Source organism: Pholis gunnellus, assembly GCF_910591455.1.
Source record: "Pholis gunnellus genome assembly, chromosome: 22".
Lineage (NCBI taxonomy): Eukaryota > Metazoa > Chordata > Actinopteri > Perciformes > Pholidae > Pholis > Pholis gunnellus.
The window spans coordinates 16715114-16856110 of NC_136549.1; the positions used below are offsets into that span (position 1 = coordinate 16715114).

The window sequence follows — 140997 nt, forward strand, 5'->3', positions numbered from 1 at the left end:
GTTTATAGCTGGAGGAGCTCTGAGGAAGTTTCCCCGATGACAGAAACTAAAACGCGTGATTTAAAAGATGGATTCTGCGTTTTTATAGAACCGTTTGTTGTAGAGATTCCTGCAGCAGACAGCTTTGTGTTTGACCTCGACAGATTGATGCCAGCAGGAAACGAGCACAGACTCAATAAAAGATCGATGAAGCCGTGAGATCGGGGTCCCTGCTGGCTCTCTCTGCTCGTTCACCGTGTCGGTTACACGCTCACGTGTCGCTAAATTCATGCTAACAACATGCTAACGTTACAGCAGACAAACGCACTTTTTATTGGTCGGTTCAGTGAATTCTAAGCCATCGATAGTCTCATGAGATCAAGAGTTCTGTCCCAACTGTAATATGATAAATATCACAAGAAACCATGTTTTAACAAGTCAGTGCTTTAGTTATATTATAGCATAAAAACTCTAAAAACGTTTTTTTATTCTCTCTCTCTGTCTCTCTCTGTCTCTCTCTCTCTGTGTCTCTCTCTCTCTCTCTCTCTCTCTCTCTCTGTGTCTCTCTCTCTCTCTCTCCTCAGCTTGCCTCTGAGGTTCTGGGTGAACATCCTGAGGAACCCTCACTTCATCTTCGACGTCCACGTGACGGAGGTGGTGGACGCGTCGCTGCACGTCATCTCTCAGACCTTCATGGACGCCTGCACCAAGACGGAGCACAAACTCAGCAGAGTGAGTTTCCTCATATTAATAAGATCAAACGAGCTGTTTATTCCTGCAGAGTAGATCTGAACATGAACTGGTCTGTGATTAACCTGCTGTTTCTTTCTGCAAACTCACTGGTCTTAGATGTACAGACTGTTTTTTATTGCATGAAGAGCTGCTGGTTTTTCTACTTTATTTTAAATTTAACTCGGTGTGAAATGTGTCTTTTGTAACAGAGGAAGCTAATCTGATGGATGGAAACATGCTGACACCAACGTGTTTGGGAATCAATAATCAAAATCAGCAGAGCAAGAGCCCATAAAAGCTGTTCACATTTTTAACATTTTGGCACATTAAAAATATGCCGAATTATCGATTAGCAGCTGCTGTTTGTAGTGTACTTATATACTGACACATAACTATCACTGGAGTACTTTGACACTGAAGAAAAGTTAAAAAACGTGAAGATTGTGAAGCGAGGAGGAGGAGGAGGAGGGCTGGTGTGCAGCAGAAGAGATGATTAAAACCCTTCATCACAAAATGAACCTGGACTGTTGAGGCGTTAACAGCAGAGGCTTTCCTCTGTGAGACGTCTTCACTCCAACGAGTCCCGGTGACGCTGAGAAGCTTTGAAAAGGGACCAAAGATCTTTAATGGTTTTTTGTTCTCTGCAGGAGTCTCCCAGCAACAAGCTGCTCTATGCAAAAGAGATTTCCACCTACAAGAAGATGGTGGACGAGTGAGTGTGTTCAATACAAAGAGTGAACATTTCATATTTCACCTGTTGCAAAAACTTTAACTTGTATGTATTAAAACATGTTACTACGTTAAAGACACAAACGGCATCTGCTCACTTGATATAATTTAATAAGTATTTTCTGTGTGTGTGTGTGTGTGTGTGTGTGTGTGTGTGTGTGTGTGTGTGTGTGTGTGTGTGTGTGTGTGTGTGTGTGTGTGTGTGTGTGTGTGTGTGTGTGTGTGTTCTCCTCAGTTACTACAAGGGCATCAGACAGATGGTTCCCGTCAGTGACCAGGACATGAACACACACCTTGCTGAGGTGTCCAGGGTATGAGATGTCACTAATACACTTTCTCTAGTACTGTACTTAAGTACACGTTTGAGGTACTTGTACTTTACTTAAGTAGTTCTCTTTGATGCTACTTCATCCTAGAATGGTGCTTTTTAACTACGTTTAGCTTTAGCTACTAGTTATTTTGTGCTCTCACAGCGGTCTGAGAACATGTTTAATATATTCTCTTAACTTTTAAATTGTATTTATTCTTTTATTTATTTATTTGAGTATTACTAGTTCATGTTTTCTGATTCTGACCAACAATAACTGACCCAATATAACCAGAACACTTTTTATGACATCTGTTTTCTCCGACTACCAGAAGAACATAAACCCGACTCTCGTATAGATTTCATTCCATTTATTTGTTTTAATCTGAAGCCTTTGTTTCCACTTTGCAGGAACACACAGACAAGCTGAACACCCAGTTGGCCTTACATCAGCTGTACCAGTACGCCAGCAAGTACTATGATGTGGTGAGAAACCTCTAATGTCTGCTTCTGTTTCTGGTGATGAATTCATGAGATATAAGAGAAAAATAAAGGCCAGATTCACGGTTATCTTTTACCAAGTTAGACGAATTTAAATGTGTTATTTTCACTGTTATATTGGGTTGATATCAGAGTTTTATGTAATAAAATCTTGCCAAGTTCAACCTCCAATGTGATAAAAGAAACGGAGAGGGAGACAGACAGACAGGGTGAGAGAGAGAGTTTCCCAAACGCTCGGTTTTACACGGTCACATTTATAAACTGTAAACAGAGTTTTGCTAAATCTTAAAAATCTCTGTTTTATTGATCTTAAACTCTATCAGAGTTTAAAAACGTTGAGGAAAATATCACTTTTCAAAAATATCTGTAAATGACAAAGTAGAATACTGGCTGCTTCGGTCTAATTTTGTTTTAATTTGTCATTTTTAATTTAAAAAGCCGTCCCCCAAAAAAATGTAAATTTTAAACTTTGTGTCGTCGCCTTGTGCAGATCATCCAGTCGCTGGACGAGGACCCAGCAGCCCAGAATAAACAGCTCACCCTCCGCCTCCAACAGATCGCCGCCGCCCTGGAGAACAAGGTCACCGACCTCTGACCTCACGGAGGGGTCAGGGGGAGGAGCTAGCGGCTACTAAAACACAGAATGTGGTTTTCCATTTAAGGACTCAATAGGAAGATGAGCTTGCAGACTCTACCGAATGTTTGACCATGTAAGGACTGAAGTGGGAGGGGCTAGTGGAGCTACAGGAAGCTGTTGACCATATAAGGACTGAAGGAGGGAGGAGTTATGGGAATCCAGGAGGGTTGAGGAATGGTGATTTTGGACAAATGAAGTGTTAAAATATGCCCAGAGTGGTGGAAACAGACGCGCTGATATCTGCTACAGTTGTATGGCGTATGTCCACTTGGCATCCCTAAACAAATACCAAGGAGGGATGCAAAATGGCGACCGTAACGTGGATGCAGATGGGAGCTTTGTGAAATGGAAGGGTTATTTTTTTGAATGGTAAATGAGGCGTTCGATATGCGTGATCCTCGGACCTAGATGTCTCTGTGATTGGTTTCTCTACGCCACAAATTAAAATTTTACCTAAAGAAGAAAAAAAGTGCCACACGAGGAGAGAAGATTTTTGGATAATTGAAGAATGTAAGTGAAGTAATGAGACATTACCAAATACTGTTTTCTTTTTTGCTACTCAGCCCTTTTTGGAAGTTTGGATTGGAAGTGAAGCTGCTCCCGGACGATTTGTGACCACTTTTCACTTAACATGTTACAGCAAAGCCGATGAACTGTGGATGTGAGGTGATACTTTGAATGGCCAACAGGAGAATCTGATCTCTTGTCGGCAACAGAGAACAGTTTTCATCCCAAAGCGTGACAACGCCTGGATGAACTTTCTGTTACCTTCAAGCGAGCGCAAATAAAAAAATAATCAACCAATGAAAACCAACTACGGTACACACCACTGGCCAATCAGGGGTCTTGGGTTGTCTTCATGGCCCAGTGGAGAGTGAATTCAGGGTACGACGTCCAAAAATCAAACCACAGCATTTTAACTTAACGTCATGGCCAAAAGTAGTTTTTTCATATCCGATGATGTGTTTCTATGCTGATGACACTGTGCTGGTGACTCAAATCCCAGCAGAATAATTTCATTCTGTTCACTTTGTTTAGTATTATTCTTTGTATGCAATCTTTAAAGGGATGGTTTGGATTCTTTGAAATGGGGTCGTATGAGGTACTTTTCCATAGTTAGTGTATTATTGACAGTAGATGGCGCTCGTCTTGCGCTATATTCACAATACTTTCCGTCAGACAGCTCTGTCCAGCTGGCAACTGAAGACGTTATCTACGCTCTCTTCAAAGCCACCAGACTCCACTGAAATAAAGCTGTAGTTTGACCTCGTAGAACACAGAGGTTGCTGGTCTACCGCTGCCTTCAGTTAGTTTGTTTGTGCGACTTTGGGGTCTTAAAGTGTTTGTTCGGATTCACCAAAGTCACGACTATGTGTACCTCATGCAACCCCTTCAAAACACCCAAATATCCCTTTAAGCAGAGGCTTTGCATTTCCATGTACAACATGAACATTATCTTTTTAATGGACATACAATGCCACTCATTGTTTTTCTTTGGTAAAGTGTTAATCGGGGTGGTCCATAACGTCATATCTTGTGCGTAGATGTGTGTTGACACTTTATTGCTGAGGACCGGCTTGTTTTTACTTTGTGAAGAATCACGACTGCCTAATCATGTGGTCTAAACAGCCAAACACTTTTATTGTTAAGTGTGATTTGTTTTTATAATCTGTATAATTTCACTTCTTTTGCAATACTCTCTTCATATTTAATGCTGCATTTTTTCTTTTCTGCACACATAAGAGGAGCTGACTTGAGTGTCTTCTAAAGACGGGGTATCCTTAGGTCCTTCAAAAAGGCTTTAAATAAATCTAAAATGAAGGTGGTAAAGTGTTAAACTGTATTAATTCCAGTTATTCTCGGTCTTATTCCTCTGTCATGCATTGCCGGTGTTCTTCGAGCTGCAAGATCACTAAAAACATGCAACCAACACACAGTTTGACTTCAGTTTACTTGATTTCACCAGAGCCGGTGCTGCTTCACTGCTAGTCTACGGTACGAACGTTTCAAACACACGGTCACAAAGAAGGAATTGTCCTTCACGTTGTTCTGTGGAAGATTTAAAATGCATAGAACAAATCAAACAAAGAGATACGGTGAAATACACATGCATTGCTATTTAATATATGCATTTATTTAGTAATAATTCAATTAAAAACTGAAGAACGTAACGATAATTTAGCTTTTTGCCTTTGTTAACTGAGTTGTTTTTCTTTTAATTTTAACATAAATTTTCTATGAGACATTAAAATCAACTTACATAAAATAACAATTCACTAATGTCACTTTTTGTGTTGTGATTTAACTTTAATGTTAATCTTTTATGTTTTAATGTTTAATGAAAGTTCATGTTATGATGAAAAACAATTCAGTTTTTAACATAAAAAGGAAATACTAATTATTATGATTATTGTATTTAATTACATTTTTTGTTGGATTTGTTTCGGCATTTTAAATCTTCCATATTATTCTACACAAGAATACTCAAACACACACTGCTGTCTCGTTTCCAGGTTTCACTCTACGTGGACATGACGCTTACATCTGTGCAAATAATTGTGACACAGCACCTGCAAAGACTTCCATGTGCCTCCTGGTGATTGCCTCCTCTTTTTTCTGCACATTAAATGTTTCATAATGTTCATAATGAGGTTTTGTTTAATCAGAAACATGCAGGCTTAGTTTTGTTTCTGTCTTGCTGAAACCTGCACAAAAAAAACGTGAACTTTCTCAAACTGCATCAGTGTCGTAAAACGTACGAGTCAATATTATTTTAGAAATATTCTTTAAATATCCAAAGCAGAGTGAGGAACAATATGCTTTCTGTGGGAGAAGATGTAACCATATAATCATTTAATTATGGACCAAATGATCAGCAGATCTGCTACAATCTTTGTGTTTAAGTGCCGATTAAGTCGCTAAAGTATAAATTTCATTTATCTTTTGCTCCACATTAATCACCGTCACCATAAAATCATTATCTGCATTATTCTTTGCCTTCTGAGCCCAGACGACGTGCTTTATGTAGCGCTTGAGTTAAAATCAAAGATCAAACATGCAGTTTGTAAGTTTGGATGATGAACCCCCACGGCCTTCTGGGAGAAAAGGACTTTTACTTTGTCTTTTTGTTAGTTTTTTTTCAGTGAAATTGATTGGTTATTTACAAACTGCATCTTTAAATTCTGAAGCAATACGACCTTAAGGCTGGTGCTGAATTTTTGTCTTCACGTCTCAACTGCTTTGCGAGCTGACCAGAGTCTGGCACCACACGACTTCCAGATACGACGACTGAAACAAACACGTTTCTTTAGCTTTCTTCGGGGCATTTCTCTCCTAGATATTAGTTTCTGAAAGCCACTTTGGTGCCAAATAACTTCAAGAACTGTGTGTTGTTGAAGTGTTGTATGTTTGATGAGTGTAGCCAGAAATATGGTGGACAAACGATTGTGCATTAGATAATATGGTGGCACTTTTCTGCAAAGGAAAAAAAGTTGAAATGTGAAACTTTTCGCTAAATCTCACCAGCTTTTCAAATTTGCTTTCGATGTTTAGATCTTTAATTATAACATAAGAGCTCACTCTACAAATTAGTTTATTGTTAAATATGAAACCTCTGATTCAAAATATATCTTTAAAAAATGTCTCCACCAACGCTAGCTTCTTCCTGCCTTCTTTTTGCCACCAGCGAGTGCCTTAAAGAGTCAAACTGAAAGTAGATTTGGAAGTAAAATCCTAAAAATAAAATGTGTCTATAGGCACATGTACGTTTATAGAAGGTTTACTGGATGTTTGTGGTTCTTAACTGGAAGATAACAACAGAAAACAGGAGCTGTTAGAACCGTGTTCAGGAATTTAATTCCCAAAACCCACTAGTTTAATTATAATTTGTCACATAAAGTGCAGATAAATCCCCAAAACCCTGTTGCACCAACTGTTCGTAAGTTCAAATATGACCTATTTCTAACATTAAATGGAGTTTTAAACCACAAAACCGTGAATAATAAAAGGGTAATATAGAGTACGACATATCTGACCCAAAACTTGTTAAATTATTTGTAATAATGAAGTCAATATTTAGTATTTAAAATTACACTTCACATAATTAACACAGCATACCTCAAATTAGTAAATAACACCTGATTAATTGGCATATTTCCTGGTCATTCTGAATACTGTCCTGAAACAGATTAATTCATGTATGCAGACGTTCATAAAACAAATACCTAAATTTAAATCTTTAACTGTACTTTTTTTGGAAGTTATGCAAGCTTGTAATGCTATGACGTCCTGTAGAGTGCTAGCTAACCTCTGTGCTAGCTTCTGTAATTTAATAATTCTGTAACCAATACTTGTTTTGATGGTGTTTCTAAAAAAGATAAAGTGTTTATGAAACTTGTCCATTTTCATCAACAATCTTTAAAATGCACAGCTAGAGTCAGAATGTGGTTAGCCTAGCTTAGCATAAAGACTGGAAACAAAGGGGGAAACGGCTAACCAGTTAGCTTAACTGTTAGCTTAGCGTATTTAACCTACTTAACGCACAGAACTCTGATGATGATGGTTAGCATGTTGTAAACATATTGCTAGCTTTCATTAGCCCTTAGCAAATTTGGCATCCATAGTTGTTGAATGCTAACAGATTATCTTAATCTTTTATTTTAGTTTCATCATTTTTACTATCTATTTCAGCAATTAGCCTACAGGAACATGTGAGCTTTTAAGGCAACTTTTTTTGAGAGAAGTATTTGAGTTACAGATGCTAGTGGAACAGAGGCTAGCTAGCAAGATTTTAGTTATTAAATAGCGTTACATAAAACCCAGAATGGTGGATTAGTTCTGCCTTGCTTTGCAGTAATTCATATTGCCATGTCATTTCATGCAGATGTGCAATTAAATAGCCTAAAATTAAACACTTAACGGAAGAGTGTGTAGCATTTAGGTGGGGATCTATTGACAGAAATTGAATATAATATCAATAACAATGTTTACTTTAGTGTAAAGTCGCCTGAAAATGACAAACATTGTCTTGCATTTTCAAGTTTCAGTTGGTTGCAATCTGACTCCTCGCCACTAGATGCCGCCACATTTTACACCCTGCACCTTTAAATAACACTTTAAAACAGACGCAAAAGAAAATATATAATCTGATGCTTTTTCCCTTTTGGCGAGACATTTTAAAACTCTCGTCTGATCATCTTTTTTGGGGGGAATCTGTCAACACTGTGGAGGATTTAATTTCACAGACCGTTGAGCATTTACTGGATTGTGAATCATGGAGAGGCAGAGAGGTACAGATGTGTAATGACTGGATGAGGGATCAGCACAGGGAACTGAACCTTCACTGTAAGTAGATTTATTCGTCCGCTATTTGAGGATCTGTGTGTTTGAAGAAAATAAAAAGCGTATTTGAAAAATATTGTTTTAGAGGCACAAAGTAAAAGAAGTTTTGAGAAGTCTTGAATGTTAAAACAGAGGATCGGCCCACTGGTACGGATGTTTTTACCAACATCACAAGGGTTCAATGTGTTTGTAACAGTTTGTACATCAAATACAACCTCCCCACTGTTTATTCTTGTAACATCATTGTAGGAAACACATTGTTTGTTTGTTTGTTTGTTTGTTTGTTTTTTGGATGGACTGGACCAACTGTGGACTACTTGAAACGGACAGAAACAGCACCAGTAACCAACTGGTCTTTACTGGTCTGGAGCCCAAATCGGTGACTCTTCTGAGGAAGTAGAGAAGTGGGCAAAAAAAAAGAAATCCAGATCTAGGAAGTCCAAATATCCAATAAAAGATGTTTATACAAATGGAAAGTCTTCTTCTATTGTTTGTCTTCTCTGGTCTCCATGTGGATTATTTTAGCTCCAAAATCTGTTTTTATTTTAGCAAATGTTCATTATGTGATCCTGTAAAACCTCCATTCAAATCATATCGAATGTTGTCGGTTATTTTGTAGTTTATATGGAAAGAAGATGAATTTAAAATCTGTGTAAAAATCACAAATGCCACCATTTTGACCGTAAAGGTTTTAAGAACCAACATGACGGTAGTTTTGATGCTCGGTGACACCGAGAGACAAAAGAAAGGAGCTCCAGTGGATTCATCGGATTTTAGATGTTATTGTTCGTGCCTCAGAAGAAAGTGTTTGTTTGGATGTTTCACAGCAGAAGACGTTGTGTTTAACAGACGGACGCTGTTTGATTCCTCAGGCAGCCCGAGGCGAGGACACTCTGGTGTTGTTGTGAGACGAGATCTCACACGTTCCACTCCTGCTAAACATCCAGATTCACGGCTGGTCATTTTGCTGCTGTATGTTATTAATATTTGTTTGTTTTGAATCACAATTATCTTCCCTTTGCATCACTAAGAGCTCTGTTGAGTTAATGTATCATGAAAAGAGTTTAAAACTGTTTTTATGGGAATTATTTTAACGAATAAAACGCATTAACACAGTTTGTTCTGCAGAACTTCCTCCTGACGTACACAAATATGTAAATATATTTCACCAATACTTCCCTGTGCAGTTTGGTAAGTATTACACTTATTAATGTTTTTATTTTTATTAAAATTATTACATATTAGAGAAAGGATGTGAGCGACAAATAAATGTATTTAATCTTTAGTTTTCACTCCAGTAAATCTTGACAATAATACTTTTTAAATCTGCTATTTCTGATTAGCAGCCAGTTTAATAATAATAACAAATACGAACAATATGAATGTATAGATGAACATGACAACACTGCCACTCTGTGTTTAAAATGAGGAACTGCACTTTTAAACAGCAGCAGATTCAACACAACACGGTGAGTTCAGTGAAATATCAGAAGCTGAGTGAACATGTCAAAGGATCATTTATAAACACGTAACTAATGCTTCATAGCGTGTAGTTATTATGAAGTGTTACCATAATCTTTATTATTATCAATCACAAGATATGAACACACACACACACACAAAGTTAAGTTGAACACGCAGTTATTAATCACAGCTGGACGTCCCCACAGACACACAAACCGGATGTTATATTCCAGGTTTTTTTTTAATGAGGCGATTTCGTGGTCATAATAACTTTTAAGATAACTTAAAGTCACTGTCACTGGCGTGTCACCTGTTTCACTTCCTATGAGTTTGTAGGTGTGTCCTTATGTGTCCCTCCCTTGTTGTTCCTCTTTACTTTCACTTCTGCAGCTCGTGATGTCGCAGCGTCTTCTTCTCTGCTTCTAAAGGTTAGTAAGCGACTCTTTTCACTGAGGGACTCTTGAAGGACTCTTTGGTCCTTCAGGTCCAGCAGAAACTAGTTCAAGTGGACTTCAGAGGAGGACCAGTGAAGAAGAACAGAGCAACACGTCACAACGTCTTCAGTCCGCGTGTCGCTCCTTCTTTCCTCGTGAAAATAACCAACGTCACGTTTGAATTCAGAAATACTTGATGTTTTTCTCCAGTCAGCTGAACACAAATGGATTTAAAGTGAAGTTTAATATTTACAGTATGACGTCAACGTCCGCCCTAAAGCTACCGCACAGCCCTCCAAGCAGTACTTCCGGTCCAGATTTCAAAGTAAAGGATCACGGGAGTTATTTGGGATTAAGGAGCAGAGCAGTAATTTAAGATCCTATTATTTATTATTATTAAGACTACAGTCAGATATAATATGAAGTATTTTACTGTGTACTATTTGAATAATTTAATGTCAAAGTTCCTTCCAGAGACCAACATTCATTATTTTTGTCTAACTTTAATTATTCACAAAGTACACAGTGAAAGTACTTCATATTAGTACCGAGTCCAAATAATAAGCTCTTAAATTACTGTCCTGTTCTTCATCCCAAATAACGTAGACTAAAAGAAGCGATCCTTTACTTTGAGATCAGGACCGGAAGTACTCCGGACGATGACGCAATACTGTACATATGAAACTTCATTTAGATTTAGAGGAGCTATTGTTCTTCTAATGTTTATTATTATCATTCATAGTATCGTGATGATGATGATGATCATGATTATTATCATTATTATTAATATTTGTACTATCATAATTATTTTTATGATTATTATTAAGGTACTTTAACTCCTAGAGATTTAACCTGATGTACTTCAGATCCGATCAATCTGCTCTTGAGACCTTTACAGTGAAAAGTGATCCAAAGATCATAAAGTTATGAATTATGAGCTCTGAAGGTGTTTCTGAGGCTAAAGATGCTCCAAACAGAACCAAAGACCATGCAGCCCTCGCAGTACGTTTCACCTAGATGAATAACATTTGGTAAGCACATGTATCACATGTAGACTTAAAAAAAGTCTCTTGGAGCCATCCTCTAAACCCAACCGGAAGTCGGCCATTTTGAATTTTGTTTGCATTTCTCGTGTTTTTTTGTTGTTGCTATTTCTAGGCGCTGAACTTTAGTGAGTTCCTCCAAGAGAATGAATCACATCAACTTAATATTTTGTCAGAACAATCTAAAGACCTTAGTGATTAAAAGTTATCAAAAGCTTCAAGGTTTCATGAACGGTGAGGACGTGGTGTGGCGGCCATTTTACATGGTTCACCATCAGTCATCAATCTGCTGTAACTCGACTGTTCTTTGTCTAAACTGTCCCAAACTTGCCATGCTTGATGAGAGTCATGGCTTGAGGACTTCTGCAGGTCAATATTAACTCATAGTCACAGCGCCACCTACTGGCAACCGTTGTTATATGAGGGTTTCAGAAGCACAGAGGTCCAAACACTGAGCGGACCCTCTGAACAACATGTGGTTTCCTTGATATAAAGATATCGATTTTAAAGTGTTTGGAGAGCAGAAATGAGCTCACAGTAGTTTTAAAGTCATGCCAGTAGGCATCAGTATAAATGACCTGTAAAGCAGTAAACGGTGAGATTCAGGTTACATGTCACAATAAATGATGCACGCTACATTCTGACAACACATCACTAAACATCTGCAGATGAAAGCTCACAGTGTTTCATTGAAGGGTTCAACTAACAGCAAGTTGAGCCCACTTTAGTCTCTCAGCCTCTGGATTCACTGCCGGTCCTTTTCTCTGGACTCCTCACTCGTCTCCTCTGCCAACGTGTTCTACTAGATTACTGTCAGACCTCCAGGAGACACACAGAGAGTTTAGAGAGCTGCTTTTACTTTGACAGTCTGTTATGTTACAAACACTGAAGCTACTCAATAAAAAGCCACATGAAGAGTCTTCCTCTAGTCTTCAAACAAGCCAACAGACTAAAGAGCATTGTGAACGTCATTTCTTAGAGATGACTCTGCAGCTCAAAGTGACAACAACATGGAAACTGTCCCATGAGTGTCTTTAGTATTGAGGTGAATGAGCTGTGTGTGTTTGTCATGATGAAGAGAAATAATGTTGTTGTGTTTGTGTGAAGGTGTGGACTCTGCTATGAATCAGTGTGAGGACAGAGAGGAGGGAGTCCCTCCCTCTAAAACCAGCCACACCAAAGCTCAGAGGTGAGATGACCGTCTCTAACTGTCCATGACTCAAAGTCTTTCATTCACTGACTCTGTTTCTACATGTGTGACCAGGATCCATCAGGGACAAGACTGTCCTGGACCTGGACCTGAACCTAGACCTGAACCTAGCTGTGTGTCCATGAAGAGTGACCGGTCTATGGGTCATCCTATATTCTTCAAAGATGGACACCACTCTGCTGATCAAAGGTGAGGATTTCAAACTGATGATGATGATGATGATGATGTCAGAACATCAACACTAAAACATTTCTACACGAAACATTGATTTCATACTAAATGTCTCCTAAAACTACCAGAATACAAATACACTGAGTACAGTAGATTTATTACATCAATGAATTTATCTGGTGTTTCTATCAGGAGGAAACTAGAACATCCTGGACCTGAACCTGGACCTGAACCTGAACCCAGCTGTGTGTCCATGAAGAGTGACCGGTCTATGGGTCATCCTTTTAACTTCAAAGATGGACGCCACTCTGTTGATCAAAGGTGAGGATTTCAAACTGATGATGAAAACAAAGTGATGATGATAATAATTATAATCACTTTATTTAAATAGCACCTTTCCAAAACAAAGTTACAAAGTGCTTCACAATAAAACATGAAAGCAAATAAGAAACACAATCAAACCGGTAAAATAAGATTTTAAATTAATAAACAAAATAAAATCCGTCAGATGTAAAAATAAGCCAAACGGTAAAAGTGAGTCTTCAGAAGAGATTTAAAGAGGAGACTGAATTTTCCGGCCTTAGATTACCAGGAAGAGAGTTCCACAGCTGAGGGGCCCGGACAGCAAAGGCCCGTTAGTAAGGTGTGGTGTGAAAACTATATAATAGTACAGAGTGAGTGCTATAATACTGAAATAAGGAAATGTGAGAAAATAAAGTTTGTCTTTGGAGTATTTATTCTCTGTGCAGAGAAGGTTCAATCATCCCACTGAGCGCCTGTGTGCAGTCTGAGGGATGAAGAGCCCCGTGTGCAGGTTTCTACATCTTATAAAGGACCAGTGCACAAGGGTGGGGGGGTAGGATGAGTCCTCACTGACACATCTGTTTCTGTTTCTGACCTAAACATTCTGTGGTTAACTGTCTGCACCCCATTCAGTTACTTCCTCTTATAGAAGCAAAGCAGACATCCCACACACGGTCCTGTTATACATTGAAAAACACACACTTAGTCACATATATGGTCTTGTTCTTGAGTTTATACATTTTGCGTCCACAGGTGCAGCAGCTAAAAAAAAGGCTAAAACGCTTACAGCTTTTGGTCGTAGTGGTAGTTGGACCAGACAGTTTACACCTTCTCCTCAGGCTTTCAATGGTGGAGGCAAGCGACTCGTCACGACTGTCACATGGGGGGCAAAGAGGGCGGGGGGGGGGACCGGGGATGGACCCAGATGCAGTTCATAATGCAACTTTGAGGATTGCCTTGACATGACGTCATTGGTGGCAGCGTGCACTATCACAGTGAGGACAGAGGGATGGATGTCAACGAGAAATCAATAGAATCACATTATGTCATTGCACCTGCTTAACAAATCTGATTATTGAGTCTCCAACTATTAAAATCTCAGGTGGCCCGGTTGCAGAGTTCCTTTATGTACTGCAAGCTTTGATCTGAGTTTGTGGTCGATCATTAATGAGCTGACTGATTGACCACCTGAGCTGATGTCTGAGTGGGAGGAGGTTTGAGTCCCCGACGCAGGTGATGGGGAGTCTGTTGACGAGGTGGCTCTGGTGGGAATGGAGCGCTTTCTAGAGCAACGCCTCACACGGTGCGCTCCACGGGCAGGAGGTGGAATAGAGGAGAGCACAGGCTCCGGAGGAAGCTCAGCCAGCGGTGAGAAAAAGTTGAAGAGTGAAGTGTCATCACGGCCGATGCCGAGCGGGTCGTAGAGGGGAAGAGAAAACCTTTTGCAACCTTTAACTGTAGAGGCCCATGATGGGGGCCAAGGTGAAGTAGGACCAGAGTCACCTGAAGTACCAACGGATGAACTGGTATTCAACAAGTAATATCTCCAACACGTAACTTTTATTACATTTTAAACAAGATAAAAACAATGTGTCAATTGGCTTTAAAGGTGCTGGTAGATGTATCTATGAAGTACAGAGAGAGACAAGCTAGCTGCGTCTTCAAGTCGATGATGATGATGATGATGATGATGATGATGATGATGATGATGTGTTTCTATCAAACTCTCTGTTGTGAGATCTCCAGGTTTTAAACCTTTACTGACTCAGATGAAGTTATCTGAGCACCAACACTCTTCTTCATTGAAACACATTCACACTGGGAGCTTCCCAGTACAACCAGTCTGACACTGAGACGCTCCACTGGAGCAGCTGGAGGTTCTGGGTGCCTTGCTCCAGGGCACTTCAGCAGTGTACAGTGAGGGAGGGAGAGCTACATGGAGGGCTTGGTGAGAGCTGTTGGGACTAAAGCAAACTGACTGGTGAAGAAAACAGTGAGCTGAAAGACTGAGCTGTTGATTCTCAGTGGGATCAGCAGGACTAGTGAACTTTTACCACGACAGGGACTCATCTGATCCACATCCACATATCACTTCATGGACCTTTACCTTGTGTTGGTCTCTGTGTGGACGGACACAATGTGAGATGATTCTTCATGATTCCTCCACAGAGAGGACCAGGAGAGCTCAGAGGTTCCCAGAGGTCAGTCTGCCCAGCAGCATCAAACACACCTGGACTCCATATTTATGGTCTGTACATGTACAACTACTTTTACATCTATTCGGTTCACAATCATCTCCATGCTGCACTTTGTAGACCAGCGGATTGTCAGTCTGTCCAACATGGATCTGATGTTTGGTTCCATGGTTTTAGTTTGTGTCATTCAGAGAATATTCTGTTCCAGCTGCTGGAGGAGAACATCGTCACTTTTGTGAAGAACGAGCTGAAGAAGATCCAGAAGGTTGCGAGTTCAGATTACGCAGAATGCTTAGAGAGTCAGAGGGAGGATGAGGAGGTGCTGGACGGTGAGGATGAAGAGCAGAGGAGGAGCAGCAGAGAGGCATTTCTGAAGATCACAATGAACTTCCTGAGGAGAATGAAGCAGGAGGAGCTGGCTGACTGTCTGCAGAGCAGTAAGAGGATTTAAGAGATGGACCAACATATATTCATATATGTTGACATATTTGTCCAATAATTTATTCATTGATGTTCTTTGTTTTTATTCAGGACTTTCTGCTGTAGTTTGTCAGCGTCAACTCAAATCTAACCTGAAGAAGAAGTTCCAGTGTGTGTTTGAGGGGATCGCTAAAGCAGGAAACCCAACCCTTCTGAATCAGATCTACACAGAGCTCTACATCACAGAGGGAGGGACTGCAGAGGTCAATGATGAACATGAGGTCAGACACATTGAAACAGCATCCAGGAAACCACACAGACCAGAAACAACCATCAGACAAGAAGACATCTTTAAAGCCTCACCTGGAAGAAAGGAACCAATCAGAACAGTGATGACAAAGGGAGTGGCTGGCGTTGGGAAAACAGTCTTAACACAGAAGTTCACTCTGGACTGGGCTGAAGACAAAGACCACCAGGACATACAGTTCACATTTCCATTCACTTTCAGAGAGCTGAATGTGCTGAAAGAGAAGAAGTACAGCTTGGTGGAACTTGTTCATCACTTCTTCAGTGAAACCAAAGAAGCAGGAATCTGCAGGTTTGAAGAGTTCCTGGTTCTGTTCATCTTTGATGGTCTGGATGAGTGTCGACTTCCTCTGGACTTCCACAACAATGAGGTCCTGACTGATGTTACAGAGTCCACCTCAGTGGATGTGCTGCTGACAAACCTCTTCAGGGGGAAACTGCTTCCCTCTGCTCGCCTCTGGATAACCACACGACCTGCAGCAGCCAATCAGATCCCGACTGACTGTGTCGACATGGTGACAGAGGTCAGAGGGTTCACTGACCCACAGAAGGAGGAGTACTTCAGGAAGAGATTCAGTGATGAGGAGCAGGCCAGCAGGATCATCTTCCACATCAAGACCTCACGAAGCCTCCACATCATGTGCCACATCCCAGTCTTCTGCTGGATCACTGCTACAGTTCTGGAGCATGTGTTGAAGACCAGAGAGGGAGGAGAACTGCCCAAGACCCTGACTGAGATGTACATCCACTTCCTGGTGGTTCAGTCCAAACTGAAGAAGGTCAAGTATGATGGAGGAGCTGAGACAGATCCACACTGGAGTCCAGAGAGCAGGGAGATGACTGAGTCTCTGGGAAAACTGGCTTTTGATCAGCTGCAGAAAGGGAACCTGATCTTCTATGAATCCGACCTGACAGAGTGTGGCATCGATATCAGATCAGCCTCAGTGTACTCAGGAGTGTTCACACAGATCTTTAGAGAGGAGAGAGGACTGTACCAGGACGAGGTGTTCTGCTTCGTCCATCTGAGTGTTCAGGAGTTTCTGGCTGCTCTTCATGTCCATCTGACCTTCATCAACTCTGGAGTCAATCTGCTGTCAGAAGAACCAACAACCTCCTGGTGGTCTAAAGTCTTTAGAGACAAACCTGAACCAACACATCTCTACCAGAGTGCTGTGGACAAGGCCTTACAGAGTCCAAATGGACACCTGGACTTGTTCCTCCGCTTCCTCCTGGGTCTTTCACTGCAGACCAATCAGACTCTCCTACGAGGTCTGCTGACACAGACAGGAAGAAGCTCACAGACCAATCAGGAAACAGTCCAGTACATCAAGGAGAAGATCAGTGAGAATGTGTCTCCAGAGAAAAGCATCAATCTGTTCCACTGTCTGAATGAACTGAATGATCGTTCTCTAGTGGAGGAGATGCAACAGTCCCTGAGTTCAGGACGTCTCTCCATACATAAACTGTCTCCTGCTCACTGGTCAGCTCTGGTCTTCATCTTACTGTCATCAGAAAAAGATCTGGACGTGTTTGACCTGAAGAAATACTCTGCTTCAGAGGAGACTCTTCTGAGGCTGCTGCCAGTGGTCAAAGCCTCCAACAAAGCTCTGTAAGTACAGAGAGAGTTAGATTCATATTTCATAACTTAAATACGCTGCTATCTTTTCTGCTTATTGTTTATTTTTTCTTCATCATTGTCTCTTCAGACTGAGTGGCTGTAACCTCTCAGAGAGAAGCTGTGAAGCTCTGTCCTCACTTCTCAGCTCCCAGTCCTCTCGTCTGAGAGAGCTGGACCTGAGTAACAACAACCTGCAGGATTCAGGAGTGAAGCGGCTGTCAGCTGGACTGGAGAGTCCACATTGTACACTAGAGACTCTCAGGTGACCCTGTGAATTACTTTTCTTGGATTATGTACTAAGTGTAAAGTTTACACACAAACAGATTGGTGATGACAGTAATACACATAAACCTTCCAGCCCTCACAGTTCCCTCAGATTATGTGACATGTGTGTTGTAGTGGCCATTTGTCGTATAAATCAAAATAAAACAAACAATAATCAAACGCCACTGATGCACCGTGGTCGGTATTTTACGCAGGCAGAAGAGAGTAGATTGTCCATGCAGGATTCTGATTTTCTTATTTATTTCGTAAAGCAAACAAAACAAGCAAACAAACAAAAAGAATAAAGAAAACTCCTGTCGTACCGTCTCTCCTGTACTGGTAAAAACTTTAGGCCCACCCTGGTGCATGCTGGTCCTATCTGTCTACTCATATATATATATATAGCCACAGGTGCCCACAGTAATGACCAAAACAACAACAAATTATAGAACTAAACAAATTATTATTAAAGAGAAAAAGCAATCTTATTATATCAGACATCTAGAATAACTAAACAATACTAATTATTAATGAAATAACAAAATACTAATATAAAATAAATAGCTCCAACATGTGTTGTTTTGTGTGTTTGCAGCCTGTCAGGCTGTCTGATCACACAGGATGGCGGTGCTTCTCTGGCCTCAGCTCTGAGCTCCAACCCCTCCCATCTGAGAGAGCTGGACCTGAGTAACAACGACCTGCAGGATTCAGGGGTGAAGCGGCTGTCAGCTGGACTGGAGAGTCCACATTGTACACTGGAGACTCTCAGGTGACCCTGTGAATTACTTTTCTTTGACTAAGTACTCAGTGTAAAGTTTACACACAAACAGATTGGTGATGACAGTAATACACATAAATCCTTCCAGCCCTCACAGTTCCCTCAGATTATGTGACATGTGTGTTGTTTTGTGTGTTTGCAGCCTGTCAGGCTGTCTGATCACACAGGATGGCGGTGCTTCTCTGGCCTCAGCTCTGAGCTCCAACCCCTCCCATCTGAGAGAGCTGGACCTGAGCTACAATCATCCAGGAGACTCAGGAGTGAAGCTGCTATCTGCTGGAGTGAATGATCCACACTGGAGACTGGAAACTCTCAGGTATGAAGAGGCCTGCTGCAGCCACAGACAATCAGTCTGATAGAGGAGGTAGAGCTGGAGACGTTTTCTCTGTCACACTGTCAGCCTGGTTAATATGATCCTGACACACCAAGCTGACCTCAAACTACCAGAGACTCATCAAACTGTTTGTGTCCCACATCAGACCATCAATACAGACAGAAGTAGTCAGGATGAGCCCAAACAGGAGGGAAGGTGATGAAACTGTTGTTTTTCTGGAGCGTTGTCTTGTTTCAACATTAATAAACAGGACAGTGGTTTATCCTGACACGTTGACGGGCATCATGGTGGGTTGACATGAGTCAATGTCGTCACGCTGCAGGTTTGTGGACTCGTATCAAACAATAGTTGATGTTTTGATGCTCGTGTGTGTTGCCCTTTAGTCCAGACATTATTGTGAAAAGACAAACAGACAAAGAAACAATCTGTTTAAAGCGTCTTGATAAATCATCACAATGGGAATGTTTTTCTGTTCCTTTTGGACCCTAAGCCTTTTTTTAGGCCTTTTCTCGAAAATTGTAACCCATACAAAAGAGACTACAATTCTGTAACTACAAGATCTATTTAAAAAATGTTGATGCTTGAATAACACTAGGGATTGTGAGATTTGATGAGATGAGTAAATATTGTGTATATGTTGCTGGTTAATAGTAGCTGAACACAGCAAACACAGCAAACAGGGAAAATTCCCAAGTTCGTCTGAAGAAAAAGCACTGTAATTTATTAAATGAGGCCCTGGCTAGCCTAAAAACATTCCCAATTCATAGCACAAATGGTGCAGGTGCCTCACAAAAAGATTTGGTGTAAATAAAGTGAAGCAAACCCCAGTTATAGGTGTTTATCTAAAACAAAACATGCCAAATTCTCATTTTCGAACCAGAATTTGTAGCTGTTCCATTGTACTTTTACATACTTTATAATTATATATTTCACTTTATGTATCACTCATATTGTACAATCTATCCTATCAGAGCTGTTTGGCATCATTTTGACCCATTTTGACCCATTTTGACCCATTCTGACCTCTCATATCTCTCCTGGATGTCTCTGTCTGTTTGTCTGGAGCCCTTGCTCAGGCTCTGCTGGGCGGATCTTGTCATGACACCACTCGTTACAACCAGGTGCTCAAAACGAACACACTCGTGTGTTTCATGAAGTGATTGACAGAATTTTCAGCCAATAAAACTCCAAAACCGTGCAGCGGTCAGCCCCCAAGCCCCAAGCCCCTGTATGATTCGCCGCCGGCATTTTGACCACCATGTTGGCTCAGATGAACGGAGAAATGCCATTTTAAGTTCCAGACGTACCTACTTAGCAGACGAACACATTACTAATAAGGAATAATTGCGGATTTCACCGTTTCGGCCCTCAAAACCGACTCAAGGTATGATACAGTTATAATATTTTCGCAGTGTGGGAGTTGTGCTTTCTGTGGCTTGTTGGCTGTAACTCCTGAACGCTTTGACGGAGAGTAATTTGGACGATACCGTTGAACTCTGTGTGAAGAGCTAATGTTGTTAGCAGTGTGCTATGCCGGGTTAGACGCTATGCCCGAGATTCACGAAGCATTCTCTGAGTTGTTGTCTTGCCGGCTGTGGCGTTAAATGCATGATATTGTGGCAAATCTTCTTCGTTAGTTAGTAGAATAGTTTATAATGGTGTTTGCAGTGTGTAAAATGGTTAACGTGATTACATGAAGGAGACTTTTTTCGATAAAATAAAAAAAATAAAAATGTAATTTCGTTTTTAAATTTCTTTATGAACTTTGATTTCTACGACGTTCTCTTCGGTTAAAAATCTCGCTCTGAACAGTTCTCTGGCTGATAAGAGTCGACTTGTTGAAACTACAGGTGACAGTCGGCCACAGACGCTCCGTGAAGAACCAACAGCTGATTGTGGACATGGTGGGTCAGAGCCCAAAGAGGTTTATTGAGGACTGGACCAAAGTTCTAGGGGGACACAGGCAGTGCTCTGTGGCTGCAGACGGACTTGAACTGTAATATTTTCACCCCCGGATTACAGATCATAGAAACCAGTGTTGACTGTTGCTAGGAGACGGGATGTGAACAGCTTTGTTCATCCAACCATCCCCCCCGACCTCCTCCATCAGAGGGTTTGTGGCGCTGTAGTGATTTCAGGATACTTTCTCCTTTACTTCTGAGAGACAACAGTCATTATTACACAAACACAAGAGGTCGCTAGTCAGGACCAAAACATCAAACAATCAATACTTCTATATTGATGAAGGATCAGCTGACTCTGTGTGATGGTGAAGAGTCGTGTGGTGGTGATGAACCCACAGAGAACTGTCTCCATCTCTGCAGCTCTACTGAGCTTTTTAGCCTCTTTTAGCTCCTACTTTTGGTTCTGCAGCACATTTCCTGTTTGGTTCAGTCTCAGTGTTTCCAGCAGCAGCTGTTTTCATCCAACAAGCTGTGATGAAGCCACTGTTCACTACCTGCTCAGCAGCAAACAGCAGACAGACTCAGTCAGAGACTAGCTGGTGAACATAGTGGAGCATTTAGCAGCTAAAGAGACAGATGTTTCCCTCAGGAGGTGGTGGAGACCAAACACAGAGCTACAAGAGAGAGAATAGTGGACTAACATTCATCAGGGGACACAAACACAAAGACTCCTGATGAGTCATCATGTTGATGTGTAACTGCTGGATGTGGAAGCAGCTGTTGATATCATGTTAGACACAACTACTTTATAAGCTGATAATATGTCACATGTTGTGTTTACAGCTTGTTTTCACTGAACCACAAGTGGACAAAGAAATCAATTGATGCAGGTTTAAACATGTGATTTACTGACTGACTGGTGGAGGAAACTGAGTGTGAAATGGATGATTGTCAATATAATACTGATAATAATAGATCATGAATAAGTGAACATAATGAGCTGTCGTCATGGGCCAATCAGAAGAAGCTCCAGTGAAGTCAAAGAATATGAGCTGATGAATAATAAGTGCTCCATGTGAACATGAATAACAAAGCTCTGTGTGTGAGAGTGATGTAATGTCCATGTTTCATGCTGCTCTGACCCCCCTCCTCCTTTCAGGGTGGAGCCTGCTGGAGTCCGATGGTTCAGACCAGGTCTGAGGAAGTGTAAGTGTGCTTTGAATTTGATTCATGAACACAAAGCATCTTCAAACTGTGACATCACTCATTCACATCTCTGATGTCATCATCAAACAGATGATAGATTCATAACTGCAGCTGTATTGTGTCTTGTTCTCTCCATCAGATTCCTGTGAACTCACACTCGACACAAACACAGTGAACAGAAAACTCAAACTGTCTGACAACAACAGGAAGGTGACACGTGTGGAGGAGGATCAGTCATATTCTGATCATCCAGACAGGTTTGATGAGTGGCCTCAGCTGCTGTGTAGAACTGGTCTGACTGGTCGCTGTTACTGGGAGGTTGAGTGGAGCGGACACGTTTCTATATCAGTGAGTTACAGAGGAATCAGAAGGAGAGGAGACAGTGAAGACTGTAGGTTTGGAGGGAACGATCAGTCCTGGAGTCTGGAGTGCTTTCATCGTTGTTACTCTGTCCGTCACAATAACAGAGAAATACACTCCTCCTCCTCCTCCTTCTCCCCCTTCTCCTTCTCCTCTGGTAGAGCAGCAGTGTATGTGGACTGTCCTGCTGGCTCTCTGTCCTTCTACAGAGTCTCCTCTAACACACTGATCCACCTCTACACCTTCAACACCACATTCACTGAACCTCTTTATCCTGGGTTTGGGTTCTGGTCCAGGCCTGGTTCCTCAGTGTCTCTGTGTTCTCTGTAGGAGAGTCTCCTCCTGCTAGAGAAACGTTCTCTCTGCTGACCAGATAGTTCAGTGTGTACAGGATCACACACAGCTGATGTTAGTTAGTACCAACCTGATCTCTCGGTGGTTGTAGATGCAGTTGGAGCAGGTGAGGGGTACCGGAGCTGGTCTGGACTCTGGGGGGTTGAGAGCTCTCTGGGACTTGTGGTGTTGCAGATGGAGGTCTGAAAGAGCTGAGCGAGGTCCATGTAATGACCTGAAATGATGTGTTTGTCTGAGAGAAGCTGTGAAACATCTTTTACTTTGTGTATTAAACTCAACTTTGTTGTGTGAAGAAAAACCTCCGAATGTCAAACAAGAGTCTTTCTGGATCAAATTCAGCTTCTGTGGAAAAAGAATCACAAGTTGTAAAGAGTTGTTTTGATTTGAACAAACTAAATTCATCATCTTTGATCATCGTGGAACAAATGAACAAACTTTGAGAAGTGACGTTGAAATCAAAAGAAATCAACGTTTTATGTCAAATTAAAAATGTCCAAATCCATCCCAACACTATAAAATGAAGGATTAGTTAAATCCAGCTTCATTCTTCACGTCGTGTTGTTCACTTTTACTTCATTCATCACTGACTGTGTGCTAGTTTGGGGAAACAAATCAAAAGAGACAAAAGAAGTTTGAACCAAACTACTGATCAAGAACCAGCTCAGCTGTTTATTCAATGAAGATATATTATAATTCAGAATGTGTCATGATTTAACTTTTCATTCTTTGATTTGTATTCTTACTGATCATGTGTTCATTTAATGATGATAATGTTTCAGTGATGTTCATTCATGTATTCATGTGGGATCATATATGAGGTTTTTGACATTTTATCTTTTCTTCTATTAACTTTTTGTTTGTGTAACCTTTAATCTTTTGATTGTATAAACCAAATAAAACTGGTTTGTATTTTGTACATTCCAACCAAAGTCCAGTGTTGCTGGTCTCTGAGGGTGTCTGCGTAGTCTCCATGAGGTCAGAGAGCTCTTCTCCTGAGAGACTTCTGAGCCTGAAACAAGTGAAACAACGACAGCTCGTGTTTGAAGCTGTGCTGACTTCACCCCCCTAAGCAGGCTGAGACGGTCTGTGTGTAGATTTTGGGGGTACGTTTGATACCAAGGTCAGAGGTCACAGAACAAGCCGTCTTTCACTCCCAGAGACAAAGACAGATGTTTAAAACAGGAAATGAGTCCAAACTACTGAGCAGAGCCGACATGATGTCACATTTAAAAAGTCCACCCATCAGGACTAAATCATCTGTGACTGTTGATATGTGGAGGACTTCCTGTCGTCTGTCACTTTAACTGACAGGATTCATGTTTGTTCCACCAGAGGGATCCAGATCCTCCTCCATGAGGAGCAGCACTCCTCCTTTAAAGGAGGTCTCAGCTCCATTATTCTCTCCTTCTGCTCCTAAACAACCATCATTGTGACGTCAGAGACAAACTCTCAGGAAGTCTTTCACATGAGACACATTTCTGTCTCTGTTCCAGTGTGGACACATTTACACAAGTACATTGATGTACTTGTACTGCAGTATCTCCATGTTGTACTACTTGATACTTGTACTCCACTATATATCCCAGAGGTACATGTTGTACTTGTTACTGCACTACATGTATGTGACAGCTGCAGTTACTCGTTACTTTACAAATGGAAGTCTCTGCTCAGCCACACAGCTGTTTTCAATCAGTCTGATGATTAGACCTCTAGTCAGGTGGAAGTTGGGCGGAGCTGTGCTGAGAATTATGGGATGTCACCAAACTACCTGCATTGATAAGTGGGTAAGTTGCCCCGCCCCCAACAGGTAGAACAAGGGAGCTGTCAATCAAGTTCCACCCTGATGAGACGACAGTGAACTCACCTGTGTGGGTGGACGACAGGTGAGCCTTTAACATTTCACATCCTTCATCACATATGATGCATTGCTGCTGATTCAACCAGCAAACAGTAGAAGAAGTAGATGAGTAGAGCTGGATCAGTTAGAGGAGTAGATCTGGATCAGTTAGAGGGGTAGATCTGTCACAAGCAATGAACCCCCCATATAAAGCCTGTTACATCCCCCACATGTGAATGTGATAGAACGTGTTCATCACGGTGTTATGTGCTGTGCTGCTCCTTCAGACTCTGTGGGACTCAGCTCCTGGTCCTATCCCTCCCTCTGGCTATTGGTTGGTGAATCTGGAGACCTGCAGCCAATCACAGTCCACCTGGTGGTTATTAAAAACGGTGTGTACATACATGTGAACGCCCCTTTTGCTGCCTACTTAAATCTTAAATCTTTTTTTTTTGGTCAGGCCTTCGATTATAGTTATTTTGCTTGAATTAGACTTACCTGAGGGAGGATACAGAGCCTCTTTGTAGATCCTGCTGGTCTTCAGGACTCTGGTGTCATGGACGGAGCCAGGATACCCCACAAAGGTGTTAATGAAGAGGCCCTTCCCATCACATACTGCTTGCAATTGTATGGATGGGAAGAGCTTTCTGTTGGGGTAATCCTGGCCATCCGGTCCTGGGGGGCGGGGGCGTCTTTATGCGGACATAGCAGCCATCAATGGCACCCACACACCTGGAGAACACTGGGCTGTTGGCCAGCTGTGCAAATACGTGGCCAACCTCATCCAGTGCTCCAGCGGTGGGTAGTTTGATGACCTCCAGGCGAAGGGCAGCAATGTTCTCCACTCCACTGTGCACTAGTCTGCAGACTGTAGACTTGGGGACACTGGAGGCCCGGGACACCACACTGTATGATCGGCCGTGTGCCAACCAGTAAACAGTAATCAGTACATGTACCTCATGTGGCCAGCCCTGTGTGTTCTTTGATGGCAGAATTGTCAAAAGGGCCTCCATGGACTGGCGCCCCAGCCTATAATCAGCCATGAGGTCTGTCTGACCATCAAAGAACACAGCAAGGGCTGGCACATGAGGGTTTAACTGAGCATGTACGGGCTCTTGGTCCATCTACAGAATACAGGAAATAGCTACTTCTCACACCTAGCTTTTCTAAAATGTGATTTAAAGTTAGTTTACATTTAATTATTCTTATTGGTGCAACCACTCATAAAGCATTACAATTGAAGCGTGTATGATGCTTACCTCTATTAAATACATGATGGCATGCTGTGTTTTGGATCTTCTGCTCCTTGAACGCTCCTGCAGGAGCATGTTGAATGTGGCTGTAATCAGAGTTTTCTTCCACGTTGTCTTGCTGCTCTGACACATCCTCCAAATCACCATCAACCTCCTCATGTTGGAGGAACAGATCGAGGGCCTGCTGCACACTAAATCTTGCTGCCATGATGTCAGTTTGTCACATTTATAATGTTATGAACCCCCCCCCCCCCCCCACCACCACCACCCTCCCAACCCAAATTGATTCAAATGTGTTACTTTGTAGATTATTTGATAATAGTGCAGGTGCAAGTGCTTGCAGGTGCAGATGTTGTGTCTGTGACAAAGCACCCTCTGACCTCTGGATGACCTCTGTTCCCTTTGATCACTCCTGTGCTGTTTTACTATTTCACTGTTTCGAGGCTCCCCCATGCCCCTTCACAGACCAGCAGGTGTCTGTCTCTGCAGGAACCTGGGCAAATGTTGTTGGAACACAGACAGTCCTCGTAACAGTGTCGAGGTCCCCCTGAACTCTGTCACCACTGTCCCATAAGAAACACACACTAACATGGCCTGAACAGTTTCAAGATTCCCTGAAAACACCATTTTCCTTAATTTGACCCACACTAGTAGATCTAAAATCCATCTCAATAGATACGGGTCAAATTTGACCCGAAACAGCCTCAGTGTACAAAAATGTGTAGCACCTGTTCAAAAGTATACAATTTTAAAATATTTTCATTTTTGTGTATTCTGGGTCACTTTAGGAAAAGTCATCAAGTTTCAGGCTAAAGGAATGACGTTTAGGGTATTTTTACTGCTGTCAAATGTCAAAACGGGTCAAATTTGACCCTAACAGTATGTAAGGGTTTTAATGTCGACATTAATAGGTCACTTTAATGTGACCTTTGCCTCAGGGAATTACCCACAAATCATTGCAATGTGACCTTAAACACGGGGTTAGGGTTAGAGTTAGGTATGGAGCAGTAAAACAAAAGGTAAACAAAGAGGACGGCTCAGTGTGTTCAGCATGTCTTATTACATTTACACAGAAACATTAAGGGTTAAAGATGGAACATAAAAACACGAAATCGTAGGATATTCATTTATTTATTCATCAAATATTTGATTTTGTCATTGAATCCGTTTTGACAAAAACGAGTAAATAGATTATATGAAATCACCTCTCATGTTGTGAGGAAAGAGTCTGGAAGACGTTCAAATCAGGGAGTAAATAATATAAAATAAATACCCACAATTATACATCTTATCTTTTGTCATTTTCATGGTAACGTGATAAAGTGCTGTCCCATTCCTATTTACACCATTTGAAGCCCTCACAGTCTCTCACACTCAACCACTTAGCAGGTGACGTCAGCAAGTCCTTGAGGGTTCAGGGTTTGAGGCTTTAGGGGGGACGTTGGGATTCGGCCTTTGTGCTGTGAATAAAACGTCCAGAAAAGTCTCTGAACGTGCAGCAGCATACTTCATCTCAACCACTCTTCTGTCTCTGACTTTAGTAAGAGAAATATTGTACATTGTTTTTGGAAAGATACCGTTTTATTGATATACACATATGGCATTTTAACGTTTTCTTTTGTTTCTCACTTGACCTTGTAAATGTGCTATTTAACACTCATTCACCAGCCTCTGTCATCATGGTAATACAGATATTTCCACCAGGTGACCACTATTGACCACTATTGAAACAAATGTTATTTTAATTGTAGTCTCGTGGGAAACATGATGTTGCCACTAACGCCACTAGAGGGCGCTGTACTCCAGAGAACGCTAGCGGGACGTGAAATCCTTCTCGAGCGGCTAACCTGTGGAGCGTTAGTAAATATGTTCTAGATGTTATTTCTGTACAAAACGATGGAAAGATGTACATTAATATGTGTATACAGAAGTCAGGAAATGTGTCGTTTGACGCTAAACGCGCTGATGGTGATTGAATTGGTCCGATGGTTACAGATGTTAGCAACATGTGCTGAGCGCTCAGGAGAGAACTACGAGGCTAATAACGTTTAGCATTTACCAACCATGCTACATTCATTCTATGCATTCTGTTACCCTTCATGTTCAACAACATTTAATGTGTGTACTGTAACATGTTTATTGTAGTTTGTGTAGTGCTGTATGGGATCGGTGTGCGTTACCGCCAAAATGTGCATTTGAGCACAAAGTCTAAGAGTGAGTATATTAACATAAACTGCATAATTTCTCTTTATTAATGCACCAAATGTTTCATGTTGTTAACTTCAGAGTTAACTGTGTGGTGGTGTTTGTTCTCTTTTCTTTCTGTACTAACAGAAGAGTTAGCGCTACACTTATTGAAATGTGATGAATGGATTTCTACAACTGCCTTTTCTGACTGGTTTGTGTCAGCGATTCACAAACGTGTTACTAAGTTTGAGTGTAAAGTCCTTCCTGACCTCTATTATCTAGTTTCAAACTAGCGATTTTCCAAATTGGGTTACTCCATTTAAAGCTAGGAAACATCTGAGCTAGTAAGGAAGGTTAAGGTTGCAAGGAAACACGTGGAGCCCCGTCCAATGAAAGACGTATATCCTCTGCTATCACAGTCTGATGTTGTCTGTGCCTTTCAGAGACTTCAACATGATGATTAATGTGATGGGAGACTGCGTTGGTGTGGTCAGGTGTCAAAACAAGATCTGGACGACTCAGCGGAGGAAGAACTTGAAAGGTACAAGTCTTGATGGTCTCGTGTTACTTATCTTATTTGAACCCAGTTAATTTGCAGAAAACATGAAGTCAATTCTTCAATCTGATGCAAATGTTTATTCAAAGGAGGATTGAGGCTAGAAGCAGAGAGGAGCAGCAGAAATCTGATCCCTGAAACAGTCTTCTATGCTGAGCTCAGACCAGTGATGACCATGTTGTGCTCTGCATGGCTAGGATGCATGGCAGCGATGCTGAGACCCTCATCCAAGATGACTTCATGATCAACATCATCCATCAGCCCAGTGCAGTGAAGAAGAGGAGGACTCTGATCCTGAGATCCTGTACACCGCACCAGAATATGCCCCAGACCAAGACATCATCCCTACCCTACAGTCTCCATTCCCCCCGTTCCCGCCAGCCACCGGACATCAACAGTCCCCCATCGATGCCTAACCTCCTTTCTACAACCCTCCTTGTTTCTTCTCCCTTACATCCCTTCATCCCTACCCTACATCCCTTCAATTAGTTCCATTTTATGTTGGGGATTTTTAATGCAGTTGAAAACACCTCTACAGTGATCATGTGAACAGACACACACTTCTCTAAAGTCTCTCCAGCTGTTAAAGCCGACTGACAGCTGATCCAGCTGTGATCAGCTGATCCTCCGTTATCAGAAACAGACGTCGCTTCACGTGACGCAACTGAGGAAAGGACGTCTCATTTCACGTTTCCTCTCTCCTTGCGTGCCGGTGTTACGGTTTAACCAGGGACCCTGTTAACTGGTGACCTTCAGCCGAATGTCTGTTGTTATCGTAGCTACGGCAGCTGTTATAAACGAGAAGAGAACACGTAGCTGTCCTCGTGAATGCCGCATTGTTCAGTTTTGCAATACAGTGTCAAACCTTCTCATTTACAGTCTTTGGTCAAAACATACCGGATTCCACGTTGGAGCGTCTTTTGAGGAAACTAGTCCACTCGAGTTTGAAACGTCGCTTGCTTGTTGTTTATGTGTTGAAACAGGAAGGGAGCAAATTCCCCTTCCTTTGAAATAATAAAGTTGGTATAAAAACAAACAAACACATAATCGTCTTTGGAGCCTGTTTTGTGTTTTGTTTTTTTTAGCGCTACAAAGATTTGTTTCGGGAACCAGCTGTACTCAAAAGTGCTCCGTGGTACACTTCAAAATGCTGCATGGTAAACGAGCAGTGCAGTCACAAGTTGATCTGGTTCCCTCTGTGGTCACCAGATCTGGTTACATCTGCTCTAACGAGCGACTGCTGACTGTTTTTTATTTCTACGGCCAAATCCCAACGTCCCTCCTCACGGACTCACGGACTTTGAGGCGCGCTCCCGCGAAGTCCGTGAGGGTTTAGGGCTGTCCCGCTGCCAAATCATCAAGTGTTTGAGGATCTCTCGCAGACATTTTGAGCCCTTTATGAACCCTTTCCGCACGTCAGCTTAGTATGCTGACTTAGCCTAAGGGAATTACCCACAAATCATTGCAATGTGACGTTAAACACGGGGTAACCAGTGGACGCATGGAGACGTACAAAAAAAGGTAAACAGAGGACGGCTCACTTGTGTTCAACCTGGAGTATTCCATTTACACAGAAACATTAAGGGTTAAAGATGGAACAAACAATAAACATGAAATCAGAGAATATTTATTTATTTATGCATCAAATATTAGATTTTGTTATTGAAGCTGTTTTGAGAAAAACGAGTAAATAGATTTAATGAAATTACTTCTCATCTTGTGAGGAAAGAGTCTGAAGACGAGGATAAAATAAATACACACAATTATACATCATATTTGTTGTCGTTTTCATGATAAACGTGATATGTTGCAGCAAAGTGTTGTCCCGTTCATATTTACACCATTTGAAACCCTCACAGTCTCTTACACTCACCAGGTGATGTCAGTAAGTCCTTGAGGGTTAAGGGTTTGAGGGTTTAGGGGGGACATTGGGATTTGGACTTAGTATTTCTCCTTTACCTACGTCCTGCCTATCGTGGTGTAGCAGCACTGCCACGGTCTGCAACTTATTTTCCACTCAATGTTATGTGTTCGAATCCCGTATATACCTTTTAATTAATTTATTTTAATTTGTTTAACTCTGCTACAGAATTCTTCTACGTAACACATGTTTCCACAAAACAGGCTCCAAAAGACGATTATGTGTTTGTTTGTTTTCATACCAACGTTATTATTTCAAAGGAAGGGGAATTTGCTCTCTTCCTGTTTCAACACATAAACAACAAGCGAGTGGACTAGTTTCCTCAAAAGACGCTCCAACGTGGAATCCGGTTCGTTTTGACCAAAGACTGTAAATGAGAAGGTTTGACACTGTATTGCAAAACTAAACTAAATGCAGCATTCATGAGGGCAGCTACGTGTTCTCTTCTCGTTTTTAACAGCTGCCGTAGCTAAGACAACAACAGACATTCGGCTGAAGGTCGCCAGTTAACAGGGTCCCTGGTTAAACCGTAACACCGGCCCCTCCCTTCCTGTTCCTCTTTACTTTCACTTCTGGAGCTCGTGATGTCGCAGCTTCTTCTTCTCTGCTTCTAAAGGTTAGTAAGCGACTCTTTTCACTGAGGGACTCTTGACGGACTCTTGAAGGACTCTTTGGTCCTTCAGGTCCAGCAGAAACTAGTTCAAGTGGACTTCAGAGGAGGACCAGTGAAGAAGAACAGAGCAACACGTCTTCAATCCGCGTGACGTGCCTTCTTTCCTCGTGAAAGGAACCAACGTCACGTTTGAATTCAGTCTCACGAGAAAAAGTTACTTAAATACTTGATGTTTTTCTCCAGTCAGCCGAACACAAATGGATTTAAAGTGAAGTTTAGTATGTACAGTATGACGTCATCGTCCGCCCTAAACCTGCCGCACAGCTATCCAAGCAGTACTTCCGGTCCGGATTTCAAAGTAAAGGATCACGGGAGTTATTTGGGATTAAGGAACAGAACAGTAATTTAAGATCCTATTATGTATTATTATTAAGACTACAGTCAGATATAATATGAAGTATTTTACTGTGTACTATTTGAACAATTTAATGTCAAAGTTCCTTCCAGAGACCAACATTCATTATTTTTGTCTAACTTTAATGTGGGATTCACAAAGTACACAGTAAAAGTACTTCATATTAGTACTGAGTCCAAATAATAGGCTCTTAAATTACTGTTATGTTCCTAATCCCAAATAACGTAAACTGAAAGACACACAATCCTTTACTTTGAAATCCGGACCGGACGTACTCCTTGGAGGGCTGTATGGTAGCATTAAAGTGGATGATGACGCAATTTATTTTTTGGATATATATAAAATAGTTTTTGTATATATAATATAACTATATACAAATCTTTATAAGCTGTGATATCAAATAGCTTCTGCGGCTCCAGACACATTTTATTTGGTGAAAAATAGGACAAAATGGCTCTTTGGGTGGTAAAGGTTGCCAACCCCTGGACCTGGACTATCTGCTTCATGCTCTGACTGGATGTAGTAGACGTGGAAACAGAGGAACATTTCAAACGTTGAAGAGGTTTTCAAAGTCAGTCAAATAGAAGTGAAAAGTGACGTCATCCCCAAAGAAAGGCCAATAAAAAGCCACATGAAGAGTCTTCCTCTAGTCTTCAAACAAGCCAACAGACTAAAGAGCATTGTGAACGTCATTTCTTAGAGATGACTCTGCAGCTCAAAGTGACAACAACATGGAAACTGTCCCATGAGTGTCTTTAGTATTGAGGTGAATGAGCTGTGTGTGTTTGTCATGATGAAGAGAAATAATGTTGTTGTGTTTGTGTGAAGGTGTGGACTCCGCTATGAATCAGTGTGAGGACAGAGAGGAGGGAGTCCCTCCCTCTAAAACCAGCCACACCAAAGCTCAGAGGTGAGATGACCGTCTCTAACTGTCCATGACTCAAAGTCTTTCATTCACTGACTCTGTTTCTACATGTGACCAGGATCCATCAGGGACAAGACTGTCCTGGACCTGAACCTGAACAGTCTTGTCCCTGATGGATCATTTCTACATGAAACATTGATTTCATACTAAATGTCTCCTAAAACTACCAGAATACAAATACACTCAGTACAGTAGGTTTATTACATCATTGAATTTATGTATCTGGTGTTTCTATCAGGAGGAAACTGGAACATCCTGGACCTGGACCTGGACCTGGACCTGGACCTGGACCTGGACCTGAACCTGAACCCAGCTGTGTGTCCATGAAGAGTGACTGGTCTATGGGTCGTCCTATTGACTTCAAAGATGGACGCCACTCTGTTGATCAAAGGTGAGGATTTCAAACTGATGATGAAAACAAAGTGATGATGAGAATAATAATAATAACTTTATTTAAATAGCACCTTTCCAAAACATAGTTACAAAGTGCTTCACAATAAAACATGAAAGCAAATAAGAAACACAATCAAACCGGTAAAATAAGATTTTAAATTAATAAACAAAATAAAATCCGTCAGATGCAGTTCATAATGCAACTTTGAGGATTGCCTTGACATGACGTCATTGGTGGCAGCGTGCACTATCACAGTGAGGACAGAGGGATGGATGTCAACGAGAAATCAATAAAATCACAGTATGTTATTGCACCTGCTTAACAAATCTGATTATTGAGTCTCCAACTATTAAAATCTCAGGTGGCCCGGTTGCAGAGTTCCTTTATGTACTGCAAGCTCTGATCTGAGTTTGTGGTCGATCATTAATGAGCTGACTGATTGACCACCTGAGCTGATGCCTGAGTGGGAGGAGGTTTGAGTCCCCGAATCAGGTGATGGGGAGTCTGTTGACGAGGTGGCTCTGGTGGGAATGGAGCGCTTTCTAGAGGAACGCCTCACACGGTGCGCTCCACGGGCAGGAGGTGGAATAGAGGAGAGTACAGGCTCCGGAGGAAGCTCAGCCAGCGGTGAGAAAAAGTTGAAGACTGGAGTGTCATCACGGCCGATGCTGAGCGGGTCATAGAGGGGAAGAGAAAGCCTTTTGCAACCTTTAACTGTAGAGGCCCAGGATGGGGGCCAAGGTGAAGTAGGACCAGAGTCACCTGAAGTACCAACGGATGAACTGGTATTCAACAAGTAATATCTCCAACACGTAACTTTTATTACATTTTAAACAAGATAAAAACAATGTGTCAATTGGCTTTAAAGGTGCTGGTAGATGGATCTATGAAGAACAGAGAGAGACAAGCTAGCTGCGTCTTCAAGTCGAGTCAATGATGATGATGATGATGATGACTGATGATGATGATGATGTGTTTCTATCAAACTCTCTGTTGTGAGATCTCCAGGTTTTAAACCTTTACTGACTCAGATGAAGTTATCTGAGCACCAACACTCTTCTTCATTGAAACACATTCACACTGGGAGCTGCTCAGTACAACCAGTCTGACACTGAGACGCTCCACTGGAGCAGCTGGAGGTTCTGGGTGCCTTGCTCCAGGGCACTTCAGCAGTGTACAGTGAGGGAGGGAGAGCTACATGGAGGGCTTGGTGAGAGCAGTTGGGACTAAAGCAAACTGACTGGTGAAGAAAACAGTGAGCTGAAAGACTGAGCTGTTGATTCTCAGTGGGATCAGCAGGACTAGTAAACCTTAACCACTACAGGGACTCATCTGATCCACATCCACATATCACTTCATGGACCTTTACCTTGTGTTGGTCTCTGTGTGGACGGACACAATGTGAGATGATTCTTCATGATTCCTCCACAGAGAGGACCAGGAGAGCTCAGAGGTTCCCAGAGGTCAGTCTGCCCAGCAGCATCAAACACACCTGGACTCCAAGATCACAATGAACTTCCTGAGGAGAATGAAGCAGGAGGAGCTGGCTGACCGTCTGCAGAGCAGTAAGAGGATTTAAGAGATGGACCAACATATATTCATATATGTTGACATATTTGTCTCATAATTTATTCATTGATGTTCTTTGTTTTTATTCAGGACTTTCTGCTGTAGTTTGTCAGCGTCAACTCAAATCTAACCTGAAGAAGAAGTTCCAGTGTGTGTTTGAGGGGATCGCTAAAGCAGGAAACCCAACCCTTCTGAATCAGATCTACACAGAGCTCTACATCACAGAGGGAGGGACTGCAGAGGTCAATGATGAACATGAGGTCAGACACATTGAAACAGCATCCAGGAAACCACACAGACCAGAAACAACCATCAGACAAGAAGACATCTTTAAAGCCTCACCTGGAAGAAAGGAACCAATCAGAACAGTGATGACAAAGGGAGTGGCTGGCGTTGGGAAAACAGTCTTAACACAGAAGTTCACTCTGGACTGGGCTGAAGACAAAGCCAACCAGGACACACTGTTCACATTTCCATTCACTTTCAGAGAGCTGAATGTGCTGAAAGAGAAGAAGTACAGCTTGGTGGAACTTGTTCATCACTTCTTCAGTGAAACCAAAGAAGCAGGAATCTGCAGGTTTGAAGAGTTCCTGGTTCTGTTCATCTTTGACGGTCTGGATGAGTGTCGACTTCCTCTGGACTTCCACAACAATGAGGTCCTGACTGATGTTACAGAGTCCACCTCAGTGGATGTGCTGCTGACAAACCTCTTCAGGGGGAAACTGCTTCCCTCTGCTCGCCTCTGGATAACCACACGACCTGCAGCAGCCAATCAGATCCCTGCTGAGTGTGTCGACATGGTGACAGAGGTCAGAGGGTTCACTGACCCACAGAAGGAGGAGTACTTCAGGAAGAGATTCAGTGATGAGGAGCAGGCCGGCAGGATCATCTCCCACATCAAGACCTCACGAAGCCTCCACATCATGTGCCACATCCCAGTCTTCTGCTGGATCACTGCTACAGTTCTGGAGCATGTGTTGAAGACCAGAGAGGGAGGAGAACTGCCCAAGACCCTGACTGAGATGTATATCCACTTCCTGGTGGTTCAGTCCAAACTGAAGAAGGTCAAGTATGATCGAGGAGCTGAGACAGATCCACACTGGAGTCCAGAGAGCAGGGAGATGACTGAGTCTCTGGGAAAACTGGCTTTTGATCAGCTGCAGAAAGGGAACCTGATCTTCTATGAATCCGACCTGACAGAGTGTGGCATCGATATCAGAGCAGCCTCAGTGTACTCAGGAGTGTTCACACAGATCTTTAGAGAGGAGAGAGGACTGTACCAGGACAAGGTGTTCTGCTTCGTCCATCTGGGTGTTCAGGAGTTTCTGGCTGCTCTTCATGTCCATCTGACCTTCATCAACTCTGGAGTCAATCTGCTGTCAGAAGAACCAACAACCTCCTGGTGGTCTAAAGTCTTTAGAGACAAACCTGAACCAACACATCTCTACCAGAGTGCTGTGGACAAGGCCTTACAGAGTCCAAATGGACACCTGGACTTGTTCCTCCGCTTCCTCCTGGGTCTTTCACTGCAGACCAATCAGTCTCTCCTACGAGGTCTGCTGACACAGACAGGAAGTAGCTCACAGACCAATCAGAGAACAGTCCAGTACATCAAGGAGAAGATCAGTGAGAATGTGTCTCCAGAGAAAAGCATCAATCTGTTCCACTGTCTGAATGAACTGAATGATGGTTCTCTAGTGGAGCAGATGCAACAGTCCCTGAGTTCAGGACGTCTCTCCAGAGATAAACTGTCTCCTGCTCAGTGGTCAGCTCTGGTCTTCATCTTACTGTCATCAGAAAAAGATCTGGACGTGTTTGATCTGAAGAAATACTCTGCTTCAGAGGAGGCTCTTCTGAGGCTGCTGCCAGTGGTCAAAGCCTCCAGCAAAGCTCTGTAAGTACAGAGAGAGTTAGATTCATATTTCATAACTTAAATACGCTGCTATCTTTTCTGCTTATTGTTTATTTTTTCTTCATCATTGTCTCTTCAGACTGAGTGGCTGTAACCTCTCAGAGAGAAGCTGTGAAGCTCTGTCCTCACTTCTCAGCTCCCAGTCCTCTAGTCTGAGAGAGCTGGACCTGAGTAACAACAACCTGCAGGATTCAGGAGTGAAGCGGCTGTCAGCTGGACTGGAGAGTCCACATTGTACACTGGAGACTCTCAGGTGACCCTGTGAATTACTTTTCTTGGACTAAGTACTAAGTGTAAAGTTTACACACAAACCGATTGGTGATGACAGTAATAAACATAAACCTTCCAGCCCTCACAGTTCCCTCAGATTATGTGACATGTGTGTTGTTTTGTGTGTTTGCAGCCTGTCAGGCTGTCAGATCACACAGGAGGGCGGTGCTTCTCTGGCCTCAGCTCTGAGCTCCAACCCCTCCCATCTGAGAGAGCTGGACCTGAGTAACAACGACCTGCAGGATTCAGGAGTGAAGGTGCTGTCAGCTGGACTGGAGAGTCCACATTGTACACTGGAGACTCTCAGGTGACCCTGTGAATTACTTTTCTTGGACTAAGTACTAAGTGTAAAGTTTACACACAAACAGATTGGTGATGACAGTAATAAACATAAACCTTCCAGCCCTCACAGTTCCCTCAGATTATGTGACATGTGTGTTGTAGTGGCCATTTGTCGTATAAATGAAAATAAAACAAACAATAATCAAACGCCACTGATGCACCGTGGTCGGTATTTTACGCAGGCAGAAGAGAGTAGATTGTCCATGCAGGATTCCGATTTTCTTATTTATTTAGTAAAGCAAACAAAACAAGCAAACAAACAAAAAGAGTAAAGAAAACTCCTGTCGTACCGTCTCTCCTGTACAGGTAAAAACTATAGGCCCACCCCGGTGCATGCTGGTCCTATCTGTCTACTCATATATATATATATAGCCACAGGTGCCCACAGTAATGACCAAAACAACAACAAATTATAGAACTAAACAAATTATTATTAAAGAGAAAAAGCAATCTTATTATATCAGACATCTAGAATAACTAAACAATACTACTTATTAATGAAATAACAAAATACTAATATAAAATAAATAGCTCCAACATGTGTTGTTTTGTGTGTTTGCAGCCTGTCAGGCTGTCTGATCACACAGGATGGCGGTGCTTCTCTGGCCTCAGCTCTGAGCTCCAACCCCTCCCATCTGAGAGAGCTGGACCTGAGTAACAACGACCTGCAGGATTCAGGAGTGAAGCGGCTGTCAGCTGGACTGGAGAGTCCACATTGTACACTGGAGACTCTCAGGTGACCCTGTGAATTACTTTTCTTGGACTAAGTACTAAGTGTAAAGTTTACACACAAACAGATTGGTGATGACAGTAATACACATAAACCTTCCAGCCCTCACAGTTCCCTCAGATTATGTGACATGTGTGTTGTTTTGTGTGTTTGCAGCCTGTCAGGCTGTCTGATCACACAGGAAGGCTGTGCTTCTCTGGCATCAGCTCTGAGCTCCAACCCCTCCCATCTGAGAGAGCTGGACCTGAGCTACAATCATCCAGGAGACTCAGGAGTGAAGCTGCTGTCTGCTGGAGTGAATGATCCACACTGGAGACTGGAAACTCTCAGGTATGAAGAGGCCTGCTGCAGCCACAGACAATCAGTCTGATAGAGGAGGTAGAGCTGGAGACGTTTTCTCTGTCACACTGTCAGCCTGGTTAATATGATCCTGACACACCAAGCTGAGCTCAAACTACCAGAGACTCATCAAACTGTTTGTGTCCCACATCAGACCATCAATACAGACAGAAGTAGTCAGGATGAGCCCAAACAGGAGGGAAGGTGATGAAACTGTTGTTTTTCTGGAGCGTTGTCTTGTTTCAACATTAATAAACAGGACAGTGGTTTATCCTGACACGTTGACGGGCATCATGGTGGGTTGACATGAGTCAATGTCGTCACGCTGCAGGTTTGTGGACTCGTATCAAACAATAGTTGATGTTTTGATGCTCGTGTGTGTTGCCCTTTAGTCCAGACATTATTGTGAAAAGACAAACAGACAAAGAAACAATCTGTTTCAAGCGTCTTGATAAATCATCACAATAGGAATGTTTTTCTGTTCCTTTTGGACCCTAAGCCTTCTTTTAGGCCTTTTCTCGAAAATTGTAACCCATACAAAAGAGACTACAATTCTGTAACTACAAGATCTATTTAAAAAATGTTGATGCTTGAATAACACTAGGGATTGTGAGATTTGATGAGATGAGTAAATATTGTGTATATGTTGCTGGTTAATAGTAGCTGAACACAGCAAACACAGCAAACAGGGAAAATTCCCAAGTTCGTCTGAAGAAAAAGCACTGTAATTTATTAAATGAGGCCCTGGCTAGCCTAAAAACATTCCCAATTCATAGCACAAAGGGTGCAGGTGCCTCACAAAAAGATTTGGTGTAAATAAAGTGAAGCAAACCCCAGTTATAGGTGTTTATCTAAAACAAAACATGCCAAATTCTCATTTTCGAACCAGAATTTGTAGCTGTTCCATTGTACTTTTACATACTTTATAATTATATATTTCACTTTATTTATCACTCATATTGTACAATCTATCCTATCAGAGCTGTTTGGCATCATTCTGACCCATTCTGACCCATTTTGACCCATTCTGACCTCTCATATCTCTCCTGGATGTCTCTGTCTGTTTGTCTGGAGCCCTTGCTCAGGCTCTGCTGGGCGGATCTTGTCATGACACCACTCGTTACAACCAGGTGCTCAAAACGAACACACTCGTGTGTTTCATGAAGTGATTGACAGAATTTTCAGCCAATAAAACTCCAAAACTGTGCAGCGGTCAGCCCCCAAGCCCCAAGCCCCTGTATGATTCGCCGCCGACATTCTGACCACCATGTTGGCTCAGATGAACGGAGAAATGCCATTTTAAGTTCCAGACGTACCTACTTAGCAGACGAACACATTACTAATAAGGAATAATTGCGGATTTCACCGTTTCGGCCCTCAAAACCGACTCAAGGTATGATACAGTTATAATATTTTCGCAGTGTGGGAGTTGTGCTTTCTGTGGCTTGTTGGCTGTAACTCCTGAACGCTTTGACGGAGAGTAATTTGGACGGTACCGTTGAACTCTGTGTGAAGAGCTAATGTTGTTAGCAGTGTGATATGCCGGGTTAGACGCTATGCCCGAGATTCACGAAGCATTCTCTGAGTTGTTGTCTTGCCGGCTGTGGCGTTAAATGCATGATATTGTGGCAAATCTTCTTCGTTAGTTAGTAGAATAGTTTATAATGGTGTTTGCAGTGTGTAAAATGGTTAACGTGATTACATGAAGGAGACTTTTTTCGATAAAATAAAAAAAATAAAAATGTAATTTCGTTTTTAAATTTCTTTATGAACTTTGATTTCTACGACGTTCTCTTCGGTTAAAAATCTCGCTCTGAACAGTTCTCTGGCTGATAAGAGTCGACTTGTTGAAACTACAGGTGACAGTCGGCCACAGACGCTCCGTGAAGAACCAACAGCTGATTGTGGACATGGTGGGTCAGAGCCCAAAGAGGTTTATTGAGGACTGGACCAAAGTTCTAGGGGGACACAGGCAGTGCTCTGTGGCTGCAGACGGACTTGAACTGTAATATTTTCACCCCCAGATTACAGATCATAGAAACCAGTGTTGACTGTTGCTAGGAGACGGGATATGAACAGCTTTGTACATCCAACCATCCCCCCCGACCTCCTCCATCAGAGGGTTTGTGGCGCTGTAGTGATTTCAGGATTCTTTCTCCTTTACTTCTGAGAGACAACAGTCATTATTACACAAACACAAGAGGTCGCTAGTCAGGACCAAAACATCCAACAATCAATACTTCTATATTGATGAAGGATCAGCTGACTCTGTGTGATGGTGAAGAGTCGTGTGGTGGTGATGAACCCACAGAGAACTGTCTCCATCTCTGCAGCTCTACTGAGCTTTTTAGCCTCTTTTAGCTCCTACTTTTGGTTCTGCAGCACATTTCCTGTTTGGTTCAGTCTCAGTGTTTCCAGCAGCAGCTGTTTTCATCCAACAAGCTGTGATGAAGCCACTGTTCACTACCTGCTCAGCAGCAAACAGCAGACAGACTCAGTCAGAGACTAGCTGGTGAACATAGTGGAGCATTTAGCAGCTAAAGAGACAGATGTTTCCCTCAGGAGGTGGTGGAGACCAAACACAGAGCTACAAGAGAGAGAATAGTGGACTAACATTCATCAGGAGACACAAACACAAAGACTCCTGATGAGTCATCATGTTGATGTGTAACTGCTGGATGTGGAAGCAGCTGTTGACATCATGTTAGACACAACTACTTTATAAGCTGATAATATGTCACATGTTGTGTTTACAGCTTGTTTTCACTGAACCACAAGTGGACAAAGAAATCAATTGATGCAGGTTTAAACATGTGATTTACTGACTGACTGGTGGAGGAAACTGAGTGTGAAATGGATGATTGTCAATATAATACTGATAATAATAGATCATGAATAAGTGAACATAATGAGCTGTCGTCATGGGCCAATCAGAAGAAGCTCCAGTGAAGTCAAAGAATATGAGCTGATGAATAATAAGTGCTCCATGTGAACATGAATAACAAAGCTCTGTGTGTGAGAGTGATGTAATGTCCATGTTTCATGCTGCTCTGACCCCCCTCCTCCTTTCAGGGTGGAGCCTGCTGGAGTCCGATGGTCCAGACCAGGTCTGAGGAAGTGTAAGTGTGCTTTGAATTTGATTCATGAACACAAAGCATCTTCAAACTGTGACATCACTCATTCACATCTCTGATGTCATCATCAAACAGATGATAGATTCATAACTGCAGCTGTATTGTGTCTTGTTCTCTCCATCAGATTCCTGTGAACTCACACTCGACACAAACACAGTGAACAGAGACCTCAAACTGTCTGACAACAACAGGAAGGTGACATATGTGGAGGAGGATCAGTCATATTCTGATCATCCAGACAGGTTTGATGAGTGGCCTCAGCTGCTGTGTAGAACTGGTCTGACTGGTCGCTGTTACTGGGAGGTCGAGTGGAGAGGAGACGTTTATATATCAGTGAGTTACAGAGGAATCAGAAGGAGAGGATACAGTAAAGACTGTAGGTTTGGAATGAACGATCAGTCCTGGAGTCTGGAGTTCTCTCATGGTCGTTACTCTGTCTATCACAATAACAGAGTAACACACCCCCCCTCCTCCTTCTCTGGTAGAGTAGCAGTGTATGTGGACTGTCCTGCTGGCTCTCTGTCCTTCTACAGAGTCTCCTCTAACACACTGATCCACCTCCACACCTTCAACACCACATTCACTGAACCTCTTTATCCTGGGTTTGGGTTTGGGTTTGGGTTCTGGCCCAGGCCTGGTTCCTCATTGTCTCTGTGTTCTCTGTAGGAGAGTCTCCTCCTGCTAGAGAAACGTTCTCTCTGCTGACCAGATAGTTCAGTGTGTACAGGATCACACACAGCTGATGTTAGTTAGTACCAACCTGATCTCTCGGTGGTTGTAGATGCAGTTGGAGCAGGTGAGGGGTACCGGAGCTGGTCTGGACTCTGGGGGGTTGAGAGCTCTCTGGGACTTGTGGTGTTGCAGATGGAGGTCTGAAAGAGCTGAGCGAGGTCCATGTAATGACCTGAAATGATGTGTTGTCTGAGAGAAGCTGTGAAACATCTTTTACTTTGTGTATAAAACTCAACTTTGTTGTGTGAAGAAAAACCTCCGAATGTCAAACAAGAGTCTTTCTGGATCAAATTCAGCTTCTGTGGAAAAAGAATCACAAGTTGTAAAGAGTTGTTTTGATTTGAACAAACTAAATTCATCATCTTTGATCATCGTGGAACAAATGAACAAACTTTGAGAAGTGACGTTGAAATCAAAAGAAATCAACGTTTTATGTCAAAGCAGAAATGTCCAAATCCATCCCAACACTATAAAATGAAGGATTAGTTAAATCCAGCTTCATTCTTCACATCGTGTTGTTCACTTTTACTTCATTCATCACGGACTGTGTGCTAGTTTGGGGAAACAAATCAAAAGAGACAAAAGAAGTTTGAACCAAACTACTGATCAAGAACCAGCTCAGCTGTTTATTCAATGAAGATATATTATAATTCAGAATGTGTCATGATTTAACTTTTCATTCTTTGATTTGTATTCTTACTGATCATGTGTTCATTTAATGATGATAATGTTTCAGTGATGTTCATTCATGTATTCATGTGTGATCATATATGAGGTTTTTGACATTTTATCTTTTCTTCTATTAACTTTTTGTTTGTGTAACCTTTAATCTTTTGATTGTATAAACCAAATAAAACTGGTTTGTATTTTGTACATTCCAACCAAAGTCCAGTGTTGCTGGTCTCTGAGGGTGTCTGCGTAGTCTCCATGAGGTCAGAGAGCTCTTCTCCTGGGAGACTTCTGAGCCTGAAACAAGTGAAACAACGACAGCTAGTGTTTGAAGCTGTGCTGACTTCACCCCCCTAAGCAGGCTGAGACGGTCTGTGTGTAGATTGTTGGGGGTACGTTTGATACCAAGGTCAGAGGTCACAGAACAAGCCGTCTTTCACTCCCAGAGACAAAGACAGATGTTTAAAACAGGAAATGAGTCCAAACTACTGAGCAGAGCCGACATGATGTCACATTTAAAAAGTCCACCCATCAGGACTAAATCATCTGTGACTGTTGATATGTGGAGGACTTCCTGTCGTCTGTCACTTTAACTGACAGGATTCATGTTTGTTCCACCAGAGGGATCCAGATCCTCCTCCATGAGGAGCAGCACTCCTCCTTTAAAGGAGGTCTCAGCTCCATTATTCTCTCCTTCTGCTCCTAAACAACCATCATTGTGACGTCAGAGACAAACTCTCAGGAAGTCTTTCACATGAGACACATTTCTGTCTCTGTTCCAGTGTGGACACATTTACACAAGTACATTGATGTACTTGTACTGCAGTATCTCCATGTTGTACTACTTGATACTTGTACTCCACTATATATCCCAGAGGTACATGTTGTACTTGTTACTGCACTACATGTATGTGACAGCTGCAGTTACTCATTACTTTACAAATGGAAGTCTCTGCTCAGCCACACAGCTGTTTTCAATCACTCTGATGATTAGACCTCTAGTCAGGTGGAAGTTGGGCGGAGCTGTGCTGAGAATTATGGGATGTCACCAAACTACCTGCATTGATAAGTGGGTAAGTTGCCCCGCCCCCAACAGGTAGAACAAGGCAGCTGTCAATCAAGTTCCACCCTGATGAGACGACAGTGAACTCACCTGTGTGGGTGGACGACAGGTGAGCCTTTAACATTTCACATCCTTCATCACATATGATGCATTGCTGCTGATTCAACCAGCAAACAGTAGAAGAAGTAGATGAGTAGATCTGGATCAGTTAGAGGGGTAGACTTTCTGTTGCGACTTTCTTGTACTAATAATAATAATAATAATAATGATGTAATGCGCGGCCCGCCCCTGATACACACATTAAATATATTGTTATCAATATACAAAAAGTGATAAAAGCAGGAATCGTCAGTCCAAGTTAACAGATGTTAAACTTTATTTCGTTCACAGCAAATCTATAACAATATTACAGATCTCATATATTCATCTTGTTATTTAAAGAGGTCCTAGAAAAGTCTCTGCTTAAATGTACACGAGCATCTTAAATAAACATGTAATAAATAATAGAGGATGTGGGTAACACTTCAGATTATGGGCTGTAATTTATGAATCATTTCCTGGTTTCCTGTAAAGAACATCTGGTACAAATTAAGAAACTTTATAGTATAGTTACAATTAAAATATATATATGTATATATATTATACGTTATATATAAGTTTAACCCGGAGAATATTTTAGTCAGTGCACAACAATACAAGCACACAAATAAAGTTTAATTTCAAGTTATTTCCTTTTTTACAATAATTACATTTGTCTTTCCAGGAAACTGTCAATAAAATTATAGACCTGTGAAATTAAAAGGCAACGCTTTATTTCATGGGTCCATCATTTCTGAATAATTTATAATATTTTACAAAAAGTCTCCTGGAAAGAATTATCGGGAAAATAGACTTCAGTGTTTAATTAGTGAGCGGATTATTTGGGTGTAAACAGAGGAAATTCTATTTTCCCTATAAATCAAATTTGAATATTCTTTCCAGGAAATGTTAATATATATAATTATAGACCCATAAAATCAAACGTCACCTAAAAACAGCATTACCGGATGTTAAGACACGACGTAGAGGAACAGGCCGGACGTGACTTTTAAATAGAGCCGGACACAAAGAGGAAGCCGTGAGTGATTATCTGACTTTGGGTTTAAAATAAAGTCTTTTTGTCTTTTTGTCTTTATGTCTCATTAAAAAGACCAAAACCAACACGCAACCAAAGTGGATTAATCCGCCGCTGAAAATAGTCCCATCGCTTTGAAGCCAAAATGCTGAATATTTAATAAATTAAATGTTTTCTTTCTCTATAAATTGAATATATTTCAGATTTGGACTGATGTTCAGAACAAACTCACTATTTGAATACATCGTCTGAGGCTCTCATGTACTGGGCATTTAAAGATCATGAATCCTGAGATTAAATAAAATATAGTTGGTTTTGGTCTTTTCATGTTTTCTTTTTGACAAAAAATGAAACTAAAGAAGCCGGACCGGCCTTTAGAAAAGAGACTCAGAGAGACAGAAAGTGCAAACATGTGCCTGAGGACAGAAACTAAACTCTTTTCTTAATTTGGTAAATATTCAATGTCATTCTGGGGTCAGTGGGACGTGTAGGGGGGTGAGGGCAGACCGGGGGTCTCAGCTGAGGACAGGCCGGGGGTCTCAGCTGAGGTAGGTGAGGATGACCGACTGGATGGGCAGCCGGCAGACGGGACACAGCTTGTTCCTCTTCTTCAGCTTGCGGGCGCAGACGTAGCAGGACATCAGGTGTCCCGTCCGGCCGTGGACGATGCAGCCGTTCTTCGGCCGGGACTGACAGATGAGACAGGGGTCCAGACACGAGTCCGGCAGCCGCCACTCCGCCGACACGCTGCGGTCCAGATCGGGGATTGCGGGGTGAGGAGTGGAGGGGGAGGACGGGAGGAGCTCCTGGGAGTCCAGGGAGGAGGAGGAGGGCTGGGAGTCGGGAGCCCAGAGCTTCTGCTGTGAGGACGAGGAGGAGGAGGAGGAGGAAGGCTGGGAGGAGGAGAGGAGGTCCTGGGAGGAGTCCGGAGCAGAGAGGAAGGAGTCTGAGTGGCACTGAGGCGGGAGAGGAGTTTTGGCTCTTTTTCCATCCGGGACGTCGACTCCTTCGTTCTCCTCGACATCAGAACCTTCAGGAGACACGTCCATCAATAAGTCAATTCATTCAAAAATATATTTAATATTATTTTGTCTCCCTCACTAGGTGTACAGTCCCCCCCCCCCTCCTCACCTGGAGTTTCTTTGGCTGCTGATTGGTCGGTAGGCTTCGGGGGCAGGGCTTTAGGGCTGGAGGAGGCGGGCTTTGTGATATCGGACACCTCGGACAGCCAATCCTGGCGAAGCGTCCAACAGCGGAGACAGTTTCTGGGGAGAGGTGGGTTCAACTCGTCACACTTGGCACAGCGCCAGTAGTCCTGAGAGAGAGACAACACACACACACACACACACACACACAGTTAGACCCACGGTGTGTAACACGTGTGTGTTGTATTGTGCGTGTTTGTGCGTAGACTCACAGCTTCAGTGATCTCCGTGTCTTCATCGAAGGAGTCGTTGTCCTCCGCCTCAAATATGGTGACCTCGTACACCTGGAACAGATTCACCACAGCGATGCTTTTACTTTAAACTGTTAGGGTGGAATATAATGACATCGTCTTGAGGAGGACTTGAATATTATCAAAGACCAGCAGAGATACTCCGGAGGTTCGGGGGGGGGGGGGGGGGGGGGGGGTCTACCTGGTCGTCTGCAGACAGAGAGGCGTCGTCTTCATTGTAGTCGTCAGAGTCCACGGACTCCACCTCGAACTCTACGCTGAAGTTGTCGTTGTCTGAGTCCGAGGCTGCAACCGTGACCTCCGACCTCCCGGACTAAAACACACACACACACACACACTGTGTTATAAACAAATACAACATCAGCTAAATACAGTGTGTGTGTGTGTGTGTGTGTGTGTGTGTGTGTGTGATGCTCACTGTGCTGTGCGAGTCTGACGATTGGCTGCTGTGTCTGTCCCGAACACTCGCCAGTCCTCCAATCACACACCACGACAGGCTTTCGTCAAAGGTCAGGGAGTAGCTGTCGGACCGCCTCCTCTTCCTTCCTTCCCCTCCCTCTTCCTCCCCCGACTCCTCCTCCTCCTTCTCCTCTTCTTCGTCTTTGTCGCCCTCTAAACTGTCCGAGGGCCCTGAGGAGATGAAGTGGAGTTTAACATCACAGGTTCTGTGTTCATGAGCGACGATGAGGAGGCGGGGAGGAGAAACTCACCTGGGTCACTGCTCCTGCAGCTCCTCCTCCTCCTCCTTCTTCTTCCTCTCCTGTCTGGTGATGAAGAGCGACTTTCTGATGCTGCCTCCTAAAAGCAAAAACACATTCAGTGTTAAAAATATTGTTTACAACTCAAACCAGACTCCCGTAAGAAAACTGTGAAGTCCATTTCACGCCCTGCAGGACACTTTGTGCGACATGTTCTTAAAGTGTTCTTGTCTTCTACTAAGTTCAGCATAAAAGTTCTTCATTAAGGCTCTTATTTAAAAAGAGAAATTGCATTTTAAAGCATTACTTCATGCATGTTGATATATTAGACTTTTTATTCTAAGGAAAGGGAACCCAGAAGATATGCTCAAAACAAACCAACACAATGATGTCTGACACGCTGCTAAAACATCCAAAGTTCCCGGCTGTATTATTAGACTATTATTATTATTATTATATTATTATTATTATTAGTGTTACCTCTGTCACTCTGTCTGTCTGGGTGTCACTGTGAGCTTCACTCGGGCTCGGTGGCGACTCTGAGAAAGAGAGAAAATCTGGTTTAGTTTAGTCTGAAAGACGGAATAAGAAGAAGTAAAGAAGAGAAGAACTAGAACAGACAGAAAGAATCCGTCCTACCGTGGTTCTTCACGGCCACCAGGTTCTTAGTGATCATAGCAAACAGAGCTCTGAAAACACAAACACACTTCAGTTACACACAGAGCACATATAGCATGTATTGTATTATACTTTGATATGAATCCAAACAGCCAGTTAATCGTCTACTTCCTGTTCTGTGTGTTTGTTTCTCACCGTGGCTCTTTGACAGAGAAGCTGTCGACTCCCAGCACCCGCCCCAGTGCATCCTGGGAGCAGTGGACGATGTGCTGCTGCTTCTGGTCGTACAGCTGCTTCTGGATGATGTACTGGCCCAGGTAGAACATCACCTGTGAGACAGACCATTACAGATGCATCATGGGAGACGTGCAAAACACCCGGCAGAACATCGGCTCCTGACTGCTAAAACCGGCTCCACGAAGCATCAAAGTGCAGGAAACTTGATTCAGATAAGTGCTTTTTATAAATTCTGTCCCTTTTTTTTACCTCCTTCATGGTGAAAACTTCTTTCGTGGCTCCTGCATCTCGCAGCAAAGTCTGGAACTCTACCTTTGGTCTCACCTAAACACACACAAACAAACAGCTTAAAGTTCATTCAAACCCCCGAAACAACAAGTCAACCAGTAACGATGCGAGTTAACTAGTTCCTCTCACCAGTTTGTTGTCGTCGTCGGTGTCTGTGTTGAGCTCCTGATCAGCTGACATTGTGACGCTGATTGTTTCTGCTCATAAAGACACAAACCGGTAGTCAGAGCCTCATAGAATACTATTTAACAATCTGTACGAGCATCACAGGTAAAGGAGCTTTTTACCAGTTATTAATCAGCCTTACTAGTATATATTTATACAGTCTTTTTGTATATAAATCAGATATAAATGAAAAGTCTTACCGGTGTATATACAGAGAGAAGTATCAGCAGGGCATCCTGTGCAAAGCAAGAAGAAATAAAATGCAGTCAGAGTGGATCAGAGCAGCAGACTCTTATAGACCTGCTCAGACATGTCAGGACTAGACCAGCCCAAGTGGCCCGGCCTGGCCGAGCTGAGGGCCTATCAGGGCCTAACAGGGCCACTCAGTGCTGAGTCAGCAGCAGCGAGCTGCATGTTTGATTTGACAGCAGCAGCTGATTTAATCACACAGCTGTAGACATGCCGGTACTAGTCCAGGATGACTCATCGCTGTCAACCATAAACCACAGTAATGACACTACCCAGTGTGAACCAGGGCCAAAGAGGGCTAAATCCTGGGCCAAAGAGGGCTAAATCCAGGGCCAAAGAGGGCTAAATCCTGGGCCAAAGAGGGCTAAATCCTGGGCCAAAGAGGGCTAAATCCTGGGCCTGATCTGAGTATATTTCCACAGAAGGACTGTCCTCCTCTGGCTTCAAGGGGAATGGAGAAGTAGAAAAAATCCAATGATAAAGGCATCATTTCCCCAAATAATTAAATGTAGTCCCACCCCAAAAAACCCCCATTTTTTATACGTTTTTAATTTATTAAATACATTTCAAACAGACTGACTGGAAAGCCTGCAAGAGTAGTGGATGGTAGTAATACTAGTGGAAATAAATACTTATTTCATGTAAAATATAAAGAGAGTGAAACATTTTAAGACCAAAAAAACACTAAATATATTTTAAGTAATCCATTTTATATGGGGAAATGTTTAGAACTTTACAGAAATATTATAAAAAAATGTCAACATCTAATGACATGACTATGAGGCTTCATTACCAATTACAAGTTCAGTGACAGAGCAGAATATCCTGACCTGCAGGTGACATCACCGAGAGAGAGACCGATGTTTAATAAAAATAATATAACGCAAGCAAAATAAAAAGGAGTAGATTTATCTATTTATATCTGATATAAATATTACGATTTTTATATATATTTTCAGAACACCACATGTCCAGACTCAGCCCCATGCTTCCCCTCATGCAGGGTGAATGTGTCTGGGCATCAGTCTCAGTGACTGTACAGAAACACTGACTAACAGCTGACTAACATGCGTGAGTCAGTCAGCTGTTTATCAGTTTACGTTAGGACACGTGCAGGAGAGAAATATGCCCGGACTTGTCTCTGCAGCTCTGACTTCACTAAAACAGATCTGACGAAGAAGACGTCACATTTAAGTCAGCCCTCTTCTTCACCATTTCAGGATACAATGTGTACAATTTAACGAACGTAAATGGAGGATTAATCTGCAGAAACGTAAAAAAAACAAGTGAAACTTTTAAGTTTAAGTTTCGCTTTCAATAGTCTGTGAATGCTGCTGATTCAACGTGGCATCTCTTATTTTAGTGAACTATTTTAAATGTTAAAGCTTTAGTGTTTAACGCTTATTAATAAAAACAATATAACAGCCACGTGTTCGCATGCAAAACAATGCTTCTGTGCATGAAACTCTTGTATATTAGCTTTCAGGCTAAAAACACAGTAACGTTACTGACTTCTAACTTAATGTTAGGACATCGCAGCATTCACAATAACAATTTCAGAATCACCCAAAATTAAATGCAGCTGTGTCACAACAGTTAAATAAATATGCTAGTTAGCGTTAGCTCATTTAAATTAAATACATGTAAGGTTAGCTACCGTTACCTTGTGTAAAACAAATATTAAAAAGGCTTTGTGTGAACATAAAGACACAAGCTGTGCGTAGAAGCTGTTAATTTAAGTTTCACAAGCTTAAAAACAATTTAAATCTATTTTTGTTTAACCGTGAGTTTGTTAGCAGAACGAAGCCGCGTCGAGGCTCCTCTGTCCCGCTCTACTCAACCAAGAAAACACGAGGCTCCGCGGCCTGCTAGCACGATGCTAACCACCTGCTAACTTGTGCTACTGCAGTACTACTACTCTGGCGTAGTTGTATTTAGCCTTAAAATAATATCATATACATATATATAAAACCTACCTTGACCGTTACTCTTAGTTAAATATCCTTCAACGGCGTTTATCCGTCAGTTGATCTTCTAATAGTCGGAACTGTTTACTGTTCAGTTGTTCCTTCGGACACTTGTTCGTGTGGCGCTCCTAGTGGCCGGAAACTTACACTGCATCCAGAGCTCGCGGGCTAATTATATTAACATTAATTAACCCTTTTTCTTTGATCTCCTTCTCTAGTTAAGATAACATTGAGTGGAAAAATACATAGTAAAAATGCCTCTTTATATAATTATATATTTTAATGTATACCCCTTAGTCTGCATTTTTTACATGGTGGAACACTTGATTTAATAATTATAATGCCTTAATATGAATACATTTGCAGTAATAGTAATATTGCCATTTAGTTTTTGTTATTTATTACACGCCATTTCATAAGATACTCATCCATGGTTACTATATATATGTGCCTATTACAATTACACATACATGATACACATTACCTTATTATATTGTATTGTTTTAATTTGAGGTACTGTAATTGCTCTTTTAACTCAGCTAATTTGAAAACGGGGATTTTTAATGTTATTAAATAACAGCTGTGATTTTCCTGCTATGAAAAGCATAAATGTCTGCTCCTAAAAATAAGACTATATCAAAATATGTAATTTGTTCTAAAAATATTGTTAGTTTTCCCCTAAAAATTCTGACTTTATTCACAAAATATGACTTTGTTCCTTGAAAAATATATCTCCAAAATTCAACATTTTACTGTAATATTTATGTCTTAACTCTTGAAATCTCCGATGATTTTTTTCAGAAGCAAAGTAATTACAGATCATTCACAGCTCTATAGCACCAGTATTATTAAGACCTTCAAATTAAATGTACACAAAACCATTACAAGAAAACAGGCTTTTATTTAGCAAAAAAGATGAACAAAAAACAACAGTGATTCAAACACTGCTCAGTGTGTGTGTGTGTGTGTTCATGGCTGTAACTCGTAGCCCAGCGGGTCGAGTCCTCGGTCCAGAAGAGAGAGCGACGACTCCCTCAACTTCTGGAGGAACCTCCTCAGCTCCTCTTTGGAGAAAACCTGAATTTATGGGCAGAAACATTAACTCACTGTTCCCGTAACTCAACGTACGGGGCGGATCAAATCTCTGCAGCTACCTGGTAGAGGCGGTGCTGGTCCGATGAGATGATGTCAGCGAGGCGCAGCGCCTCCTGGTCTCTGGAGGAGTTCTGCAGAACGCTGAGCAGCAGGAAGCTGAGGCGAGGCAGACACAGAGAGCGCAGCGCCGCCATCTGGTGGCTGCGCTCGGAATCCGGCTCTGAGTCCTGAAAAACACAAACAATCCATTTTACGAACCAAACAAAGTGCAAACAATCAACCAATTCAAGTAGACAAAATAAATCCCATGATTTCAGATGTTATTAAGCCCTATTAAGAGGTGATTTTAACATTTCCTATCCTGATAATTAAGTTTAATTCGGCCCAGAGCGCATAATATGTGCATCCTTTTGCTACTGCAGCTTTATATTGAATGCATAGATGCAGAAAGGGAACAAGCGATATTCCCAAAACTATTCCTTTACATTTTAGACCCAGGAACTGTGGAACCCAAGGAGCTAAACTAGGAACATAAAAGGCCTTTTTAAGCAGCTGACGCTATCGTACAGAAACTAAATCCAGTCCCTGGTTCCTTCGGTTGAAACACAGGTTTAGTTCCTGGTTCCCTGAGAGTTCCTGTTCCCTAAACACTTACCTGTCTGTTGTCGATCATCCAGCCTCCGTCTACGAACAGCAGCACGTTGTAGATTCTTTCTTTCACATCTTCAGTTAAAACGTCCAGACGGCACGACCAGGCAGACAGAGCGGCCTAACACACACATAAGAAGTAGTTTTACAGTGTGTGTGCACGCGCGTGCGCGCGCGTGCGTGTGCGTGTGCGTGTGCGTGTGCGTGTGCGTGTGCGTGTGTGTGTGTGTGTGTGTGTGTACCTGGTACTCCTTCTCTCTCATCTCATTGGCTACTCTCTCTGTGAATTTGGCCTCGGAGGCCGGCGCCGGCTTCTGGGGGGCCGAGCTGCTGTGGCTGAACCAGTCAGTGAACGCCTCGTGGGCTTCCTGTGAAAAAACAAAAAACAAAAAATAAAGACACATCCAGATGAATTAAACCTTATTGATCTTTATTGATGAGAGACAGGTGACAGACCAGGTAGGCTCTGATACACAGGTGTTCTCTGATGGCGTTCTCGTCCTCAGCGGGCAGAGGCGTGGTCTGACCGACCCCCGACCACTGGCAGTAAATCTCCCTCATAGAATCCTCCGGAACTTTAGAGAAGACCGCCTTGGCTGCGTCGTGTTTCTGCAGGGCTGAGAGAGAGAGAGGGAGAGAGAGAGAGGGTCAGATAGAAGCGATGCACCGTGGTCCTCAGACACGACGCTGAGACAGTCTAGATGAATAACAAAGAATTACCCAGAAACTTCCTCATGATGGCGTTGGACTGTTTCAGGGACTCGGCTCGATGGGCGGGGTCAAACAGCAGCCAATCGATGACATCGATCTTTCTCAGGTCCTCCTATCAGAGCACAGCATCACAGTAACTCCGCCCACTTCCACATTTGCAACAAACTGTTTTTTTTATCAATTAAATCTCAAAGTCTCAATCATGCATTTGTAATTGTTTAAGTCTCATAAAGGCCCTTTTTCAAAATACTTTGCATACGTCTCGGGCTTTTATTGTGAAAGGTAAGAGCACTTCAGTCTGTACTTTTGTGGTTCCCATCTCCAGCGTCTGGCTGTGGTGTGTAAACTCCGTTTCATTTGTCTCCCTCACAGTCTCCACCACCAGCTTGGTTATCGCAGCAACATCCAGACCTACACAGACACGGGTTTTAGTATTCAGCCATCAAACCGACGTCTGTTGTGTTTTCGGGTTGTTTCTCGCGTCTCACCGGCGTCGGTGGCGAGCTGCAGGCAGCGAGGACGCATCTCCGGCTGGCCGACCGTCTCCAGGAAAGCGGCGTACTGGACGGTGGCGAGCTCGGCGGGCAGCTGGCTCACGTAGCTCGCCACCAGGTCGGTCTGTCGATCCCGGATCAGAAGGGAGACGTACGCCTTCAGGACATCCACGCACACCTCCTCCTTACAGAGAGACAGACGGGTCAGTCTGAACTGCTCCTGAAGCTAAAGAACATCTAAATAAAACTCATTTGTTTATTTTTTACCTTCAGGGCCAAACCCAGAGAGCGGTAAAACAGCAGCAGGTGGGTCATGAAGCGCAGCAGGTGGGAGGGGAGGGGCTTAGAGGCTGTGAGCCAATCAGAAAACTCCTCAAACAGACCTGAGAGACAGACAGAGAGGTTTAGGGATAGAAGACGTCTGAGGGGGAAGTTGATTCTGAATAATAATTCTAATGTTCTTTTCCTTCTTGTTTGTCACAAATTGAATTCCTCTTCAGAGGTCAGAGGTGTCTTACCGTCCAGGTCCCCGAGGATCACAAACTTCTGGATGACGTGGTAATGCTCTTTAGTCTCCTCCAGCACCCTCTAAACACACACACACACGCTGGTTTAATGTGTGTGTGTTCAGTCATGTGACTCAACAATCACATTCAGTCTGTGTGAGTTTTACCTTCAACTCCGAGGCCTGAAGTTCCTCAAACACCTTTTCCATCGTCCAACTGAAGAGAGAGAGAAATGTTTTTATCCTCACTGCTGCTACGGTGTGTGTGTGTGTGTGTGTGTGTGTGTGTGTGTGTGTGTGTGTGTGTGTGTGTGTGTGTGTGTGTGTGTGTGTCGTACTTGGCCTCCAGGTATTCCCGCGGCAGGGTCTCCACTTCCTGGTGGGCCATACCCGACGACATCAGATCCTTTTCAACCAGCGAGTCCACCATCACTCTGAAGTGAGCCCACACACAGTCCTCCCATGACTCACACACTGCCAGGAGCTGTAAAATATAGGAACATTCAATACGGAGCTCTTCAATGGAGGCCACTGCTTGGGGTTAACGACATATTAATATATATTTATATGAACAAACTCATAACGTTACCGGTTTGAGGTTTCCACTGAGGCCGGCGTAGATGGCTCTCTCGTATCTGTTTAGCTGCTCCTAAAAACAGACAAACACACAGAACGTTAATGTTTCATTCTATTGTTCTTATGTTGATACGTCGGCATTATGAATAAGTGAAGCAACGAGGTCTGTTAGCTGTGTGTTGTACCTCCTCAGCCATCCTCCAGCAGCAGGCCTTCCAGATTCCTCTCTGAGGGTTTCCTTCCACCGCCTGCAGCTCTGCACTCGCTGCAGAGAGACGAGACTCCGGGTCGGTTCACGTGTTTGTGAGCAACATCATGACACGTGTGTGTGTGTGTGTGTGTGTGTGTGCGTGTGTGTATCTCTGTTTATCACACAGGTGGTATCAGGGGTTACAGATTACCTGAGGTCCTGTTGGGGTCGTGGTAGAGTTTCCAGCCTTCCAGAGTTGCTGCTCTCCAGGCCTGACCACAGCGCTTACACAGCCTCTGAGCCTACACACACACACACACACACACACACACACACACACACACAAAACATGTCCCTTTAAATACAGTATGAATCAATATGTGTCCCTGCTAGAACATAAGATATTTAGATTCTCAAAAACAAAACCATAAATCCTTCTGAACCTCAACATACACTCCTTTATTACTGTCTGTCCCTCCACCTCCCCGTCTGTCCCTCCACCTCCCCGTCTGTCCCTCCACCTCCCCGTCTGTCCCTCCACCTCCCCGTCTGTCCCTCTGTGTCTCTACCTCTTCGGTCATCCCGGCTCTGATCAGGGTGAACAGGTTCTTCAGCAGTCGGGCGTCGTCCTCTCTGTCCAGGTCCGCCAGAGGACGCTGCTGCCGGAGAGGAGCGTCTGGGTCCTGAACAAACACACACACACACACTTTATCTGTGGATTCAGACACACTAGGGACGAGGATGTGTTGGTGTCGTCATGTTAACGGGCCTCACCAGCTCAGTGACCAGAGGGATGGTGAAGGCAGCGCCGCTCTTCCTCCTCAGCTTCAGAGCATGAAGGGTGTTCTCCCTGAAACACACACACACACACACACACACACACACACACACACACACACACACACACACACACACACACACACACACACACACACACACACACACACACACACACACACACACACACACACACACACACACTTTAGCTAAAGATCTTAAAACACACGACTGTAGACGAGATATTTAAAAACTCACCAGCAGACGTTTTTGGCGTAGTATTCTATATTATCAGAGAAATCTCCAATCTGATCCTTGGCGATGCTCTCCAGCCAATCAACGACCAGCTGCAGCACAAGACAGACATTTAAATCAGCAGATCCAGAAGACCTGTGTTCATTTAATCTGATGTCTACAAGTGTGTGTGTGTGTGTGTGTGTGTGTGTTACCTGACTCTGACGTATGACGGCATCCCGCTGAAAGAGCTGCTCCACCACGACCTTCTCACTCTCACTGGGAACCTTCACACACAAACACAACTTCACCTTCACAGCGTCTGATTCATGCTTCTGACCCGTGTATTCATGATGGTTAGAGTGTGTGTGTGTGTGTGTGTGTGTGTGTGTGTGTGTGTGTGTGTGTGTGTGTGTGTCCAAAAAACAATCTGTTTATGCAGCTTTGAGTGTGTGTGTCTCTGTCACTCACCACCATGTCTGTCATCATGTCATCTTCCAGCGCCAACTGGACCCGGTCCCTGCGGAGACAGACGGGTGATCAATCAGAGGGAAAGAGGACGGACGGACAGACAGACAGGTGCAGGTACGATGAGGTGTGTACCTGTACAGCGAGGTGATGAGTCTCCAGGAGCAGTTCTCCTGCTGCAGCAGCCAGCGGACTCCTGCTGTCTTACTGTCCCGTCCCGCTCTGAGGACCACGGACTGCAGCACGTCCACCTGCAGGTGAGTGATTGAAGCGAGCATTTCATCACAATCTACGAGCTTTAGGAGCTTCATTTAGGACAGAGCTGAGGCTAGCCGTTTCCCCCTACTTTCAGTCTTTATGCTAAGCTAACCACGTCTCAAAGGAATGGTTCGACATTCTGGAGGATATACTAATATTGATAGCATTCTCGTGTGTATGTGTGCTAAATATGAAGCTACAGCCAGCGGCCGGTTAGCGTAGCTTAGCACAAAGACTGGAAACGGAGGGAAACAGCTAGCCTGTGCAAAGTTAACAGACACACACACACAGCTTACCTTGTCCTGTAAGAGCAGCTGGTAATCCTCAAGCAGCTCAAACACCGCAGTGGAAGAGTTTCTCAGGAAGGACGTGAGGAATTCTGGGAAAAGACTGGCAGCCGCTGAAAAAGATAAATATATATATATTAACAGGAGCGCTTGTGAACGTGCAGAGCGGGATTTGGGGAGCGTTCGTTTCACTCACCGGCCTCGCCGGGGTCGTCCTCCTTCAGCAGGGCGGAGCTAAGGTTGGTGATGTCGTCTGTGAAGAAGCTGGTGTTCTCCATCCCCGAAACGGGGGAGATGTACATGCTGTTGGTCCAATCGCTGTCATCCAAATTCTAGACACAGAGACGGTTTTTTTTAGAGCAAATTCTGGAGGTTTTATCACACGTTTTACCCCACGACTGACAGATGTGTTGCTCTGTAAGAGTTATAACAGTCAGTTAACTCATAACAGTTATATAGCGATGTACGAGTGTCAGTTATACAAACGATCAAATGCCATTAATGCCAACGTCCTCGTGAACAGATTGCAAAAGGAAATGAGCAATTTGTCCAGAAAGTTTTCACACAGCAAGATAAGAAAACTATAAATGTTCTAGCACGATGTCCAATGACCGTGAGTGTGTGTGTGTCTCACCATACTGCTGAGGGCGTTTCTGGGTGTGTGTGTGTATCGAGGCGTTCGGCCTGCTGGAGCCAAAATGGAGGAAACATCTGGAACTCTGGGAGTTACTGAGAGAAAAAGAGACACGAGGCGAGTCAGTCAAATATGGAGACGTTTGATGTTAGAAGATAAACAATAATCAGCTGTGTGTGTGTGTGTGTGTGTGTGTGTGTGTGTGTGTGTGTCGTACCAGCCTGTCTGAACAGTGAAGCCGGAGTGTTCCTCAGCAGGGAGCGTGCTGGTGTTACGGTGGACAGGACGGGGCTGCCGGGTGAGGGGACTGAGACCAACAGTCAGGAAAACAACAACAACACTGACAGCTCTGACGTCATCAATGAATGCTAACAGGCTAACAGGTCTCCGCCTCACAGAAACACCTTTTGTTGTATTTGAGCATTCAAACCTTTCTACATCCTATCAATGGTCTGAATCCAGTTGAAGATCTTTAACCTGAAGCTAAACACACACATTCTCTCACCAGCTGAAGGATACAAGCCACCTTCTTCCTCCTCCTCCGTGCAGCGATCGTCACCTCGTCATCTCGAACCACCGGAGACGGCAGCTCACTCTGACCCCTGGAAGGAAAGACGAGTACGATAATACACACAGTACTCCTTACCACCGAAAGTATCATGTACCATTCTTCTTCTTCTCGAATCAAATCCTTTCTGTTGATGTCCATAGTTCATATTTTAATGTTCATTATATGATGAACCTTTATAGTAAACTAAACTTAATTTCTGAGGGTTTCTTCTAGATGGAAGACCGTAAAGGACTCGAGTGTTTTAGTAAAAGGAACCTTTATTGTGGCAGCGTTTACGTATTGAGCTTGAAGCAGAAGAAGAAGTTCTTTGCTTGTAATGAAATGTAAGAAGTTCTGTTGATGTGTATTTCTGCGTTCGACCAGCTGGAAGAAGTACTTTAGTAGAAGTAGTAGAGTAACTCTGTTATAAGTTAATTCTACTTAAGTAAAAAGTATCAAAGTATAAACATTAAAGAATACCTAAAGTAGTCATTATGCAGTCATTCTAAATGATAAAGAATATCTTGATAGATTTTAAATATTAATGCAATAATTCATCACTAAACGTGGAGCTACTTTTAAAGAATACTGCTGAGTATCTTAAACTATAATAACACATCATGTATTTGTTAATTTGTATTTTTTATGAATAATCTGTAAAAAAACTACGATATTTCCCTCTGAAGAGTAGTGGAGTAACGTTAGAAGTATACAGTAGCAGAAAATGGAAATACAGGTACCTCAAAATTGTACAATAGTAAACGCACTTAAGTACTAATACATAACATAACTAACTAGTTAACTAACTATTAGTTAACAGCTGAAAGTACTCACTGATAGACAGTAATACCAACTGTACTAACAATAAACAGCTGTTAGTTTATTCAGCGGTGATAATCTAATTTAAACACTTTAATCAATAACACATCATACATATATATATATATATTATCCACAATAACTGACCGAGAACCACGTGTTTAGCGCTGGTTAAAACATGTCAACAGTACACAAATCAGCATTTAGCCTGATTAGCATCAGCATTGATTATGAACGGTTTCGTTAGCCACCAGCTAACACAGTAAAGTAGCCGCACTAGCAGGCTAAATAGCGAGCTAACGGCTCGATGTAAATAATACAAAATATAACAATATGTGTATAAGATGATTCATGTTTAAAATCGAGTGACATGTAATTTACCAGTCCATGATAGTAGGCTGAAAATTCCCGCTTCACGAGGCTTGACAGGATTCTTCTTCGTGATAATTGTTGCTTCTTCGTCTTCTTCTTTTGATTTCCCGGTAGATTAAATGCCGCGAGACACTATGCTGCCCCCTATATGTCAGTGTTGATATACTGCATTCCCACTGATGTAAACATTATATAAATGTTAAATTCACTAGCTATGTCCCAATTCAGGGGCTGCATCCTTCGGAGGCTGCATTCGTAGACCGGTACCGTCACAGCGCGGCGACTAGGCTGAGGCGAAGACTCCTTCGAATGCAGCCGACGAATGCGGCCTTCAGACCCCAGATTTGAAGGATACATCTGATGTATCCTTCGCGGCCCAGCACATCCCGAGATGCATTGCGTGTCGGTGAAGACTTTATTTGAACAAACATGGCGGCGACTGATGCGAGAGCTGGAAAAGCGGCAGGATTCACTTTTAAATGTCAGTATTGGGTTTCAACTCACTCGAATGTCACCGATACTAATGTTGAAGCAAAATAAGAGATCTTATAACATCACATGTGTGTTAAAATGTTCCGTTAAGTTACGTGACGTTGGTAACTGACAAGCTAACTAACCGGAGCTGCCTGCATCCGACCGTAGTTAAGCCTTAAAGTAACTTTTAATAACTTTACTTTCAAACCTCAGAGGTTGAATAATATCTTACTGAGATTGTGATGATTTTACAGATGATTCATACTTCATATCATGTTCATAAACAGACCAACGTGAGCTCAGGTAGACAGGTAGTGAACCTGAAATATCACTTTATGTCCGGTAACGTTAAGATTAATTACACGAATACACTGAAGTTGAGTATTTTGTTAATTCTGTTCTTGTTGTGTTACAGAGAGCAGGAGCTGAGGGGAGAACAATGGACAAACATTCAGCAACCGTAGCTTTGAATTAAGACATTAGTCCATTTGTAATATCTGCATTTGACCATCCTGTACTTCAGGTTACTGTTACATGAGCTCATCATTATAAAGCTTCACTAATAAACACAACCAGTAGATCCTCCTCATGTGTTCATGTTGCTGTCACAGAGATGACCGTTGTGACGTCACCTTTTTATTTTATTAATTGAAATTGAAATAAGACATCCATGTAAAGGATTTCTGTGTGAATGTGTGTATATTCTGCTGTGTAAATTATAAAAAAGTATGTGTTACTGCAAGTTAATAAACACGTTTGCTGACATTTGTTTTGCTGCTGTTAATGTTAACTGTCTTGATTGATTTCCTCTGTTGTAAGTTGTAATGTTTCCAGTCTATCCATTGCGATTTTTGCTGTTTTATTCTAATCTTCAATGCAGTCTGGCTTTAAAACTCCTCGGTAAAGATGTCACGTCTAGCTCTGTCAGTACAACACTACGCTCGGGCTGTAGGTTTTAAAACTGCTCTGTAAAGATGTCACGTCTGGCTCTGTCAGTACAACGCTCTGGCTGTAGTGTATGTGAGTAGAACACTACCCTCGGGCTGTAGGTTATGTAATGTTACGTGACGTCACAAAGGCTCGAAACAACGCTTCGAGCGTTGCCATGTCTGTTGTTTACGTTTAAAAAGTGTAAAAAACAAACAAATAAAACGTGTAATTTTCCTGATTGTGCTTACATACGTTTACTGAATTTTTTTTAATTTATTTTTACAACATTTCTAGTACAAAAAAAGCATAAAAGTTATGTTAACATAAGTATTTTTTTTAATATCTAGATTTAGCTTTCCCGGTTTCCTGTGTGTAGTGAGTCGCTGCTGTGCTTCACCCTCCGGTCCGCTAGGGGCCGCTGTTGCTCAACACGCGCAGATGTTCAACGGCACAGAGGAAACAGGAACACACGGGGGGGCGGCTTGTAACCCAGAAATCACTGCTGTATTCCCGCAAGGAGAAGAGCAGAGGGACCGAAAATCATCCAGAACACTAACGGGAGGTTTCGTCGCTTTGGAGTCCGGAGGTTTGGTGCTCTGACTGCCGGAAAGAGAGACGTTAAACTCACGGGGTCCTGAGCGAGACGGGTAGAAGAAGGAGAAGAAGAAGGAGACAGATGGAGACCCCAGGTAAACTTTTCTTATTGCGTGGCAGAATGAGAGACAGACAGAGAGACAGACAGACAGGCAGAGAGACAGAGAGACAGACAGACAGGCAGGCAGGCAGGCAGGCAGAGAGACAGAGAGGCAGAGAGACAGGCAGAGAGACAGGCAGAGAGACAGACAGACGTATGTTGTGTCTAACTACCTCTAACTAAATATGCTGCAGTAACTGACAGCAACACACAGTATTTAACTGCAATATAAATACACCGTGTAATACTACAATTATTCTGTGTATATATATATATATATATATATATATATATATATATATATATATACTCCACTATGTTGCTGTAATCATGACTAATACAGGATTATATTATTATTATGAACTCAAGTACATTTGAGGTACTTGTGGAGTTATAGCACAACACACACACTCTGAAATGTAGTATGAAGTATAAATACCTCAAACTTGAGTACATGTAGGTACTTTCCACTACTGCCACACTTTATATAATGTAGTTAGCAGCTGTGACATAAATATGCATCATACATATTATTAGAATAATGTCATGAAGTAATGAGGCAGTTCTGCTGCACAATAAGTACTTTTTTACTGCATTTATTTGACAGTACTTGTGTACTAGGCAGGACTTTTACTAAACAGAAGTATTTTGCATTAAAGTAAAACAGATGTTTCCTGTTAAGATAAGTCCAACAACACAAGAATAACAATAGAATACAAATGTAAACATATATGAACAATAGAACAACAATTGTTAAGTGTAAAAGAATAATACGGAGACCGGTGCACGTTAGAGTAACATCAGTTTCTCTGTTTTCGCAGCGTGAACATCTTCTCTAAGTTAAACTCCTCTTTGGGTCGTCGGCCATGTCGCTGCTGAACTTATCGGCCAACCGGCGCCTCGTCGTCGGCCTGCTGGTCAACCTGCTGTCCTCCATCTGCATCGTCTTCATCAACAAGTGGATCTACGTCCGCTACGGCTTCCCCAACATGACGCTGACCCTCGTTCACTTCGTGGTCACCTGGCTGGGCCTCTACATCTGCCAGAGGTTTGACATCTTCTCTCCCAAAAGCCTCCCGCTTCGCCGGATCGCGTGGCTGGCGCTGAGCTTCTGCGGGTTCGTGGCCTTCACCAACCTCTCGCTGCAGAACAACTCCATCGGGACGTACCAGCTGGCTAAATCCATGACCACGCCCGTCATCATCCTCATCCAGACCACCTACTACAAGAAGACCTTCTCCACCAAGATTAAGCTCACACTGGTGAGGAACCTCCTTCTCCCCCAACTTAAAACTCGTCGGGTCCAGACGACGTGTTTAGTTTTGGGTCCGGGTGGTTGCATAAAGCTTTGGACGTGTGTTCTTGTGTAACTCTACCTGCCTGTGTGTCTCCAGGTGCCCATCACGTTAGGGGTGATACTGAACTCGTACTTCGACGTGAGGTTCAACCTGCTGGGGACGGTGTTTGCGTCGCTGGGTGTTCTGGTGACGTCGCTTTACCAAGTGGTGAGCACATATACACACAAAACGCACAAAAATACAAAGTTGTTTCTCTGAAAGATAACAATCTCTGTCTCTCTCTCTGTCTGTCTGTCTGTCTGTCTCTCAGTGGGTGGGAGCGAAACAACATGAGCTCCAGGTGAACTCTATGCAGCTTCTGTACTATCAGGTATGACTTATAATGTGATAAAGTGGATACTGTAACAGTACAAGGGTCACTTAGTACTCTTATCTGATCAGTTTGGTGTTTTCACGCCGTCGTTTGCATTAGTCATTGCCGACGCTGGCTTTCTGCTCAAACTGGTCTCTTTTAGAAGTTGATTTAGGACTTGTTCCCCTTAATTTGGGACTTGTTTCCCATTCACTTAAGACTTGTTGATGTTAACCTGGGACTTGATTCGGGACTTGTTCCCCTTCCGTTAGAACTATGCTTGGGACCGTTTGGCCTTGACTTGGGACTTGAGTTGGAACATGTTGGCTTTTGACCTGGACATGACTTGACTGGAAGACTTCTTGGCCTGGACTTGTTGGCCTTGTCTTGGGACTTGACTTGTTGTTGTTGTCCTAGGACTTCATGTGGGACTTGTTCCCCTTCTTTTGGGACTTGTTGGCCTTGTCTTGGGACTTGCGGGGCTTTATTTGGGACTTGACCTGAGACTTGTTCATTTTCGACCTGGGACTTGACTTGATGTCTAAAATGTAATAGTACGTTTGTATTAATACTGTGAGTGTGATAGTATTGTGTTTGTATTAATACTGTGAGTGTGATAGTATTGTGTTTGTATTAATACATAATGTGATGTAACGACAGTAATGTATCCTCTCAGGCTCCTCTGTCGTCGGGCTTCCTGCTCTGCGTTGTTCCTCTGTTTGAGCCGCTGACTGGAGACAAAGGAATATTTGGACCGTGGTCTCTTCCTGCTCTGGTCTCTGGACTCAACATGACACACACACACACACACACACACACACACACACACACACACACCATATATATGCTATAGGCTCCATGCTTTTATTGTGACGGTCCTGGTGATTTCTTACATGGTCTGCTGTGGTAACGGCCTTCTCCTCTTCTTGCCTAGGTGACGGTGCTGTTCTCGGGTGTGGTGGCGTTCCTGGTCAACCTGTCCATCTACTGGATCATTGGAAACACCTCGGCTGTCACGTATCCTCAAATGTATGGAAGTGCAAAGAGACCTTTAGGGGGTCTGAAGGGTGATGAGGCTCCAGGTCCTTCTGGGCAGGTGTGAGGCCTTCTAGAAGAGGGTTGAGGGGATTCAAGGGGTTTCAGGGATTCTTGGGAAAGTTTGAGGGCTTTGCAAGACGATTTTAGGGCGTTTTAAGGAACTTCTTATCTTTTTAAATGGATTTCAGAACCTCTTTGGTTTTCTTTCTGGTGGATTTGAGGGCTTTAAAGGTTTCTTAAAGAGGTCTTCTGGTCTTCTTGTGGGGATCTTTGGTTTTGTCTCTAAGGTTTGAGGAGTTTGTGTAGAGCTTTCTGGTTTCTTTAAAAGGGTTTCAGAACTTCTGGATAAGACTTCTGGTGTTCCTGAGGAGGTCTTTGGTCTTCTTTCTGGGTGATTTAAAAGGTTGAAAGGTTTCTTTGGGGCGTTTCTGGTCTCTTTTAGGGGGTCTTTGATTTTCTCTGTGAAGTTTGACGGCTTTGTGAAGAGCTTTCTGCTTTCTTTGAAGGGGTTTCAGAACTTCTCGAGAAGGATTCTGGTGTTCTTCAGATCTTGGGGGTCTGTTTTCGGGTTGTCCGTCCGTTGTTACGTCCGACCAAGAAACCTCAGGAACGCCTGGAGGGAATTTCCCCAAAATTGGCACAAACGTCCACTTGGAGTCAAAGATCCGAGTGATAAGAGGCGGTAATTCTAGTCTTGATGGGCTCTTTGGGCTTCTTTCTGGGGGATTCAAGGGGTTTGATGGTTTCTTGGGGAGTATTGACATCTCTCTGAAGAGCACCGTAGTCCTGCTGAAAGGGTTTCAGAAGGTCTTGAGAGAATCTGGTCTTCTTGGGGGGGGCTCTGTCAGGATATTTCTAATCCTACTGAAGGTGTCGCTGAACTTCTTGAGTCGGTCTTTGGTCTTCTTGTAGAGAGTTGAGGGTCTGCTGGTAGTCCTGAACGTCTCTGGAGAGGGTTTCGTACGCGTTGTTGTTCTCCTGACTCCACTTTGCAGCTACAACATGTTTGGTCATTTCAAATTCTGCATCACTCTGATCGGAGGATACCTGCTCTTCCACGACCCGCTGTCCCTCAACCAGGTGAGTCTCTTCCTCTGCTGCTCTGAGGATTCCAAAACCAGCAATCTTCTGTTCTCCGACAACACCGTCACCCGTCTGTCTGTCCTCCCGTCTCACCCTCAGGCCCTGGGGATCCTCTGCACTCTGGCCGGTATCCTGTCGTACACTCACTTCAAGCTGGCCGAACAGGAGGAGGGGAAGAGCCGCCTGGCTCAGAGGCCGTAGGCTCGACTCGCCCGTCAATCGGCTGCACGGACTCCCGCCGTTGGCCGCCGGCTGCAGAGACAACTTTATATGTATTTTCTATCTTATTAGGAGTATTTTTTTAAGGAGCATTTTCAACACATCTTCCGCTCGTCCTGTGGTTCTTTGCTCAGCAACACTGAAGCAGATGAAAGAACACACAACTTCTTTGGGACGCAGGAGCTCAAATTCCAGCTTCATTTTCTTCCCAGAACTCCCGGCTGTCTGTTGGCGAGCTGTCGGCAGATCGACCGACCGCGGAGACGTTCGGTATCCGATCAAAAGGAGGCGACAGGCTGATGTCATCGTTAAGTTAAAGGACAGACTCCATTAATGCACCATCTGCTGCTGGAAGCAGGCGCTGAAAACAATATAATAATTAGTAAAATAGTTCTTTTAGTCCAGTAGAAAAGAGCGGCAGCTCCACACAAAACACAATGTTTTCTCACACTCGGACCCACTGAAGTGTGTCTGAGCGTTATGGACGCACGGTGTTCCGAGTGCAAAGAGGAAAGACGGGAGTTGTGTCTGAATCCGTGTGTTTGTCGTGAGTTTAAGCACCAAAAGCAATCAAACGGTGTTTTAAGTGTTTTAATACACACTTTTTGAGCCTAAGTACAAATCACACTTCCAATCAAAAGCTACCGACTGAAAGGTGACACGATGAGTGTGTCTGTAGCAGCGCTGCTTGTTTTTGTTTTATTCTTTGTTTTTCAGATTGAGAGTTTATTGAAGACACAAATAAAAGCCCCACGAGCCGCGAAGATTGTTGATTTCACCGAGTTTAATTAAAAAACATCGACTTCTGTCTCTTTAAGTGTTAATGAAAATATATTGATTCATGATGGGAATTTATTTTGGTACTTTTAATGTAAATAAGAAGTCAGAGTGCTTCAAAAAAAAGCATCAAATTATACAACGAGAGCTTGTTTAGAACTTCAAAGAAAGATGAGTTATGGGCCTTTTGATGTTTATTCATTTGATCTGATATTAATGTTTATTATCTGGCCTCCTGTCATGTTGCTGGAAACAAGCCCTCTTCATCCTCTGACAGAGAGGAGGTTAAATATATATATATATATATATTTTTAGATTTAAATTGAGTGTTTAAGATCAACAGTATTTTAGTTTATAGTTTGTTTTTGCTCTTAGTTTCATTCAGTTTCTTTAATTTAAGCTTTTCTTTATTCGTCTTTTATTTTGTAGCATTTGTTGACAGGAAGTGTTACATTTTTGATGATTGTTGGCGAGATTTACTGACTTGAGAGCGAAGCTTTTACGATTGTCTCTTCACTTCACTGTGATGAAGGTTCTCCGTCTGCTGAATAAAAACTGATGTGAAGACTTCACAGCTGCTTGTTTCTCTGCTGATTCACAGGAGACAGTTTCCACGATGAAGAGCTTTATTAGTTTATCTTCATCGTACATGTAATGTTCATCTTTGTATCTTTCTAAAACAAGTCCAATGTTTTTACTTTAATACAATTTATGTCTCAAACAGGACTATATATTTTAAGATAATCTGCTGCAAGTAGTAGAAGAATCATCAGTTTAATAACCTCGGAGGTGGAGCTAGTTTTCAACGACTTGATGTACAGTTTGGTCCAGTGGTTTCAAACATAAGGAGTCGGACCCCTCCAAAGGGTCACCAGTTCAATCTGAGGGGTCGTGAGAGAAGAATACACACATGTATATATTATTTTTTATCTTTTCTCTAATAAATAATCAGTAACAGTAGCTGACATAAATGCTACAGTAATATTTCCCTCTGAGATGTTGTTGAGCATTTATTTTAACCACACCTAGAAGGAAGTATTCCTGTGAACGGCTCTTCTGTCTCACTTTTCTGCTGCTCAACGCTGAGCTTTCAGTACCTCCGTGTGTGTGTGTGTGTGTGTGTGTGTGTGTGTGTGTGTGTGTGTGTGTGTGTGTGTGTGTGTGTGTGTGTGTGTGTGTGTCAATACAACAGCCACCCTTGTTCACACATGTGCAGAGAGGAACTTTCAGATGAACGAATGAGAGGAAAGATTGTGTGTTTAAAAATACTTGCAGTCTCCGGAGAGCTTCTGTAAAAGCAGCTCACAGAGACTCGGTTCTGGTTCCTCTGAAGGTCCAGTTCACTTTAAACCCTTTTAAATTCATTACACTAACACTGACACATGTAACACTACGTTTCAGGTTTCTTTTGATTCACCTCTTAAATAAATGAGATCACTGGAGCAGGAAGTTGTTCAGTTGAAGGATACGTTCCCCAAATTTAGTTTTAAAAAGCTGAATATAAATACTTGTTGTACCTCTACTATGACTGGTACATAGAGACAGTGGTGGAGGAAGTATTCAAATCGTATCTAATATAAAAATAGCAATAGAAGTCCTGCATAGAAAATGTCTAAAGTACATCATTAGCTAAATGTACTTAAAGTATCAGAAGTAAAAGTAGAAAAAACTATAGTTTAAAATACACATATTTAACTAATGGATGATTATTATTGATGTATGAGTTGCATTTCACTATTTTACAGATACTTTTCTATATTTGATGTGTACTTTAATCCAATACATCAGATTTCTATGTAAAAACTAAAACAATGTCATAATTCTGAGCTTTTTTCTGCATTGAGTGCTTTTATTTTTAACACTTTAAATACATTTACCTGATAATTCTTAAACTTTTACTTGTATGTTATATTGCGTTATTGTAAAAAGTAATAAAAACACAGATTTATATACATTTCATTTTTAAAAGCATCCAAACCAGGTTGCACCTCTACTCCATAATGCATTTATGTTTTACAAAATAGTTAAATTGTTTGTGAGTAATATGTTTTTGTTTAGAACTTGTTGCCCACAAGTGGCCAAATAACAAATAAATAGAAACGTCTTCTTTGCAGACCACCGTTACATGAGTAGCTGCCCTAAGCATTGCCTGACGATGTGACACACTTTTAATCTGATTTTAAAGTTACTAAAATATAACAAATATTCATGTGTTAAAGAATATTGCAATAATATAAAAAATTCAGGACGAAAATTTGTAAATCTTGCCAAAATATAACTTAGTTTAATATAATTTAGATATTTTCAGTAAGGCATAATTTGTAGAGCCAACATCAGGGGTCCTTCTGCAGTTCACACAGAAACCAACGTTAATGACCGATGTTTGTTATGCTACAAATAGCAGGTAAACCTTTTCATGTTATAATGATATTTACACGCTCAAAACAACAGCTAAACATCTATTTCTGATGTATATTATTTTAAGTTTACACCATAATGACTAAACACACACTAGCTGCCAGTTTAACGCGGTCAAAACGTTTGTTTACATCGTGCATTCAAGTGGCTAACGGCTTTAGCTATATGCTAGCGCTACGTCTATGTTGTTGTTATTCATTTGTGTACACATTTAACACGTTATAGCATCTTAACAAGGCCACGAAACGGATTGTCCTCTTCAAGGCTAACATGAAACAGATTATTCAGCCAAATCATGAACATTAAAGAGAGGTTAATGTTATCTTCCTAACCAAAGCTAGGCAGCTACGCTAGATGGCTAACGGTGTCTGCAAAAAAGCTGCTGTACGTGTCAGATGTTGGCGGTTGGAGTTTATTTTTACCGTAATATTATTATTCCACTTCTGTCCAATTAGCTGGTAGTGCAAGACGTATACATAGACAATATATATATATATATATATATATATATATATATATATATATAAAACACTGAATATTTATCAATGCAGGTGGTTAGAAGAGCGTTAAAGCATGAAGGAGATCCTTCATAACAACCTGTTTTTGTGGTCTTTCCTCAGTATGCCTGCTGAACGCAAGCGCTCAGTAAACATGGATGAGAAAGACGTTTGCACCTCCAGCAGCAAGGAGAAGGAGAAGGACAGAGATGGTGAGAGAAGACCCGCGTCCGCCCGAGACAAAGCCAAAGACGAGGCCAAGATGAGCGGCAAGAAAGACGGCGGCAAGGAAGAGAAGAGGAAGCGCCTGGAGGAGGAGAAGAAGAAAAGGGAGGAAAAGGAGCGGAGAAAGAAAGAGGAGGAAAAACTGAAAGCGGAGGAGGAACAGAAGAAGAAAGAGGAGGAGGAGAAGAGACAGCAGGAGGAGGAGGAGAAGAAGCTTCAAGAGGAGGAGGCCAAAAGACAACGTGAGGAGGAGGCAGCTCTCCTCAAGTAAGTCTGGAGAACTTTGTTGTTGTAAAGCCTCATTTTACTGCCGATTAACCTGCAACAACAGAGAATTTGCACCAAAAATCACCTTTTCTTCTCAGAGTCAGACATGATAAACAATTTCATCATGATCGACATGTGTTGATAAACAGCCATACATATGCGTATAAATCATAGAACATTGACCTCCCTTATAACTTCAGATCTTTGCTGTTGATGTTGTCCACTATCAGTATATATTTCTTGACATTACTACGGTTCAGAATGTCCCATCAACATGGTTCTTATATCCTTGGAGCACTGATACTCCCCTCTATCACCATCCATGTCTTTCATTTTCATAAAAACGTTCCATTTGACCTCTCCTCTGCAGGGAAAAGGAGGAGGGACATCAGCTGCACCAGGAGGCCTGGGAGCGCAATCAGTGCAGGAAGGAACTCCGCAGCAAGAACCAGAACGCCCAAGAGGGTCGGCCCGAAGAGGCCTTCTTCAGCCGCCTGGACTCCAGCCTTAAAAAGAACACGGCCTTCGTCAAGAAGCTGCGCACGCTCACCGAGCAGCAGCGGGACTCGCTCTCCAACGACTTCGGCTCGCTGAACCTCAGCAAGTACATCGGCGAGGCCGTGAGCTCCGTCGTGGAGGCCAAGCTGAAGATCTCCGACGTGGGCTGCGCCGTCCACCTGTGCTCCCTCTTCCACCAGCGCTACACCGAGTTCGCCCCGTTGCTGCTGCAGGCGTGGAAGAAGCACTTCGAAGCCAGGAAGGAGGACAAGTCGCCCAACGTGAGCAAGCTGCGCACCGACCTGCGCTTCATCGCCGAGCTCACCATCGTCGGCCTCTTCACCGACAAGGAGGGGCTTTCTCTGATTTACGAGCAGCTGAAAAGCATCATCGGGACGGACCGGGACACCCACACCCACGTGTCGGTGGTGATCAGCTTCTGTAAGCACTGCGGGGACGACATCGCCGGCCTGTTGCCCCGCAAGGTCAAGCTGGCCGCGGAGAAGTTCGGCTTGGGCTTCCCCCCGAGCGAGATAATCAGCATCGAGAAGCAGCAGCCCTTCCAGAACCTCCTCCGGGAGTACTTCACCTCGCTCACCAAGCACCTGAAGAAGGACCACCGCGAGCTGCAGAACACCGAGAGGCAGAACAGGTGAGCGTCCGACCCGAAGGTTAAGCTTCGTTCATGCTCACTATACACAGATGGCACGGAAGCTTTTATACTCAATGCGCTGTTGTTGCATTATTCTCCAAAACACCAGAGGGCGAACTGTGAAGAATCAAAAAGACAACGATTATAACTCATAGAGATGTCCAGAGGTTGTAGGTGAAACCTGCAAAAAGCCAGAAACTAACCTCCACAATGACGAGGAGGGACATCTGTAAACTCATATCTCATATTCATGAACTATTTCATTGCCTTTATACAAACCCTGTAAAGAAATAAGTCCAGTATTGAATGTTATAAAGAAACGAAGAAACGAATTTCATTTGGCTGCAAAATATTTACTCAAATGTAGATTTTTAAGACCCATTTTAAAGCCACACAGCGGCCATGATTACGTCATTTTCTGGCGCGCTCGCCAGCTTCAACCACATCGACCGTAAACTACGCTTTAGTGCTCCCTGGTCACTCTTTCTCTTCCTCTTCAGGCGGATCCTACACTCCAAAGGGGAGCTGAGTGAGGACAGACACAAGCAGTATGAAGAGTTTGCCACTTCCTACCAGAAGCTGCTGGCCAACACTCAGTCTCTGGCTGACCTGCTGGATGAAAACATGCCCGAGCTGCCTCAGGACAAGACCGTGCAGGAGGGTGCGTGTCCTGGTTAAATCAAAAGATGTCCTCTGAGGATGTGACATATTTGTTTTTAACTCCACGTGTAATGTCGTGTCCTCTCTGCCCTCTCAGAGCACGGCCCCGGCATCGACATCTTCACCCCCGGTAAGCCCGGAGAGTACGACCTGGAGGGGGGGATCTGGGAAGACGAAGACGCCCGTAACTTCTACGAGAACCTGGTGGACCTGAAGGCCTTCGTCCCCGCCATCCTCTTCAAGGACAACGAGAAGAGCGGCCAGGCCAAAGACAAGGAGGACGCCAAAGGTGCGTTTGATAGACGACGACAGAGATTCACACAGAGGTGGTTTTGTTGTTGTTCTGACCGTGTTGCCGTCTGGTTCAGATGGCAAAGAGGTGAAGGACGCGGCCAGCACCACCACCGAGGAGCTGGAGCTGGAGCTGGAGGCTCTGGACATCGCAGATGAACCTCTAGAACTGGAGGGACCAGACGAGGCCGAGAGCGAAGAGCTGGCCAAGAAGCTGCTGGATGAGCAAGGTGAACACCGGCCTCCGCTCTTTAAATGTTCGTTGTTTTGCGACGTGAAGTGTTTCATCTTATAAACCTTTATTTTTGCAGAACAAGAGGATGAAGAGGCCAACACCGGGTCCCACTTGAAGCTGATCGTGGACGCCTTCATCCAGCAGCTCCCCAACTGTGTGAACAGAGACCTCATCGACAAGGCGAGGAGAAACAACGTCCATATTGTTTGCACGACAAAATATCGATGGTTTCATATTTAGACAAAATGATATTCGAGCAGTATTTTAGGCATGTTTCCTCTGCTAGATGATTAGCTCTTGTGTATAGTAACTACTTAGATGGCAGGTTGATGATCTCGTATCTTTGAATTGACTCCTGCAGGCTGCCATGGACTTCTGCATGAACATGAACACCAAATCCAACCGCAGGAAGCTCGTCCGAGCTCTCTTCACTGTCCCCAGGCAGAGGTGAAGCTGCAAACTAATCATTTCATGACCCTCAGGACGGAGATAACGTTGGTGTTTGTGTAGTTTTAAATAGCTGCAGTCACTCTTAAAGCTGCACTAATCAACATGTTTGTATTAATAACGGATCATGTGGCGCTGCACTGTACAACACCTGCAAAACAACTTCATATTTTGATTATTTGGATGTTCTGTTTACTGTTCTGCTGCCTTTAAGTGGAGAAAATAATCTTGTTTTTAAGCTAAAGGCTTAAAGGCTCATTATCACGTTATGCTTCCAGGCCTGTACTGTACCTCCACATACCACCAGGGGGCGCCGTCGTCATAGCTAAACGTCTGAAGTCTCTCTTTATTGTTACAGGTTGGATCTTCTGCCCTTCTACTCTCGCCTGGTGGCAACTCTTCATCCGTGCATGTCGGACGTGGCTGAGGACCTCTGCTCCATGCTGAAGGGGGACTTCAGGTTCCACGTAGGTCCTCCGACTGCTGTTGAATAATTTACCATGTTTTGGTTTCATTGGGACTTAATAGACGGCTCTGAATTAAACAAACCACCCCAAAAACTATTTTGTTGTTGCTGTAGATTCGTAAGAAGGACCAGATCAACATCGAGACAAAGAATAAAACCGTCCGGTTCATCGGGGAACTGGCCAAGTTCAAGATGTTCACAAAAACCGACACGCTTCATTGTCTCAAGGTGAGACCCGAGGCTTTCTTTTAATCATCTCTGAGCTGATCAATGCGAATGAAACAATAATAATATAAAATGTGTGTGTGTGTGTCCCAACAGATGCTGCTGTCTGACTTCACCCATCACCACATAGAGATGGCCTGCACGCTGCTGGAGACCAGCGGACGCTTCCTCTTCAGATCCCCCGACTCTCACCTGCGTACCAGCGTCCTGCTGGTTAGTGAGCACTGAAAGAACTGGTTTAAGATGTTTTTTGTGTGCATAAACGGCTGATTTTCTTTTTCCTATTTCCTGCGTGTTTTTAGGAGCAAATGATGCGTAAAAAGCAGGCGCAGCATCTGGACGCCCGCTACGTGACGATGGTGGAGAACGCCTACTACTACTGCAACCCGCCGCCCATGGAGAAGACGGTGAGGAAGAAGAGGCCGCCGCTGCACGAGTACATCCGCAAGCTGCTCTACAAGGACCTGTCCAAGGTCACCACGGAGAAGGTGCTGAGGCAGATGCGCAAGCTGCCGTGGCAGGACCCCGAGGTCAAGAGCTACCTGATCTGCTGCATGGTCAACATCTGGAACGTCAAGTACAACAGCATCCACTGCGTGGCCAACCTGCTGGCCGGCCTGGTGGCCTACCAGGAGGACGTGGGCATCCACGTGGTGGACGGAGTCCTGGAGGACATCCGGCTGGGCATGGAGGTCAGGAGGAGACGTAGCAATACTTATATGTATATTTCTGTTTGTTTCTGCTGCCTAAAGAGTACTTTTACGTTTACTTTTAACTACATTTTGCTGTTCATACATTTCTTTTAATGCAGGACTTTATAGTATTTTCACAGTGTCGTATTTCTCCTTTTACTTCATCATCACTCCTCTGCTCATTCTCAGGTCAACCAGCCCAAGTTCAACCAGCGGCGGATCAGCAGCGCCAAGTTCCTGGGCGAACTCTACAACTACCGCATGGTGGAGTCCGCCGTCATCTTCCGCACCCTCTTCTCCTTCATCTCCTTCGGGATCAACCAGGACGGCAGCCCCAGCGCCCTGGACCCTCCGGAGCACCTGTTCCGCATCCGCCTGGTCTGCACGCTGCTCGACACCTGCGGCCAGTACTTCGACCGCGGCTCCAGCAAGAGGAAGCTGGACTGTTTCCTCATCTACTTCCAGGTACGTCTGCTCCCAAGAGCACCTCCGGTCGCTGTGTTTAGTGGTGGATTATCAGTGTCAACGGTGTCCTGTGTGTGTCTGCAGCGGTACATCTGGTGGAAGAAGAGCACCGACGTTTGGACCAAGGACCACCCGTTCCCCATCGACATCGACTACATGATCACCGACACCCTGGAGCTGCTCAGGCCCAAGATGAGGCTCAGCTGCTCCCTGGAGGAGGCCACAAAGCAGGTCACCGACCTGGAGAGGGAGGTGCTGGTCAAACTAGGTAGGAGCACGTCTGTAGGCGGTAGAAGTTTACATCCGGTGTTTTAATTATCACCGCGTGCAGGGTGACGGGTGCAGCCGGTCGTCCCGGCCGAGCAGCATTCCTCTCTGTGTAGGAGGACGACGATCCTGCGGCATCACTCCTCGCTCCGCTTTATCTGTCGGACAGGTTTCATCTATTTGTATTGTTTTAGTTCATGGAAACACACACGCATACCGAACACATGCGCTCACCGGGACCGGGGAACGATTATTGTGAATTAAAGTAGTCTGACGTCCAACGCAGAGTTCTGTCTGCGCAGAGAGTTTAGTTTGAGTGGCTCGCCCCAAAGCAAAAAGTATCGTGCGTTGATTGACAGAAATGTGTTCTTCTACTACTTTGATTCATCAAAGTATTAAATATTAATAAGGGAGAGAGAGAGAGAAGGAAGAAGGAAACAGGAAACGTCCTCACTCGTTGAGGATCACTGTTCTTTGCTGGTTTCAGCCCCAAACCTGAGTTTCAAGATGTCGACTGTGAATTTTCAGAGAAGAATGTAAACACCAGCTCCTCCTCCAGAGAGACTGTGTGGAGGCAAAGCACTGGACAGTGTGACATCACTCCATTACGAGTTAAAGTCCTGCATCCAAAGGGTTTCAGTAGGAACGTACTGAACACTTGTGCCTCACTAGGTCATTTCTGAACATTTTAAACCTCCAATGAAAAGTCTTTAATAAACTATGTCGCCAAAACGCAGACGTTCAGCCTCTGAAGGGCAAAAATGTCCCTAAATGTCCCCATTAAATGACATCATAAAAGAATGTATTCTATCAGATCAGGCTTTCAATCTAGAGCCTCAAAATCATTTTCTACCAGATTGAGAGAAGAAGGTGTGTGTGTGTGTGTGTGTGTGTGTGTGTGTGTGTGTGTGTGTGTGTGTGTCAGAGAGAGTGATGGATGAGCCCCCCCCCCGAGCTAAACAGTGGAGCCATTGTTTGACGTTTCGTGCTCTAAACCAGGATCAGGCATTCCTGAGTCAGACCTGATCTTCAGCTCCTGTCTGACTTCATTCTTCTGTTTGGTTTCTGTCGCCACAATGACAACCATTAAGACTCTTTAATGAGCGCAGAAGAAGAAACACTAATGACACAATAAGTGTTTCTTCTATTTATAGCTGGAGGTATTTATGACGTAATCCGTCACAACCACCTGACTTCTAATGCAGAATATTCTGTGTTTTTAGTGTTTTTTTAAAAATGATTCCTCTAAAGAGTTTCCTGTTGTTCATGAAGGTCTGGCCATGGGGAGGGACGGCCGCTCCAGCGCCATGAGCGAGGAAGACGACGACGGCGACGACGACGAAGAGGGCGGCGCCGAGACCGAGGAGCAGTCGGGCAACGAGAGTGAAATGAACGAACAGGAAGAGGATGTGAGTTTGTTATGACGACGATGATCTAACGCTTCAGAACTTCACCCCGTTTGTCCGCTCGCCGCTCGTTCCTGAAACTGTAATCATGAACGTGATGACGCGGCCGCATCATGACGTCGTACGTTTTGTTTTTCCCCACAGGAAGGGTCGGAGAACGAAGAGGAGGAGCGGGAGGAAGAGGAAGAAGAGAACACCGACTACCTGACCGACTCCAATAAAGAAAACGAGACCGACGAGGAGAACAACGTAAGATCGACCAACAGCTGTAGATGAGAGACATTCAGCGCTTCGGATTGTTTAATGTCTGCTCGTGTGTTTAGGAGGTAACCATCCGTGGAGGTGGACTGAAGCACGTGGCGTGCGCTGAGGACGAGGACTTCATTCAGGCTCTGGATAAGATGATGCTGGAGAACCTGCAGGTAAGGACGTCCTGGAAACTTCAGCTGTCCGCTGACACGTGAACGCGAGGCGGGAAAGTTTCCTAAAATCAATACCACTTTTGTCCACAGGGGCCGCCAGAATCCACTCAACGGACGTTCCTCATAGTAGCTTTAAACAGATACAATCTCCCTCTTTCGTTGTATCTTCCTTGTAAATATGAATTAGTTTTACCTTGTATTTCTTTCTTTAGTGCTGCTGTTATATACTTAGTTCTATTTTGTTTTATTTATTTTATAATGACCGTAAAGATAAAACATCAGCCTTTCTGTTTCCCTGTGAAGCATTACTAAAGATATCCACTCGATTGGTCTGAAACCCATTTGAGCTTCTAGAAGATGAACTTTTCAGTAAATCTTTGCACAAAACAAGGACTTTGGATTTTGTCTTCCATCACTTCCTTTAAAAACACGAACAAGAGGCGACGTTTTCACGTCCAGTTTGAACACAAGGAGCGATAACGGCAAGAAAAACCTGTTTTAAATGAATATTTGGGCACCTGAAGGTCGTTTGAAAACAGAACATTTGTGAAGCTATTATGTTTAAATATGTCTGTATAGTTGGCGGTGCTGTTGAACGCTACACTGACGGGTGTTTCTACTATTTTATCTCGGTCGTTTATATCAATGAGCGTCGGCTAAATAAATCCCTGAAAAGGCACAACTTTGTGTTTTGTTTTCCGCTCACTGCAGCAGCGCAGCGGCGAGACGGTGAAGGTGCACCAGCTGGACGTGGCCATTCCTCTGCAGCTGAAGAGTCAGCTGAAGAAGGGCGGCTCCAGGGAGCCGTGCATCGGAGAGGACGACGCCGACATCTCCGACACCATGCAGTTCGTCATGCTGACGCGCAAAGGCAACAAGCAGCAGGTAACGCGCACGGAGGACGGCGGCTGTGTTAACACATGCAGTATATGAAGCACAGTGTAGCCGGTTTATGGGCCGGTTAAAGGTGAAATCACTGCCCAGAAATAATCAATGTCGGAGGAAGTATTGTGTGTTTTACTTAAGTAAATCACTTTAATGTTGATCATGTCGTAGCTGTTGTTGGATCACAACCTCCGGTTCTTTAAAGTGAAGCCAAAGCTTCATGTGTTAAAGCTGTATTCTCTCTAGTGTCCACCAGGGGGCGACTCCTCTGGTTGTATAGAAGTCTATGAGAAAATGACTCTACTTCTCTCTTGATTTATTACCTCAGTAAACATTGTAAACATGAGTTTATGGTCTCAATCTCTAGTTTCAAGTCTTCTTCAATACAGCGTGATGTTCATTTAGTAAATGATGGTCCATTTAGAGTCAAACAGACCATAATGCAGGGGATGCTTTAGGGGCGGGGCTACACAGTGATTGAGTCCTTCCTCCTTTATCTATAGTCACAAGGATCAGGAACTGTACGACAGTTTATAAATGACAGTGATACACGTTCACCGCCTCCTACAGAAACTTCTCACACACACGGTCTAGGAATAATATTGACTCTGGACTTGTAGCTGTATGTGTATGTTATATTTGTGTGTGTGTGTGTGTGTGTCTTTAGTCACGCTGCAGTGGTGGAATGTGTGGTTTGAGGGCAGAGACGGGTTCTTGTGCTGCAGCAGGGTGTGTCCGGCTCACTCTCTGTTTTAAAGGACAGCGGCCACAAACACACAAGCAAATCAAATAAAGATTAAAATCACATTTCATGTGAATGTTTGGAGCGAACACAGAACATCTTTGTAGGATGTGTGGACGAGGAAATGACTTCTCTCTCTCTGTAAACAAACACAAGGTTAGTGTGTGTGTGTGTGTGTGTGTGTGTGTGTGTGTGTGTGTGTGTGTGTGTGTGTGTGTGTGTGTGTGTGTGTGTGTGTGTGTGTGTGTGTGTGTGTGTGTGTGTGTGTGTTAGTTACCTGGACTCCTCACATGGCAGAGATTTAGATGAGAGGATTGAAACCACTCTCATGTTTGTGCGGTGAATACGAAGCTGCCGCCTGTTAGCTTAGCTTAGCATAAAGACTGGAAACGGGGGGAAACAGCTAGCCTGGCTCCGGCCAAAGCTAGCTGGCGGTCGGGAGGACGTTTGGGGATTTTGGGCAGTGAAACCAAACCAGGGACTGTACCTTTAACTCTCAGCTCACGACAGCTTTCAAAGAACTTTCTGTCTTGTGTTTATTTCTTTTATTAGTCTCAGATCTTGTGTATCTCATGCTAGCGTTTGTGTGTTTCTGGCCGACAGTATAAGATCCTGAACGTGCCGCTGTCGTCCCACCTGGCGGCGAACCACTTCAACCAGCAGCAGGCCGAACAAGAGGAGCGCATGAGGATGAAGAAGCTCACTCTGGACATCAACGAGAGGCAGGAGCAGGAGGACTACCAGGGTACGAGCTCAGGGTTTCAAAATGATTGGACACATTTGGGATAATGTTCGTTCACAGCTCATTTGCATACAAAACAGATATATAATCATAATAAATCTCCTCTGTGTGTTGCAGAGATGATGCAGTCCCTCGCTCAGCGTCCGGCTCCGGCCAACACCAACCGGGAGCGCCGGCCTCGCTACCAGCACCCGAAAGGTGCTCCCAACGCCGACCTCATCTTCAAGACCGGAGGAAGGTGAGACGCGTTCACTGAAGCGGCCGGGCCCGGCGCTCAAAACAAACAAACAAACAAACAAACAAAAAAACCACCTTCCACCCCCCCCAAAACAAACAAAGCGCAGAATGTGTCGGATGGCGATGTGAGAGGAAGTAGCTGCTCGTTATCTCAGGTTTGTTGTGACTCTTTGAACAGAGCGAAGTGAAAGGCGTGAGAAGTGAGACAGGCAGGAGAGAGGTGAGACAGGACAGACGAGACGCAGACAGACGCTCACGGCTTCAGCCCCAAGTTAATAGAAAACAAACAAACAGAGAAAGGATTATTGTCGAGGACTTCCTGTTTATATTTGCACTTTTAACTGATTCTGATTTTCAGTTTTCGTTTCTTTTTTGTTTGTTTTTTAAAGCTCTGGACATATTTGGAAAATAAAGATTACTTGAAGTTTATACTTTAACATCAAACAGCACCTTGTGTGTCTTTCTTGCTTCTGTAAAGTGGAACGACGACACAACACGAACGTTTTTGTTTTCTCTCGAGGATTTGATGTTTCTGTACCGAGGTGCTTTTATTTTGGTGAGGAGGTTTTTAAAAATTGTTTCTTTTTTTAGATATTTGAAGGTAATAAAAGGGAGGACAGAGACAGGAAAAGGTGTTTACAGGTGGAGCGGAGAGTGAAATGTGTGATTTGGCTTCAATAACAGTAATAAAACGTTTATAACAAGTATTGTGTGTAACAAAGACTGATATCTCTTCTTCCTCTGAGCCACAGAGCTCCATTAAAAACACGTCAATGAGCCACACTGTTGTTCCTTCATCACCATCAACGCACCTCAGTTAGTCTTCATCCGCCTCTGAAAATAGTCCATTAAAAACAACAGTCAGTAGCAGGAAATGACACTAAATGAAACTATATGTTTGTGTTTTTAAAGATTCACGTGTTTGTTTTTTGGTCTTTTCTTTAAACTCCAGAGTTAAACTTCATCACTACAGCAGCATGTTTCATAATCAGCTTCATCTGCTGCTGCAGACTTCTACTAAAAACATTTAGGTGTGAAAACCAAAACAATCACTACGGAAGCCCAGAGAGGCAAAATAAGAAAAACAATTCTGGTTTCCCAAAATGTTTTCTCACCTGTTAAGTCATAAACGCAGGAGATAAAACGTATATCACACAGAAAATAGGTTTTTATTTGACCTCTCAGGGCTTCCGTACTTACATGATACTCATTGTAAACACCAAACACGTGTTTGCAGCTGAGACACATAATGTGTATATTTACAAATTACAATATAGATTATGTATGTTTTCACACAGAGAAATGTATCAATAAACACAGTAAGAGAAACTAAAAGCAAGTTCTTCAAATGTCAAGAAACATTCATACAGAAGACACAAAAATACTGAAATACTACAAATATGTGTAATATATGTTTTTTAAAGAACACGCTGTCTCTTTCATTCCTCAGCAGGTATTAGATCATTGTAGCAATGCTGCAGATCAATTTTTATGGCATTATTGGATTATGTTTTTGTCTGATTTAAGTAGAGTGAAGTCCATTTGTTATCAGTCAAATTTATTAACACAAAAACTGGATCTTTTTGTTTTGTCATTGTCCTCATTGTTTGATATTGTGGTTGTATAAGTTCATTCATATTTTTTGACACATTTTGTAATTGGTATTTTTTTTGTATGTTAATGAACATCAGTATAAAAATACAAAATGTAAACATGTCGGTGGTATTTATGCCTGTAGTCCAGAGGCAGGTAACAAAAACGGAAACATGACAATGTACAAATACACAAAAAGAAAACACAAAATACTTTGTGTCAATGTAACGTCAATAATAAAAGTGAACGGAAGGAAAAGGGATTTGTCAGGTTTTTAATTTACTGGGTTATTTACTGGGTTTACGTTTTCACAGCGTTAGCTGTCGCGTATGTTTTGTCGTAGTTATGTTGTTTCAGCCTCATGTCTCATAATCATTTCTCATCAATGGCGACGAGCTCTTGCACAAGCGGCGCTAATTAGCATTATAACTAGGAAAAGTGTGTTTTTCTTTCCATTTGAGCTAAGTACCCGTTTCCTTATTTCATACAGAAATAGAACGCTCTGTTTCTTTAACGAACATTGCTCTCATTTTAATGTAGAGCGTCGGATTGGAAATTACGAACGCACCCAAAGAGAGGCGAAGTCCCGCCCCTTCCCGTGTCCCCCATGGGACCTTATTTCAGGAAAAATATGTACAGCGAGAGACAAATAATTAGTTGATTCCGTTTTAATTGTGCCATGAATTACACAAATGATGTTTGTCAATTTAAAAGATATTTCTGCTCGTTTAGTTGTTCTTACACAACGTACGACAACAACATGGCCGTTACCTCGCTAGCTATCTATCTAACTTAGCTAACTTAGCTATGTAATGTTACCCGATGTGTTTCATCCAGCGACTTTTAGCCGGGAAGTGAAAGTACGAGCGAGAACCATACTCTCCTGTGTTTATAGAAAATAATAATTCTATTTTTTAAATTATTATAAAAAATATTCTGCCGGGATAATCTTTTCCAGGTGTTTGTTGTTGTAATACTCATTTCGGCCACAAGAGGCTGAAAGGCACCGCTACCCCATGTTCTAAATACGACTAAAAGCGTTCACGTTTTCTTCCTGGTGAGTTCTAATTTCAACCGGCACTTAAACACAAGTTGCATATATTGTGTGGTAGCAAGTTGTGTACATTTAAACTTGAAAGTTGTATAGATGTAAAAATAATACATTTAAAATTATTATCCTGGCAAAACACTTAATTTCACCCGTTCTTTCGTGAAAACAGAAGAACAAATAATTGATATCAGGCGTCTCAGGGCTTCCGTACCTTTCCCGATGCTCAATATAAACTCACTGAAACAGAGAGATTAACCCGTTGTTGTTGTTGTGAGTACATCCTGGTACGAAACATCACTTTTAACTACTTATGTTCACAGTTTCGTACTTGACGTGAAAAAAAAGATCTTTTAAATTGACAAACATCATCGTGTGAAATTATTTGTCTCTTTCTGTCACGAGATAAAGTCCCACGGCGGTCCACGGGAAGGGGCGGGACTTCTTCGTCCCTTCAGGAAGTTTATTGGACAGACCGGGTGTGTGTCCCCCCTGTTGCTCATCACGTCTACAGTAAATGTCTGCTCTGTCCTCCAGGAGACGCTGATTGGAGTCTGGGTCCGGGCTGATCGAGCGAGCAAGAGAGCGAATGAACAAGCAAGAAAGAGAGAGAGAGAGAGAGAGAGAGAGAAAGAAATATCGGAGGGGAAGCCGGTCTAAACAGGGAACGAGTCCTCCAGACGCCGCCCCCCCCCCCTACTCCTTTCCTTCCCCCTGAAGCCGGGACAGACCAAAACCCTGAACCGGATCACACACTCCTTACCCGACGAGGAGAGACTAAACCAAAAGGGTCAGAAGTCCCGTGGGGGGGGTGATGGTGGAGGTCAAGACAGATGGCTCTCTTTTCCTTTTTTTGTCTGTTGCCTGAGATGACAAAAAAAAACTACAACAACTGTCTGGATCAGAACTACAAAGATGACTGAACAACGTGAGCGGGATGGACGACCGGACGGCGATGGGCGGGACAGGAAGTCGGAAAACGGAGTCGCTTCCCGCCGCCAGGTGGAAAAAAAACAACAAAAAGTGACTCATATTTAGGAGTTTAAAAAACCTGCGAGTGGATAGAAAGTTTCACGAGACTAGAGAGGGACGTTTTCTTTTTGTTGTTGTTGTTTTGCAACTTTTAAAGTGAAAACCCGGGAACGCTGTCGACGGAGACGGAGGGCGGTGAGGTTTTAACGCCGGTCACGTGTTAGTACACAAAGTATGTGTTTGAAATGTGGCCGATGGTGCGAGACTCTAGTGTCGATCCAGAGTGTCGGTTTCTGGTTATAATGAAAATATTAATTATATATTTTTTACATATCTTTGTTTTACAGGTCGGTACATTTCTTGAAAGAACGACATCATTTTGCGCCAATAGACGATGTTCTGAGGCAGCTGTTTGAGCCATTAATACTTTCTTAAAGGGACAGTACACCCTAAATAAAAAACAGCAGGAACTATTTTTCTTTCTACGGAACTACATTCACCGACCGTATATCACCGGGCTGAAGGAAGCTCAGTGTAGTTCGGTAGAGAGAAAATAGTCCCAACATGAAAAAACATGATTTCTGTAAAGGTGAACTGTCTCTTTAAATCATTATTTATAAAGAAACATTCCAAACTTCTGTAGCTTCTCCAGGTGATTAATTCTGTTTAAATTACTGTAAGTTTAATATTTTTGGGGGTTTTGGGCTGTTGCAATTGTTTTTTTTAATGTTTATAAACCAAATAATTAAATGAGAAAATAATCAGCAGATTAATTAAAAAATTAAAAAACAATCATAAGTTACAGTCCGAGTATAAAACATTTGTATTTATATTTATCACTAAATCAAATAATTGTTTCAGGATCCTGCCTTTAAATAGACAATTACTCAAAATTATGGGAAATGATTAGACCCGTAAAATACAGAGCAGCTCACGTCCTGTACTGTGAATATGTGTGAAGCTACAGCTGGTTAGCGTAGCTTAGCACAAAGACTGTAAACAGGTGGGAACCGTTAGCCTAGCTTAAACTTCAAAGGAAAAACAACAGCGACAGAGTCTCAAACCATCGGACACTTCTATCCTTCTCAATGTTTTATTTTTGTTCTCTTCTCAGATTCAGGAGCATCTAAAGAGTTAAGATTCGACAATATTCAGCTTGCTTTGATTTGTGAAGTGTAACGTGGTAAAAGAAGCTCTTTTCTTTAGTGGATAACCGTGTTGCCTGACGATATTATTATAGATTCATTTGATCTGATAGATGGATAAATATACTCTGCTGCATGGCTCTTCATGTCATTTGTAGTGAAAAGCGTCCGGCGGCGGCTCCGGTTTAGTTCGATTCCGTGTCTAGATTCCTGCAGAGATAAAAGAAGAAGCTTTCTGTGGCTTCGTGTCTGAGCTCATGACAGAATTATCTCAATAAATGTCTGAAGATCACCGCTGTGTTTCCAGGTCTGTGGATGAGGTCGTGTTATTCGCGTGTTTTGAGAGGGTGCGCCTTGTTTGTTCGAGGTCTTAATTACAAGGCGAGCAAACATAAATCCTCATTTCCTCTTCTTCTAAACACTGCGTATGTACAGCGCTGCTGAATCAATGCTGGACGCAACACATCTGTACCCAAATACCTTTTAAAGGTATAAATATAGACGTTTAAACAGGTTTTTTTCTTGCTGTAATTATTCCCATTCAAAGTATATAAAGTAAATATGAAGCTTCAGCAGACAAACCAGGTGAGTATCATCCAAAAGTTTGTGTTTTTAGAACCAAAAAACCCTCTTTTTAGGTGAACCTTTCCTTGATGTTACGCCGACACAATGCAGTCTTACTATTTTCCCAGAATGCAACCAGTTAGAAGTGTATGATTGAACTGCTCTGATACTTTAAAAACACAGTTTTATACCCAAATAGACGAATAACTGAACCAACTCAAGCGTATTACGCCCGAAACATTTCGATTTTATTTTCCGTATCTGCTCTCTTCAAAGCCACCAGACTCCATTGACAAAAACACCAATTTTACCAGCCAGGAAATGGAAGTGAGTCAGACTTTGGTGATTCCAAAGTAACCCTTTAAAACAATTATACTGATATTGATTCTTTTAGGTGTCTAAAATACATCCACAGCAGTAGTAAGTATGTCATACAACCACAGTACACAACATCCCAACTATCCCTTTAAATAGATGGAACTGGTGAACAACTAATGGATTAATTGAGTTTCAGCTCTGAATTATACTTTTAACTTTGTGTTTGTTACATTACGTTTACACCAGGTGTGAATGCAGTCTCTACAGTGTGACCACATTTCTGATTAAAACAAATAATCAATCCAGGAAGTTAAAAGATCATCTAACTCCGCTGCTTCCTGGTCCTTTGCACTAATTTGCATATTCAAATCCGACCCGTGGATGAGATGTAATTACCCAGATGTTGTCTGCAGCTCACATGTTGATGACACCAGCTGTAAAATGGATCCTCTGTTTACGAACACAAGATAAACTAAAGTAGAGAGTGTGTTAAAACTAGATTGTGACTCGCTGAAAGACATTCACGCTCCATTAAGATAAAGACAATGGTGAAGCTGAACGTCAGTCACCTCTCAACTCAAACACACAGCAGCACCCTGCAGGAGAGAACGCCTCCGGGTTCAAGTCTTATGTAACCGTCTGCAGTCCAGACAGTTTGCTTCTGTGCTGTTCAACGCACAACAAGTCCAATGTGGAGAATATGGAGAAAGTCATAAAAACTCAACTTTATAAAACCTCGTTACACGATGAAAACAGGAGAAATCCAAACGTTGTTTTCTGTTTTGATAACTTAGTGTTAAAAAAAGCTAATTTATGCAGTTTTCTTTTTGGCAAAACCATCTTTGTGTGAATGCTTCAAGTTATTTGCATGCAGTGTTTGCAGCATTAGACGCTCCCAGCCTGCTGAATGCCCAGTTTGTAACACAGGCTTTCTGTTAAAGCAGACATTTTATGTAAATATGTTCTCTCTCTGGCAGAGAGTTGGAGGAGAATATTGACACTGCTCTCAGGTTTGTTTTGTTAAATATGAAGCTACTATTTCTTGGCCAAGACCAGTAATTTCCCTGCAGAGAGAGAGTGTTGAAGCTTTAATTTAAGCGTTTGTTTAAGTAACAACCTCGAGGATTTTCATTTAGATAAAGGTCTGTTAAGTCGCTATCTATGTCATCAGCGTAATCATGAACGAGGACGTAGAAAGACCTGCACACGGCGGATGTGTCAAAGAAACAGCGATCTATTAGCCAGGACACCTTTTGTTTGTTCCTCGCGTGAAACGAGAAGTCAGTGTTTATTTATTTTTTCACGTAACTTGAGTTCTTCAGTCACGGCACTTCTGTAGTTATTTTAACCCAAAAGACGATCTTTTACCAAATCTAAGTATTTCACAATCTTTTGCTGAACCTAGCTAAGTATTTCAAGACCTTTTCCTAAACCTAAGTATTTTACGATCTTTTCTTGGTTTTTACAACATCGCTGGGTATATATTTAATGCACGATAGGTACAAAATTGTGTTTTTTTTTGCTGGAGTATTTCCTGCCCGGCAACCAGGAAGTTACTGGTCTGCGCCAAAAAATACTCCGGCACATAAACATTTGTAAAACAGAGACATAGTAGCGAGCTTTAGAGGTGCTGGAAGGTCGATTTTGTTACATTTGGTCTTAGCCAGGAAAACAGTTTCCCCCTGTTTCCAGTCTTTATGCTAAGCTAAGCTAACCGATGTCTGCCAGCAAGCGATCAAGGATATTTCTTAAAATGTCGACCTCATTCCTTTTAAAGAGAAGGAACACATTTTAAGAACTGTTTACATTTACTTGCCACACGTACACATCTTTATGTGTAAAACCAGTGTAGTGCCCCTTTAAGAAATTCGCCCAAACGCCTCCTCGTCACCGTTAAAACATCAATAAAAACAACAATATTTGAAAAGAAGTCACTATTATTCTGTTTAATGATTGATGACAACAATTTCAACATGATATATATATATATATATATTAAGCAGAGTATACACAGTTTATAATATGGACATTTAAATACCAGGCTGTTGTATCGTAGCAGCAACGCTCACATGATCTTCCCATTCACCACACACACTTTTTAAATCCCTGTTATGTGCACATTTGTACACTTTGCACAAACATTTCCTTATAAAGTACGTTCTGTATACTCTATGTATGCACCATCAGATACTTCAAAATGACTGTAGCTGAACTACAGAGAACCGGAGTCTCTAAACGAGAAAAAAAAAAAGATATTCACACAGGAAAAGTACCTCGATACTTCTTTGTGGGAACAAAATATACTTCAAAAGTTGCTGTAGGTGAACTACAGAGGCCGGAGTCAGTAAACATATACACACACACACACACACACACACACACACACACACACACACACATACACACACACATACACATACACATACACATACACATACACATACACATACACACACACACACATGCTTATGCTGGTACAACAGTTAAATAACACACTTTGCAAAAAGTATTCAACAACAGCTCAACAGGAATAAAAACACATAAGTAGTCCAGGATGTATTTCTAGACTCTGTGGTTTTTAGTGCTTGTGTTTTTGTACAATGCCATGTGCTCGCCCATCCCTAAAGAGCACTTTTAAAGTATTCCCTCTGCGTAGTAAAAGAAAAAAGTTTAAGTAAAAGTCTGGCCCACAAAGCCAATCCACAGTCTGTGGTTTGGTGTGGGAGGTTTGAGTAAAAATATCCTCCAGCTTTACATCTTTCTAGACATCAAAGGAGGAATTAGCTTCCAGAACAGTTTGTGTGACTTTCTTGTTAAGATTCGATTCCAGTAAGATAACAACCGTTCTGCTCTTATAGATAGTTTTGGTCGTTTTCAGAAGTAATAAAATTGCACCCAAGAAAAGTGCCTTCAACTTTGTTCTTTGTCCAAAGTGCTGACAGAAAAAACAACACACACACACACAAACTCACCGCGCACTAAAATGCCCAAAAGTCGGTAAATAAAACAGAAATAACTAAAAAAGGCTCCAAAGTAACTTCACAAACATTAATTTCACTCTGCTGTTAGCTGCTGGAAGGAAAGTGACACCGTAAAACAAATAATACAACTTAAACTGGATCCAGAAACAAACATCGGGAGTATTTTCAAACCATTTGGGTTTTTTAAAAGATTTAAAATAAAATTTGCAGCTAAAATAATGTAACAATTTATTGCCTTCTTTTTTTGTTGATCTAATTACTCTTGTGCATAATTATACAAGTACCTTCTTGCAGCTAAAAACATAAATTTGTGTTTTTAAAGATTTACATATTTTATAGGAATTTAAGGAGTTTGGGTCTTTTCATTGGGATTTGTTGACAATAACAAAAATATAAAACTTTTCCAGCCCTTTTTTTTTAAGAAGTTTTTAGGAAATGGGACCCAGTTTTAAAAAGAATGCGTCTATTCACAATCAGCCTTGTGTGTCAAACAACGGTGATTCCTGCAGGAAGATGATGCGTCTCTTTACATCGGTTTGCTCCCAAAATATCTTCTGTTGAGGTATAATAATGTCTTGGATCGGAGGCAACATAAAGCAGTTTATCTGTCCAAACTTTAGTCATTGAAACAGTGCAACAGCTGCACCGTGTCACAATGGTTTGTCGGAAGTGAGAACTGGCTTTGCAGGTCTATCGTTGGATCTGTCTTCATTCCTTTATAAGAGTAGGTTTCTCTCCAACCACACCTCACACTCAGACATACGTGGGGAAACTTCGAGCATTCCAACCTCCGCCAGCAGGTACACACCAGAGATTCAGGCTCGACAGGATTGGAGACTTAATTCCCCAGAGAGTTCATCAAGACTCTTTAAGCAGTCCCAGTTTCCTCAACGCCTCCCTGCGCGATTCGTCCATCGCCCCCCGTCCGGAAAACTGCACGGTGATGCCTTGGGGACGAAAGGTGGATCTCCGCCGGCGTTCAGGGGAAAAGGCTCGCGGTGCTGGTTTCTGGGGGGCAACGTCGCCGTGGTAGGAGTGCCGAGGAGGTCTTGGGGTCGGTACTGGAGCTTTGAAACTCCTTGCCGGGCTGTCTGAAGGGCGATTCAACCCGGTGGTGGGGTTGAAGGTTCGGCTCTTTCCTCCATAACTGTTAAGCTCGATGGGCAACGGCTCTGATTTGGCGGGCAAGGTTTGACCCTTGTTGATATGGGAGCTGAGGATGTCGGGAAGTTCGCTCCTGGTCATGGCTACAGGAGCAGGGGTCATGACTTTGGTCTTTCCTCCGTAGGGGTTGAACTCGCTGGGGTTAGCCAGCGCAGTTGGGAGGGCTTTGGGTTCATGGCTAGATGGAGTTGTAAATTCGCTCCTGGTTGAGACAGAAGGGTTCACATTGATGGATTTCCCCCCGTAGCTGTTAAATTCCAGCGAGGTGACTTCAGGCGGAGGGGGGAAAGACGACATGTTATCCATAGGAGGTGGTGGATAGTAGCTGCTCAGTTGGTGGTTTCTTTCGTCAAACCTCTTGAGAGAATCTGTCCGCAGAAACTCTGGTTTTCTGTCAACGGGAGTCGGAGTCGGACTCGGACGCGGTGTCGTAACATTGGCTTCTGGCAATTTCATGGTGGTGTCTTTTGTTGGGGGAGCACTGGCCTCCATTGGTTTGGCGCTGGTTTCTGCATCTGTCGGAGGATTCGGAAAAGTGCTTCTAGGGGCGGTGAGGAGTGACATGCCCCCGGACATGGCTCGGTCCCTGTTCAGGCCCAGCTTAGACAAGGCCTCCATCCTGGATTTGTCTGGTGAGGGGTCCTTGAAGGAAATGCTGCGAGTGGGAATATTTCGAGCCGTCGGCTCCACGGCCGGCTCCACGGCCGGCTCCACGGCCGGCTGAGGATCCTCTTGCACCAGAGGGTTTGACGTTCCCGATAGGTTCGCCAGCATCTGCGCCCGTCTGTCGTGGATGTTCACATTACCCAGCGACTGGTTCTGGTGCTCCTTGTTGCTGTGGGTCACGCTGATGTTAGCAGGGAAGCGGGACGGCCTAGCAGAGGTAGGAGGACCATGTTTAAGATGAAGATCACCGACTGGGCTCTGTGGCTTGTCGGACTCCTGGTTGTGACTACGGAGGAATGAGGAGGAATGCAAGTTAGAGGTTCCACCTCCCCGGTTATCTGCCATCTGCTGGGCAATCAGGACCGGGGTGGGGATGCAGCCTGGAGGATGGTAGGAGGAGTGGTTGTCTGTCGACCCATAGCTGCCGCTTGGTAGCGGAGGGTTGTACTCTGAAGGCAAGCTGTCCATCGCATTTTGCCTTGGCTTCATCTCAAAGTGGCTTTCAGGGTTCTGCATCATACTGTGAAAATCTAGGAGGAACAAATTGCAAAGTGAAAATCTGAGAAAGACTACAATCAGACCAATGACTAAATACAATACACAATAATTGTATTCCTGGCTACAAGAACAAACTGCTGTACGCTACCTGGACTGCTGGGATTGAAGATTGGCTCTTTGGTCTGCACCAGGTCGGGTTCTGGGCGGACCAGGTATATAATATCCTGGTCTTTAGGACCGGGATGTCTGGCAAAGAGGGAGGACCCGGTGGGATTCGAGGTTGGGGGTCCGTCGACTGGCTCCAGGCCCTCGTCTAATGAGTCGATGGTCTTCTCGAAGAACTTGAGGCACTCCTGCTCCTCTCGGCTCAGGTACTGCAAAGCATCATCTTCCTGTCGAGGCCAAACAGGAAGAAGGACATTAGTTGACATGTTGTGATTGTCTGAGGTTATTTCAAGCTCTTTATGAATCCCCATAGATACCAAGAAATCAAAAACAACATCTTTTTAGAATTGTTATTGACAAAATAATATTTAGAGGGCAAGATTTAATAAAGTTGCTTCTTAGGATGAAGTTATTCTGGGTTTTCTAAACTGGGCAGTTGTTTGAAAAGGTTAAAAATAAGGAACAAGACTTTTTTCCACTGGATTATATTTGTTCTGTAATTTTTTGTGCTGAAGAAAAGTTATATTGAACCCCGTGTTGCTAAACCATCCGCTCTCATACAGTAGTCATGTGTACAGACTGAACACAGGTCTGTTTGTTCCTGCATCCCAACCCTCCAAACTACTTTCCGACCCTGAATTCAGCTCAAACGCCCCTCTCTTCTCGCCTCTCGCCATCTCTGCTTCACCTCCACTGTTACACGTCCAGCTCAGCACAGGTTTGAAACCAAAGAATAACTCAAAGGTATATCCACGTAGCAACACGCAGCGACTATTGATTTTGCTGCTTCCCTTTGAGGTCCTGATAAAAATCGAGTCCACCCATTTAAGCCAAACCACATGGCCGTGGGGAGTAATCCCCCGTAACAATGTCAAACTAAGTAGAGGTGGAAGGACTGAGCCACAAAGAAAAGTATTATATTACATGTAAAACCTACGAGAGCAAGTATTTGCAGAGAAATCTTTTCAAATACTTATTGTTTTGTATAAATCAAATGTTGCCAACAGGAGTTAAACTAAATCAACTCAAGTTCCACTTTCTAGCCTTTTTCTGGAGCTTTTGACTGCTTATAACTCCATTCACTGATTAAAAACAGTGAGAAGTTTTACACTTACATTTGTGTAGGTATATAACAAACGTCTCTTATTAGTGACCTTTAGGCTTTATGCTAAGCTAAGCTAAGTTAACTAGCCTTCTGTAGCTTCACATTTACTGCAAAGAGATGAAAGAGTTTCAATCCTCTTCTCATCTGAACTCTCAGAGAGAAAGAGACTAAGAGTACTTCCCAAAACTGAACCAAACATTCAGTACTAGCACGAGTACTACTAGTACTACTAGTACTACTATCACTACTTCAGTGACAAATGAACAACAGAGAGTTTGACAACGAAATGTTTTGACCTCACTCCGTGTTTTACTGTAATTACACAGCCACCAGACCGAAGGAAGCTGCTTATTTTCACCTATTTCAAGGCGATGACCTCGACACGGCAAACAGGGTTTGTTGCTGACATTACGAGACCTTGTTTTTGCTTTGCACGCACACACACACACACACACACACACACACACACACACACACACACACACACACACACACACACACACACACACACACACACACACACAAAGACACCTGCAGCAACACCCAACTGAAACCAATCAGAGATAAACACACCGATCTGCTGGTTTCAGCCGGTATATTGTCGCGAAGCAGCTCGGGAACCTAGAAAAACTGCAGCTCAACCGGTTCTTGTTGCGTTGATAATGAATGTCACCCCCGAAGGCATGCGAAGGGATTAAGTTGTTAAGCAGGTGTCATTTCTCAGCGTCTGTGATGACTCTGTGCATTGTGTTAAAACGACACAGGGCCTCAGTCAGCACGAAGCATAGTTTGAATAATCAGCTGTTCACCTGATACGCTGAATGCGTGTTGACTGACAATAGGACCAGTCGGCTCTGTACTCCAGTAAACAGAGCACGAGGGTGTAATTATACACACCTGTGTCCTCAGTGATGGCAGAGACATCAGCTGTATTTATTCTAGTTGGCAATTATCTAAAACAAACGTATTAATAGTTTCATGTTTTGGGAAAAACAATTATCTGCTTTAGATGAAAAGATTGATATCACTCTCGTACAGCCAGCAGCCAGTTAGCTTAGCTTAGCATAAATTAAAACAAGGTCAGGTTGTTCTTTCTGCTTATTAGGAAATGATTTAGTTGAAGGAATACTTAAACATTTTAGGAAGTACTCTTATTCACTTTCTCTCTGAGAGTTGGATCAGAACATGTACACCACTCTCATGTCTGTATGCTAAGTATAAAGCTACAGCCTGCAGCTGGTTAGCTTAGCTTAGCATAAAGACTGGAGACGGGGAAACAGCGAGCCTGGCTCTCTCCAAAAGTAACAAAATCCACCTACAAGCATTTGCTCCAGAGCTCAAAGGATGTAAAGTGCACAGATCTACGTATGTAGAAGATGTTTTACCCTCTAAAATGAGACAAAAGTCCAGTAAAGTGTTGATTAACTTCAGTGGTTTTCAGAGACTTACGCCTGGCCTGGAGCTTCGACCGCCTCCTCCGTTGACCCTGTGGTGGAGCTGAGGGTTTCCCTGCAGACGGGCGTCCATGGTGCGAGGGTCAGAGGTCATCAGGACATCTCACGCAGGGTCCGGTGTTCCCTGGACGGCACGAGGACAAAACCAGAATCACATCTGGTCTCGCTCTGAAGAATCATCGAATCTTCTTTTCAACGAGGGTCTGGAGACACAGAGAGAGATCACGATGAGGTCAACGTCAGAGCATGAGACAGGGAGCTGTTCACTTATAAAGACCAGAAGAAGAAGTATTCAGATCCTTTACTGAAGTACAAGTATATAAAACTGTAAAAATACTCCATTACAAGCAGAAACCCTGCATTAAAAATCTGTACAAAAGTAAAACTACTCATTATTTTCCCCTTTAGCAGCGCGAGGATGAGTTAGTTTTAACTACTTTGTTTAGTCCGGGGGTTCTTAAACTAGGGGTCGGGCCCCTCCAAAGGGGCACCAGATAAATCGGAGGGGTCGTGAGATGATTAACGTAAGAAAAAACGAAGTTCTGATGCACAAATTTATATTCATTTTAAATGTTTAGAGGGGAAAGGTCTCTTTGGTGGAACTGATAACTTTGAAACTCTGTGACAAGAAGCTCCAACTATACTATTTATGATATAAGTTAATCACGTGTAAAATCTAGAGAAGTAAGAAGAACAGGACTGGAAATACTCCAGTAGAAATGATTGTAGTACCGCTCAGCATCCCAGCAGAGAGACGCACCTGATGGACCAGTTAACCTGGAACAGGAAGACGCAAAACAGGCTCCTGAAGCCGAAACCAGAGTCTTTGTTTAGAAACACATTCCTCTTTGATGCTGCGCTGATTAAAAACCTCAGAAGAAGAAATAACAAAGAAAGAGGTCCTTGTTGAGGTCGGAAGTAACTTTAACCAGTAAAACCCAAACTGATGGATTAATTTATTCACCCAAACTACAGCGTAATGGCATCTTATCTGTTTGATGTATCCTCGGCACAGGACCCATGGGTAGTGAGATATTGGACAATGGGTCACGTTGATCCGCTGTTAATGTTATTTCATTTATTTATCTTTGTGTTATTCCACAAACAAATATTTGGTGATTTTTGGTTGTTGACTTTTGGGTCAAAAACACAAAACAGTTATTTTTTGTCGCGGTGTTTGTGTTGCTTTTGGATTTTCTAACCCGATATTAATATTATTTTGACCTATCGCATAAACATTTGTATGTTTTTATTGTTATTTCTCTACTGGGTCATCAAACTAAAAGCTAGCAGCACCAGAGCTTCTTATTCTAACCCAGTGTTTATTAGATAATTATTTTTTAACTGCACAAAATGATGTGAATGTTGTATATTAGCTCTGCACTTTGGAATAATCTGCAATAATAAAGCTCATATTGGCAAAGAAAACAAACAGGCCATCAACCTATTTAGCTGTAATTTGACTATATTACATTATATCTATCTATATACAATCATTATTATTATTAGAAGTATCGCATTATTACAAGTTTCTGTAGGACTATAATACCTTCTGTTAGTTGAAATGAATTCTCCATCATGGAAACACAAATATAAATTCATAGACTTACCGAACAACTCCACAGATCTGTCATCATAAAACAATAAGAGAGTCAGCATCGACGTGTATCTCCGAACACTTCGTAGAAGAAGACTTTATTCTTGAAAAGTCCAAATGCGTTGTGCGCTCGGTGAGCTCCGCATGCGTAATGACACCACGTCGGCACATTACGCGCCGCTTTAAAACCTCCAGGAAACTCCACCCACTGCCGTCAGAAGGGTGCGTGTGTGTGTGAGTGTGCGTGTGTGTGTGTGTTTTCATTCAGGTGTGTGAACAAGTGCTGGGAGTTGACTGCAGTGACACAGTGGAAAGTTATCTCACACACCCACCTCAGAGTTTCACTAGGATGTGTCCATTTTTGCATCCATGAAATTCTTTCCACACCACTGGTTGTCCTTCTGTTGCGTAAAAGTACTTTTTGATTCTTTGAGTATATTTTGCTGAAAATACTTCTGTAGTAAAATAATTACAGGAAAGTATTTTTACATTGAGGTATTTTATTACAGGATCTGAATACTTCTGAATACAGAAACCAAGTTTGATACCTTGATCAAATCTGATGTCAAAGATAAGTTATCTTGAGATAAAGCACACATGCAATAAATACAATACATATATGTAGAGTACAAAGACTGTACTTAATTACCTGACCACGAATTAAAAACTCATTGCGACTCAGGTGACGTCACTCTCGTGATTTGTTTGTTGGGAGCGCCCCCTGCTGGCTGCAGCCTGGACGCTCACTCCTCCACACTGAGCTCAGGTTCTGGTGAATTCTACAGTCAAACGTGTGGATACAGGATGTTTTTTATGGGAATATACAAACAATGTCTCTCTGAAAGTGTGTGAAAATTAGATTGTTTGTTATTTGTATGGCTGGATTGTGAGTCTCTTTGTAGTTCTTTTGCATCTATTTGTTATCTTTTTTAATCTCTTTCTGTTCGTTTAAAACTAATATTGATCCCAGCACAATTTCCACAGAACCAATAACCACTCCTGAAGAGAAATAAGTGGAAAGACATGTTTAAGTTGTTAATGAATAACATTGATACGTAATGTGTTATCTTGAGAGGTGAGCTCATATCTGACCATAAAACACAGATAATCCAGCTATCCATCAAGGAAATTATATGGAACATTTCAAACTAATTTTGCTTCATTATGACTCATATGACCTCTACTGAGAATAAACTGTCTCTTTTATTCTTATAATATTTGTATTATTTAAATGATATATTATTATTTATTAAATTATATATTTATATTATTATTCCTTATTTAATTATTTATAATACTTGTTTTGATACATTTATCTTATATCCCACGCATAAAAAATAACCCGATGACGATGTTCTGGTTTCCCAGTCGTCCCTAAACGCACCACAGTCCGTTGGAGTAACCTGCTCCGGTCTGCGTCAACAACCGCTCCGGTGCGTCCGTTTGTTTGTCCGGTTGCATCTTACACGTTACCGAGGAGCAAGACCCACACCGGACCGGCTGCTGTAACCCCATAGACGTCCGGTGAGTCCGCACCTATACCGTGTTTAAATATAACGTGTTAGCGTTGTTAATGTCTTTAGACGGCTCTGTGTCCGATAATAGGCGCATTGAAGCTCGCTTAATTTAGCTACATTCAAATGCACCATTAGCGTAAGTTCAATGCGCCCATTATCGGACACAGAGCCGCCTGTCGCACTATTTCTCCCCCTTTTTTTCCTCCCAACCAAGCCACCACACACTCGTCTTTAGCATATATTCTGTTATTAAAGTCAGATTAATTTACAACACATCCCTTTTTGTTCTCCGAGTCATATTAGAGGATTTAGCTACCCGTGTGGCCAGGGTTTGAGCGTTGTCCGATAATGGAAGCGGGGGCTTCGATAACATTATATAGCTAATCTGATGCTAATGCTTCGTTAGCTCGACATAGCAATGCAAACGAAGCTCTCTCTCTCACACACACACACACACAGTGAAGATGTGTCATGCATCTTTCATGCGTGCAGTCTCCGATGACACACGTTAGCTTTTTTCTTTTTTTTTGCCGTCTTCTCCTCGTGTTAGAGTAGCATGTTTAGCCCGCTTGCTAGCATTTAATACATGCTAGCTAGCCCAGTGCTAGCCTTCACTGCGACCTGAAACAGGTGCTTTATTTCAGCCTTTTGAGTCATACGTATGGAAGCCCATTTTTGACAGCAAAATAATAAGAATTAAAGTTTTTTAATTTTTTATTTGCTGGCGGAAAAAAGTAAGAAAACATTATTTTTATTTTATATTATTTTTGTAAATAAAACATATATTTAATGTTACATTTTTTGGTGATTTTTCTTTATTTTTTTGCTGGCGTAAATGGGCTTCCATACACCTGAGCAATTCAACTCGAGGTTAGCTTTCAGCTCGTTAGCACGCTGATAACATTATAACTTCCTCCACGTGAATGAACAGAGAGGCTGTTTGTCTCATTAACTCAGTTACTGTTTGTTGCTGCAAAAAACTCTGTCAGGTTTTTACCAAAATACACATTTGTTGTGTTTTTATAACTTGCATATTGTATCTTCCTCTATTGCTCCATCGCTGCACCGTGAGACCCCAAAAGCAAGACGCACAATCCACAGTTTAATAAATCAACGACGCAGCTTCAGAGAAATCAAATATAAAGAAAAATAAATAAATAACAAATACATTCATTGATCCTCAGTACAGATGATGTAAACATTTAAACATATACGACAGTAGAAATGTGTATTTATTAAGGAAGCAACTAGTAGTAGAAAGTCACCAAAGTACATTTACCAAAGTACTGTATACAGTACAAGTACCTCAAAATTGTACTTGGGTATTTCCATTTTATGCTACTTTATACCTCTACTATTGTACTTTTTACTTTAACTACATTTATTCGATAAGTTTGCAGTTTTTATGATATATTTAAATTATACGTTAAGTGATACATGATGATGTAATATGACAGCAGTGTGTAAAATAATCAAAATAAACAATATAAAATCATTTATAATAAATACAAAATAATAAAATCTATTTTCATTATTATTAGTGTTTTTTTTTGGACTAGTTGATGATTTATTATCTATAATAACTGCGTTGTTAACCCTTTAAACTTACAGGCTGAGCCTTTACCACAGTAACTGATCATTACCCAGAATCCCTCATCGGGTCGGGTTACCGGGCAGAGGGGGCGAGAGGAGGGATTGGTTGGTTTGAGGTGGGTTAGGGTTTCGCGTGTGTGTGTGCATGTGTGTGTGTGTGTGTGTGTGTCCTCTCACTGTCCATCGTCATGTGTAACACATCCTGGACATTGCTGTTCGGCTGCCAACTCACAAAGTCTCAGATGTCAGATTGTCCTTGAACGCACAACAGAGAAACGATGACGCCACTAAATGTTAATTGTGAGGAATTGATCTCAAACCGTCATCAGGTTATTAAGATATTTATTAAACTGTTTCATGACAGGAGAAGGAGTGACTGTGACATCATGATACTGATGTTAAACAAACAACACAAACATGTTCTCCAGCTGGACTTTAAATACACTCAGTGACTCACACTTTATTTGTCTTCTGGAGCAAGTTTTATTCAAATATATGTATATGTATATATATATATATATGCTCAGTGGGGGACACACCTACATAACACACACACACACACACACACACACATCCAGGATGTATTACACATGATGATGGACGGTGAGAGGACACACGCACACACACACAATACACACACTTAATACACATTAACACACAGACACACACACACACACACACCATGCTGAGCAGGTGAGACCGGTGTGCTGACGAAGGTAAAAACAAAAGGACAACGAGAAACAAGGTGTCACAGAGATTATGTCAAGAACATGATGATGATGATGACAATAGTCTCTCTCTCTCTCTCTCTCTCTCTCTCTCTCTCTCTCTCTCTCAGGTTAAGGACAGTCTCTACCTGTCTGTGTGTTTGCTGAGTCACTCGTTCACCTGCAGTTCTTCCCGTCTGTCTGAGAGCCTCCATCGACCCTCCACAGCATCACTATGGTACAACACTCACACCTCCACACTTAACACCATCACTGATCTCAGCTTTCACCGACTGCTGATGCTGCTTCTAATATGTGTTGATGGATTAGATGCATTCTCTCTAGTGTCCACCAGGGGGCGACTCCTCTGGTTGTATAGAAGTCTATGAGAAAATGACTCTACTTCTCTCTTGATTTATTACCTCAGTAAACATTGTAAACATGAGTTTATGGTCTCAATCTCTAGTTTCAAGTCTTCTTCAATACAGCATGATGTTCATTTAGTAAATGATGGTCCATTTAGAGTCAAACAGACCATAAAGCAGGGGATGCTTTAGGGGCGGGGCTACACAGTGATTGACAGGTCTCTATGTCACTCCTCCTCAGTCCAAATATGGTCACTTCCTGTTCACTGGTTCACTCCATCTGCAGTCTGGACAGAAGCAGGCAGCTTCCACATAAATAAACACTTTGCTGCATCTCTAACTGTGTGTGTGTGTGTGTGTGTGTGTGTGTGTGTGTGCAGAGTGTATGATGTCTGAGAGCAGCTGCTATGGCCTGCAGCAGCGGTCAGAGCAAAGCAGAAAATCTGGAGGGGTTCCATGAGGTGAACTTGGCCTCACCCACCACACCTGACCTTCAGGTAGGTCCACTTAGCTGGAGAGCATATTTTGGGATGTTTGCAGAGTGTCAGGACCCTGTTTCACAAAGAGAGAGACGAGTGTGTTCTCCATCTCTGGGCTGAACTCGAAGCCGCCTCACGTACTTGAGATTCATATAAAGTTGGGTTCTCTTCTGCGTCGTTCCTGCAGAACCAAGCGGAGCAGCGCACCCCCGCCCGTCACAGCGCCCCGCCCGCCTCGCTGTACCGCACCCACTCTCTGGGAGCGCCCCCTGCTGGCCGTCCCACCTCCCTGCGGGCCGACCAGCTCCCCACGCAGCCGGTTTACTCCACGCCGCGGCAGAGCCACAATGGAAGGTAAAGCAAACAGCTCAGTGGTGGTTACGTGAAGGCCTTCGTAATGGTTCCTCTTGGGCTCTTGGAATTTTTCACAACTTTCTAAAAAAAATGATGTTCCTGCCAGTGTGCCCGGCCAGGAGGCGGAGTCCGCCGACATCAACTTCCTGTCTGCGGAGGAAGGGGAGGAGTGCGGCGCGTTGAGCGACAGCCTGTCGCGGCTTCGCAGCCCGTCGGTGATGGAGGTCCGAGAGAAAGGAAACGAGCGGCTGAAGGAGGAGCTGGCCAAGGCCCAGAGGGTAGGACACACACACACACACACACACACACACACACACACACACATATACACAATCAAGTGCGAGCGTGTGTGTGTGTGTGTGTGTAGGACTTCACTTCATCTCTCATGCATTTATTTTATTTGTTATTATTTAAAAAGTGGTCCTCAAACATATTCCATGCTATGATTTGACCTCCATGTGTTTTCATTTGGCGGTTGTTGTTGTTTTCTGTTTTTGTGTTGTTTTCTGTTTATGTGTGTGTGTGTGTGTGTGTGTGTGTGTGTGTGGAAGGAGCTGCTGTTGAAGGATGAGGAGTGTGAGAGGTTGTCTAAAGTCAGAGACCAGCTCGGCCAGGAGCTGGAGGAGCTCACCGCCAGTCTCTTCCAGGTCGGTTCATCCCTCTCCTCCTCCTCCTCCTCCTCCTCCTCCTCCTCCTCCGTCCGTCCGACTCCTCTGCTTCCTGCTTCCTGTTTCCTGTTTCCTTTCCTTCCTGAGGCAGCGGCCAGACAGAAACCGGACAAAACAAATATGAAGACGATTCACACGGGATTGGTTGCTCTGTATTCTTCGGCAGCAGAGATGTGATACGGAGGCGCTGTGGGGTCGATGGGAAGCTGTTTTTTTTAAGTGGATTTCTAAAGATTTACGGCCTCTCAGGTCGTTCTTCTTCATCCTCCATCAAGAGATTAAAGTAGAAACGACTACGAGAGAGAACGTCTCGCTTTGTTTCAGCTCGCCGTACTTTTGTTAATTAATCACTAGGAAGAGTTCTCCACTTATTCAGCGTTGCACTCCTATTACGCCGTTGGACTCCTGATGGAAAGTTTAAAAAGGATCGATGCAGCACTGGAGCCTACATTACCCACAATGCAACTTGACCACACACCAGTCCAGTGAGATATTCAGGTGTGTTAAGCTCGTCAGTAGCAAACTTGTAGTCTTCAGAAACCAACCGACTCAAGTGAGGACGTTTATGAGACTTCACAAAACGCTGTTAGCTGTTAGCACGTTAGCTGTTAGCATGTTAGCTGCTATCTGGGGCTCTGACCCAGGTTCTAACTGTATATGGGAGAATTTCCTGCTTAAATCATAGTAAACTTCATAAATAAACTTTGTGTTTTCAACTGTTGCGCTCTAAGATATTGCGCTGGGTATTTTCTTATTGAAACCAAAACGATTCATCGATTAATTGCCAAATAATCAATAATAGCGACTGGAGGAAAGCTCCGGTGTTGTTCTGACAATGCATTCAAGAAGAAGGGACGACGAGATGTGATTTCAGTCGGACTTTAAAAGCTACGAAAGTGACGTTCCCAACTGCAGTTCCACCCAGTTTTTCCTTTTCTTCTTGTCTCCTCCTCCTCGTTCTTTGGTCTTTTCCCCATAGAAGGTGCTGGGACTCTTATCTGTGTGTGTGTGTGTGTGTGTGTGTGTGTGTGTTTTCTGTAGCCTGTATACATGTATGCAGCAAAACTAGTATTCAAACAGTTCCTTTACTTTGTTTTTCTGATATTTACTTTGGTAAATTGTTCCTTTACTCGTCATCGATCTCGTGTTGATGCTGCTTCACTATCAGAATGAAAAGTAAATCCCAACACAGTGATGAAAAATATGCAAAAATATCAAATCATGTGTGTGTGTTTTTGTTACAGGAGGCCCACAAAATGGTCAGAGAAGCAAACGTCAAACAGGCGAACGCTGAAAAACAACTGAAAGAAGCCCTGGGGAAGGTGAGGACACGGAACACTCGCTCACTGCAAACGCTCGTAGACTGAGCTGCTGTTTAACGTTAAAATAGGACTCAAATACAGGGAGACGGGATCAGGATCTGATCAGTTTTTCCTCCTGCGCTTCAGATCGACGTCCTCCAGGCGGAGGTCCAGGCCCTGAAGACGCTGGTGCTCTCCTCCCCCACCTCCCCGCTGGGCGAGCTCCCCTCTTCGGGAGGAGGCGTGAAGACCCCCTTCAGGAAGGGCCACAGCAGGAACAAGAGCACCTCCTCCGCCATGCTGGGGACGCAGCCCGACCCGTCGGCCACGCAGCCCATCGTACGGGAGTGTCGGGAGGTAGCGCCGCATAATCACTCGTTACTGCTCTCTCTGTGTGGCCTCCATTGTGTCTTCGTGTCGAGCTTTGCTGCGTGACGTAAAAACCTGTGTTGTCGGACGTTGTAGGTGGACAGTCAGCTGTTCAGCGACTTCAAGGCGTGGAAGGAGGAGCCGACGCTCGACCGCGGCTGCTGCTTCCTGGAGAGAGTTTACCGCGAGGACATCTACCCGTGCCTCGCCTTCAACAAGTGTGAGGTACGCAACCGTAAAGACAAAGAGCTGTGGTCCGAACCTTCAAAGTGTGTTTTTATTCAGTCATTCCCATTTTAATCGGAAAGGACGTTTTTTAAAATCAATGAACACATAAATACAACAACCGGACTATTGTTTTAAAGACAAACTAGACCAGTTGTGAACCGTGTCTCGTGTCCTTCATCGTCTCCTCCTCTGCCTCAGCTCGGATCGGCCATCTTGGAAGCCGTGGAGCAGAACACGCTCAGTGTGGAGCCGGTCGGTTTCCAGCCGCTGCCTGTGGTCAAAGCCTCTGCGGTGGAGTGTGGTGGACCAAAGTGAGCCTGCACACACACACACACACACACACACACACATAAATGTAAATACTCTTCCTCCTCTTCATCGAGCTCTCACTCTTTCATCGTCATCTCTCCATCTTCCCTCAATTTCCTCCTCTAGTGGGCGAAAGGACGAGCTCGTCACGTGAGTCTGACTCTCTCTCTCTCTCTCTCTCTCATCAGCATCTTTGAATCTCTCCTCGGTTGCTCCTCCTAACAAACACCCTTCTGACTCATAAACATCCTCCTGTCCGGGTTATCACAGCGATCCCGATGAGACAAACCTTTTAATAAACAGCATCCCTCTCTTTCCTCGCTTCCTCCGAGTCCCAGATTCTGTTCACTTTTTCCTCACGTTGACGTTGAAACCCACAGATGACGCCGCGTCTTTGTCTCTTTGTGTCTCTCTCTGATAGAAAATGTGCGCTGAGCGGTCAGACCAAAACCTGCAAGCACAGAATCAAGTTCGGAGACTCGTCCAACTATTACTACGTGTCTCCGTACTGTAGATATAAAGTGAGCACCGACACAAACACATCTTCAGAGGTTTGTTCTCAGTTGTGTTCGACTCAAACACATTGTGACAGTGTTTTTGTCTCGTTGTCTCTTCTCTTAGATCACAGCAGTGTGCAATTTCTTCACCTACATTCGCTACATCTACCAAGGGCTGGTCAAACAGCAGGATGGTGAGACACACACACACACACACACACACATTTATAAACACCTTGTCATCTGGTTCGTTGCTCATAAGAAACAGACTTCAGGGAGTTTTCCACAAAAGTCAGACTGATTGATGGAAGTCGCCTCGTTATATCCTGGATTCACTCTCAACAAATGTCCTTTTTTTATTTATTTTTTACATGTTACCGTGTTGTGATGGACACGGTTTACATAAGAAAGATGGAGGCCATGTGTCACATGGATGTAGAAAGAGAACAGGAGGCAGCGCCCTGTTCCTTCCTTTTTAAAAGCTGCTCAGAGGCGCATGAAGCACAAAGAAGTTTCACTTCAGAGTACAACGTTAACGTTGGGCCTATAGAGCCTTTAGCCCCGCCTCCCAGCATTCACGTGAACATAACTCTGGGTTCAGTTGTTAGTGCATTCTACAACTTTAAATAAAGGTTATTCAGGTGTTTGTACTTAAGTTCATTCACTTCAACAACCAAAAAAAATGAGTTACAGACGCCTCTGTCCCCATGTAAGTCTATGGGAAGTGTCTTGTGTGCGTCATGTGACGAACACGGAGGTTGTAATTCGACGGTTCGGCCTTTTTCCAACATTCTATACTATAAAATGTTGTGTTTTTCAACATACTATACTTGTATTGAAACCGTTTTTTTGTAATTTTTTGACATGGTCGACATTATTTAATTTTGTATCACTTTTCATGACGTTTTATTCAACACACTATACCATGTACGTCTATGGGAAAAGTCTCTTTGGGACCCATGACATCATGTTAAGTTGTAATTCGACGGTTCGGCCTCTGTAGAATCGCACTAAAGTGATATTTCACATGATAATTCGGGTAATGTTGTGATAATGGTGCCATCACCCACTTAATCTGTTTACAAATCAAAACGGCAGATAGGAAACACAGAGTAGCGGAAAATGTAAATACTTGCGTACTCCGGTAAATGTACTTCGTTAGTTCCCATAACTAAAGAAAGCGTGTGACCCGGTGGCGTTCCTCTCTGCTGTGTTTGTAGCGGAGCAGATGTTCTGGGAGGTGATGCAGCTCCGCAGGGAAATGTCCTTCGCCAAGCTCGGCTACTACAAAGACCAGCTGTGACCGACGGACAGCCCCGCCCTCCAATCACAGCAGACCACGCCCTGAAAGCCCCGCCCTCACCCTCGTCCTGGCCCCCCCCCACCACACCTCCCTCCCTCCTCCCGACGTTTGAGTGAGTGTTTTTGTGCGTGAGAAAGAAAAACTGGTTTTCAACGACCGCGATAACGGACTGAAAGACTGACCGTGGTCTGTTGTCTTTGGTGGGTTTCTGATATTTACTTTATGTACATGTAACACTCCAATATATGAAGACAAGTGGCATGAAAAGAGGAGTTACTCATTTAAATGTCTGCATTTGAACCCATCTGAGGAGCTTTGAGATTTATTCTTTTTCTTTCTTTCCCTCTGAAAATAAATATATAAAAACCTTCAATCGTTAAATCTGAGTTTAACAAAAACAAGTTGTTCAGATTCCTCAATCACAAATAAAGACACATTCTGGACACAAGATGGAGAATTAGAGAATATAAATACAAGTCGTAGTGGCAAGATAATAAAATCATAAATATACAAAATGTACGAGTTAAAATCTTACGAGAAATAATTTTGAAATTGAGAATAAAAAATTATTAAAAAAAATTATTTCAAAAGTAAAGTTGATTTTTGGGGGATCAAATATTAAATACAAGAATATAAATGACTATTCTCAAATTTTGCTTTTTAATAATTACAAATTTTCATGACTCAGATAAAAATTTGCAAAATGTCATGATTTTTTTTTTTCCAACTTTATAATTGTCAAATTTCGACTTGACCTCGATAAATACTGACGCTTGAAACTATCAATTTATTTTCAAATGGACTTTTTCTCTGAAATTGATTGGAAATTAAAATGTTATTTCCATAACTTTGATTTAACAACCTAAAACAGTTCTAGACATGATATTCTAGAGATCTTGTTTAACAGTGTGTTATCTGTATTCAAGTTTTGAAACTTGAAGCTGAATCTCAAACGTATTACAATAAAATGATGACCAAACAATCACTTCTGGTGAAACCAAGTATAAGCTTTTATTTAATTTATGTTGTAGCCGATGAAGAAGGCAGTCTGTGAAATGTAAAGAAGTTTGATGCAAAGATAATCAGCAGATCACGAGTACAAACATTACTGTGAAACCCCATTCAGGCTGGATTCATGTCTCTAAGGGAGTTTAACATGAACGGGTCATGACTTTATAATTACAAACATCAAACATCTCAGTCACAGACCAAATCCTAAATATCTCAATTACAAACGAGCACACAGTGAATGTCTGTGAAGTCAATCCCGTCTGAATGGAGCTTAAAAAATGTATTTTCAACATTGTAAAGTTTGTCTCTGTATGAAGTAAAATAGTATTTATCATTTCTTTCAGAGTTTATGAGTTATCTTGTTGTCGGGGTTGGTTTTGATGAAGCTTCAGGAGACTTAAAGTAAAAAATAAAAACACTACATTTACATTTTCTGCTGTTAAACACGACATCTGTTCGATACTTTGACTGAATATATTTGCGTTCTTTCTTTAAAAGGCTTCTGGTGTTTTTCAGCCTGCTGTATTTAATCAATCAGGACATGTGTAGATAGTACGCTGTGTGTGGGGATGTTGAGTGTGTTTGTATGCCTGTTGTTGTCTAAACTTTATATATACGTTCATTTAAACCTGACTCCTCTGCATCTCTCTCTCTCTCTCTTATTCAAAGTCAATGTCACTCTCCCGGTTTGGTTTAGTGCCTTTTCTCTCAGACACGCTGAAATAAAAACAGTAATACCTCTGGAGACCTGCTGCTGTCCGTGGAGTCTGTTCTTCAACATATTATTCTGTGACTTAGTACCTTTTTTCCACATACGACTTTTGACCAATTTGGAGAAACCAACAGGAGTTCCAGCTTTTGTATGACACTACTGTGAATTTTTATGACATTTTTATGACATCTTTCGACATACTTTTACTTTTTTCGACATGCTATACTACGACTTTTTTGACTTTTTTTGACATACCATACTACGACTTTTTTTGACTTTTTTCGACATACTATACGGCTTTTTTTTACTTTTTTTCAACATACTTTTTTCGACATGCTATACTACGACTTTTTTTGACATACTGTACTTTTTTTTGGGACTTTTTTCAACATACTTTTTTCGACATGCTATACTGCGACTTTTTTGACTTTTTTTGACTTTTTTTCGACATGCTATACTACGGGACTCTATATTAACATCAATATTGATTGGTCCTAAAACATTGTCGATGTTCAAGTTTATGAAAAATGCTTCCCTGATGATGAATATTGTTTCTTGATTTTCTTGCTTTGCAAATGAGCTACAACTGCAGTTTCTCTTCTTGTGCTTGTGTTTTATAATGCAAATAAATTATCCTTGAATCCTTTACTTCAACATGCAAACTATGATTTTTTTATAGTATACTAAAGATTTTTATGATGTTTTTTTAGACACATAAAACTATGAAATATCAAATAAAACTAATCAAAAGTCTAACTTTTCTGACTTTTTTCAAAAAGCTATACGATGACTTTTTTGACTGTTTTGTACACAATTAATTTTTTTTACAGACTATAACATGACTTTTTTGGAGATACTATATAATGACATTTTTGGGGAATTCACTGCACTGCAGACCCTTAAACACACATCTTGACTCAGACTTTCCACAATGAAACATTTACGCCGTCTACTTTGACTTTTTATGATTTCATGGCAGACAATGCTGTCATTTGTTGTGCTATTTTTATGACACAACAGTATGAAGTCCTAACAGCACCCTCTGGAGGCTGCGATGTTAACTACACACCAGCAGATGAAAAACATTCTCATAGAACAAGCATCAGTTATGCAGAGAGTGGACGAGCTCGCTGGGTACGATGGAGTGATGGATGACAATGTTCCATCGCACGTGACCGCGGTGAGCAGCTGAAGTGTTCGTCACTGTTTATCTTCATTATCACTATGTAAGGATATTTATACGTTATGGAAACACACCCGAGTGTCTGTTGAGAAACCAGCTGAGAGCAGGAACACACACACACACACACACACACACACACACACACACACACACACAGTCCGTCTGTCCCTTTCAGTTATTTTTAGTCTAAAGTCAACACAGCGCTGAGCTTAATGACTCTGCTGAATTCCTTTCTGTTCTATTTTATTTAATCTATTCAACAGGCTCTACTGGCACCACTTTTTACATGTTTAAAATATAAATGTATGGAATGACAACATGACAAATATGACGTGATTCTAGCATTACAGCTGGACACGAATGTCTTTGTCTCTTGCACATGTCTGATTGTGTGTTATTGTGGTGATATAAAAGGTCATTTATGGTGCTGTTAGATTGCTGCGAGACAGTCCCGTTCACACGGGAGAGTAAACCGTCTTCAGCAGTGAAAATGTTTTTAAAAGACAACAAATACGGTGATTAAAACCAAACGAACGAGGAGAGCCAGAGATACACAAGTCGGGACTGAACACAAATCTCTGCTCACATCTTAAAAAGTCTCCATCGAAGCAATCAACCCTCATCATCTCCAATATCATCAACAATAGATAAACGTGACGGATCTGATTCATTGCTCTCACCATGACTGAGTGTACAGCAGCGCTTACTGCCTATTCATTCAGGCCATAGATTTCTATATCTTTGTGCCTTTTTTGTGACGCTAAATTCGTACATATTGTCGTTTTTCCATAAGCAATAAGGCCTTTTTGCATCTTTATTGATGAACAGAAGTGACGTAGAGACCTGTCAATCACAGTGTAGCCCCGCCCCTAAAGCGTCCCCTGCTTTATGGTCTGTGTGACTCTAAATGGACCATCATTTACTAAATGAACATCATGCTGTATTGAAGAAGACTTGAAACTAGAGATTGAGACCATAAACTCATGTTCTCACAGACTTCTGTAGAACCTGATCAGAGGTCGTCTGAGCATAACAGGAGTTCATGAGGAGGCGTCTTTGTTGAGTCTGCAGCCGAATGCAAAATGGATGTCGACCGCGAACTTGTTTCTGTTTATTTATACGTCACTTTCATAAACTGTTGTTATATTAAAGACGTTCTTCTTCTTCACTCCTCAGCTGCACTTGTTCCTTCTTTCGTCTTCATCACACCTTCACTTTCTTCTCGTCTCTCTTTCTCACGTACAGTTTTTCTTCCTTCCCTTCATATCTACTTCTCAATCCCTCCTCCTTCCTTTCCTTTTAATTTGATATTAGATAACTGTAACCTGGAGTAACCTCTCCTCTCTTACTTCCTCCTCTCCTCTTTTCCCCTCCTTTCCTCATCGCCTCTCTCATTTATTTTCATTTCTTGTTTCCTCTTTCGCCCTAATTTCCTCTCCTGTTTCCTCTTATCTCCCCTCCTTTCCTCTCCTCTCCTCTCCTTCTCTCGTTTCCTCCCCTCTCCTCTCTCTTCTTCCCTCCAGCTGATCTTCCAAACTTGGTCATGTTCTTCGTTCTGCAGCAAAACACTCCTGAGCTTTAAACAACATCACTCTCTCTCTCTCTCTTTCTCTCTCTGTCGCACACACACACACACACACACACACACACACACACACACACACACACACACACAGTCACACACACACACACACACACACACACACACACACTCTGTGCTCTGGTCTCTACTCCGTTTCTATTTCAGCTCGACTCCCTCAGACGACAGTCATGGCTCTGTGGAGGAGTTACTTACGAGGACTCGCCATCTGTGTCACCGTGCTGCTGCTGGTAAGCTAACCGCTAACTGCTAACTGCAGGCTGGTGTTTGCGTATGAATGATGGCGTGATGATGACGAGCGGTTTGGAATCTTCATCAGCGGTTGCAGTTTGATCGGAAAAGGAAAAGAAATTAAGTTCTTAAAAAAACATGTATTTTATATTTACTTGGTAATTACTTGACTTTCTTTATAAAATACGAAGTGTTATTGATTCATCTACTCGGCGTATCACAGATCAAACACAACAATCTTTAATCGTCACGTGTTGATTGTCTAAATCCAATAATATTACTTTAAACCGGGTTTTCTTTTATGCTTCTGGAGTTCGTTGTCTAAATAGTTTCTTTAAACGCTCTAAAACAACGTTTGGGGCCCCTCAAGGATCGGCTCTGGGGCCACTTCAGATGCTGTGACGCTACGCTGACGATGCTCCGCTTTATGTGTCTGATGACTCACATCGACTGTGTGACGTGCTACGTATTAGTTAGCTATACTTCCGCGCGCCTTCTATTAGATATATGTATATTAAAAGACAAAAAGTTTTTTAATCAATAAAAAATACAAGTTCTTTATTTTTATTTTAAAATTTACTTTTATCAGTCCCTTTTAATCACAAGTGTGGTCCATCAAATGAACAGAGGCTCTCCGTCCGAGACGGACTGTGATTGACCCAGGATCTTTCGGAGTGTCTGCGTGCACTCTGACTCGGATCCTCGGCAGCGAGGGGCAGAATCCACGTCTGCCCTCAGGGTGAACACGGATCAACGGGGCTCTTGTCCCGAGGTCCGGTCTCCCCCGGTGAGTGGCCCCTGGGCCGGAAGTGGTCGGCTAGAAGGAGGAGGGGGGACGGCGCCCCTTTTTTCTTTACCTCTATGTTATTCCACTCAACTGGCTTTAAGTTTTAGCGTTGGCCTCTTGTTCTGGACTGATTTGTTAAAGAAAATCCCCGACGGGATGTCGCTTTCCCCACAAAGTAATAAATCACCAATATGACCCTTTTAACCTTTGGGCAAAGTTATCTGATCTCGCCAGTTTAATTACCTTAAGTGAACAAGGAGTAGCTACCTGGTCTACGATCAACTTCTCAATTTCAATCTCAACAGTCAACTGTACTTTTAGAAATCCTTAATAATTTTCCCGGTGCTCATAAAGGAGAAGCTGTTCTTAATTTATTACCACCTGGATTTAGAGCCCAACAGATATTAAGCTCGTGCAGGTTATCCTACGGATCTCTTCCTCCTTCTTAGAAACAGATGTATGTGGTGTGTGCTAAAGGAGCAATCAGTCGTGTAGCCGTGCATGGATCCTTGCTTACCTGCAGGGGCTGGTCTCGTCCCCGAGGAGGTGTCCCCTCTCCCGGAGGCCGGAGATCACCGATGGACAGGGAAAAGAATCTTTGACGAAGCGCTACAAGTTTACTTATTTATTTTCTGCCAATTACAAGTTTCCTATTTAGGTCCCAATGCATACAAAAATGATAACCAATAAGGTAAAGAACAAAATTGAAAAGACTGAAAAAACCTCTAACACTCAGTGAGACACGGAGTTTACCAAAAAGTCCTGTGAACAACCAAGGCTTATGCCCTCAAAAGACTATACGCCTTTCTTCCCGACTAATGCCTCGAACATTTAAAAATTGAGATTTTTTATACTCTCAAGCGGGGGATCTGCTGTCCCCCTCCTTTCTATCTTAGGGCAAGATCCTCTTTTTGGCAGGTGCCTCGTGACAGCTGTCTTGTGATTTGACGTATGCTTCAACTTGAACTTGCACTTGGTCTGAACCCCGACTTCCTCTTTTCTTTGTAATTAGGTCACAGGACTTCTTGCCTCCCCCCTTGCTCCCTCGTGATAGCTTCTGCACAAACGTATGTTTAACAGTGCTCAGGGTATGACATTAATCCATCTCACTCATCATAGATCAAGGAAGGACAACATCATACAACATATTATCAGTCCTAATACAACTCATAATACAAAATCATAATACAAAATCATAATACAAAATCATAATATCGTTTGTTGCCCAGCCTATGATTAAAATAATCGAGTATTCTTAATATACGTACTCTTTTGCCTATATTAGGCCTGTTCCCTTAATGGGTACGGGCTTTACATGTTTTCTAAGCCTCTATGGATGTACCATTTAATCATCCTAAATCTTGATCAAGCAATCCTAACACAGTGATCCTTTTTGATATGTGTCATGCTTGTGGGTGTGTGTGTGTGTGTGGGTGGGTGTATATGTGCTGAGTGTGAGTTTGTCAGTTGGTGTGTGTGTGTGTGTGAGTGTACATGTGCTGAGTGTGAGTTTGTCAGTGGGTGTGTGTGTGTGTGATCGGCCCCCCTGATAAGAGGAACTTGAACTTGGCCATGGGGCCCAGCCTATGTGTCAGAGGATCTTCTCCCTCAAACCCGACATTGTCAGCAAAACACAAGAACCAATCTCTGTCCGTTCTTACATTATTCTTACATTAAGCAGAACTAGATTCGCCCCAGATTTGCTTAGTGTCTGTTTTTTCGGAGGCACCTTCTTACGAAACCCTCAAGGGTCAAACCCCGAGGCCTTCAGTTACTTATTTTGTTTTTAATAGTTTTTCTTTTACTGTTTTCTACTAAGCAGCCAGTATGGTGTCTTTAATACCACACGGCCCTGGCATTCCGGGGAGAAGCTACTCCCAAATTCGCAGATACTTCATCTCCTTCAACAACTGACTCAATGCTTTCAGACGCTACTTTAGATCGTTGTGCAGAAAACGATGCAACCTTCTCACCTCGCTCTGTGTCTCTGCTTCTAAATAAAATGTTTTGTGTTAATTACTTTATTTCAGATATAGTTTCCTTGTTCTCAATATTTCTCTTTGTGTCATTTCTATATTCTATATCCGCTGTAAAGCACCTACAAGTGCACTCATTTCCTTTCACAATAATAATAAAATATTCAAAATAAAACATTATTAAAAACTACTTCTAATATGTTTAATCTCAGTAACACACAAATACTGGAAGTATTCCATCGTGCTGTGTTTTTCTGCTTCCTGTTGACTTTTTTTCAGATGATTACATTAGTATTAAAATATGAACTTTATTGTTTTATATTTTAGTTTTCACATGTCCATGAGGGATTAAATCTGTTTATTATTGCTGCTCTTCTTTTTCTGCTATTAAACACATTAAATATCGATTCATATCTTTTATTCGCTGTTGCATTTAACTTTTGAGCTTCTACTTACTTTGACCTACTGTTTTACAACTTCTTTACACCTTAAATATATATATATATATATATATATATATATATATATATATATATATATATAATCTATTTATATTTATTCTATTTATCTCTGAAATTGTTGCGCTATGACCACAAATAACTTGAAAGTACAGAAGCTGCACAGATGGATTCAGCTCAGACGAGGTCTTGTTGCGTGAAGATGGTTCAGTGTGCGGATATTTGTGTGTAAACTCTGAACTGAGGAACACGATGAAGTTTAATGTGATGTGAGGCGGACGGCTGATGAGCGTCTCTCGGGGGAAACAACAGTTTCACAGGAATGTTAAAGACTTCCTCCTCCCAGCAAACACTCAGCTGCAGCAGTTTGACCCGACTCTCCACTCCGTCTCTGCAGGTGTCCGGTGTGGTGATGATTGGCGTCGGATTTTCCTCCATCGATGGCAACACACCAGTTGCTGAGGTAACTGTGTGTGTGTGTGTGTGTGTGTGTGTGTGTGTGTTTCACCCCAACAAATACCATTAAAGTTTTACTGCCGTGTGTCGCCTGTTGGTCTGTAGTTTGAGCAACTTTTTCCTTCCAAAAACCAGAAGCAACATAATTACCTTACTGGAGAAGGTGATACACGACATAAATAATAACATATAAAAAAATGAGCATTTTAATGTCTTTCTTAAATTATTAATAAACGCAGAGGAGTGACGTGTACGTCTCTGGTAGCGACCTGTCAATCACTGTGTAGCCCCGCCCCTAAAGCATCCCCTGCTTTATGGTCTGTGTGACTCTAAATGGACCATCATTTACTAAATGAACATCATGCTGTATTGAAGAAGACTTGAAACTAGAGATTGAGACCATAAACTCATGTTTACAATGTTTACTGAGGTAATAAATCAAGAGAGAAGTAGAGTCATTTTCTCATAGACTTCTATACAACCAGAGGAGTCGCCCCCTGGTGGACACTAGAGAGAATGCAGCTTTAACACGTGAAGCTTTGGCTTCGGCAGAACCGGAGGGTTCGGTTTTGATGCTTTTTGTCCTTTTTTGAAGCTGTCCATCATAAATCCTGACAGGGAGAAGGCAACTACGACTCCCAGGGTGCATTTCAGTATAAAGCATCCAATTACAGATGACTTTGAATTACTTTTCTATTGTCCGCTACATGTGTTTAAACGTCGTCTCCCGCTCCCTCCCAGTTGTTTGACCAGTTGTCCAGCAGCGACGGCTTACTGGTCCTGCAGGTGTTCGGCCCCATCACTGTGGTTCTGTCTGTTCTGGGTATCTGTGCTGCGTCAATGGACCTCAAACCTCTGCTGATGCTGGTGAGAAACACACACACACACACACACACACACACACACACACACACACACACAGAGCTAACCTGTCATTGTCTCCTCCAGTTTTCTGCGCTGATATTCGTGGAGTTTGTGGCTGTGATTATTGTCGCCTCTCCGCTGGTTCAGGTTCAAGCTGAGGTGAGTCTACCTGAGTCTGTCATCCATTCTTAGAAGCCACTGCTGCCCCCTAGAGGGACATTTAGGCAGCACACTTCTTCTTCACTTGTCTTTGCCTGTGACCGTATCTTTAGCTTCCAAAATCATTCTGATCCCAGCTATGAGAGAGTATTCATGTTCACACATGAGCAGCCATCAGCAAAGTTTACCTGGATGTTGAAAGCAGATTAGAGGCTGATTTGAATGATCAGATGTTGCTTTTTTTAAAGACTTTATATCAGATTAAAGGATGAAACTCTCTTGGCACTGAATCTGTACTGTTGTGTTGCTCCGTGTTCTGCAGATGAGCGGCGCCGTGGACGAGGTGTTCCTGAACGTGACTCCGCTCCACAGAGCAGAGCTCTACATCCAGAGCGAGCTCAACAAGCTCCAGGCCTCCGTAAGAACAGAGAGAATCAGAGTAAAGATCAACACGTAGAGGAACAGTTCCTCCTGGTGCTGTTAGCCTAGCCTGTTAGCTCTGTTAAATATCTATAGAAATGTTTTCTCTATTCTACTCACTGATCAACTCTTTTATCACAGTTTAACTGTAGATGATTTAGCTTTAAGGATTCAGTTTCAGATATCTAAGTTCCTGTATCATTTGAAGAAAACTGGACTTGTCACGTCTGTTCCTCAGGACTCGTGCTGTGGTTTGAGGAGTTTTGAGGATTGGGAAAATCAACTTCCTGTCACCTGTTTCTGCACACGTCCCGCCTCCGCCCTGCAGCCCAGGTGAGACGGAAGCACAAGAGCATGATGTGAACTGAGAACTTTCTTTGAGACGTTTGGGACAAACATCGACGTCCTTTGAGCTGCTGCAGCTGAAGGAAGGCGGACGAATTCATTCTGCGTTTGTGTCTTTGGTCTCGATTGTGTTCAGTAATAATAATAATAATAATAATAATAATAATAATGTGAATTCTTCTTCTTCTGTCCGGTAACGTCAGCTCAGAGGAGCTCTGTGTGATGGTGAGCCGTGAGCCTCCGACCTCACAGCTCTCAGATAAACTGTGGGTTCACTCCGAGGTAACTCAACCACAGTCTCATCATCACTGTCCTCCTCTTCCTCCTCTTCTTCTTCCTCTTCTTCCTCCTCTTCCTCCTCTTCCTCTTCTTCTTCTTCTTCTTCTCTCTGTTAACGTTCCTCTCGTCCATCTTTCTTCCCTGTCCTGTATTTCCTCATGCTTCCTCTCTGCTGCTGTCACATCACCATTATTATCTATATTACTCACTTCAGATTAAAAACATGTTTTATTGACGTTGACCTTTGACCTTTGACCTGCAGCCCTGCGGCCCCATCCTGAAGAGCTACCTGAGCTTCCCCATCAAACTCAGGATCGGAATCATTTCAGCCTTCGCCACCATCGCGGTAAACACCACGAGCTGTTTCCTCTGTGAATCTCTGAGCTTTATGTCGTTGCTGTAAAACTCAGCACACGGACGAAGGCAACGTAAACATGAAGCGGCCTCGACTGAGCCGCAACAATCTAGTTCATAGAAGTCTTTGGATTACTCTGTGTAGTTCCTACTCTATCTAGATCTATGCATGCATGTGTGGAAGAGAAGACATTTGTCGGTACGTTTGTACAATATTCTTGATCATCTTATAAGTTTACACGAGTGTCATAAGTTTATGGATTTATTTAAAATATTCTAGTTTATGTTCCTATTTTTTACCGGAGTTTTCAAAAGTATGAAAACGTGTTTTAGTTTCTGGAGAAGTTTACGTGTTTCTTTGATTTTCCAGAAGTATTAAACGTGAGATCTGAAGCTGGACGTGTTGTTTGATTCGCTCTCTCCAGTGTTGTCGTCCTCTCTTTAACTCGTCTGTATCTGTGGACGACGTCGTGAATGTGAAAGTATTTCTGACGTGTGTTACAGATGGCGGCCATCGCTCTGTGTCTGACGTTGGGTCTGGAGGAATACTGGACGACGCCCCCGGTAGAAACCACAGTGGACGACTTCAACAGAGTGAAATACCAACCCAAGCCCTCCCTCACCTGACCTCTGACCTCTGACCTCTGACCCCCCCCTCACCCAGAACCTACAGCTCATTCAAACCACCGGTGCTCAGAAGCATCAATAACACTCTGAGGAGCTGACATTTGATTTTCTCAAAACAGCATATTTATATTTGACCGAACACCAGTTTTAAGAAGCGATGAAACGATTTGAAAACCTAATCCAGTCATGACGTAAATAAAGACGGAACGGCAGCTGGTAGCTGAACGTTTGTCTCTTTGAAGAGTGCGTTATAAATAAAGTTTATTTTATCAGTGCTGTTCGTGTGGTCTGTGGCTGTAGTTCTCCTCAGCGGCCACCAGAGGGCGCTGATGACGTAATCAAGCCAAACCCTGCAGCAGGTCTGTGTTTGTGTCACGTGAGCTTACTCTATATATACACAATATATACTCCATTAAAAGTAAAAGTATTATCTGCAACATGCATTTTTAAGTGTTAAAAGTAAAAGTACTCATTATGCAGGAAACAGCCTCAGATATCTGAGTATACATGAGATTATGAGGCACACACACAGTGATTCATACATTTCGGAGGACGTGTTTTTAGGAACATATTTTATTAGGAGGGAGTTCTTGCTGTGGGAGTTGTGTGAATGCCAACATCCTGTTTCAGCCTGTTGCCTTTAAAACTCTTCCCCTTTTTCCAACGAACACCTTTTTGAATTGTGCAACTTGGTAGTTTAACCTCGGGGCACCAACGCACGTTGTTGTTGACTTTTGAAAAGATAATCTGTTCTCTGGAAAGAAACGGGTCATCAGAGCTCTCTCTCATTACTTTATGAATAAAAATAAATGTGTCTGTGCGCGTCCAGCCGCTGGAGCTCAGCCAAAGATGTTGATTTGGGACGAGTCACCACAGGGTGTGTGTGTGTGTGTGTGTGTGTGTGTGTGTGCGTGTGTGTGTGTGTGTGTGTGCTGGGGGCCACAGATATGTCAATAAATGAGATGAGATGAGATATGTCATTATACGACATTCACGTGGTTTCTTGCTAATGTAACGCGTTTGTGCTTTAGACAGTAAACTACATCATATACGGTCAGACTTGTGACAGTTCTGTGCAAAATACTTTCATAAAGTGTGAATGAATAACACCTTGAACATAAGAAAGTTTAAATGTGTTAGATGTTGGCGGTGCTTGTGGACGAAGTGTCTAGAGCCGCACAGAAAGAATACATATTATATTATTTTTTTGGGTTTTTTAAGTTTTATTTTGAAAAATGACCGGATTCTCTGTTAATTGTATCCGCCTGTGTCTCGTGACACATGGAAGACGCTTGTCTCGGTCACGTTACCTCAAACATTAAGCCCGCAAACTAGCGAAAATGAGTAAAACACTTTTGGAGAGCTTCTTTACAAAGAGGAAAAGGCCGCTAAGGAGACAGAAGAAGAGCCGACAACTTCCAAGAACAAAGCTTCATTTAACAGACAATATCAGGAGTCTAATTAAATATCAGGAGTGTAATTAAATATCAGGAGTATTTCTGCCGCTCTGCAGAATATGAGGCGACAGATGAAGATCAGCTGCTGGAGGTTGTAGGTGATGGAGGCCTGAACAGTCTGAGACAACAGCTCTGCTGGTGTTTTGGACTAAAATCCAGGCTGAATATCCTGAGATCTCCACTAAAGCACTGAAACCCTGCTTCCATGTCACACGTCCTCTTTGTGAAGCGAGATGTTCTGCAGTGACAGCGATCAAAACATAACGCAGTAGACTGGTCATTGTCTCCCATCACCCCCAGATGGACCGTCTCGTTGCAGAGAAACCAGCTCCGGGCTCCACTGATTCAGCGGTATTGTGAGTAGTATTTATTTATGCATGTTTTATTTGTTTTAATGCCGATCGTATCATTTTATTTCGTCGTGTTTATCCGCCACACGTTGAATGCCGGTGTTACGTGCCTGCTGGTTTTTGAACCTACTGGTTTCCTTCCGTGCGTGTGTTGAGTTCAGCCCTCCAGGTAACCAGTTGGATGTTAGGATGTTTGACCATTCCGCTGGACAGGGTTCGAATCCAGGTTGTTGTGATCTTTCCATAAATATATTTTCTTCATACGTGGCTGTGATGTAGTGCTCACTTATACAATCGTAATCCCTGCAATTGATATAAGATGTGGTATATAGATCTCCAGCAATATGTTTGTGAATGTGTGACGAATCAGGCGACAGAGGCAGAAAACAGCTGCTGCTTTTAAGCGAACACAACACACGCACGGAAGGAAACCAGTAGGTTCAAAAACTCCTTAGGAGGTTATTCCAGACGTCCTTCAGCAACGTTTTCCAACATCCCCAGAACAAAAGCCGGCCGGCAGATGTTTACTTTTATGTATTTATCTAAATCTCTTCGTGCAATTTCACACGTGAATCATCATCTTCCTCGCTCAATTCGTTCCATAAAGCATCCAGGATCATTTCCTCCCCTCTTAAAAGCTTTAACTTAATTCAAAAACGGTGGTTACAATGTGGTGCGAAAGAAACAAACGTAGAAATGTAAAAAACCTGGATTTGTATCTGGACACAAAGAGCAGCATGTTGCTGCAGGCATTGGATCATCAGAGCTTAATAAAGAGCAGCTCCTCCTCTTGCTCTGTAGTTTGGGGAGTGAAGACTTGTTTTTATAATTTGATTTCTTGCACAACTTGCTGAATCATAGTTTACTTTCACACGGGTGTAACAGGTCAGACGGCTTCATTAAAAGTGAGAGTTCACATGAAGTGAGTGTTTCTGATCATTTGTTCATCAACTAGCGATTAACTCAAAGTTACATTAAAACAAAGGTTCAATTAAACGTACGGAATTAAACGCACTAAAAACGAGCAGTAACTTTCTGTAAGATATCATACGAACCGTTATATGAGGATACGTTGAGTTTATGGTCTCAGTCTCTAGTTTCAAGTCTTCTTCAGTACAGCATGATGTTCATTCAGTACATGATGCTCCATTTAGAGTCACACAGAGTGTGAATAGTCCTGAACTGTTGTTCAGAGAACAATAGTGGAGAAAGTGAGAAAAGCAAAAGCAGCGCTTGCTCTTCTCTCTTTACCGCTGCTGAGCAAAGCCCTTAACCTTAACCCTTCCAGTGGAGCTGCTCAGCGGCCAGCGGTCCAGATCCTGCAGAAGAGAGAGTAACTCCCAGTGACACGCCGCCCTGAATGAATGAATGAAGGTGAAAAACACCAAACCACAACCTGTGAGTCAGAGCCGACGCCACCAAGACAAGTCTGTACCAGCCGACATGGCAGAGACGGGGCTGATTAACAAAACCTGTTCCAAGTCACAATGCCCAAGTCTTAGTTACAAAACCTAGGATAAACCTTCCGTAACAAGTCCATGTCAATGAATCCTGGCAGACCAACACAAGCCCGAGTCACAAAACCTTCAAGGACCAAGACAGTCCTACAAGAGACGGGCGGATTAACAAACCTACCGGAGAGACAATTCCAAGTCGCAATGCCTGAATATCTGAAACAAGTCCAAGTCACAAAACATACTAGAAACCCTCCGTAACAATTCCAAGTCAATTAATGTAGACCAAGACAAAATCGAGTCACAAAACCTTCAAGCCAAAATCACACTGCCCACACGGCAAAGACAAAACTGCATCATAACCCACATAACACACAAGTCCAAGTCACAAAACCAACCTGACCAATAAAAGGTTGAGTTACAAAGTCTGCCCAACCAAGACAAGTCTGAGTCCAAGTCATAAAACCTACCAGACCAAGACAAGTCTGAATCCAAGTCATAAGACCTACCAGACCAAGACAAGTCTGAGTCCAAGTCATAAGACCTACCAGACCAAGACAAGTCTGAGTCCAAGTCATAAAATCTAGTCCCAAGTCTGTGACAAAGCCTCCATGACCCTTGACAAGTCCAAGTCACAAAACATACTAGGAACCTTCCGTAACAAGTCCAAGTCAATGAATCTAGTAAACCAAGACAAATTCGAGTCACAAAACCTTTAAGGCCAACTCAAGCCACAATCATAACCACAAAGACAAAACTGCATCAATATCCTACAGAACAGATCAGTCAGAAAACCTACCAGACAAATAAAAGGTTGAGTTACAAAGTCTGCCCAACCAAGACTAGTCTGAGTCCAAGTCATAAGACCTACCAGACCAAGACAGGTTTGTAACAGAAGACACGGGGCTAAATAACAAAATCTACAGGAGAGAGACAATTCCAAGTCGCAATGCACACGTAACTGACAACAAATCTAAGTTACAAAACCTACGTTCCAAGTCAATGAATCGAGTCGAGAAATTCGTGTTTCAATGTTAACATGTCAGAGACAAATCCTTTGCAATAAAAGTTGCAACGGTGACACGATTAATACAAGTCAAAGTTGCTAATGTGATAAAACTGAAACAATAACCTGCATGACAGACAAGTCAAAGACACAAGTAACAAGTCTGTCATAAAAGCCCACGGGACTCTCGGCAAGTTGGACTCACACGACCAGATCGACCACGAAATGTCAAATCAGAAGTTGGTCTTCAGATACAAGTCAGAAGAACAGTGTTGGTGTTATCTAGCCCTGCATGGATGTTTGCAGATGCACCAACCTAACAGTCACGACCTCTTCTCAGAATCCTCAGCTCACAGGAAGTCGAACCACAATTCTCCATTTTCACTTTGTTCCACTTCGTGTGGTTTCAGGTACAGAAGCTGAGATGTGCGTACAGTATTTACACTGTAAGTGTAAACGAGGCAGTTTAAGTCCCCATTTTTGTGATTGGCTCGATTAGTTTTTCATCCACAAAGAGATGCGGTGATTTAAACGTCTAAACACAGAATGGAAGACGGTTTTATTCTGTCCTAGTGGACATTTTGACCTGATTTGGTTCACAAAATCTTTTGTTGTGTTTATTTCTTGGATGATTTCTGGCGTTGTGTATGTTTGTTTTTTATTGATAATATTTATTGTTTAGATTTTGTTTTAAGTTGCACTCTTAACTGTAATTTAACTTTTTCCTTCTTTGCACTTCAGCTGCAATTTCTCTCTCGATAAATAAGGTTTTATCTGAAATAGCAGAACTGTACTTCCGTTTGAACGGAGGACTTTGTATTTGTGTCTTCACGTTGTCATGTGAAGCTTTCCTCCCTGTGGTCCCCTCCATCCTGTTAAATCTGCGGAGTCGGTGTGTATCAGTGAGACCGGAATAACTTTCCCCCGAATAAACACTTTAACAACGACACTCGTAAAATCCCAACTTCTCTGTGCACAGACCAGCACATTCCTGAACGCAGAGACAGACGGGACTGTCTCTCTGCTGCACCGCCCACGACAGAATCCTGCATTCTGATTGGTTAGCAGGTCATCAAATTGTAAATGGGGGGGGGGCATTGGGACAGCTCACCCCCCCCTTATCAAGAGCGTTGGAGAACTACGGTGGCCTACAGGTGAAGGAGCTACTTTGATCAATGCTCTGCTCTTCAACACGACTAAATACTTAGTTTTAAATACTTACTTAAATACTACTACTAAATACAAATTCTGAATTTATATTTAAAATACAACTAAATATTGTTTCTAGAGCAGCAACAGTTGTGTTTACAACAACAAAGTCACTTTATAAAATCATTCATATTTGACTTGAAACAAATAAAAAACATAAATATAAAATAAATAACATTTCCAAATCTTCAAATGATTATAATTTGTTTAACTCATCAGAGTCCGTCGTGCCAATCGCCCCAAAACTTCAGGATCATCTCCAGAGTTTGATGATCTAACGTTATAAAACGTAATATATACGTAATTATACGTAATTGCGTTTTTAAGTTTGAATCTTGTGTGTTTTTTAAGTTCAGTTTCACATAAATACGAATGATTAATAATTGACTGAAGTGGTTTTAACCAAACGTTATGTTCGGATGTCTCGTTTCCGTCAGTCTACATTATTCAAAATCAACTCACATCTACTTCATTCAAACACAACCAAACAGCTTCAAACGGTTGTCGTTTCACTTCCTGTTTGGCACCAAAACAAGTTAAATTCTACTTCTTTTGTTTCTGAATCACATTTTTAACAGGATTTAGCCGACTTGAGCTTTGTGTCTTCACCTCGTTTGATCTGTAATCCCCAGATCCAATAATTACTGCCGTCTCACACATGACACCACGTGTCTCACACGTTTGTTTTTTGTGCAGCTCTGAGGTTTTTCTCTCATCAACCTTTGTGTTTGTTCAGTTACACCTCCGAGACGACTCCTCTCTCCTTTCCCTCCTTTTATTTTTAAAAGTCTGTTATTTCGAGAGCCTTCCTAAACACTCAACAGCACTTTATATGTCCGACACTGGACGCACCTATTCCACCTATTCCACCTATTCCACCTATTCAATCTATTCCACCTATTCCACCCCTGAGAGCCGTCGTGGAGGTTCTGTTTCTCTTTTCCCTTTTTTGTCTTTGACCCAAACATTTTTTCCTCTTGGAGAGGTCAGCGGGAAGGATGAAGCCATTAACACACACACACACACACACACACACACACACACACACACACACACACACACACACACACACACACACACACACAGTGGGTATGTGAGCACTTCATAGATCTAGAGCAGTTAGAGAGGACAAACCTCTTCTTCGTCCCTGTATTTGCAAGCTCTGGTTTTCAATGGTCATGAATATTCTCTGTATTTATCTTCACCTGTAAACACTGTTTCTCTTATTTCTTTATTTGAAAATCTTAAATTAATTAAAGTTTCATGCATATAGTCAACGTTCCTTTTTGGTTTCACACAGGACACAATGTTTTTCTAGCAGGTCAACCTTCTTAATTTGGACTCTTAAAGATGATAAACCATCCTGAAGGACTAAAATAAACATATAAATTAAAAGGAAAATTAAATCTGTCACTTTAGATACTTTATCGACTGTTTTTTAGGTTTACAACCTGTTTCAACTCGTGTGTGAAAGTTCATTTACGGCTTACGTTGTTTGGCTGCAGGTCAGTTCTGTGTGTTGCAACTCTGTGTTCAGCCTCATTCACTCTGCAGTTTATCTCAGCGCACACTGCTGCACATCTTCACATCGACTGTTACAGTCGACGCACACGGCTTCCCTCTGCACCTCTGAGAGACAATCCAAAAAACTGAAGATGGGAAAAATTAACGGATGCCTAAAATGCCTCTTTATCTTCTTCAATGTGATTTCTGCAGTAAGTAAAAACACTTATCATTTTATGAGTGTTGATTTAAAAAGATGAAAACAAAGACTGTAAAGGATAAATCCACCGAAATAGAAGCTTCAGATTTAATTAAGTTATCTTTTTCTTTTCATGTGAGTTCCTTTGATATGTTATAAAAATAAGAGGGTTTGAAAAAAAGAGGAAAACAAAATGTGTGAAGTCGGTTAATTCTTAGATTTTCAGCTTTTACTAAACAAAAAATAGGGTGAAAAAGTTAATTATGCTAAAAAAACAGAGATTTGCCAGAGAAAATCAACTTTTGGGGTTTGTTATTAAAGGTTAGAAACTTTTATTATTAAAGTTTCTAAAAGTTTCTAAACTTTAATAACAAACTCCTATAAATATATATGTGTGTGTGAATTTTTCTTTTTTTAAAGTGAAGTTGTAAAAGATGAATTTTTTGTAAACAATCAGCAGGTTTAGATTTAGTTTCTCTGACTCCGTAAAGAGAAGGAATGTTGGAGACAACATCTCCTCAGCAGAGACCGGAGTCATGTTTCAGTTGGTGCACAGAACCTCTTTTATTCCGTCTTATGAAGTTTCATTCCTTTCTGCTGCAAAGACATGTTTTCATCTGCGAGGGGGCGGAGCTTAAATACTATCTAGGGGCTCCTTTTTGTTTTGCAGGAAAAATACAGAAACAGCATAAACAACATAACCTTTTGACTGAAACCCATTCTTTAAAATGTGTTTTTCCTTTTCTGAGCCCTTCACGCCCACTCTTCGTGTCCAGATGGAGACGTTTAAAAGTGTTTGCAAGATTCTGGAGTTGATCAGAGGAAGAGTTCAGTCTTTAGAGTATCCGTCTCCCTCTAGTGGCTCAAAGCAGGAAGTAAATATGAAATAAAACAAAAACCGGGCATGTATAAATTATGTAGATAGTAAACAGACTTCTGAAGTTGTGAAAACACACATTATTGCTTTTGATTTTAAGACTTTAAACTCCTCTGAGAGTTGAAACTTTTTTCCAGCCTCTTAAAACTTTTAATTAAAGACACGTTGAAATGAAAAACACATTTTCCAATTTTTAAATCTTGTGTTTTGAATATTTTCCTGTAAAACATAAACAATATGTTTATGACTCATCTTAAACTCTGGGCATTACACTTTTTTATAAATTTACAATTTAAAGTTTTGATTTTATCCTGGAAAATAGTTCTCAAGCACTTCCTTGTTTCAGCTGTTATTGGAAGTTACATAATGTTTACACTGAGTGAAATATTCAAACCCAATAAGTGTTTTTTATGGCTTAATCATCAAATGGAAATGTTTTGAAAGTCTTTATACAAATGTTCCCCAAATTAAATGTGCTTCATGTGTTAAATTACTGTATTAATAACTTAAATGTTTAAAAAATGTTCTCAGGTTGTTTGTTTTTACTTATAACTATTCTTCTACATTGTTAACGTTCTATTTCATGCACTTTCTCATTTTTTCTTTTTTTAAGAATCAATATTTTGGTGTTCAGCCTCCATACTCTGGGCTTTTAATCTTGTTAAAGCACAAACTAACTGATGTGACGTGCCTTCAGATCATCGGATGTGGGCTGATCTACGTGATGGTGAGGCTCCAGATCTACAGCAGCCAGGTAAACAACAACAACAACACAAGTAGTCAATCCAATTCCCTTTTTTACATTTTGGCATCGAAATGCAGAAAACATAAAACATAAAAAGTGTTAACATGTTTCATAAACCTATATATGCATTTGATTGAATAAAGACAACCTCAATGAAATAAGGATCAAATACAACTATCACTGTGTTGAAAGAGAACATTATTTTTTAACAAAATGCATCTTGTAATCTTTCAGAGTGTGTACTACGGGGATGTTATTCAGGCCAAATCGTAGTTAGCATATGCGCTAACGTAAAGTAAAGAAACCACAGATCTCACAAGTTTTAAACACCAAGATGAGCCAAATTTACAATGAAAATTGGTAAAATGATGACCCAAACTGTCTGTTATAAACATCCATCACAGTTTTCAGACTGACAGACTTGTTGCACACAGTTTTAGCCAGTTAGCTTAGCATAAAAACAGGAAGCAGGGGCATACAGCTAGGGTAACAATATCTGCATGCACATCGAAAGCTCACTGATTGACACTTCATATCTCATTTGTTTAATTCGTACTGAGGTTAAACACGAGTATGTCTTGGCACCAACTTTTGCTCGGAAGGCTACAACAAAACCGCACGTCTGACGCTTGTAAGGAAAACATAAACACAAGTCAGACTAAAACATGACTGGAGCTAAACCAGAAGCGGGGTCGTTGAATACCCCCTCGTTCGTCGTCTCCGTTGGATTCATGGACAGCTGGTTGCTGCCAAACATTTACTACTTACGGGACGTCGGCATATTTACTGTAATTTGACTCACAGAGTGAAACAACTAAATCAGAGTCAGATGTGAACAACAGTTTTAACAACAAAGTTTAAGGTTAAGGGGGGGAGGAGGTTACAGGGCTTATTTGTGTTGATTACTTTCAAGAAATGACATAAAACAGGATTCTGAGAACTTTGTAAAACAGCATAAACACTATGAACGTAAGGTTTTTGGATTATAACAAAAACAGATGGTTTGTGAAAATAAAGACTGATTTTGTTACACAGAACATCACATGTGTCTGAAAATACAAAGCGCCTGTTTAGAAATGTTTGAACCAAATGGAGGTGAAGGATTCAGAGTGTATATAAGGACACGGGCAGCTGCCACGACGTAGTGGAGACTTGCATTCCTTTTCTTAATGCAAAGCATATGTGGCCTGGTGAAGATTTTCCACTTGCAGAAAAAAACAGGATGCCCGACAATGTTGTAACAAACTACTGGGGGCTGCGTGGTATTCAGCCCATCAGCTCTTTGAGTTAAACTAATCATATTTATGTTCCGTTTCGACAACGAATCCCATTAAAAGCATGTTTGAGTTGGTGAGGAATTCACTTGTGATGTTATTCAGTCTAAAAACACTTGTTAAGTAGTTTTACTTATTTTGTCCGACGTCCACAATGAAACTCTCAATGTAAACCTCCAGCATTATTTACTTTGAATCATTAGATCAAAAACACCCAAACACTGTTTTATGGGCGACAAACATCATCTCACTTCACTTAGAATAGAATAACACAATACTTGTCATTTTTTTCAGTTGATCAATAAGTCCTGGAAGATGTATTTACTTCAATGAGGCTCAATGTGCTGCCTAAAGTAATGGAACGTAATTGTTAAAAGTTTGTGTTTTTACGAAATTAGTGAAAATAATGTGTGCATTACCGTCTTTGCTATAATTCACTATTATGTAAAGCTGTGTTTTGCATGTATGGTTGAATTTTGCTATAGAAACAATGTTTATTATTGGCATTTTGTTACATCGTGGTTAAGTTAAGGAAACTTCCAGGTTAGATATCTAGCACTGCAATAAGAGAAAGTAGATACACAGAATTTACAGATTCACATTTAGTTTTTGTTGTTGTTGACTATAAGTAAAATGTAGAATAATGCCAGCCTTATTATGAAATCCACTTGTTAGAGATTAAATCTTTGGATTAATCCAGTGTTTGTGTTTCATTGTCCTGTCATGGCGGAGCAGCTGGCCGAGTATGTGGACACGAGCATGGCTTGGGGTTGGGTGTTTGCCATCGGCGTCTTAGGCATCTCCATCTTGGGAATCGTTGCAGCATGCACCGAGAAGCTAATCATCCTCAGAATAGTACGTACAACATGTCAAACTCATAAAAATATATATATATTTTTTAGTTAATTTGATCATTTCAAGATAATCAAGCCACAATCAGCAAAAGAAAATATATCTTTGAATGTTGTTTCATTTACAGTTTGCAGCCTTCATGGGGATTGGATTGATCATCATGATGATCTTTGGCATCGTTGTGGTTGTCTTCAGAAACAAGGTCATCTATTTATCTAACTACCCTCCTATTAATCTATCTTGATGAAAATGTTTGTCTCCCTATCTTGATCTTCTCTGTTTTAGTATGCTAAAGTTCTTTATTTACCTTGAGGCTAATGTTTTCTCTATCTTCCTCGATGTTAACATTCTGTCTACCTTTCATGATGCTCACTCTCTACCTTGATGCTGAAGTCTGCTCTATGTACCTTGATCTAACTTGATGCTAATGTTCTCTCCATCTACGTTGATGATATAATGTTCTCTCTATCTACATTGATGATATAATGTTCTCTCTATCTACGCTGATGATATAATGTTCTCTATCTACGTTGATGATATAATGTTCTCTCTATCTACGCTGATGATATAATGTTCTCTATCTACGTTGATGATATAATGTTCTCTCCATCTACGTTGATGATATAATGTTCTCTCTATCTACATTGATGATATAATGTTCTCTCTATCTACGCTGATGATATAATGTTCTCTATCTACGTTGATGATATAATGTTATCTCCATCTACGTTGATGATATAATGTTCTCTCTATCTACGTTGATGATATAATGTTCTCTCTATCTACGTTGATGATATAATGTTCTCTCTATCTACGTTGATGATATAATGTTCTCTCTATCTACGTTGATGATATAATGTTATCTCTATATCTACCTTTATGCTAAAATTCTCTATTAATACCTTGATGTTATGCTTTCTCTATCTATCTTTGGCTAATGTTCTCTAACGTTCTCTCTCTACCTTGATGCTAACGTAACTGTGATGCTAACATTATGTCTATATTTACCTTGATGCTAACGTAACTGTGATGCTAACATTATGTCTATATTTACCTTGATGCTAACGTAACTGTGATGCTAACATTATGTCTATATATACCTTGATGCTAACGTAACTGTGATGCTAACATTATGTCTATATTTACCTTGATGCTAACGTAACTGTGATGCTAACATTATGTCTATCTATACCTTGATGCTAATGTTCTCTTTTGATGCTTACATTCTCATTACTTATATCTTGTTGCTAACATTCTCTCTATCTATGCTTTGTCAGCTCTTTCTCTGTCTTTCTTGGTGCTTATTTTGCTCTAACGTTCTCTTTATCTACCCTGATTCTAACATTCTGTCTTTTGTTCTATCTTTCTTAATGCTAATGTCCTTTCTATCTACCGTGGTGTTAATGTTCTCTTTATCTACCTTGATGCTTACATTCTGTCTATCTTGATGCCAATGTTCTCCGTATCTAGATGCTAGTTCTTCTTTACTCTTAAGTATTTTGATGCTAACATATTGTGTTGTGTCTGTCTATCATGATGCTTAGTTCTCTCTGTGTCCTGATGCTAATATTGTTCCTTCTGTTCTTGTAGGTCAAAGATATGTTTGACAGCACCTCTGCTGAGAAGGCAAAGTCCTACATAGAAGACGACAAAGCAAGAGGGATGCTTGAGGATATACAGAAAACTGTAATGTTGTCTGTTTAATTATTAAAACCTTAAGAGTGTAGTCTAACTACTCTTCCAGCACGAATGCTTTACAGTCGACATTATCTATAAGGTTTTGATTTGTGATTTGGTGTTATATTTATTTCTCTTTCACTCTAAACTTCCTTTTCCCGTTGAAGACCATTTCCGCTTGTTGAAACTCTCTCCCCTGATTGCAGCTTTATTGCTGTGGATTGCTGAGCTATGAGGACTGGAATACGACCATCCCCAACAGCTGTGATTGCGACCTTGCAGTTGGAGGTGGATACCAACCATCCGGAGCATCAGGATATGAATGTATATCCAGACCTAAGGTTAGTTTTGTAAAATGAAACTGGAAGATCAAGTTTATAAATATAGGTATTCAGTGAGCCTCATCTCATGAGAAAGCTTGAGTTCATGTGCAAAAGTAAATTATAGTTGAGGACCTTGTGTACTCAGACGATACTAAACCCTAAATTCCCTAAAAACCCTGGGGTTACTTTCTTAATAGAATATGAACAGTATTTGAAAAATGATAAATGTTTAGAAGTTACAGGTAATACTGGAAGAACTAAGGAGTCAGTAAGCTTCAAACAAACTAGTCCGTTGTCCATTCAAGTGCAAAAGTATTTATACTTTTGTCAAACACATACTTTTGTCTTTTTTTATTGCTATGATCATATCTTGCTATTGTTTTCTTGCAGGGATCCAGCGGCCCAGACCAAATCTTTAAACAGGTATTCAATCAATCAACCAACCAATCAAGGCACCATCCAATTCACCAGTCAGCGATGTTTCCACATAATGACCTTTCTCAATCTCTTCTGTTGCAGTCGTGCAGGGACACAGTCTTTTGGTGGTTCAACATCATCTTCCAGGTCATGATGGGCTTCTTCTTTGGATTGGCGGTCACAGCTGTAAGCTCCTTTGAGTTTTATCAAGTTCTGTGACTGCATCAGTCTTTGAAGGATCCAAAAACCGTGCTTTAGTGTTTTGTCTCTAACTTTTTTTCAACATTTGCTTCAGCTCGTCTCATTGGTGGACAAAGCTATGGAGTAGGTCAAGGAATCGCGTAAAAGAAAGTCTCAAGTCAAGTGCAAGTTCTAAACTTTGCATTTTGAGGTCTTTACTTTTATTCTTTACCACCCTAAAGGACAAAAGAGCCAACGCTGTACGATGCAGATTGTTTATTGATTTTAAGAGAAAACTAAACCGCTGTCAGATCTAGGGTAGCAAGTTTCTGTTGCCTTGCTGACTGTGCCCAAGGCTTCTTGATTTCATGTTTGCGGAGTACTTAATACTTAGCTCTTGTTAGTTAATGTTAGTGTTAGCCCCAGCTGCCCATACAACTTCATTGCTAGCCTCATAAGGGTTGAGTTCAGCTTTTGGATCGATTTTGTTATGTTGTGCAAAGCTTTGGCCTCAGGTTGGGTTTTTGGTTTGGTTACTTTCAAAAGTAATTGAATAAGAAATGTTTCTTGTGCAGCCAATGCTTCATGTTAGCTTGTTGAGCTAATGCTGAGGATACTTATTGTAGGAAACATTCAAATCTTAATTTAAAGTGGGAAAAAACAACCAGCTCCCATTTTGAAGTTGTATTTTAGTTTGAAGACTATTAGACCGAGCTATTAAACCAACAATATGCTGACAATAAACCAAACAACATTTAAAAAAAAAGGTCTGTATAATAGCTGTTGGCCTCCAGTCAGAACTTAAATTCTTAACAGTTGATTGGACGGATTGCTTGCGTAAAGTCTCTTACTTCTGAATTACCTGCACTGGTCACCTGTCTGTCTTTCTAACTGAGTACCCGTCTTTACAGCTGCTGGGCCTGCTGGTCTCCATTCTGATGATCCATCAGGTCAGACGTCACGACAGCGGCGGAGGAGCGTCCATGGCCATGAAGTCCTACTAAAAGAAACCCTTCAACCCCCTGACCCCTCCCGTTTAACCTCTGCACTGAAACAGGAGGACTCAGTGGTACGCGACCACTTCTTCTTTACTTTTTTTAATGTAATTTCTCTCAGAGTGGCAGGATGTGTGTGAGACGGAGAGACCACGGGGCATTCTGCAGGAAGATTACATTTGAGAAGTTTTCTTTACTTCCAGCTTTCTATAGCAAACATTTATTTTTTTGTGTTTTTTTTTAATCTCTTTTGTGTTATTCATGGTCTTATGTAACAGAGACGTATTGTAGAATAGAAGCACTCAACCTTCACCACATCTGACTATACAGCTTCATTAACCCGGGGAGGTCGTAACACCCAGAGACTTTAAAAAGCAACAGTATTGTCTTAAGCCATCAACTTCATTGATTTTGCTGGTTTAAAGCTCGGTGTTGTCAGATCTCTAGTTAGAGTTGATTGTACATTTATTATATCAGTTTTTTGTTTGTCCAGAGATTAGTTCAGCCTTTGTTTAAGCCGAGCTTAGCACAAAGACTCCGAGTAGGATGGGAACTGCTAGCCTAGTTTTAAAACTCTGTGTTATTATTCCTTAAATCCAACCAAAATCTGCACTCTCGAGAATGTTTTATTTCTGAAGGGATTTCCAAAGAATAGTCACCAACAAACCTCCTCGGGGTTAAATGATCAGTTCAGAAGTACACTCAAGCTGTCAGCTGTATGTGTTGTAAAAAAAGAAGTACAATGAACTTGTGTATTTTTTCATGCATATGTGTATATCTATGTAAAGCGCTTAAGTCATGTGAAAGGGAAACGCTCCGCTGAGCCTCTGCCATGAAGTGAAGACCTGTTTCCACGCGGCTAAATGGCAAATCCTGACATTTTCATAATCCCAGAAGAGAGCCGGTGACGTTGGGGAGATGGAAATCCCAACAACACTTGCAGCACTGAAAACCAAAATTAGAGCATAAGCTTAGTATAAAAAGCATCTGTGTCATTATAATTGTTCATGTAGAACACATCACTACCGTTATAAAAAAAAAAAGCACGATGATTAAAATGGAAAACAAATACTGTGACAGGATCTGTTTTATTGTGAAATCTGTACTCGTATCATTTCAGAATAAATTTAAGAGACTGTGAACATGCACCACTGTGATCTAATGTGATCAGTACTTCCTCTCCTTTGGCTTATTTGCTCCATAACATAACAGGCTCATGGAGGCCAATGGAGAGGTTTAAAGGGAAGAGGGAGGCGGCTTAAAGGCGTTAACAGAGGAGTAGAGCGGGACGGTTAAAGGGTTCGAGGGGTTGATCACCGGTGATCGCTGCACGGCGCTTAGATTTCTGTCCGACTTTGCTCTGACGTCACAGTTGACTGAATGACCCCAGGGCATGATGGGAAACGCCTGGCTGTCACCAGATTGAAGAGCTGATTGGCTCTTAGTTTTGACAACAAACATCATGTTTATCCTAATTATTCTGCGTATTGTAATATTTAACGCTAGATTGTTAGCTATTAGTCTCATGTTGTGCAATGAAGGTTCAATCTAAAAACATATCTTTTGTGATTTATAATAATAAAGATTATTTATGTGGCAAAAAGTGTTTTAGGAGGCAGACAAATGAATAAAGGATCGAATACAATACCAGATACAAACACATTTATACAAACACAAATAAATCCAAACAAGGACAGTATGACACATAGCTGTTCTTTTAGGGTTTGTGAAGATTTAAGTGTTGCAGTCTGATTGAAGGATTGTGAACAGGTGTGCAGGTGGAAGTCAGGCGACGGCCATCATTAATATTATGGGTAACACCTGCGCCTTTTGTTAGCAAAGCTCTGAAACCATTGAAACAGCGGATTCATGCCCATGGTTTTAAAATAAGAAACTCCCCCGTCACTTATAAGTGTAGTGCTCGTGTGTCCGGATACTTTTGGCCACATGGCCTCCTCACAGAGTGAACCAGCAGCCTTTAGATGGCAGTGCACACCAGAGAACAGGCAGCGTGACTCACATGTGCAGAGGAACACTTTATCTTTATGATGCAGGCACAGATCACACTGGTGTGAATGAACCGGGGAAGAAGATAAACCAGTCATAAAGGACTAGTGGTTAAAGTCAGTCTTTTTGTTGATGTGGAGGCAGCAGCGCAGGATTCACGTTTCTTATCTCCTCTTGGTCCCACCGCTGTGTCAACACCCAGGATACTCAAACACAACCAGAGCAGTGAGATTTGGTTTCAGTTACTGACAATCTGCTCTTTTTAAAAGCTGAGAGGGGAGAGCACAAAGCTGCACAGGTGTCCACATTCAATTCTCTGACCTTTTCCTCTGACAGGTGAGTTCATGCTCGAGTATTTTATAGCTTCCCCGTTCTCCAAACACAAGTCACCTCCTTCTCTATCTTGAATGCAGCTTCACAGTGAAGTGGCGCTGTGTCGTCCAGCTCCGTCCCCTAAAAACGAGGTTCCCGTACAACAAAACCGCTTCAGTGAATTTGAAGGGAAACGTATTTTGTCCCCTTTGGTGGTGGAAGGGTAAAAGTGTGTTTTAATTATAATTAATGATTTTATAGGAGAAACATATCCAGGGGAATTAAGACAAATAATAATTTAATTATAGCAAGTTTTGTCTTTTAGCGTTTTGGGCGTTATCTATAGAGCGGTCCACAATTATTAATTATTATAAAGTCAAAAACCTTCACATTTCCTTGGGGGAGGACCCTCAAACGCAACATCTCATCAAAGCTGTTATTCACTGTAGAAATGAAGAATGTTTCTTTATCCTGCTGCATAATAATTACGAATAATTAGCTCGCAGCCTGTCTGCCAAGCTGCTGTTGATTCATGCCTGTAGGCGTCCGATAATATATTATATAGCAATACTATTGGCAACAAATTACACAGGAAAGCACTTTAAGTATTAACACTATGGGTAAATATACAAACACATTACCTTAACCCAATAATGTTTCAGTTGGAATAGTATTACAGGCATTACTATAGAGGATGCAAGAGTTTATCACTGTTAAAAAACGACTTAATCTGGGAGAAAATACGTTTCCGTTGAAACGTAATTGAGAGCGCACTTTAGCTGTATAGGAAGGTCATTAATAGTTGTGCCAGGATCACCAGTGAAACGCTTCTTTAATGAAGTTGCTCAGCATCCAGGTTTCATCCTCAGGCTTATGGGAATTTCTTTTTGTGTCTAATTAAACCGGAGGGAAAAACACTCATGGCGCCTCATGTTTAAGGTTGTGTTTGTTGCTTTAAGTTGCGTTTTTCTCCTGGAGGCTACGTGTGCATACATGAGTTTTTATTTTGACCACATGTGAGAAGCCTCGGGCAGTTTCACTATACGGGCCTTTTGCCAGCGATGACTGTCCAGAAAATACGCAGCTGAAAACTCTCACAGAGAGAAACATTACTCTGCTGTTCATGGTTTAAGAAAGGACCAATGAATGCCCAGTTGGTTTATCATCCTTCATTTATTAGCATTAAACACAATTTACATGTGGAAGACTATACAGCGTCTTCTGCTGACAATTATGAATCCAAAGGATCAGTTTAGGGTTGTTTACTGCTTTTCAATTTGCTTCCTTGAATGAACAAACTCGTTAGCGTACACGAGTGATTCACCGTTTGAAAATGTTGCTGCGTCCACCGACGTCTCGTGCGACTGGTCCAGTCGTGTCGTAGGATTCCTGTAAAGAGAGTCCTCCTCTTTCCACAATTTGACTGAAGATTTTTAACACCTTCATGCGGCTTAAAGTGACAGCTGTGATGTTATGAAGTGAGGTTGAATGAGGTTCTTCTCCACAGTCAGTGTTTTACGACAGTAGATAGAGAAACAGACAGGATGTGGACGTATTTTAAACACCTAAAACAGTCTATATTTATTTAAGTGTACGCTATTTTTAGAATATTTTCACCTCTTTACCTTGCTGTCAGACCTGAAGCCGTTGTCTATTCTCAGTTCAAATTGACCAGAACACCAGTTGGCTCATGAAAAATATAAGAAATATAAAGTTCATGCAAAATCAATATTCTATTCAGCATATAATCATCATCATGGTGTGGTGGAAATTGTATTAACCTCCCTGTGAGAAATAAACATGATGAGAAACTCTTTAAGTATCTTATTGAAAAGGCACTTAGTTGCTCCAGCTGAATGATCAGAGCTCTTTCTCCACGGATGGTTCGGAGGTCTAACAGCGAGTCAAGAGTGTATACGATCCTCACAAGCTGAACCGCCTCTTCCAGCTGCACGCTATCTCGTCGAATTATTTTCAGCAGAGAAACAAGAGAGAGTCTGAGGTTAATTCATTTGGCACATCAACCCTGACCTCTGCTGCGATGCTCATATTAAGCCCCTTGTCCTGATTTCTTCTTTTTAAAACATTCTAAAAAATATGTTTATCCTGAAGTTATCCATGCTTTTATCTCATCCTGTTTGGACACCTGCAATTCAGGTTATTGCAGCTTAAAACTGATTTCTGTGTCGTTGCTAAAACGGATCCAAACTGCAGCAGCAAGGAGCTCATAAGACATTTGATGACAGCCAAACAGTGGAGTTCAGGAATGCGTGTTGCAAATTCCTTCATAGGATCATCGGCAGACTTGCAGGTGTGTTAGTTTACTGTGAATGAAGTTTACAAGCAGCGGTGATGAGGCAGCGAGCAATGTAGCAGTTCCAGTTTATAACAAAAGAGCGAGCGATTGATTGACAGGTTGACCTGACTTGTCTTCTCATGTTTCAATGGATATGTAGTCACCCTGAACAAACACTCCACTAATGTTCATATATTGCACAGGGTTGCACAACTAAATGCAAGTTGTAGTCCCTTTATGCTACACGAGGACAAAACATTTTGTATGTACTATAACTAAGACTATCAAGCGTTCACCACATAGACCATTTTGACCCGTCACAGTAGGAAAAGCACAGGTGTAAAATATCTAATCATAGATGGCTGAGTTCCATTTAACTATGTCAGTTTTTGGGTCATGTTGTGGCTTAGGGGGACACTTGAATAGATGGGAGCCATTGCTATATTGTCATTAGTGACATTTCCTTCTGTGACAAGTAGTGCAAATAGCCTATTTGCAATGACGACCTTCATCATATTAGATTTAACAAATACCAGAAAAACCTGACTGTTCCTATAAAATCACCAGTTTCTGAGCACTGCCATTGTGCCCAAGGCATCATTAATGTCACTAGTCCCACATCCCAAATGTCTAAATCATTGATCAAGTTGGTAAACTTGTTACATTCCCCCCGTTGGTTTGGTTTAGTTTTGCACAGAAAAAGATTAAAACGAACCAAAGTGCATCACTTAAAAGTAAAAATGTTCACTCCGCTCGTTGGTTAGGTGTGTCTGGAGTGGAAGAAAGAACGTGCTTTGTTGCTAATCTAGGTCACGTTCAAACCACAAACATTCCAGAATGTTGTTGTGACCGGACTTGGATCGTTTCCACTGAAGGGTATCGGTGCTTAGTTTTTGGTTTGCACAAGCTTACGATTGCAGTGTTCAGATCTGCCCTAAAGAATTGTACCAAGGGGGAAAATGTACCAGAGTCCGATTCAACCGCACTAAACAACGTTTGAAAATGCACTTAGAAAAAGATTATTTAACACAGCAAATTTAAGGACAATGACAAGACAGAATTTAATCACTGCCTCTGTGAAAACCGTGACACAAATTCATTTTTTCAATAAATCACTGCGAACGATGCTAGAAACGATCAAAGGGGCAGAGTTGACGTTATCATCGTAGAGACCAGGACTGAAGAATGGGTGGAGTTTCTCGGTGAAGGGGCAGCCGGTGAAGGAGTAGATCAGAGCTGCAGTATCTACGTCATAGAAGGAGACCAGACCCTCCTCGTAATCCACGAACACTCCCACCTTCTGTGGCTTTGAGTTTAGAGAGAGAGGAAGAGGAGAGCCGACAAGAGCAGCGTATTCTTCTCCATTTTTCAACCATATGGTCCAGTGGCCGTTGTCTGGGCACAGTGGGATTATTCCCTTTCTTTTGATCGACATGTTGGCGACTCCTAAAGTCCATCTAGTCTTCTCTTTAACTTGAGCCTCAAAGTAAAATCTTCCAGAAGAGAAACTCTGTTTTCCCAAGATACAGCAACTCGGATTAAATCTCTTAGGATTGTCTGGGAGATTCTTTTTCACAACACTATGATACACTTGTTTGCCATCATCGGACAGGATGAGAGCACTGTGTGCTGTATCGGGATCCAGAGTCACATCCACGGCAAACAGCTGGACCCTGTACAGCTCGGCCTCGTGGAGCAGCTTCTTCATCTCTTTGCCGAGGTTCTCCTCTAGTTGATCCACAGCTGTCCTCACTGTCCCCTCAAATGATGGCTGCTCGATGCTGACTTCTTTCCAGTCCTTGGTGGGTGCAGAAGTATCCAGGGACGCAACGCCTTGCAGGAAGTGGAGGTGGTCTTTGGTGCGTGAGAGCTGCTCCACCTCAGCGCGTTTCCTGATCAGCTCAGAGATTTCCTGCTCCAGCTCTTGGACGAAGCCTTTGGCCTGCTTCTCGTTTGTATTCTGGGTCACTTCAATCGTCTCGATGAGCTCCGCCTGGGTTCTTTCCAAAGACTGTATCAAAGCGTTGAAGACCTGAACCCCAACTGCCATCTCTCTGTCTGCAGCTTCCTTGCTGAGCTTTGCCGTGTGTTTGATCTCCTGAATCTTCAATCGTCTCTCCTGGATCATCCGGTGAATTTTGGCCTCTCTCTTCCCCAGCTCGGCCTTCTTTTTCTCAAATTGCTCTTTCAGCGGAATGACTTCATGCAATTTGTGGTCTAAAACCGGACATAGCATGCACACGCAGATCTGGTCGGTTTTGCAGAAGAGCTCCAGAGGTTTATCGTGAATCGTACACATCCTACATTCCAGGTTCTCCACAGGATCACTTAGCTGATGTCTTTTCAGGCGTGAAGCCGTCAGATGTGGCTGCAGGTGAGCGTCGCAGTAGGAGGCCAGACACACCAGGCAGGACTTTGCAGCTTTTCTTTTGGTTTCGGTGCAGATGTCACAGGGAACATCTCCTGGTTTGGCAGCTTGTTGATCCGAGCTGCTCCTTCCAGCTGACTCTCTGAACTGAGCCGACATCTCAGATATGAAAGTATTGATTCGCAGATCGAACCTCTTATAGTAAGGGAATTTACATGAGGGACACTGACACTGGTTGCTACTGTCCCAGTGTTGTATGACGCAGTTTTTGCAGAAGTTGTGGCCACATGGTAACGTGACTGGATCAGTGAACACATCCAGACAGATGCCGCACAGAAACTGCTCTTCAGTCATCATAAAGCTGGCAGACGACATGTCGACAGTCTAAAACCAAAAGCTTGACATTACAACACTGTCATTACACAAACACAAACATACATGCATAATGCTAAATATAAAAAAAGAATTATTTGTATATGATGTAAAAGACTTTCTTATAGGAGACGTGTCAAATGTGAACTTAAAATAAAAAGAAACACTCTGAACTGTGCATGTTATTGGCCATGGTTACATTCGTCTTTTTAATGCAACTTCTGTGATCGGATGCACCAGATGGGAACTTCGTTGTCAAAGAAGCGTCTGTAAAACGCTGGATGAACACATTTCATTTCCTAAGAATTCCTCACAATAAAAGCCCCCCCCCCGTTATTTTTGCTACTTCCTCCCTGCAGTAGTAGAAGATTTGTTTTACTGCAGAAAATCTGCTAACAAAGCTCCTGTAATTCACTGATGAAAAGTCATTTCCTATTGATTCTTCACAATAAACAGTTATTTTTGCTCCCTGCAGTATTGGTAGCCTTGTTTATTGAAGAATTGCTGCAAACAAAGCTCCGCAAATTCGCTGATAAACACATTTTCCGATTAATTCATCACACTATATGTCCATACATTTTATTTTGAAACAGCAAAATTAGGAAATGTTGGGTTTTCCATCAGCAGTAACTGAACAGGACACATTTTTCCTCATATCTTCCCTTCGCCCTCATGTGAGGGAGGAAGATGATGGAGATCTACTTTTGATCAAATTGTCCAGATTGTGTCCACATGCTGTCCACACCTCACTGAGATCAGAACCCAACGTGGGCCAGGCCACTTCGGCATGTGGTCTGGCTCTCGGAGCGCACAGTTCTTTACAGTTAATGCTCCCTGGTGCGATCGAATGACGAGAGTATAGCATTCAAAAGACAAGTGTCACCCTGGGCCCTGATGGCTTTTTTAGAAACACCAACTGTACTCACCAATGTCGGGGGAGGACTTCCTCAAAGGCCCGGAGAAGAAAGTAAAATATTTCTTGGTAATTGTTCCGTCTTGTGCAGGACCTTCTTGGTAGAATGCTCACAATGAGTGGTTTAGTCTTCACCTCTCTATGCAGGTAAACCAGTTTGGGTGTTACTGGGAAGGAAGTAAAGACATTCTCTGTTGTTCACTCCTCCACATTCCTCTTCTGTTACGACTCAGGTCCAAGTTCAGGCAAATATGCTTTTCATTAGGGGAGGTCCACGTTAATCAACAATTCAGTTTCCACCTCAATTTGCATTTGCTGATGAACTGTACTGATATTAGGCCACAAAATGGTAATATTTCAGATGTAAAATCCACTCTTGAGCTAATTCTGGCACATTTACATTGAGGTGTAATGATTATTCATTCATTGTATTGATTAATGTGCCCTGTCCGTGGTAAATAAAGTAAATCAATAAAATAAAAACAATGTAAACGGGTCAGAGTTAGCTAGAGAGCTTGTCGGTTGTCTCTGGGCAGGTTATTACAGTTAAGTGGCCTAATAATAATAATATCATTGCAATTCAACAGCAAACACTATAGTACAACACTGTACAGCATAATATGATACAATACAATAAATAAGTGACAAAAGTAGCAGATATGTTAAAACAAAGAGAGTATGTAACAGCAGGTGAGTTAGTGAGTGTGTTCAAAGTTTATATAAACACGGTAAAGGAGTGTTAAAGGTGTTTGAGGTCTTAACACTCCTAAACAATGTGTGTGTGTGTGTGTCAAAGGTCCGCCCCCTTCACTCTTTAATAGTGAGAGGGTGGAGCTTCACACACACCTGAGTCCATCCATCTCACACACACACACACACACACACACACACACACACACACACACACACACACACACACACACACACACACACACACACACACAGCCTTGCTGTTGTCATTTCAGGTTGTCGGTCTCATTCTTGAATGACATTAATAACCTCGCTACATGAGTGTGTGTGTGTGTGTGTGTGTCTGCATTGACCCTCATTTCGTAACGGCTTCTCTAATATGTTGTGAATTTAAAACGACACCGACACCTCTAATATATTCTTAATGACCTGTTGTAATGTATTTTGTGCGTGTAATAGGTTTTAAATGGATGGGCTCCTTCAGATTGCACGTGTGCGACAGGCTACCGGCCATCGAGCCGCTACGCTAGCTGACACACAGCAGAGCAAATGAGAGAGGCTCAGACACAGAGAGAGAAATCACAATATTTATTATTATATATGGCTGTTTGGGTTCGTTTGTCCTTCTCTTTTCTAAGTCTAATACTGCTGAAATAGTATTTCACGTTGATGTCTGTCAGTTAATGTTGAAGTGTCTTAAAGCTGCATTCTCTCTAGTGTCCACCAGGGGGCGACTCCTCTGGTTGTATAGAAGTCTATGAGAAAATGACTCTACTTCTCTCTTGATTTATTACCTCAGTAAACATTGTAAACATGAGTTCACTACTTCAGCACCACGGACAGCGCCTTATATTTATCAATATACAACACAATAATGTGGCCGACTGACATTTGAGAGTCGTGGTCGGAGCCATAGATTCTAACTTTACAAGTTCATTCTCGTGAACGCAATATCTCAGGAACGCCTTGAGGAAATGTCTTCAAATTTACCACAAACATTCCACCGCACTCAAGGAAGAACTGATTTGAATGTTCAAAGGTCAAGATCCCATTATGTAGCCTCACCTCCTTCCCATTCTCAGGAACACGATAAATCTGGAATTTCTTGAGCAAATGTCTTCAACTTTGCCTCAAACGTCGACTAACAGATTCGGTGGTCAAACTGTGGCCTCACAAAACACGTATTGGGCCATAAATTCAAGAGTTCATATGCTAATTACACAAATGTAATACAAACAGACACAATAACGCAGTGAAAGACGACTGGTTGGCGGAGGCAAAAACAACAGAGAGGTGGTAATTCTAGTTCTTAGATGAAACTGGGTCGGTTGCTTCTGATCTCGCCAAGAGCTGCTGAAGTGGAGATTTATCATCAGAGTCTGAGAACAAACTCATTTAGAGAAAACGTCCTTTAAAGAGACATTTAGTTACATTACAGACAAAACAGCTAAATGTGTACTTTAGATGTTTGTGGCCTGCGCTCTATAATGTCACCTGACTTTTGTCTTAGTTGGACAGTCATTAACATTTACATAGATTAACATTAACATTTACATGCACATTAACATTTACACCTCGTTAACCTTTTGTGTTCAGAATGACTTTGTTTTTTTGTTGTGTTTAATTCTTCTGTGTGAAACAAATCATTTAACGTCGTACAAACACCGTTCGTCCTCAGTTCTCAGCCTTTAGCTTGTTTTTGATACCCACATTTACATATATGTAAATTACATATCATATGTAAATTTAATTTGTGGTTCTCAGGATTCCGTATGCGACGTGTTCTCCATATGAATAAACTGTATTCTGTGTGAGTAAATTCACTTTAACTGTACGTCCTGAAACATCTACTGACTGACAAAAGATTGAATGGATTTTACGGTTGAGAGGACGGAGAAATGAAAATTGTGAAAGAAAGAAGAGGGGGAGGAAAGGTGTGTGTGTGTGTGTGTGTAATGAGGCCTGACTTGGTTAATACGTCAAGGCGAGGTTTGCTTTCTGATGCCAACACACACACACACACACACTGAAAGTGATTCTTTTAAACAGCAGTGGTGAAATAAAATCACAGCGATGAATCAACCGCTTGCTTTACAGTCTGAGGAACGTAATAATATCTCAGGTTTTTCTGCGACACGAAAAGAACAAATTTTGTTCGGTTCTATAAACAGCTGTTTCTGTGATTGCAGAGCTGACAACATTAATGCTTCAGGCTGTGATATCAGGTAACTTTAAAAGGGTTTCTGCAGATGTTCCATCACTACTCTCACACTGTTTCCTCTCATACAGTTTGTGAATTCTTGGTTTGATGAAGACAGAACGCTGTTCAACTTTTATGGTTCTTCACAACAACACTTCTTCGAACCAATAAAAAGCTAGAAAACAATAATCAGTGGTGTATTGCTGGACCCGCTGGAGGGAAGGGAGGCACAGGAGAACCAGAACCAGGACTGAGAGGGTTCAGACTGTCAGACCTGCTGCAGCACAATGAGAGGTTTTCTAAAGAGACTCTGGTGCTCAGAGACACTACCGCTTTAGACCACAGGGGGCGCCAGAACCAACACAACATGAAAGTTCCTTGTGGTAGCTTTAAGAGAGGGTTTGAATGCAGGACTTAGACTTGGAGTACTTTCAG

At 42.2% G+C, this 140997-nt stretch overlaps 11 protein-coding genes across 14 annotated transcripts in view; 7 read left to right on the forward strand and 4 right to left on the reverse strand.

Annotated features, from left to right (window-relative positions):
* Window positions 1-8663, forward strand: part of LOC306713758 (plexin-B2-like) — a 133437-nt gene extending 124774 nt beyond the window's left edge. For both annotated transcript variants that reach the window (XM_079183584.1, XM_079183585.1), the window contains exons 39-43: window positions 564-711; window positions 1359-1423; window positions 1676-1751; window positions 2159-2233; window positions 2739-8663. In XM_079183584.1, the coding sequence (XP_079039710.1) occupies window positions 564-711; window positions 1359-1423; window positions 1676-1751; window positions 2159-2233; window positions 2739-2843 (469 nt within the window). In that variant the 3' untranslated portion in view covers window positions 2844-8663. The remainder of the gene's footprint in view (window positions 1-563; window positions 712-1358; window positions 1424-1675; window positions 1752-2158; window positions 2234-2738) is intronic.
* Window positions 8664-12133: 3470 nt separating this feature from the next.
* Window positions 12134-42604, forward strand: LOC306713760 (uncharacterized protein). The gene is made up of 12 exons (XM_079183588.1): window positions 12134-12355; window positions 12431-12565; window positions 12740-12868; window positions 32535-32687; window positions 34122-34255; window positions 34350-36153; window positions 36251-36424; window positions 36575-36748; window positions 37346-37519; window positions 37670-37843; window positions 40925-40971; window positions 41111-42604. Exons 1-12 carry the CDS (start codon window positions 12252-12254, stop codon window positions 41650-41652), a joined length of 3744 nt encoding a protein of 1247 aa, XP_079039714.1. The 5' UTR covers window positions 12134-12251; the 3' UTR covers window positions 41653-42604.
* Window positions 42605-44137: 1533 nt separating this feature from the next.
* Window positions 44138-50363, reverse strand: mdm2 (MDM2 proto-oncogene). Its single transcript, XM_079183595.1, has 13 exons — window positions 50252-50363; window positions 48227-48262; window positions 47991-48058; window positions 47823-47897; window positions 47532-47665; window positions 47358-47407; window positions 47199-47257; window positions 46731-46818; window positions 46439-46650; window positions 46202-46333; window positions 45982-46053; window positions 45696-45879; window positions 44138-45594 (listed from the first exon to the last, which is right to left on the reverse strand). Exons 3-13 carry the CDS (start codon window positions 48039-48041, stop codon window positions 45104-45106), a joined length of 1548 nt encoding a protein of 515 aa, XP_079039721.1. The 5' UTR covers window positions 48042-48058; window positions 48227-48262; window positions 50252-50363; the 3' UTR covers window positions 44138-45103.
* Window positions 50364-51142: 779 nt separating this feature from the next.
* nup107 (nucleoporin 107) lies at window positions 51143-59003 on the reverse strand. Its single transcript, XM_079183591.1, has 27 exons — window positions 58870-59003; window positions 57639-57721; window positions 57337-57426; window positions 57120-57214; window positions 56682-56817; window positions 56495-56598; window positions 56076-56191; window positions 55944-55992; window positions 55688-55759; window positions 55497-55585; window positions 55236-55311; window positions 55031-55144; window positions 54673-54763; window positions 54457-54536; window positions 54285-54344; window positions 54034-54179; window positions 53864-53912; window positions 53709-53778; window positions 53458-53573; window positions 53185-53374; window positions 53001-53107; window positions 52706-52808; window positions 52442-52602; window positions 52228-52353; window positions 51993-52106; window positions 51397-51564; window positions 51143-51319 (listed from the first exon to the last, which is right to left on the reverse strand). Exons 1-27 carry the CDS (start codon window positions 58875-58877, stop codon window positions 51212-51214), a joined length of 2721 nt encoding a protein of 906 aa, XP_079039717.1. The 5' UTR covers window positions 58878-59003; the 3' UTR covers window positions 51143-51211.
* A 1751-nt stretch (window positions 59004-60754) lies between these two features.
* Window positions 60755-66297, forward strand: slc35e3 (solute carrier family 35 member E3). The gene is made up of 8 exons (XM_079183600.1): window positions 60755-60953; window positions 61780-62220; window positions 62353-62463; window positions 62567-62626; window positions 63285-63383; window positions 63543-63625; window positions 64642-64726; window positions 64829-66297. The coding sequence occupies exons 2-8, from the start codon at window positions 61825-61827 to the stop codon at window positions 64928-64930; spliced, it is 936 nt and encodes a 311-aa protein (XP_079039726.1). The 5' UTR covers window positions 60755-60953; window positions 61780-61824; the 3' UTR covers window positions 64931-66297.
* Window positions 66298-68095: 1798 nt separating this feature from the next.
* Window positions 68096-83528, forward strand: upf2 (UPF2 regulator of nonsense mediated mRNA decay). Of its 2 annotated transcripts, XM_079183586.1 has the most exons (21): window positions 68096-68129; window positions 68764-69132; window positions 69503-70282; window positions 70783-70943; window positions 71040-71231; window positions 71311-71463; window positions 71545-71648; window positions 71830-71915; window positions 72274-72382; window positions 72496-72609; window positions 72703-72819; window positions 72909-73298; window positions 73488-73763; window positions 73848-74031; window positions 75303-75439; window positions 75581-75685; window positions 75760-75858; window positions 76570-76743; window positions 78089-78230; window positions 78345-78465; window positions 81643-83528. In XM_079183586.1, exons 1-21 carry the CDS (start codon window positions 68098-68100, stop codon window positions 81650-81652), a joined length of 3855 nt encoding a protein of 1284 aa, XP_079039712.1. In that variant the 5' UTR covers window positions 68096-68097; the 3' UTR covers window positions 81653-83528. The 2 variants fall into 2 exon arrangements, with proteins under 2 accessions (XP_079039712.1, XP_079039713.1); XM_079183587.1 differs by lacking the exon at window positions 81643-83528 and having other exon boundaries at window positions 78345-78908.
* A 2526-nt stretch (window positions 83529-86054) lies between these two features.
* On the reverse strand, window positions 86055-93885 carry proser2 (proline and serine rich 2). Its single transcript, XM_079183593.1, has 4 exons — window positions 93748-93885; window positions 92133-92340; window positions 89562-89805; window positions 86055-89445 (listed from the first exon to the last, which is right to left on the reverse strand). Exons 2-4 carry the CDS (start codon window positions 92229-92231, stop codon window positions 87944-87946), a joined length of 1845 nt encoding a protein of 614 aa, XP_079039719.1. The 5' UTR covers window positions 92232-92340; window positions 93748-93885; the 3' UTR covers window positions 86055-87943.
* Window positions 93886-95131: 1246 nt separating this feature from the next.
* Window positions 95132-105837, forward strand: rab3ip (RAB3A interacting protein (rabin3)). 2 transcript variants are annotated; one of them, XM_079183596.1, is made up of 14 exons: window positions 95132-95258; window positions 97683-97789; window positions 98297-98413; window positions 98583-98749; window positions 98856-99027; window positions 99301-99396; window positions 100662-100739; window positions 100866-101075; window positions 101184-101312; window positions 101514-101626; window positions 101751-101774; window positions 102046-102145; window positions 102246-102315; window positions 103342-105837. In XM_079183596.1, exons 3-14 carry the CDS (start codon window positions 98324-98326, stop codon window positions 103422-103424), a joined length of 1332 nt encoding a protein of 443 aa, XP_079039722.1. In that variant the 5' UTR covers window positions 95132-95258; window positions 97683-97789; window positions 98297-98323; the 3' UTR covers window positions 103425-105837. The 2 variants fall into 2 exon arrangements, with proteins under 2 accessions (XP_079039722.1, XP_079039723.1); XM_079183597.1 differs by lacking the exon at window positions 101751-101774.
* A 1459-nt stretch (window positions 105838-107296) lies between these two features.
* Window positions 107297-115160, forward strand: LOC306713774 (uncharacterized protein). The gene is made up of 9 exons (XM_079183601.1): window positions 107297-108160; window positions 111780-111845; window positions 112580-112705; window positions 112787-112861; window positions 113184-113279; window positions 113520-113614; window positions 113830-113908; window positions 114168-114251; window positions 114764-115160. Exons 1-9 carry the CDS (start codon window positions 108101-108103, stop codon window positions 114884-114886), a joined length of 804 nt encoding a protein of 267 aa, XP_079039727.1. The 5' UTR covers window positions 107297-108100; the 3' UTR covers window positions 114887-115160.
* A 6763-nt stretch (window positions 115161-121923) lies between these two features.
* LOC306713775 (CD63 antigen-like) lies at window positions 121924-130552 on the forward strand. Its single transcript, XM_079183602.1, has 9 exons — window positions 121924-122077; window positions 123639-123695; window positions 125696-125815; window positions 125940-126014; window positions 127403-127498; window positions 127696-127830; window positions 128203-128235; window positions 128332-128415; window positions 129321-130552. The coding sequence occupies exons 1-9, from the start codon at window positions 122018-122020 to the stop codon at window positions 129411-129413; spliced, it is 753 nt and encodes a 250-aa protein (XP_079039728.1). The 5' UTR covers window positions 121924-122017; the 3' UTR covers window positions 129414-130552.
* A 2432-nt stretch (window positions 130553-132984) lies between these two features.
* LOC306713768 (E3 ubiquitin-protein ligase TRIM39-like) lies at window positions 132985-137805 on the reverse strand. The gene is made up of 2 exons (XM_079183594.1): window positions 137686-137805; window positions 132985-136771 (listed from the first exon to the last, which is right to left on the reverse strand). The coding sequence occupies exon 2, from the start codon at window positions 136760-136762 to the stop codon at window positions 135116-135118; it is 1647 nt and encodes a 548-aa protein (XP_079039720.1). The 5' UTR covers window positions 136763-136771; window positions 137686-137805; the 3' UTR covers window positions 132985-135115.
* Window positions 137806-140997: the final 3192 nt, after the last annotated feature.

What these genes read in the sequence shown, in the direction of transcription:
- nup107 (XM_079183591.1), bottom strand. An exon ending in CTCATCACCTCGCTGTACAG is followed by an intron (nt 55,993 to 56,075) that starts GTACACACCTCA and finishes CTGTCTCCGCAG; the next exon opens with GGACCGGGTCCAGTTGGCGC. An exon ending in GCAGCTCGCCACCGACGCCG is followed by an intron (nt 53,108 to 53,184) that starts GTGAGACGCGAG and finishes GTGTCTGTGTAG; the next exon opens with GTCTGGATGTTGCTGCGATA.
- rab3ip (XM_079183596.1), top strand. Translation starts at nt 98,324, where the DNA reads ATGGCCTGCAGCAGCGGTCAGAGCAAAGCAGAAAATCTGGAGGGGTTC. An exon ending in CCACCACACCTGACCTTCAG is followed by an intron (nt 98,414 to 98,582) that starts GTAGGTCCACTT and finishes TCGTTCCTGCAG; the next exon opens with AACCAAGCGGAGCAGCGCAC. An exon ending in TCGCCTTCAACAAGTGTGAG is followed by an intron (nt 101,313 to 101,513) that starts GTACGCAACCGT and finishes CCTCTGCCTCAG; the next exon opens with CTCGGATCGGCCATCTTGGA.
- LOC306713774 (XM_079183601.1), top strand. Translation starts at nt 108,101, where the DNA reads ATGGCTCTGTGGAGGAGTTACTTACGAGGACTCGCCATCTGTGTCACC. An exon ending in GTGTCACCGTGCTGCTGCTG is followed by an intron (nt 108,161 to 111,779) that starts GTAAGCTAACCG and finishes CCGTCTCTGCAG; the next exon opens with GTGTCCGGTGTGGTGATGAT. An exon ending in TCAAACCTCTGCTGATGCTG is followed by an intron (nt 112,706 to 112,786) that starts GTGAGAAACACA and finishes TGTCTCCTCCAG; the next exon opens with TTTTCTGCGCTGATATTCGT.
- LOC306713760 (XM_079183588.1), top strand. Translation starts at nt 12,252, where the DNA reads ATGTTGTTGTGTTTGTGTGAAGGTGTGGACTCTGCTATGAATCAGTGT. An exon ending in CGCCACTCTGTTGATCAAAG is followed by an intron (nt 32,688 to 34,121) that starts GTGAGGATTTCA and finishes ATTCCTCCACAG; the next exon opens with AGAGGACCAGGAGAGCTCAG. An exon ending in TGTACACTGGAGACTCTCAG is followed by an intron (nt 36,749 to 37,345) that starts GTGACCCTGTGA and finishes GTGTGTTTGCAG; the next exon opens with CCTGTCAGGCTGTCTGATCA.
- mdm2 (XM_079183595.1), bottom strand. Translation starts at nt 48,041, where the DNA reads ATGTCAGCTGATCAGGAGCTCAACACAGACACCGACGACGACAACAAA. An exon ending in GGTGGCCGTGAAGAACCACG is followed by an intron (nt 47,258 to 47,357) that starts GTAGGACGGATT and finishes TCTCTTTCTCAG; the next exon opens with AGTCGCCACCGAGCCCGAGT. An exon ending in CGTCAGACTCGCACAGCACA is followed by an intron (nt 46,334 to 46,438) that starts GTGAGCATCACA and finishes TGTGTGTTTTAG; the next exon opens with TCCGGGAGGTCGGAGGTCAC.
- slc35e3 (XM_079183600.1), top strand. Translation starts at nt 61,825, where the DNA reads ATGTCGCTGCTGAACTTATCGGCCAACCGGCGCCTCGTCGTCGGCCTG. An exon ending in CCAAGATTAAGCTCACACTG is followed by an intron (nt 62,221 to 62,352) that starts GTGAGGAACCTC and finishes GTGTGTCTCCAG; the next exon opens with GTGCCCATCACGTTAGGGGT. An exon ending in TGACGTCGCTTTACCAAGTG is followed by an intron (nt 62,464 to 62,566) that starts GTGAGCACATAT and finishes TCTGTCTCTCAG; the next exon opens with TGGGTGGGAGCGAAACAACA.
- proser2 (XM_079183593.1), bottom strand. Translation starts at nt 92,231, where the DNA reads ATGACCTCTGACCCTCGCACCATGGACGCCCGTCTGCAGGGAAACCCT. An exon ending in GTCGAAGCTCCAGGCCAGGC is followed by an intron (nt 89,806 to 92,132) that starts GTAAGTCTCTGA and finishes TGGCCTCGACAG; the next exon opens with GAAGATGATGCTTTGCAGTA. An exon ending in CTTCAATCCCAGCAGTCCAG is followed by an intron (nt 89,446 to 89,561) that starts GTAGCGTACAGC and finishes TGTTCCTCCTAG; the next exon opens with ATTTTCACAGTATGATGCAG.
- LOC306713768 (XM_079183594.1), bottom strand. Translation starts at nt 136,762, where the DNA reads ATGTCGTCTGCCAGCTTTATGATGACTGAAGAGCAGTTTCTGTGCGGC.
- upf2 (XM_079183586.1), top strand. Translation starts at nt 68,098, where the DNA reads ATGACCGATGTTTGTTATGCTACAAATAGCAG. An exon ending in AGACAAGGAGGACGCCAAAG is followed by an intron (nt 71,232 to 71,310) that starts GTGCGTTTGATA and finishes CGTCTGGTTCAG; the next exon opens with ATGGCAAAGAGGTGAAGGAC. An exon ending in ACAGAGACCTCATCGACAAG is followed by an intron (nt 71,649 to 71,829) that starts GCGAGGAGAAAC and finishes TGACTCCTGCAG; the next exon opens with GCTGCCATGGACTTCTGCAT.
- LOC306713775 (XM_079183602.1), top strand. Translation starts at nt 122,018, where the DNA reads ATGGGAAAAATTAACGGATGCCTAAAATGCCTCTTTATCTTCTTCAAT. An exon ending in CAGACCAAATCTTTAAACAG is followed by an intron (nt 128,236 to 128,331) that starts GTATTCAATCAA and finishes CTTCTGTTGCAG; the next exon opens with TCGTGCAGGGACACAGTCTT. An exon ending in TTGGATTGGCGGTCACAGCT is followed by an intron (nt 128,416 to 129,320) that starts GTAAGCTCCTTT and finishes CCGTCTTTACAG; the next exon opens with CTGCTGGGCCTGCTGGTCTC.